Source organism: Papio anubis, chromosome 2, assembly GCF_008728515.1.
Source record: "Papio anubis isolate 15944 chromosome 2, Panubis1.0, whole genome shotgun sequence".
In the NCBI taxonomy this organism is placed as follows: domain Eukaryota; kingdom Metazoa; phylum Chordata; class Mammalia; order Primates; family Cercopithecidae; genus Papio; species Papio anubis.
Window position 1 is genome coordinate 26,230,051 of NC_044977.1, and position 144,179 is coordinate 26,374,229.

Sequence of the window (144,179 nt, forward strand, 5' to 3'; positions counted from 1 at the left end):
AATGGCCAAAATTGAACCATGTCTTTGTATACATTCTTAATTCTTACCAAAATTATTCCTCCCAAAGTATTCTCCATCTCAGTATTTCCACGACCTGTTTAGTTTCATATGCCTATGGATCACCCTCAATTTATTTCTGCTTTGAAGATACCCTATTCAATTCATCTTTGCCATTACTTTGCTTTGTTTCCTTCTATTTTGATTGAATCTAATAAACTCTACACATTCTTGCCACCTCTACCGCCACTACCATAATTCACATCTCCATCACTTATCTTTATCGTGTACAAGCTCATTATTAATGTCCCTGCTTCTACACCTAACATCAGAATTCAGTTTTCACATACTTTCTTTTTTTGTTGTTTCTTTGAGACAGGGTCTCACTCTGTCCCCCTGGCTAGAGTGCTGTGGTGTGATCACAGCTCACTGCAACCTCTTTGGGGCTCCAGCAATCCTCCTACTTCAGCCTCCCAAGCAGCTGAGACTTCAGGTGTGCACCACCACACCCAGTTAATTTTTGTATTCTTTTTGTAGAGATAGGGCTTTGCTATGTTGCCCAGACTGGTCTTTAACTCTTGGGCTAAGCAATCTACCTGCTCTGGCCTCTCAAAATGTTGAGATTAATAGGCATGAGCCACCATGCCCAGCCTCCATATATTCTCTGAATGAACTGTCTTGGAATAAGTGTTTACAAAATTGATGATATCTCACACTGACTGTATCCATTCAATGGGCTCCACATTGGAAGTAGGAAAATCTGTATTATTTTGTGTAACTAAAGAGCCTTATATGGTTTGTCTGCTGCATAACCGACATCATCTTCTATTATTTTTCTGTTTCAATATATTACAGCTACTTTGACATTAATGTTGTGCCTTAAACAAGCAAGCTTTTTCTTGCCCCAGAGTCTTGGCATTCCCTGTTGCCTTGGCCTAGAACACTCTGCTTACAGGTTTTTATGGTTGATTTCTTATTTCTTATTGTTACTCAAGTATTATTACAAATATTGAATATGCAGTTCAATAATAGAGTACTGAGAGGAAAGGAGCCAAAAAAATTTTCTGAAGTGCTGAACAGGTCCATATCTTAATCTGCATAGTGAATATGCCAAAAAAAAAAATGCAGTGATGCCTTGATTCATAATTTTAATGCACTTTCCTGTTTATCAAACATTTTAAAGGCCAGGTGCGGTAGCTCATGCCTGTAATTGCAGCACTTTGGGAGGCTGAAGTGGGCAGATCACCTGAGTTCAGGAGTTCCAGCCCAGCCTGGCAAACATGGCAAAACCCCATCTCTACTAAAAATACAAAAATTAGCTGGGTGTGGTGGCACATGCCTGTAATCCGAGCTACTTGGGAGGCTGAGGCAGGAGAACCGCTTGAACCCAGGAGGTGGAGGTTGCAGTGAGCTGAGATCACGCCACTGCACTCCAGCCTGGGTGACAAGAACGAAACTCCACCTCAAAAAAAAAAAAAAAAAATTAAAGATTTTTATATTAAACTCTTCAGAGTCCTCCCATGATTATTTATCTAAACAATCTGCCTGAGTAGATCTTATGATCCTATTACTCAGCTTTATTTCCTTTACAGAGATTAACACGTCTAGAAATAACTATGTACTTAAATATATACATGTTTACTATGTCTCCCCAAGATAGAATGTAAGATATTTAGGACATGCATTTTGCTTGTCTTTTTAACCATTATATCTCTAAGAACTTGAACAGTACCTGGGACAGAGAAGGAACAAAATAATGTTTGCTTGAATAAATTAAGGGAGAAGTTTAGCATATTTTATTAATTTTTTTCACTACACAATGTACAGATAACTTACAGGGAAGGACAGAGCCACCTTGGTTAGGTTCTTAAGAACTGTGTCACAATTCATTAATTCCTGATGTTTCCTGAAGAAGAAAAAAAATGTTGCATGATACATGCAAGAAAATTGGCATAACATCTCGTTATCAGAAATTTCTTCTCTCTCTTTTTGTTCTACCAATTTAAATTCTATTTATTTTCTTCTAATAATTTTCTTTTAGAAACCTTTCATAAATCTCACTGTCTCAAATAGATATTATCTCAATCTTTTCAAAATTCGTGTAAACATCATTTTTACATCTTGCCTATATTAAACATATATGAGTTCTGAATACTTCCATTTAACTAAAAACTTCTTGAGAGGAGAAAATGTCCATATTTTATGTTTCACTTCTGTAGTTTTTCATAGTGGTATGTACATATTATGCCTTTAATGAATATTTTCACTGAATTTATTCAAAATTCTAGACAGGTTGTTAAGAGGTAAGACTATGATTAAGAGACAGCAAATAGATTACTATGAAGAAGAGAACCTAATTAGGTAAAGAGGTTATCAATGCAAAGTCTTCTTGACTTACTTTCCTGTCTATTGTCTCTTCTAATGAATTTCTCTGGTCAGTAATTATTAAAACCATAAGCTTGATTATGATTATGACCCTACTGCTTAAAATGCTCCAAGGGATAAACTCTGCCTTCTGAATAAAATAGAGGTTTCTTTAAAAAGTTTTCTTTAAGATATATCATTTTATGGGATACATAAATATTGTAAAGAGGTTACTGCATTGAAGCAAATTCACCTATCCATTGTTTCACAATTACTCATTTTTAATTAATTAATTAATTATATTTTTGAGACAAAATCTTGCTCTGTCACCCAGGCTGGAGTGCAGTGGTGCAATCTCTGCTCACTGCAATCACTGCCTCCTAAGTTCAAGAGATTCTCCTGCCTCAGTCCCCCAAGTAGCTGGAATTACAGGCACCCACCATCACATCAGGCTAATTTTTGTATTTTTGTAGAGATGGCATTTCTGGTGTAGGCCAGGCTGGTCTCCAGCTCTTAACCTCAGGTGATCCACTAGCCTTGGCCTCCCACAGTGCTGGGATTACAGGTGTGAGCCATCATGCCCCGCCAATTACTCACATTCAAAATTTGTGAGGCAGGAGTAGCTAAAATCGACTAATTTAGCCGGAATCTCACATGAAATACAATTTATTACACATAATCATAATATTGTACATCATACCTCTAGACTTATTCGTCCTTCATATCTGCTACCTTGTATCCTCAGATCTATACCTCCCCATGTCTTTTCCCCACTGCCCCACCCCTGGTAATCACTGGTTTGGTCTTTATCTCTGTATATTTGAATTTCTTTTTGTTGTTTTAAATTCCATATATAAGTAAAACCATGCAATAGTTTTCCTTCTGTGCCTGGCTTATTTCACTTTGCATAATGTTTTCCAGGTTCATTCATGTTGTGGCAAAGGGCAGTATCTCATTCTTTTTAGGGCTCAATAATATTCCATTATATATATCTACCATTTTCCTTTATCTCTTCATTCATGGACACTTAGATTTTTTCCACATCTTGACAATTGTGAATAATGCTGCAGTGACTGTGGAAGTGCAGGCATCATTATGATGTGGTGATTTTATTTCCATTGGGTATATGCACAGAAGAAAGATTGCTGGGTCATATGGCAGTTTTATGTTTAATTTATTTAGAAAACTCCAGATTGTTTTCATGATGCCTGTACCAATCTACATTCTTACCAAAAGCATAAAAGAGCTCCCTTTTCTCCACACTCTCATCAACATCTGTTATCTTTTGACTTTTTAATAATTATTTTAATGTATCACATAGTGGATTTGATTTACATTTTTCTGAGGATTAGTAATGTTGAGTACCTTTTCATATACTTGTTTGCCATTTTATTATATATTTCTGCTATGGAGAAATATCTATTCAGGTTTTTTGCCCATTTTTTAGTAGAGTTATTTGGTTTTCCACTCTTGAGTTGTAGGAGCTATTTATAAATTTTGAATATTAATCCCAGATATGTAGTTTGCAAATGTTTCCTTAATCTGCAGGCTGCCATTTTATTTTGTAGATTATTTCCTTTGCTTTTGCAGAAGATTTTATGTTTGATGTAATCTTTTTTTATGTATTTACTTTTGCTTTTCTAGCCTGAGCTTTGGCAGTGATATCCAAAAAACTCATTGCCAAAGCCAATGTCAAGGAGTTTTTGCCCTATGTTGTCCTTTAGGAGTTTTATAGTTTCTGGCCTTATATTTATATCTTTCATCCATTTTGAGTTTATTTTTGTGTATGGTGTAAGGTCCATTTTATTCTTTCATATGTTGAAATCTAGTTTTCCCAATACAATTTATTGAAGACACTGTCCTTTCCCCATTGTGTGTTTCTGGCATCTTTTACAAAAAGCGGTTGACCATCAATGTGTGGATTTATTTTTTGGCTCTCTGTTCCGTTCCAGTGCTCTATATGTCTGTTTTTATGCTAGCACCATACCTTTTTGATTAGTATAACCTTTTAATAGATTTTAAAATCAGAAAATGTGATGCTGTCAACTTCATTTTTCTTTCTCAGAATTGTGTTGGCTATCCAGGGTCTTTTATGGTTCCATATCAATTTTAGGATTGATTTTTCTATTTCTGTGAAACATGCTATTGGGATATGGGTAGGGATTGTGTGTATTAAATTTATAAATAAATTTGGGTAGTATGGATCTTTTAATAATACTAAATTCTGCATATTCATGAGCATGGAATAGCTTTCCATTTGTGTCTTCTTCAATTTTATTCATCAATGTTTTACAGTTTATTTTTTAATAAATCATTTTCTGGGTTACATTCATTCCTAGGTAATTTTTATGCTATCATAAATGGAATTGTTTTCTTGATTTATCTTTCAGTTAGGCTGTTGTGTATAAAAAACTACTAATTTTTATATGTTGATTTTGTGTATTGCAACTTTACTGAATTCATTTATTTGTTCTAACAGTTTTTTTGTGTAGTATTTGGGGAATTTTACATATAGGATCATGCCATTATTCAAAGCAAGATAATTTTACGTCTTCCTTTCAAATTTGGATGCCTTTTATTTCTTTTTCCTATCTGATCATTCTTGCTAGTACTTCTAGTACTATTCTGAATAAAAGTGGCAGGAGTGACATCCTTGTCTTGTACTGGATCATAGTGGAAAAGCTTTCACTGTTCCTCCCTTGATTATAATGTTGGCTGTGTGCTTTTAATAAATTAATTTTATTGAGAAACATTCTTTCCATATTTAAACTGCTGAGAGCTTTTATCAAGAAAGAATGTTGGAGTTTGTTAAATGCTTTTTCCACATCAATTAAGATGATCATGCGTTTTTTTCTTTCATTCTGCTAATGTGATATATCACATTGATTGACTTGTGTATGTTACCCTAGCCTTGCATACCAGAAATAATTTCACTTGGTCATCATCTATGTTTTTGATGTGTTGGTGGGTTTATTTGCTAATAATTTACTGAAGATTTTTGAATCAATGTTTATTTGTGATATTGGTCTGTAGTTTTTTCCTGTGATGTCTCTGGTGTAGGTATCAAGATGATGCTGGCCTACTAAAATGTGTTTGAAAGTGTCTCCTCTGGCTCTATTTTCACAAGAGTTTAAGAATATTTGGTATTAATTATTTTTTGAATGTTTGGTAGAATTCAGCTGTGAAGGCATCTGGTCCTAGGCTTTTCTTTATTGGGAAACTTTCTTACTACTTCTTCAATATATTTGTTATTGGTCTATTCAGGCTTTATATTTCTTCCTGACTCAATGTTGGCAGGTTATATTTTTCTAGGAATTTATTTCTATAGGTAATTCAATTTGTTGACATATAATTATTCATAATTATCTCATATGATCCTTTTTATTTCTGAAGTATCTGTGCAATTTCTTCACTTTTATTTTTGATTTTATTTATTTGAGTTTTCTCTTTTTCTCTTGATTAGACTAAGGGCTTGTCAATTTTATTTATTATTTTCAAAAAGCTAAGTCTTCACTTTATAATTCCTTCTGTGGTTTGTTTTGTTCTTTATTTCTGTTCTAATTTTTTTCTGCTGCCAAATTTGGGTTTAGTTTGTGGTTTTTTAGTTGCTTCGGGCATAATGTTAGACTATTTACTAGAGATCTTTATTCTTTTTTCATGTTGGCGCATAGGTCAATAAAATTCCTTCTTAGAACTGCTTTTGCTCTAACCCATAGGTTTTGGTATATTGTGTTTTCATTTGCATTTATCTGATAATATTTCTTAATTTTCTTTTTGATTTCTCCCTTTATCGTTTATTGTTCAGGAGCATGTTGTTTAATTTCCACATATATGTGAGTTTTCCAAGATTCTTTGTGTTATTGATTTCCAGTTTCATATCATTGTGGTATGAAATGATACTAAATACGATTTCAATATTCTTAACATTCTTAAGACATGTTTTATGGTCTAACATATGGTCTATCCTGGAGAATATTCCATGTGTGTCAAAAAAAATGTGTATTCTACTGATCTTAAATAAAACATTGTATATATGTCTGTTAGGTCCATTTGGTCAAAAGTGTAATTCAAGTTCAATATTTTCTTATTAATTTTCTTTCTGACTGACCTATTCATTGATAAAAGTGAAATAGTGAAGTTCCCTACTATTATTATGTTGCTATCTATTTCTCCCTTTATATCCATTAGTATTTGCTTTATGCATTTAGGCGCTCGAATATTGGGTGCGTATATATTTATAATGGCTGTGCTCTCTTGGTGAGTTATCTCTTTATTATTAAATAATGACCTTCTTTGTCTTCTGCAACATTTGTTGACTTGAAATCTGTTTTATCAGTTATAAGTGTAGCCACTCCTGATCTTTTTTGGTTATTATTTGCATGGAATATCTTCTTTCATTCTTTCACTTGCAGCCATATCTGTCCTTAAAGATTAAGTGGTCTCTTATAGGAAGCCAATAGTTGGATCTTGTAATTTAATGCATTCAGCCACTCTATCTTTTCATAGAAAAATTTAACCCATTTACCTTCAAGATCCTTATTGACAGGTTTCTAGTTTTGTTATACCAGTATTGTGCTTTACTTCCTCTCTTGTTGTATATCTTTGTGATTTCTATAGTGCTAAGCTTTGATATATTTTACTTTATTGTTTTTATGTCTGCTGTGCTTTTTTTTGTGATTACCAGAAAGTTTACATAAAACCTCTTACAGTTATATACTATTTTAAGCTAATAACAACTTAACTTCCATTAAATACAAAAATCTAGACTTTTACTCTCCCCACACAATATATGATATTTGATGTCACAATTTGCACCTTTTATATTGTGTATTCCTTAATAATTTATTGTAGCTTTAATTATTTTTGTAAGTTTTTACTTTAAACCTTCATACCAGATGATGTACATGATTTGGAAACCAACATTAAGATATTGGAGTATTCTGAGCCGGGCACACCTGTAATCCCAGCACTTTGGGAGGCCGAGGTGGGCAGATCACGATGTCAGGCGATGGAGATCATCCTGGCTAACATGGTGAAACCCCGTCACTACTAAAAATACCAAAAAATTAGCTGGGTGTGGTGGTGGGGCCTGTAGTCCCAGCTACTTGGGAGGCTGGGGCAGGAGAATGGCATCAACCCGGGAGGCAAAGCTTGCAAGAAGCCAAGATTGCACCACTGCACTCCAGCCTGGGTGACAGAGTGAGACTCCGTTTCAAAAAATATATATATATTTAAATATTCTGTATTTGACTGTGTATTTACTGTATCAGTGAGTTTTATATTTTTATATGTATTTGTGGTAGCAACCATCATCCTTTTATTTCTGCTCAAAAAACTCCCTTAAGCATTTCTCGTAAGACATGTGTAGTGGTAATGAATTCCCTCGGTTTTTGCTTGTCTGGAGATTTTATTTCTCCTTCATTTTTGAAGGACAGCTTTTTGCTAGGTATAGGATTTTTGACTGACAGTTACTTTGCTTCAGCACTTTGAATATATCATGTTATTCTCTCCTGACCTGCAAGATTTCTGCTGAGAAATTCACTTTTACTTTAATATAGATTCCCTTATATGTGACTTAATGCTTTTTTCTTTCTGCTTTTAAAATTATTTTTGTATTTGACTGTTGAAAGCTTGATTATAATGTATCTTAGAGAAAATTTCTTTGCCTTGAATCTTCATGGGAACTTTTGAGCTCCATGGGTCTAGATGTCCGTATCTCTCTGAAGACTTGGGAAGTTTTTAGCAATTATTTTATAAAGTAAGCTTTCTGTTCCTTTCTCTGTCTCTTCTCATAAAATTTCAATAATGCAAATATGTGTTCACTTAAAGGTGTTCCATAAATCTTGCAGGTTGTCTTCTTTCTTTTTTATTATATTTTTCCTTTTTGTTCCCTTTAGTGAGTCCCTTCAAAAGACTTAATTCAGTTTAAAGATTCTTTATTTTGCTTGAGCTAGTCTGCTATTGAAGCTCTCAACTGTATTTTTTATTTCATTGATATAATTCTTTAGCTTTAAGATTTATGTTTTGCTTTTTAAAAATATCTTTTTTGTTGATTTTCTCAGATCATAAATTAATTTTCAGAATTTTTTTTTTTTTTTTTTTTGAGATGGAGTCTTGCTCTGTTGCCCAGGCTGGAGTGCAGTGGTGCGATCTCAGCTCACTGCAAGCTCCGCCTCCCGGGTTCACATCGTTCTCCTGCCTCAGCCTCCCTAGTAGCTGGGACTACAGGCACCCGCCACCATGCCCGGCTAATTTTTTGTATTTTTAGTAGAGATGGGGTTTCACCGTGTTAGCCAAGATGGTCTTGATCTCCTGACCTCATGAGCCGCCCACCTCGGCCTCCCAAAGTGCTGGGATTACAGGCGTGAGCCACCGCGCCCGGCCTAATTATCAGATTTTATTAATTTCTGTTTGTATTATCTTATGCCTCTCCAAATTTCCTTAAAATCATTATTTTGAATTTCTTTTCAGGTGATTTGTAAATTTCTATTTCTATTTCTCTGGGGTCAGTTACAGTTTCTTTGCTGTTTGATGTTTCCTTGCATTTTGATGTTTCTTATGTCCTTGCATTGATGTCTGTGCATCTGTTGGTGAAGCCACCTGTACCAAACTTTACAAAGTGGCTATTGTAAAGAAAGATTTTTACCTATAGATGAATCTGAGGGTGCCAGTTGGACTGGATGTGATAGTTATCTTTCTGTATGAGCTCAGTGGTATAATATTTGTGCTGTTTTTTCAGTTGTGTTCAATGTTAGCAATGACTGCTGGTGTCCTCAGTAATTTATATTGTGGGAGTTTGTGGCAGTGGTATTGGCTGCTTAGGTGATTAGGGCAACGGCTTTAGGGATTTTGCTGTTTTTTATTTCTTCACAGTGGGGAGTCTTAGCTGGGGGGATGTCTCTTGCTATTGGGTCTGACATGGCTCACAGGCAACCGTAGTGGCACTGGCATCTAGGGCTCAGAAAGAATTTGGAGATGGGTTCCTGGGCTCAGAAACTTTGTAAAACTCTGTTGCACTTGAAACTTGAGGTACAAGTTTATCATTCAAGGCATAAGTGGATGCTGTTCTCCCACTAAGTTAGGATCTGTTGCTCTGAGGCAGATTCCAGCAGCTGGGGCCCAGGGATCTGGGGTTTAGCTGTGGTTATGACCCTGGAGGGCAAGGTACACCAATAGCATGACTCCAGGCAAGAAAGCTTGAGCCCTGGGGAGCACAGCACAGTTGCAATTCAGGACCCAGAACTGACAGGGCACAGGGGCAGCTTGGGTTCTGAAGGATGAGAGGATGCGGTACCAGCAGTGGTGACTCTGGACCCTAGGGAATCGCAGTAGTCCAGGCTTACGAGGATAGATGCAGCAGCAGCAAAAAAAAAAAAAAAAACAGAAATGGCAAGATGTCACTGTGACTCGGTCCCTGAGGGGCAAGGAGCAACACAGTGATAACCACTCCTTGAAGCGATACATTTTCTCAGCAATTTGAACTGCAGGGAGCTAGTCCAGATCTGGGTAAGCAGGGTACTGTGGCAGTCTGACCTTAAAGTCAGGATGGCACAGCTTAGCTAGGGCTCTGATTCTCCAAGATACAAGTTATTGTATCTGTTTGGCCCCAGCAAGAACAGTTACAACAGTCAGTGAAGGCTCTGAATCCCTGAGGATGAGGTGCCATGCCAGATGTGGTGCTGAAAGATGCAATTTCTCTAGTGTGTGAGAGGTTGGTAGCCCCTGAGGGGTAAGGTGCTGCATCATCTGTGGCATGGGGTGGCACAACTGCTCACATGTGCCAGAGGCCTGAGGTCACCAAGAGTCATAGTGTTGTCTCAATTGTTGCATCAAGGGGCATTAAGGCTCCAGTGTTTGAGAGAGACCTGACATCCTCAGGGGGTGGGGTACTGGGTCTGTTCTGGAGCCAGGGCACTACCTCTCCAGTATTTCAAGCCTCCAGGTCTGGTACTTAGCTCAGCCCTAAGGGGAGAACATGCCAGTGACTGGGATGGGGTGGGAGATGGAGCAGCTCTGTTGTAACTTGGCTGTAGAAAATATGGAGCACAATCTCTGTTTGAGTATGGCATGCTACCAGCTGGTCATGGTGCAGTGGTAACTGAAGCTCAAGAATGATGGGACGCAATGGCTACCACCCTCACAGCAGGATGCACTCTAGCAGTGGCTCTAGTTCCAAGATGGCGCAGAGTAATAGCAGCACGATCCTTGGGGATCATGTAGGGCACAACACTATCTCCTTCCCTGGGTGCAGTTCAGTGTGTGGACTTCAGGGGGCTACCTAACCTGGACCTAGCCCAGTACCTGTAAAGACTATAGCAATCTCCAGTAGCAAAGACGACAGGTGACCGTGGTGGTGATGGGGGCTGCTGGGGTCCTCTTTCATACCTTTTTGTCTGTAGGAAAAGTCCCTTCTGGTTCCAACATGATCCCAACTAGGGGGAAAACCCAACAAAGTGTTTCCTTCCCTTTTCTATGTGGCCATCCTAGGCTTCTGTGCTCTACAGGATTTCTGTTGCTTCTTTGCTCTTCTCTGGTGGTCTTCTTTGGATATTTTGGTTGAAATACAGTTGCTTATTTATTATTTTGCATTTTGTGCTGGGGAAAGAGTACTAGGAGCTTCTAGTCCTCTATCTTGCTGCCATCAATGAAAATAGAAGTTTCTTAAATTGTCATAGGGTTAGCTTTCTGTAGCCTACACATCCTCTCACCACCACCTCATCATTAACATGTAGCCATAGAATATATTATGTTCATTTTATGATTGTAGGATGTTGCATATGCATAGAGCATGGTTACTCCCCTTTGTACACTTAAATTATTCCTTTTATCCTTCAAGATGTAATTCAAGTGTTATCTCCTTAGGAAACCTTCCTGACTACTTTAATTCAACTGGGAGCTCTTACGCTGTGCTGAAATACTCTTGGGGAAAAAAACCCTGTCATACCCCTGCCTATCACAATTGTTAGATTTTAAGAAATCTAAGGAAGCCATGGGAGTGTGATCTTTCCCTCAGAAAAGAGACTCTGGCTTGTTTACCTCCCTATCCTCAGTACCCAGCAGAATTCTTTGCAATCAGTTTGGCACTAAAAACCATCTGTTAAATAAATGAGTGGATGAGTAAGTGAATGAAGGGTTGAAGGATGGCTATACTGATGGGTGAATAATGTACGAGTTTGGGAGAAGAGTTAGGACTTCTATTTTTAAAAGAAAAAATATGAGGATATTATTCTTGATAACATATTGATAGCTTCTTATACTCATTTTGACAAATAGGAAGTAACATATCTGGGTGATGAGAATATACTGTGAGGAAGAGTCAACCTAACATCAATGACCTGAGACTAAATCATTAGCTTAGGAGCTCTGGGAGATGAATGTTTAATACACTCAATTGCTTAGTCACTCTTTTTTCATTGCCATTTATCATTGACATTCCTATAACTGCTAGACATTATATATGCAAGGAAAAAGATAGAGACATTATGGCATACTCAACGTAAAAAGCATATCTTGAATTCATGTTACTGTCTCAGCAAAGGCATTGTCACATATTAGGTATTCTGGGTCAAGGCTGCTCCCTGAAACTATGAAGCCTCTGCTTTTCTTAGGCACAATGCCAGTTTGATGTGGACCATAATGGAAATCTGTAGCACTGAAAGTTATTCAGGGCATTTCCCTTGAGAGTCCTATCTGCTATGCGCTGGGCCTACATGACATTACACTAGGGCATTCCAGAGAACAGAAATATTACAGCTGGCCTATAGCCTGGAAGATGACTTCTTCATAATAATATTTCAAGGGGAACTTATTTTGCCAGAAATACAAAGACATGTATGGCCAAGGGTTTTCTAAGTGACTGCTCCTGTTAGAGCTTTGGTACCTAGCAGTCTTTAGGCTGGAATTACCTTTATGAAACTGCTTGAGTATATATTTTAGGATATCATAGACAAAACATATGGTTCAAAATGTAATTAAATGCTAAACTAATAATGCCAAAAATACATACAATCTAATAGCAATCTAAGAGACCATCTTGAGGCCAGAATAATGGGGAAACAGGACAAGTGAACAAGTACGGTAGGAAAGATAGATAAAAGGGAAGCATATTTCTGGAAAGATCCAGTTCAGAATAGTTCAATCACAGAGCATAGGATTATATAGTATTGGCAGCCATCAGAAACAGGTTTTCATGATCATAGTAGCATGATTCTATTGCTGATCTGTTCCCAAAGACTTGAGGACACGGTGCCACTTAATGATACATGACAGAGTGTGCTGTCTTGGATGTCTTTTCCATGGGGAAGTCAGTTTGAGTTCAGGATCCAGATAAGAAGACAGTCTCACTGACAAAAATGCTTGAATGCATTTTTGTTGTTCCCTCTCTCATTTCACAAACCTTGAACTTAAAAGGCCCAGGTCAGAGTGAATTTTATAATACTTCCCTAGATTTATAAAAGAAATTTTTGAGAATACTGTAAAAAATTTTCAAATGTTATTAGAAGTTTATTAGCTGATTTGTTACATGGGTAAACTGTGTGACACTGAGGTTTGGGATTCCAAAGATCCAATCACCCAGGCCAGAAGCACAGTATGCAACAGGTGATTGTTCAGCCCACATTCCCTTCCTTTCCTCCCCCATTTAGTGATCCGCAGCCTCTATTGTTTTCATTTTTACAATCATGTGTATTCAAAGTTCAGTTCCCACTTATAAGTGAGAACATGCAGGATTTCATCAAAGGTCTAACATCCAGAATCTACAAGGAATTTAAACAAATCAACAAGCAAAAAACAAACAGTCCAATTAGAAAACAGGCAAATAACATAAACAGAAACTTTTCAAGAGAAGACATAGAAGTGGCCAACAAACATGAAAAAATGCTCAACATCACTACTCATCACAGAAATGCCAGTCAAAACTACTATGGGATACCGTCTCACACCAATTAGAATGGCTATTATTAAAAGATAAAACAACAACAGATGTTGACAAGGCTGCAGAGAAAAGGGAACACTTATACACTGTTGGTGGGAATGCAAACTAGCTCAGCCACTGTAGAAAGCAGTTTAGAGATTTTTAAAAGAACTTAAAATAGGACTACCATTCAACCCAGCAATCCCACTAGAGTATATACCCAAAGGAAAATAATGCATTCTATCATAAAGACACATGCCTATGTTCCCAACAGCACTATTCACAACAGTAGACATGAAATCAACCTAAGTGGCCACCAACAGTGGACTGAATCAAGAACATGTGGTACATATACACCATGAAATACCAAGCAGCCATAAAAAAGAATGAGATCATGCCCTTTGCAGCAACCCGGATGGAGCTGTAAGCCATTATACTAAGCAACCAAACACAAGAACAGAGAAGTAACTCTTAAAAAGAAAAAATGAAGATCCAGAAGCAAGAAGGAATTAGACCTAGACATCTTAACACAGGACAAGAACAATATAAAACATATAGAAATAAATCTAAACTGGGGCTATATCCCTTAGTTCTACCAAGTCACCATCAGTTTTTTGGAGGAAAAGCTCTAGGAAAAGATGTGGAAACTCATAGTTTTGCATATGTACAGTGAGCTGATTACAATCCTTTTTGAAATTGTGGATTTAAGCTTCAATATCAACAAACTCCTTTGCCAACTTCACCAAATAGTCTTGCATTGAAAAGAATAACTACAAATGTCAATGTCTTGATATTACGTGTGTGTGTGTGTGTGTGTGTGTGTTGTTTGAAAAGGACTATACACATCTGATAATTGGAATTAAAATTTTGTTGTCCAATGTGAACAAAATGAGGCAAGAAGCATGTGGTGAGGGATAAATTAGTAAAATACATAGTATGTGCACTGCCTGGTTCATAATAAGAGCTATTCCTGCTCCAGGGAGTATTCCACAATTTTGTCTTGAGTCTTCTTTATGTTGATGTGATTCATAAAACATGGAAATAATGAAATTCCTTCATAACTTAATTTATAAAAATATATTAATGTATTGGTTTGACAAAATCATTTCATATATATTAGCTCAAGAAATAATGGCCATTTAGAAGAACAGCTGTCACTCAGGAAACGCGTCTACTGAACTGCTACTGTGTGTGCGGTATCATGATACTTTGAGTAGAAAGACATCACCTACTTGGTTTTACCCCCCAAAGGATTTATAGTAAAGAAGATGATTATGACCTCTCAATTCACAGAAGAAAAGCCTGATGCCCAGAGAGATCATATTACTTGATTTCACATCATCATCATCATCATCATCAAGTATAAAATTCTCCTGGAAAGAAGTATAAGGATTTTGTTTTAATGAGAGAGAGAAAAAATTAAGGTAACCCACTGAGTAAGGAAACATAGAAGGAAGAGAGTAAAGAGAGTACAAGGAAGAGAATAGTGATACTTTGGGAGAAACATTAAGAAGGGCTGGAAACTGAAACCTCATCATCCTCATATGACTCCTGTCCCAGTGTTTCTGCTGCTGCCTTCCTTTTTCTCATTAAAAACATAAAATATACTCTTTTCTTCCTAACTCTTTCATTCAGAAAAAACTGTAAGTTTTAAGGAAAATAAAATTATATGAAAGGAAAAAATAAATTAATCCATGGGGGAGAAGCGACTGCCCTGGGACCTTTGGCAAAAATCTTTTTTTTTTTTTTTTTAACCACTGGGATAGATTTTTCATCAAGTCCTGAAAGCCATTCTATGAGAAATGATCTCAATAACATTTTAAAAAGGACAATATTATTCCAATTCTAGCTGTGGATTCATTACTGTGCTTTTGATCCATAATGTTTGAAGCATCAATTATCCCTTTTGTGACAAAAAGAGTGAATTTATGACCCATGGCAGCAAAAACAATAGTTTCCCTTTCAGAGCCATCTGCACAAATTTATTTCTCTTACTTGATTATTTAATTGTACTCCTTAATCAGCTGTTCAAACACTTGAATTCTCTCAAGGCCCTCTTTCTCTTTCTCACCCCCACCTTCCCTGCCCCCAGGGGCAATCAATAATCACTACAGTATGTGTCCTTCCTTTGTAAAAATATTAATGCTAAAAATCTCCATGTGAGTACGTCTGATTATTGTGCTCGGCAGGCGACCTTTCCTGTTTCTTTCCTCTTCCAAAACATCCTCTAACCAACTTATGCTAAGTAACTATAGCTGAAAAGATAAAACTTCAAATTGTGTTTTACAATAAGAATTTCAATACTGTCCAAAGCAAGAAAACACAAAAACAAAAACAAAGGGGGGTGGGGAAAGGGGTTGTTACAAAGTTTTTTTCAGAATTTAATCTTTTCGAATAAACATTATGCTCCTAATGTTAAATGATAGGTCATTTAATAATTTGGGGACTTGTTATAATAGCAATATGATTAATACTTACAACCCTGCTTATGCAGTTTTTTGGAGTTATTTTTCTAAATTAATTAGATGAAAAAAAATGAGCTCCAAAGTGGATTGATTGTACACACACCAGGGTGTCTACAAACAATGCATTGGGATGTAGGAAGAAAATTGTAGAACTCATTTTTCTACTCACTCTTTTACTTAAAAAATACATTTCAAACTTATTCTTCATACACAAACTGACACTCATTTCTTTACTTGGTTTATTCATTACAAATGATACATGCAAAATTCTGACGCAAACATGAAAGTGAGTAACCATTAACCATGAATGTGGTTAATTTTATAAAAAGAAGATTTTTAAGCAGTAAAACCTTCACAAAAGTTTTTAATACAATCGAGTGTGATCATAAAAAATAATGTGTAGCTCGGCCGGGCGCGGTGGCTCACGCCTGTAATCCCAGCATTTTGGGAGGCCGAGGCCTGCCGATCACGAGGTCAGGAGATTGAGACTATCCTGAATAACACGGTGAAACTCCGTCTCTACTAAAAATACAAAAATTAGCTGAGCGTGGAGGCGGGCGCCTGTACTCCCAGCTACTCCATAGGCTGAGGCGGGAGAATGGCGTGAACCCAGGAGGCGGAGCTTGCAGTGAGCCGAGATCGCACCACTGCACTCCAGCCTGGGCGACAGAGCGAGACACTGTCTCAATAAATAAATAAATAAATAAATAAATAAATAAATAAATAAATAAAATAAAAACTTGTGTAGCTCATGAACTTTCATAAGGTAACTAATAGGAAAAACCATAGAACGGTTGTTGAACTTAGTGAGATAATTTTTTTTTTCCAAAGATACGGATTTCAATTTTTCTGACCTTAATTGCAGCAAGTGGCTCCATAGCCATGAAAAAGGAATCCATGAAAAAAATGCATGTAATTTGTCCTTTGAAGGTAAAGTAGATATTATTGCATTGAAAAATTTTAAACCTAAGTTTTCAAAGTTGTAGGAAAACATTCCACTACTAATGGTATTCTATCATGTAAACAATGACCTCTTTGGTTATTTTAATAAACAAAATACAAACATAATTTTTGAAATAGCATTTATTTGTTTTTATCACTTATTTTTAAGATTAATATTTTGTGTATTTTTCTACTAAATATAAAAATAACTATTAAACGGATAGATAGCATAGGGAGCAATTATTTTGATTGATAAAGCTATATGGTCATCAAAATATGGCAAAAAATCTAAATGGAAAAATTATACAGTAATGAAGAAACTACAAAATTCATCAAATCTAAATATCCCCCTTTTCATATATGTAAACCAAGGCATCGGAAGTTATTTCACTAGCCCAACTCCACAATGCTTTTTAAGTGCAGGCTGGCCTGAACTCAAGTGTCTGGACTATGTTTAAAAGCACCACTCATGAGACTGTATGATCTGACTATTTTTTTCTTCCTAGCCTTATCACTTAATATTTTAGACATTTTGAACTGTTTGCATCACCAGGTATACTCCATGAACTTTCTTCCCCCATCTTTGCATCTGTCCTGTGTTGTTTTTAATCTCATTTGCCCTTCTTCAGAATCTTTGCTGTTCTTCCTAGTTTATCTTTCACAGACTCAGCACAGACATCACTTCTTTGAGAACATAAAAGGATATATATGACAAAATAAAAATAAACTTTCACAATATTGTCTAAACTCTCATTGTATAAACAAGCAGGCCCAAATAAGTAATACAACATAGATCACCCAGTGTCCCCGTATCATAATCCAGTGATTTTTTTTTTTTTTACTTCCACTAAATAATTTCCAACTATGATAACATTGGCAACCAATAAAATATGACTATTTTATATCCGATTACTCATTATAAATGCTTTAGCGTAATTTGTACCTAAAATTAATCACAGAAGAGAAAATAGATTAGTTTTCCAATTAGCTCTTAAAGTGCTAATAATCAGATCTATTTGCATGGCTTATTAAATGTTTCTTACAGCATCTTTAAAAAGCGATTTATAACTTTTCTATTAGTATACAGAAGCAAAGATATTGAAAAGATTTATTCAGTAATTCAGGGCAAACCTGAATAAGTGCAAGCGGTGTTTTACATAAGTCAATTTGTGCTTAATTTACCTGTCACAGAGTTGGTTTTCTTCTGTTGAGCAGATCTGAAACATTTTTACTGATTAGGGTTTTGCAACAGAGGATTTCAAAATGCAAATGTATCTACAGCAAGATGTGCCAAGGTAAGAAAACTTCTAGTATGCGGTTCTAGGTAGACAGGTATGTTCCCAACTCTACCTTCTCCCGTTTCCTCTTTAATTTTTCGTCAGTTGGAGTTCGAGCCTCCAAAGGTTATAACTAGTACTTTGAATAAAACATGGCCTTTGTGAAAGTTCTAATTTAGTGTTTCATTTTGTTAGGCAAATGTAATTTAAAATGATCATTTAAACAATAATAATAGTTGAAGAGCAGGCATAAGATTTTTGCCACACAGAACAGTTATGCTTAGGTGTGACCCTTTTTCTGGGAAATTGAACTCAACTTATTTTAGAAACCTCCACCTGGTTCAATATCTAAAATTCAATTGTCATGCGCGTCTGTGTGAAGAGACCACCAAACAGGCTTTGTGTGAACAATAAAGCTTTCTAATCACCTGGGTGCAGGCAGGCTGAGTCCGAAAAGAGTCAGCGAAGGGAGATAAGGGTGGAGCCGTTCTATAGGATTTGGATAGGTAAAGGAAAATTACAGACAAAGAGGGGTTGTTGTCTGGCCGGCGGGAGTGGGGGTCACAAGGTGCTCAGTTGGGGAGCTTTTTGAGCCAGGATGAGCCAGGAAAAGGACTTTCACAAGGTAATGTCATCACTTAAGGCAAGGACCGGCCATTTTCACTTCTTTTGTGGTGGAATGTCATCAGTTAAGGCGGGGAAGGGCATTTTCACTTCTTTTGTGATTCTTCAGTTACTTCAGGCCATCTGGGCATATACGTGCAAGTCACAGGGGATGCAATGGCTTGGCTTGGGCTTAGAGGCCTGACATTAATCATGTCTAATTTTGTAGGTAGTCCTTTAGCTCTTAGGTTAGACACTTAACTATTCAGTCAATTATGTATTTTTCTCAATAGTCTTCTCTTTCTTTTTGTTTTTTTGTTCTTTTTTTTTTCCTCTGAAATGATATAAATTTATGAGTCGGGGAGAGTATAGTTTATTTATTGCCCTGGCATTAATGGAAACTTCTTTTTTACCATTGTTTTTTTAACAGCACTGGCTTCCACCAAGACTAACTCAGTCTACTTGGTCTTCATCATCATATGCTACCATCTTCTGCTGATATCAATGACATTTCCATGACCTCTGGTACCCAAGTCTGTACCTTATCGTGCAGCACTATCTCTTTGTTCTGCTCAGCAATTCTCAGGGAATACTGCACTCACTAACTGAACCTAGGGAACATTCATAGACACTCTCACATAGCAATGGGATACAAGGGTTCTCTGAATCTGCCTTTGGGCCCATTCTCTTTGGCTCCACACTTACCCATTGTTAACACAGTCAAGGTTTGGTCTGGATATACGGTTACTCTAAGAGAGTCTAATTTCTCCATGCTACAAGCTGGAGAGGTACAAGGCTCTCTGTCTCAGGCCTGACTGAACCCACTCTCACATCTACCTTTTGCAATTCTGTCTTGGACGCTTTCCTTTTATTATGCCTTTTGTTATGCATTTATTGTGGCAGGAAAATGAGCTCTTATCTAATTCATACATTCTATTTCTGATGAGGTTCAGGTATAATCTCTCTGCTCTGACATCTCTAACCTTTTAATATTATAGAATCCAAAATCCCTTTGTCTACAAAATTCTGATATTTTCCACAGAGATTCTCCCCATATCAAGCATCTGTATATTAAAACAATATATCCAGATATTTACTTGCCTTGTCTTAAGTCTATGTCAACCTTTTCCCAGAAGTGATGAATGCCACTGATTCACTGGCCAAACGGCCTCAGTATGATGGGAAAATTTTTATTTCTTAAAGAAAAATAAATAAAACTCAGTTATCTCAAAGTATTATTATGTTGTTAGATCTTATATTAATTTGCAAATTTGAAATTCTTTTGGCAAGTAAAATGCGTATTTTATGCATGGAGACAGAATCTACCCAAACATCTCAGTTATAGCTAGAAATAATGATAAGAACCCTAAACTGCAAACACTTTTTAGGACTTGCATTCACACAAATAAGATAGAACATTTATAATGCTATCATAGTGGGATCTGGATAGACCATTTATAAATCAATTGAATTAGTGAGCAAAGTTCTTAACATTTCAGGGATATATTCTGAACTGCAACATATCCTTATCCAGGTAACAATAAGCTTGACAATATATGTGAGAATTCTACTCTTAAGACTTTTAGGAAATACAGATCAAATCCTATGAACAACAAATTCTATTATATCCAAATACTGTAACATGAAACTTTCAAAAGTATACTTATTTCAAGGGATATTAAATATAACTGAATTCTAGTGCAGTAAAAGAATCCAATAAGTCCTCCAGTACGATGATGGGATTTGAAATCAAACAGAGCATTTTAACAGTGTAATTTCATTTCATGCTCCTGCATTTTGTCCAGATATTAAGATTTAAACATGGAATCAGCATGACCAATGCTTTATGTAGGTTGCTTTTAATTTTTAAAGAGTATACAATGTCATGAAATGGATCTTTCTTTTGTGGTACATCAAAAAATTGATACACACATCTTTCAACAACAAAAAATAATAATCTGATCTGATTATATTTTCCCATGGGTTGACAGCCTTGTTATAGATATCAAAATTTCCTTCACAGACTCTTTGATGTATCTCTTAAGAGTATTGTGTGGCCATCAGTTACGGTGTCTGTCTTGGTGAAATTCAATCGGAATTGTGAAGGAGCTAGTTTTCTTATCCTTATTAAGGAACCTCTTAGTTAACCTGCAACTGCTGTCAATGCTGGCATTCAAGTTTTTTAAAGAATCTTTTTTGAAATTTTATTACCACAGTTTTACTTTAAATACTTAGCAGAATCAAGATGAGCTCTGTAATTCATCTACCTTCCTAAAGTAAATAAAAAATATGAAAATAACATTGGGATATAATCCTACTGTTTAAATTTGTTTCTTTCTCTTTAATCTCACAGTAATGACTCCCTTCCTTACAAATTCTATTGCATCTACTACTCGGTCTAAAACTGTCTTTTTGTTCTTGCGAACTGTTTTATCCTCATTATGAGAGAGAAGCTCAATTATTTATAAGAACATTCATCGAATTATTTTCAGTATGTTGGAAGTAGAAGTATCATCTTGTGTTCTTTTCCATCTGTAACACATATGCCATCACTTGTTCATGCCTAAAATGTGTTTTCTAAAGTATGACTTTATTAAAGTGTATGTTAAGCCTTAAAATAGTCTGCTACTAAATAAAACTACCAACTGTGATTATAATAAGTTTAACTTTTTGAGAATTTATTTCAATTAAAACAAGAAAATTCAAATTAAAATATTAATTGCATTTCTATAGTAAATTAATTACATTAATTACTGGAGGAAAGACATAAAGATGAGTAACATTCCGTTTTTGCCCTCAGAGAGCTTACACTCATCCCAACGGGAAGGACAAACAGTTGGAAAAAACCAAACTCCCGAAGTTTTTTCAAGTCAAATGAGATAGGTAATTTGACAGATCTATTAACAAAGACATTTAGTAGAACAAAGGGGAATCAGGAAACCTTTTACAAATGGGCTACTCTTTGGTATGGACTTTGAAAATAAGTGTGGTGGAGATTGCTAGCTGCTTACCTAAATCCGTCCTCATTTTCTTCCTGGGCACACATCTAGACTACATTTCCAACTTACCTTGCAATTAGATTTGTTCGTATAACTGAATTCTATTAATTGGATGGCAACAAGTGTAGGAAGTGTTACTTTCAGGCCTGGACTATTAGAATATCTTCTTAATGTGTTTTTCCCTACTGCCTAATTGGAATAAAGAGCCCCATACGGTGACTTGAAAGCTAGGAAATGGTAGACCCTTCAATTTCCTGAATGCCTGTGTGAAACAGGGCCAGTCAGTCAACTGATCACCTACTGAGTCCTATTACATAAGCAAGCAATCAATTTGTGTTTGAATATGATACATTTGGACATCTATATGTCCAGCAGCTAGTTTACCATGATTAATACAGATTGGTAACATTCTAGTAAGTGTTATTAGACATGAAGTTAAACGGCATTATTCTGGTAGAGGAAATAATACGCCTAAAAGAATAAAACTAAAAAACATGACTCTTATTCATGATGGTCTAGCAGTCCAATTGGGCTGAAGTATGTTATAAATAGGAAAAAAGTAACAAGATTCAAAATGAGGGATTAGGTTGATTGAAAAGAATACTTAGTCATACCAAAGTATATATATTTTTTCCATTCAAATTCCCATTTTTCTGTTGTGGTCATAAATTTATTTTTCCATTTGCCCCTTTGTCCCTGGAATACATATAACCAAATGCAGATGTCTCAGTTCTAGCTTTGACTGGTTTTGACTGTTTTCCTTTGTATTGCTATATCCTGTCTTTCTTTTTCTAGTCTACTTATAATGCTGAGTCCAACAAACCGTAATCTACAGAAATACTAGTACATAATGTTTGCGTGAATATCTAAAAGGCTCCTGGGGTAGAATAGGAAAGTGATTATAGGTATAGAATCAGAATCTATTTTTGTTTTCTTCTTTTATTTTCCCATTCTCACTTACAGGTAAGGGTTAAGTTTGAGCTGTAAGCATTTTTTTTTCCTACTACCCAGTGGGATTTTTAAAAGTCTTTTTCTCATTTATATGGAAGATCATACACATTTTAGTAGTATTTGCATGGAATGCTTATACAGGATGGCAGTTACAAATTATTCCTTTCTGTTTTTCTTCAGCAGATTATAACTATCAACGGCAAAACACTACTTAAAACTCATATTAGCTCACTTAACCCAAATTACAATCTTACAAGGTAGATACTATTGTTTGCCTGATTTTATTGGTAAACTGACACTTTGACGGAAAGTTAACTTGCTCTAGGTTTCCAAGCTGATAAACAGTAGAGTCATGATTTGAACTCAAGCAGACTACAGAGCCCCAGCTCAGCTCATAAACACAACCCTGTGATAGAAACCAGCTACATACACAACAATTGTCTCAGTGCATCTGTCCTACTAGAACAAAATATCATACACTGGGTAATGAATAAACAATAGAAATGTATTTCTTACAGGTCTGGAAGCTGCGAATTTCAAGATTCAAGTTTCGATGTCTGGTGAGAGCCTTCTTCCGGTATTCTCACATTGTGGAAAAACAGAAGGGCAAAAAGGGGCCAAACTATCTCCCTCTAGACCTCTTATAAGGCGGGAATCCATTCATGAGGGCAGAGCCCTCATAACCTAATCACCTCTCAAAGAATACTCCTCTTAACACTGATGCATTGGGAATTAAGTTTCAACATGAATTTTGGAGGGGACATAAACATTCAAACCACAGCAGCAATCAATTTTCTCCATTTGACCACACAGGAAGACTGCATTTTCCAGTCCTCTAGAAGGTTTTAGCACTAGTGACCACTTCTGGGAAGAAATCTAGAAAGTCATAAGATGTCATCCATTTTTTTTTTTTTTTATTCCTTGCTCTATTAACTGGCTGAATGAAGAGGATGCAGTGGCAACGCAAGGTGCAAGGAACCATGATCCCTGAAGTATATGGAAGGCCATCTGCCAAACGCCTGATTAGTCTGTGAGGGTAGAACAAGAAATAAACCTTTATTGTGTTAAGCACTGATAATTCTGAGTTATTTATTATAGCAGCTAACATTAATTGCTTGGATGATTGCATGGTTTATATCTAATGAGAACAATTTAAAATTTGAGGACTTTAATCTTCAGCACGTTTTGTTTAGCTTTCTGATTTTTTCTTGTCCTGTGTCATTTTTCCAGTTATTTCCTTGTTCATATCTTCAATTAGCATTTTTCTTTGTTCCCAAGAATATCCTCTAGGAAAAAATCTTTTGGTTCTACATCATGTGTGCTTTGATCAATTTTCCATTAACTACTATCTCGTTTGAATTACCCACATAAAGCTTCCACACTCCAAATATCTGTCTGTGAACCACTCTCTGTGTTAGAATCTACTTCCAATATCTGATTCTTTAAATTCTACACATGTGATTCTGGTTTGATCTTAAAATCCTAAAATAACTTCTAGAAATTACAAACTATAATTACTACTACAAAAATTTTAGTTTTTAATTATATTTCTACCTTTTCTGCTACTTCCTTTTAGTAGCTTTTAATGATACATTACATGAAAATAGTGGTGAAACTAGAACTGCTTGTCAGACCTAGTTTCCACAAACTGGAACCTCAGAGAGTAAATGAATATCATATGCATTCTTTTATGAATACACAGAAATGCAAGCGATTTGTTCATTGAGCTCTTCGTTTGCAGGAATAATTAAAACACACATACACACACACAAAAAAAAACAAATAAAAAAATGGTAGGCACTCTAGGCCACATGCCCCTAATCTCCATTTGCCCTAACTTTCCCCATAAGAATATAGTAATTCACACAAGGCTGAATTTGAATCTTCTTAATGTATACATACATTATAAGTGTTAAGGATTTAAAAATGCAATACTGCTAGTCTTCTAATTTCAATTACACATGGTACAAAGCAATTTAACCTTTCAGAGATAATCCCATCTACTTTGAATAATAGCAAATTTGGAGTTACAAAACACATAAGCTAAAAATCAGAGATGTAACTGTAATGCAAATAATGTAGTAATTATTACAATAGAGGAATGCACAGAGATGTGATAGCCCCAAAGAGGGAACATTGGAGAATAATCTAGTGGGTTACATAGCAATTTTCTACGCAGAATGAGAAGAAAATATGTCTAGGTTTGAAGTATAATGAGTGTTATTAGGAAAATAGAAAGAAGGCTGATGATAATCGAAGTTTAGGGCCGCTATGAAGTATCAGAAAATTAGACTACAAACTACGTAGAGGAATAAATTTGTGAAGCCTTGTAGTGGTAGGTGCTACCAGTTCCCTACCCAGATCTCCTTCCCCTTACCAGCATCTTCATCCCCCAGCAAATGTTAGCGTTGGCCTCCAACAACTAATTGCTACACTCTTCTCAGAAGAACTGTCCCCTGGTCTAAAGGACTCACCTTTCCCATAGATGCTTTGGAGGTTACTCCTAGGGGTTGGCCCATTGTCAGTGACTGAAGTGGGGTAGAAAGGAATGCATGGCCCCTTGGTCTTGTGTGAATGATTCTGTAGTGATATTCATGTTCTAGTGGTCTGTGTTATTCAGGATTCGATCAGACAACTGATCATTTTTAGTTATATGGAATAAGTAATTTTGCATTAGACATATGAAATTGTGAAAGATCATGAAGTAGTCTAAGGAAGACAGTTGCCTCTGAATCTGGTGGTAGATTGAAGTTGTTAAAATTCATCAGAGTGGCTGTTAGTAAGAAGTTAGACATAAAGAACAAACTACAGCTCATGAAGGGAGGCTGGAACCAAGGAACACAAACTCAACCTGTGTCTGTCTCCCTCTGACTCCAATCATGATAATGTAACTGACCTGTTGATGAAGCTGGAGACCAGCACCAGGAAGGTCTCTGAACATTCATCTGATCTAGAATTTAGGGAACTGAAGGAAGAAATCAAACGAGAGCATGGAACCAGCTGCCATTTCGACTAGGCCTGTGAGCCACGGGATCAGCAATAATGGGAGCTATCTGCAACAGCATCTTGCGCCCTTCACTGACCTGCAGGGTAGAATGGCACTTACTTTCCTCTGCCTTCTAAATTTTATGCAGATATTACTTGTAGTCAACCATAAACCCAAAGATACAAAGGGGAAAGGATTCTCGAAAATGTAATTTCAACTTAACTACGTTGACACAGTATAGAACGATGACAAGATCCCCATAGTATCAGCTGGAACACATAACCTTACTTAGACTTTACACAGACTTCAACTCAGCACATATCCTACTATGATTCTTCTTCTGCCTATTTTGCTTCCCAGATATCCACAAATTCAGGTGAAAGCATTACATCAGCAAATCCCTTACACAATAATTCTGTCTTGGTCTCTGTTTCTAGATAACCTAACCTAAAGTGGCCCTCATCATGATACTGAATTGTGACTCTATTTCATAGTCAATAGGGAGATATTGATAGCTATTTTTGTTCATTGGTGATAAACTTATTAGATAGGTGACACAGGATAATCAGTGAACCAAGATGCCAAGGGTTTTAAAATGCGCTAATAAAATACTGCTAATTAAACTATAAAGCCATGCTTTTGGATTACTAAAAATTATCTTATAGTTGCTAAAAGAGCTATTTATTTTTTAAATTAAGTAAACAGATTTTTATTATTAATTGGTATCACGTTTATCAGTACCACCTTTGTGGATATATTAAAAAGGACTTTTTCTTAATGTTTATTTTTAGAGACAGGATGTCACTCTGTTGCCCAGCTGGAGTGCAGTGGCATAATCATAGCTCACTACAGCCTCAAACTCCTGGGCTCAAGTGATCCTCCTGCCTCAGCCTCCACAGTAGCTGAGACAGGTGCACCATTATGCCTGGCTAAATTTTAAAAATTTTTTTTGTAGAGACAGGGGTCTCACCATGTTGACTAGGATGGTCTGAAACTCCTGGCTTCAAGCAATTTTCCTGCCTCAGCCTCCCAAAGCACTGGGATTATAGGTAGGATCACAACACTGGCCAAACAAAAACTATTACAACAAAAATAAATGCATTAAGGTATTTTCAAAACTTCCTCCTAACAAGTATCTAAACATTGAGTTATTTCTCAACTTAGAATGGTCAATGTCTATAATTTTACCCACCAAATCTTCCTCTATGCCATCAAGAATACTGACAATACATTTCTTAAAGAATTGATAAAAGAACTAAAAGTCATTAGTGCTCAAGAGCTAAGTTTGCAGTCATGTAAAGCTAGTTTACTTTGACTTCCTTTTTAGGAATGTTGTTCCACAATTTTTCCGGAGTTTTTTTTGTTTATGTCACCAACACCCATGCAAATTATGATACTGAGACACTTGACTTTCAGATAGACACTAATAAATCAACTCATTATGACTGCCACCTGGCTGATGGTGATTGTAAAAAGTATTCTGATTTCAAAGAATCTAAAGTATGAAAAATTGTTTACTTATCACCAATCAATACACCATGGTACCTGAAGATGAGGTGAAGGTGGATAGATAATAATTAGGATAACTGGCTAAGTGGCATTTGTGTTAATCCCAGCAAAAAATGTCAATCACCAATACCAGAACATAAACAGTGGCTATGAGAAGGGATTTGAATTACATTTAGGAGACAAAACTAGTGTGGATATTTAGTAAAAATATTTCTATGTGAAGACGCTATTCACACATTTATATTAAATGTCCCAGAAATGGTTTTGCATCAAATATAAATGGATATACAAATGTTTATGTATATAAAGGCTGATACTCATAATCATAAAATTCAAAGAACTTTTAATAATTTTAGAGTTCTTGATGAATTTGTATATTTATACAGATTCCACTGACTCTGCTGCCAATATTAGGGTATTATTTTGACTACAAAAAGAGTAACTCCCATTCAACTGATTTCCATCTATTAATTACGCAGTGATGTTGGACCTTAGTTTCTAGCCATGCTCCTATCCACAAATAGCTTAGAGTGTTTAGTTTTAAACAATATGCTCATGAGATATGATAATACTTTGCAATTCAGTACAAAATTGTTTTTCTATTCGGTTACTGGTTTAGAGTTATTCCCTTCCACCTCATGATTAAATAGATAAATTGTACCACAAATATCCCTATTATTTTTTTCTTGCTATGCCTTTCAGTGGGCTAAAGAAAACATCTTATTTGCATTAGCAATATCTCCAGATGCATGCATATGTCTAATATCAACAATGAAGCACATCCTTGGCATTATTTTAATATTTTTACCATAATTAAATTGTAACTTCAGAATTCCAAAGACGGTAGTTGTTGTGGAATATACCTCAAGCAGATCATTTAACTAAGGCCTAATTTTATCAGCAGTATTCATTCCTAAAACTTTTTTTTTTAAAGTTACTTATAACTTGCTTATTTTACACCCTGCTTCACCACACATTTTAATGTAAAATATTATTCTTTGGAGAAACTGCATGATCAAAATTTTAAGTACAAAATTTATTGTTGGTTAATATATTGAAACGGAATGAAAACTTAGATCTCTGTTTTTTTATCCTCCCACATCACTTATACTTACAACCTCTAGGTGAGGTCACTAGATATTCACAATATCAAATTAAATTGAAGCAGAATAAAACCTCATCTTTGGAATTTGTTAGTTCTTACAGTTAACTTTTTCATTTGGTTTCAAAAATAAACTGTATGTATAACATCTGTAAAGAATCAAATAACGTTAACCTGTGTGTTCATGTATCTATAATGCATATACTTATGTAAATGGTTTAAACTATCATAGAAACTTCCAAAAGACTTAAAAGAAGAGCAAATAGTATAATAAAATTTTGTATTTTCATCTTTCAGCTTCAGCAATTATCAACATTTAGTCATTTATATTTTAGTACAATGACAGTTTCCACTACAACTATTAACCACAACTACCATTTGAAGACTAGTATTATGTGCCAGTGTTTCTTGTGAATTTCTCAGTTTTATGCAGTAGAAATAAGCTGGCTAATTTAAGTATAAAATTACTTTATTTAATAGAAATAAATAATCCAGAAAAGGAGCATAAAATTCTTGAGAATAAGATATCATAATAAAGCTTTCTATTTTTGTTTTTGTTTTGTTTTTGTTTTGAGTCGGAGTCTTGCTCTGTTGCCCAGGCTGGAGTGCAGTGGCGCCATCTTGGCTCACTGCAAGCTCCACCTCCCAGGTTCACGCCATTCTCTTGCCTCAGCCTCCCCAGTAGCTGGGACTACAGGCGCCCACCACCAGGCCCGGCTAATGTTTTGTATTTTTAGTAGAGACAGGGTTTCACCGTGTTAGCCAGGATGGTCTCTTATCTTCTGACCTCGTGATCCGCCCGCCTCCACCTCCCAAAATGCTGGGATTACAGGCCTGAGCCACCGGGCCCAGCCCATCATAAAGCTTTCTTAAGTGCCACAGGAAATTAGGTGTAGCTTTTACCTCTGCTAGAACATTCACCAAATATAATTGACATAGACATTTAATTTATAACCACTAGTTCCAGTGATGTAATTAACAGCATCTAATACACGTCTATGCATAACTGCAACAGAGATTAGAAAAACAGATAACTGGGTTCTATGGTAAAAGGTGTTCTAAGAATCACAGAGTAGGATATTTCTCAAATATAGAAAAGGGGTACAGATGCTGGAAATTCAAAGTTGAACAATAATCACTTCAATCAGGCATCAGGCACTGGGCTAATTTCAAAAGAAATGCATGTAAAATGTTTAGCCCAGTGTTTAGCCTATAAGTTAGTCTCATTGTCCTCACAACACCCAGCCAGAATGGCTATTATTAAAAAGACAAAAAATAACAGATACCACTGAGGTTGCAGAGAAAAGTGAACATTTACACACTGCTGGTGGGACAGTATATTAGTTCAGGCATTGAGGAAAGTAGTTGGGCAATTTATCAAATAATTTTAGCAGAAATCATGTTGCTCTGATAGGGACTTTGTTCAAACTTATGTCTTACATCCTTCTTAGTACCTCAAACTAGACCCTGTTCAGACATGCAATAACAAGTTAGTACATTTATTTGGTGCCAAAAAAAGAATTGAAATCCATGCATAATTTTTCTCATCATACACATTGTCTATGAACTTTCTGAAAATATTTCATATGTCTTTACTTCTCCTCTTAGTGTTTACTTTTTCCAATATTAATATAGTTATATTCACTCTTTGGTTTAGTCAACCTTATTACTTTCTTTCACTTGCTCAGCCCTATAGCTTTATCTACAGTCTATATTTAAAGTGTATTTCTTTTAAGTGGTGTACTATTGCTTTTACTTTTTGATTCAGTTAGACAATGTTTGACATGTATTTTATTTACTTTTAATGTAATTACTGATACATTTTGTTTATGTATACCTCTTACTATTTCTTTTATTTGACTTATCATATTTAATGTTTCCTTTTTCCTCTTTTCTTTTAGATTAACCACTTATTAAAACAATTTTTACTATCATCATATATTTGAATGTTATTTTCCATTAAAGTTTATAATTATGCATTCTGTTCCTAGATACCATACACATTACAACATACTTCACTGATTTATCACAATCTAATACATATCATTGCTTCCTCCATAGTAATAGTATTTGCTTTTAAAAATTGTATAATTGGGTATCTTTGGAAAATTTTGATAACTTTTGAGTATTCAGTCTGCTGGATATGTATTGTGATTTGTTCAGTTTTATGTTTTTTAATGGTGTAACAATTTCAATAAACTATAGAGCAGATTAAATAGTAGATTTTTCTTTTCAGTAAGAAAATACCTACCTATTAAATTCTGGAAGTAAAGAATGCTATTTGCTTGTGCTTAGTGAAAATAGTGACTGTTGATGACCATATTTTGCATAACAGATTAACAAGTTTTTTAAAAAGTGGAAACAGATTATATATGGAAGATGCTAATGGAAAAGATAAAGAACAGCTTCTATTCTGTGAACAATAAGGCTGTGGAATGTGTGCACAGCTCACCAGTACTTACTAGTTTCAATTGTCAGTTTCCAAGTCAGTACAGTACCAGGGTTAAAACAATGGTATTAAGAAGATGTGGGTAGATGTTAGATGTGAAGTTCGTACTATTACCTATAATTTATTGAGAGAAAAAAAGAGAAACTGCAGCCCCCTAAAAAGAATTAAAAACTTTTGCCTCAGTGAGTTTTAATTCTAAATCACTTTCAATGCTTCCAAATCTGACCTCTTTTTCTATGACTGGTTGAGATCAGGATAAAAATCTACTATGATATAAGCTATGAGAGCTTCTTAACACAGGTGTCAGTATTTTGTTAAAAAGTACAACTTGTTTGAAAGCTTAAAAAAAAATTCTCAAGTTTTCTGCTTTTATTTACTGGATGAATTTATTTGTGACATGTCCAGTGTTCAATTTAGTTTTGGACTCTGTTTTACCTATCAAACCATAAGCCACAGTGTTATATTTAAGGGTTGAGTATACTGTATTTGAAGTTGTAGTGAATTATCCAATTAGACATTATTCCACTGATTCTTCTTATTGACTACAGCTACGTGGATATTTGATTTCCATATTTGCTTCACAAATCAATTGCAAAGTTATAAAACAATATGTTTAATGACTATTCCACTCAGAACACTAACATAAAAATATTTTCTTTGCTCTATACCCCAATCCCAATTTCTAAAGCCTTAAACTTTGAAATATACTTATTCTTTGTATCAGTCCTGTACTGATTCAGCCCTAAAGCTCTTTGAAATGTTTCCTCTCCATTTTGTCACATTACCTCTGCCTTATTTTTGCAATATCCTTTTGGCCATTCTTCCACTGTTTTCTTCATACTCCAATCCCAATATAAATCAACATATGCCAAACTGTCTCTCCCAAAACATCACTAAAAAAATATTTCTGGCCAGGGATGATGGCTCATGCTGGTAACCCCAGAAATTTGGGAAGCCAAGGCAGGAGGATCACTTGAGGCCGAGAGTTCAAAACTGCATTGAGTCATGAGCCTACCACTAAACTCCAGCCTGGGTGACAGAGCAAGACCTCATTTCTAAAAAACATTTTTAAAATATTTATTCAGGCATGGTGGCCTGTGCCTGTAGTCCCAGCTACTTGGGATGCCTAGGTAGGAGCATTGTCTGAGCCCAGCAGTTGAAGACTGCAGTGAGCCATGATTGTGCTTTTCTTCCTTCCTTTCTTTGCTCCTTCCTTCCTTCATTTCTTCTTTTCTCATTCTGTCCAAAAGTCAGACAGAGTGAGGTGGCAGTAAAGGTGGGAGTTCATATAATAGATGGATATAGCATTGGTGTCTTTGCAAGGTATGGAGTTAATAAGGAGTACATCTACACTGGAGGAGGTAAGACCTGAGTGTGTGAAGATGGGAGACTGATGAAATTGTACATATGTTTTCAGAAATGAGAGTTATAAACACGATAAAGGAAATGATTATAATAATCTCCATGGGGTTGGCTTAGAACTTAAGCTTTCTGGTGTGAACTCATGGCCATATTGCACATATACATATATATATAAACATTATATATATATATAAATATATATATATATATCTGTCCCCTGAGAGGCCCTCAAAGTAGAGACCTCTTATAGCAATAAGATCATCTATCATCACCTAGATATTAGTTTCCAAATATTATTCTCCACTAATAAAAACTAGGGTTCTTTGGAGAGGTGGTTGATTCTAGGGGTGAGGCATAAGTACAAAATGAACCTGTAAGTAAGAAAATGCTCAGAGAATGTCTGCAACATGCTGTTCTGGTTATCTACTGCTGCATGGAAACATAATGGTTTGAAACAATTTATTATCATCCCTCATGGTGCTATAAGCTCATTGGGCTCAGCTGGGCAGTTGCTGCTTAGGATTCCTCAAGTGATTGCATACAAATGGCAACCATTGCTGAAATCATCTGAAGGCCTTACAAGACAAATGCCCAAGCTAGCTCAATTACATGACTGGTAATTCATGCTGGCTGTTGTGTAAGAGTTCAGCTAGGGCTCTTTGCCTACATGTGTCTTTTCCATGCAGCTTTCCTATGTTCCTAGATTTTGTGGGGAAGCATTATCAGAGCAAGTATTATGAGAGATTAAGGTAGATGCTATAAGACTTTTTAGCTTGAAAGTAACATGATGTCACTTCTGTTGCATTCTATTAGTTACCAAAAGCAAACCCAAATTCAATAAAAAAGGGAACTATACAAGTGTGTACTTGAATACATACCAGGAGGCCTGGTCCATAGGCAGGCCATCTTTGAATTCTAGATACCACAATCTTCTCTCTAGCTTTAATGAGTTACATCCCTCCCACAGTTAAAATACAGTAATGTAATCCAGTGAACCCTCCAGGTGCAGATAAAGGTCCTGGGCTATGGTTCCTCAGGTGTGTTTCCTAAAGTGTGTAACAAACACTAGTTTAGTAAAGTATATAATGAATTTAATTGATTGACCTTATATTACAACACCAGAATCACATGTTGGAAACTAAAGGCTAAAGCACTATCTGATACCAGAATTTAATTACAGTATTTAACAAAAATGAAATAATTACATAGCAAAAGAAAAACTGGAAGTGGTCGGGTGCAGTGGCTCATGCCTATAATCCCAGCACTTTGGGAGGCTGAGGTGGGCGGATCATGAGGTGAGGAGTTTGAGACCAGCCTGGCGAACATAGTGAAACCTCGTCTCCACTAAAATACAAAAATTAGCTGGGTGTGGTGGCACGCATCTGTAGTCCCAGCTACTAGGGAGGCTGAGGCAGGAGAATCACTTGAACCCAGGGGGCGGAGGTTGCAGTGAGCCAAGACCAGGCCATTGCACTACAGCCTAGGTGACAGAGGGAAATTCTGTCTCAAAAAAAAAAAAAAAGAAAGAAAAGAAAAGAAAAGAAAACTGGAAGCACGTTATGGAAGAATTTGGAAGATAAATCAATGGTTTGCCACTATTCCTGTAAAAGGCCATACATTAAATATTTTAGGCTTTTCAGGGCACATACAATATTTTTTTTTTCTGTTCTTTTCATAACCTCCTAAAAAATGTAAATTCATTCTTACCTGGTGGGTTACATAACAATAGGCCATGAGCCAGATTAGACCTTTGGGCCATAGTTTGTCCACCTCTGCGCTACATTAATAATTACTAAATACTAGAATTATGGATGAACTATATCACCTTTGGTCCCCCTTATAATGTGATTAAAATAACAAAAATAAAGTGTTTATGAGCAAATTTATTTTCATATTTCCTAGTTATATGTGAGATCTATATCTCAAATATACAGATTTTAAAAATATATCTGGTTATTACAAAATCCTTAAGTCAAATTATAGTTTATAGCAATAATAAAATTAGTATACCACTGTTCCTCACAAAAGGGCCACTTAAGGTTTTTTAGAGAATAGAAAAGGCGATTGTGAGGGTAATACATTCTAATACCAAGCCCAACCGTAACATTTCCTGTCATGCAATTCTCCAGTGTATATAATTTGCTTTCATACTACTCCCTGCTTAGTTACTAAATATTTCACTTGAACTGCCGGGGGTTGTTCATCTACCAGGCAGTCTGCTGAGGAAGCAGATGCAAATCGTGCTTGGTCATCACACTCCTGGACTTTCTAATGGACAAACTATAAAAGTTATTCATGTGGAGACTGTGTTTTCCTATTTGTTATTGAACCTGGAGTTAACTGGCTGGAATTAGATTGAGTACTCCCTGAGTTTTAAGAACTGAACTGATGGAAAAAAAGTTTTATTCAAGTTGTCTGTCGAGATGAAAATCAATTCTAAATGGCAATTACTCACAGGAGGTTTTTTAGAAAGTGCTACTTCATGTCAGAGTAAAATTATTTTCTCTAGGGGAAAGGGACAGATGACCAATAGTGAGCACAAAATATCTTATTTGTTATAATCAAATCAAAGATTGATGTGTCTCTTCTGAGGGGAAGTTGCATTGTGGTTTAAGAACACAGACACTGGAAGCTTGAATAGCTAGGTTCAAAACCTGTCTCTACAGCTTTACTACATGTGATAAATTGGGCAAATTGTGTAACTTCTTGTGTCTTACATTTCCTCTCTGTGAAACAGGGAAAACAACAGTATCTTCATGTAGGGCTCTTTGGAGGATTACATTTGTAATAAGAAAACACCTTAGAAGAATGCCTGGAACAAAACAACTACTCAATAAATATTAGTCGTTGCTATTTTTATTAGTTTGAAGTTTCTTAAAAGAGAAAACATTGTTTACATTCACATCTATGAGTGTTGCCTTTTTGAAACGTAAGAATAATAACAATAACAAAAATAGCAAGAAAATAAATAACTTAGTTAAAAATGGCAAACTGAATACATATTTCTCAAAAGAAGACATACAAATTATCAATAAGTACATGAAAACATGTTCAACATCATTAATTATCAAGAAAATGCAAAATAAAACCACAATGCGATATCACCTAACACCTATTAGAATGGCTATCTTCAAAAAAACAAAAGATAATGTTGGCAAGGATGTGGAAAATAGGGAATCCTTGCATACTGTGGTGGTAATGTAAATTAGTACAGTTGTTATGTAAAACAACATGCAAGTTTCTCAAGAAATTAAAAATAAAACTACCATATGATCCAGCAATCCCACTTCTGGATATATATGCAAAGAAATGAAATCAGTATGTTGAATAGATATCTGCATGCTCATATTCATTGTAGCACTATTCATAGTGGCTAAGACAAAATCAACCTGAGTCCATCAACAAATGAATGAAGAAAGAAAATATAGCTTTGTCTGAAGGTACTGATTCATCTCAGCTGATTCATAGTCAGTTGCAGATCAAAGTCCTTGTTCTACTCTTTCTCCCCTTCTCAGTACTGCATTTGACTAGTCTAAATGAATAACAAAAAGAAAAGAAACTGTGAGAGAGAGAGAGAGATATATATATATATACATACACACACACACACACACACACATATACATACACACACACACACACAATGGAATACTATTCAGCCTTTAAAAAGAAGGAGTAGGGGTGGCCAAGATGGCTGACTAGAAGCAGCCAGTGTGCACCATTCTCATGAAGAGGAACAGAAAGGCCAAGTAAATACAGCACATTCAACTGAAACAGCCAGGTACATGCATTGGGACTAATACTTGACTCATGGAGAATGGAGAAAAGCATTTAGGAGAGACATCGAGCCATGGGAACCTCCCCAGTCCAGGGAAACAGTGAATGTGCGACCCTAGGAACCCATGCTTCTCCCATAGATCTTTGCAACCCTCAGGTCAGGAGCTCTCCTCCTTAACTTATTCCACCAGGTCCTTCGGTCTGACACATAGAGCTATGTGGATCTCAGCAGAGCAGTCATTCAGGCACCTCTGAAGACCTAGGAGCCTTAGATACCCAGGATTTCACAGCTTCCTGGCAAAAGCAGCTGCAACTCTGGCAAAGTGGGAAGTTAGACCCCCGTACACACCCCAGGAAAGGGGCTGAGTCCAGAGGGCTGAGCAGAGGCAAACTGCAGGCCCTGCTTCTACCACACCTCACAGGATAAGTAATCCATTGGCTTAAAATTCTAGTCAGCTACCTGTAGCAGCCTTACCTCTCCCTTAGGAGAAGCTCCCATGGGGAGGGGCAGGCCGCAATCTTTGCCATTTGGCCTACTTAGTTGATTTCTCCTTCAGGTTCTAGAGAGTCCAAGGCAATCAGTGGCTGCAGTGGACCCCCAGCACAGCACAGCTGCTCTATGAAAACGTGGCCAGAATGCTTTATAAAGTGGGTTCCTGATATCATTTCTCCACATTGGGTGGCCCAACCAGGGTCTCCAGCTTCCCTGACTGGTGTTTTCTGGCCAAAAGAGGTTTCTAACCTCACTGGGATGGTGCTCCCAAGGAAGGGGCAAACTGCCATATTTGCTGTTTGGGCAACTTAGCCATTTCACTTTGGAGAGCCCAAGGCCACCAGAAGCTGGAGCAGACTCCCAGCACAGCACAGCTGCTCTATAAAAATGTGGCCAGAATGCTTTTTTAAGTGGGTCCCCAATCCCATTCCTCCTTACTTGGCAGGACCTCTCAATCAGGGTCTCCAGTCACCTCCTACAGGTGATTTCAGGTTGGCAACAGGTCTATACCTCCCTGGGATGAAGCTCCCAGAGGGAAGTGCAGGCCATCATCTTTGCTGGTTTTTTTTTTTTTTTTTTTTTTTTGAGACGGAGTCTTGCTCTGTCGTCCAGGTTGGAGTGCAGTGGCCGGATCTCAGCTCAATGCAAGCTCCGCCTCCCGGGTTCACGCCATTCTCCTGCCTCAGCCTCCCGAGTAGCTGGGACTATAGGCGCCCGCCACATCGCCCGGCTAGTTTTTTTTGTTTGTTTTTTAGTAGAGACGGGGTTTCACCGGGTTAGCCAGGATGGTCTCGATCTCCTGACCTCGTGATCCGCCCGTCTCGGCCTCCAAAAGTGCTCATCTTTGCTGTTTTATAGTCTTTGGTTGATAACTCCAGGTACCAGAAAATCCAAAGTGAATAGGTATGAACAGACCCCAGCATGCTGCAGCAGCCCTAAAGAAAAGTGGCCAGACTGTTATGTGGGTGCCCATTCCAATATCTCCTCACCAGGCAGGTCTTTCAGGCCTGGGCCTTCAGCCAGGGCTTGCTGAGGCTAGTGAGCTAGTAACAGCTCTGCAATTCCCTGGACAGAGCCCCCATGGGGAACTGAAAACCTCTCTGCCACTACCTCTGCAGTGGAATTGCCCTTGCTACCCTCAGACTAATGAAGGAGCAAAAACCCTAAATGCCTTATCCACACCTCCAACAAGCTGCAGTTGGCCCAAGGAGAGGAGGCCAGTACATCTTCCACAGGTTCCACTCTCTCCTCTGCTCATCACCATGCAAGGAACCCCTGGCTTGGGCCCACAGCACAGACCCTCCATCCCAGGCTGACTACACTGAGTGATTGCTGACCTGCGTGCAATCTGGGGTGGGAGCCCCCAGGAGACAAGCAAAAGACCCTTGGCCACAACCACTACAAAGGTCCCTTCCTCTGCTGCCTCCAAGTTGGGGAAGGAATGTAAACCCTGGGATTGCCGCAGAGCTGCAGTGGAAAGTCCAGTAGTCTGGCCTTGATCTACAGTCAGCACTGAAGAGGGAGAGGAGCCCACACTTTCAGAGCATTGAGAAGGAACATGGCTGCAACTGTGAGGAAACTTAGGGGAGTCATACAACTGAGCAAGAGTTTAACAATCTACCAATACACTTAAGCATCCACCCTAAAGTTTCACCACCAAAAATACCTCACTAACATACCCCATCGTGAAACCAAAGACAAGAAGTCAGCTTCAAATAGTGACCCTGCCTTGGGGTCATTGAAAAAGCACTTGCCCTGTGAAAATATCCAGAAAAGAAGCCTATTGACCGTACTCAATTTACACTGCAGTTAAAAGAACACCCACATGCAGAGATGAGAAATAACCAATGCAAGAACTTTGGTAACTCAAATGGCCAGAGTATTTTATGTCCTCCAAATGATCACATTAGTTTTCCAGTAAAAGATCTTAACCAGGCTGCTCTGGCTAAAATGACAGAAACAGAATTCAGAATATGGATAGTAATGAAGATCGTCAAGATTCAGCATGGCAAAACCTATTCCAAGGCAACTCAGAATGATAATAAAACGATAAAGGAGCTGAAGAATGAAATAGTGGTATACAAAGGAAGTTAACAGATCTGACAGAACTGAAAAACACAATACAAGAATTTCACAATGTAATCACCAGATTAACAGCAAAATAGACCAAGCTGAGAAATAAATTAACTGGTTCTCTGAAATAAGACAATCAGACAAAAATAAAAAGAATGAAGATGAATGAACAAAACCTCTGTGAAGTACAGGATTATGTAAAAAGGCCAAATCTATGAATCACTGGCATCCCTAAAAGGGAGGGGGAGAAAGTAAACAACTTAGAAAGCATGTTTCAGGATATCCATGACAACTTCCCCAACCCTGCTAGAGACGCCAACAGTCAAATTCAGGAAATACAGAGAACCCTAGCAAGATTCTACAGAAGACCATTGCCAACACACATCATCATCAGATTTTCTAAGGTCAAAATGAAAGAAAGAATTTTAAAGGTAGCTATGGAGAAAGGGCAGGTCACCTACAAAACAAACCCCATCAGGCTAACAGCAGATTCACTTTCCTGCACATTGCTACCCTGCATCCCAATTTCGTCTTTGAAACTCAAGGAAGAGGCTGAGTGAAATAATATTTGAAAGCACCTCAAAAATAGCTATCATCCACTAAGTAACATGTGGCCTTGTGAATTCTAAGGTCGCTAGCATGGTACCTAACTTCTAAAACATCTCAATACCTGACATTGGCAAGCTCACCCTCTGGAGTGCCGTACCTGTGGCCTCTCAAACTCTGCTTCACTGTGGCATCCGTAGCTGGATCTCTACAGTAACAGTTTTTATGCTGTACAAGAACTGATAAACTACAGTGGCTTATTCTTTGGTAAAACACCTCTTCTGAGCTAAAAGAAGAGCAATTTAATTCTCTCCAAATTAAACTATTTTTCTGTAATTGTGGTCTTCTTGACAAAATTAGAAGGATTTGAAAGGAATAGAAAAGGGACTTTTTAGTAATTTTTTATGTTAATGCTTTTCTGAGTAACATTTAAAATTGTATTTCTCATACTTTGGGAACCACCACCATGCAGGAAGCTTTAGGGGAATACTAACACTTCAATTAGACTTTTGTATGAGAATAGAATTCAGAAATTTATTGAGTTTTAATTCAGTAATGTAGAAAAGGGAATAGTGCTAGCAAATGTATCAAATCAGGCATATTGACTAGTTGGGTTTGCTTGGTGGTAAAATGACTGCAGAGCTCTGCCAGTCATATTGTACAAGGCCTCAAATTCCAAGCTAATCAAGATGAACTACATGCAATAGTCATCCTGAAAGGATTTTGAAAAAGAGTAATATGCACAGCTGAGACTCAATCCAGCATAGACTCAAGAAGGAAGACCTGAATGCAGGAAAACCACTGCCTTGGTAGTTACTGCATCAATATAAGGGAATCTACATATCGCTACTGTAAGTGGCAAAGGTGAAAGAGAAACTCCGAGGAAGAGGAGACAATGAGATGTACAAAGTTTCATGATTGGTTGGCAAGGAACCTGCTGGTACCATGACAGAACAGGAAAATTCAAAGGGAAAATAAGGCATAAGGGAAAATATGATATTTAGTTTTAAAAACAACAAATTTGAAAAGAACACCATAGTATTCAAGTACAGAGTACTTAGTGATGGAAGCATTTTCACATACACAAGTTAAATTATGAATGGATATATTATCCTGGAGAATATTCCAAAAGATATACAGTACAGAAAAAGAAGAAAAGAGGAGGCACACAATGCATTGGGTGGGAATAATGACAAATGAAGATGGTGAAGGCTGTGTGAGTACACAGCAGTGGGAGGAAGGTGAGGTCACAATCTAGTGTAGTGTTTTGGGACCAAAAAGGAAAAGACAAGCTCAAAAGGAAGACTGGATTCTCTAGTGCCCAGTGCTACATAGACAGTAAGAACATTTAAACCCACACATTTGCCACATAGGTGGTTATTTGTGTCCTTTGAAGGCAGAGTAACGAAGGCAAGGATTAAAATTAGGTAACTAATAAGAGAAAAGGTTAGGGTTAAGGGGGCAAAGAGTATAAAGTATCAAATATGCTTAATTACATTTTGTATCAAAGTTTTAGCTTTCACACTAAAATTAAATTCCTTAGAGGCAAGTATCAAAAATAATGATATATTTTCTCATCAATTTGACATGATGACTTGCAAATGAGAAGTACTCAACATATCATCACTGATTTATTGATTTATCCATCCATTCAACTGGTATTCATTAAGTTCCTACTGTATGCCTCCTACTCTTTGAGGTGCCAGAGCTATAACAGTTTGGTAGGAAACAATTCTCTTACCCTAGGGTCTTTCAGAGTAGTAGTGGAGACAGTTATAATAACCAGTTATCACCCACGTGAGAGCTCCCAGCAAAATAAAACTCACACTTTGGTCTGGAAAGGTAAGTCAAAGTTTTCTCGACAAAATATTCTAAAAGATCCTTATTAAAATGATCGAAAAGTCAGTGGTACTTGAAGAATCACAAAAAAGATCGAACTTTTAAAAGATTGAGTCTTCTTCAAGGAAAGCAGTTTCCTCCAAGCATCCCGAACTTGCCTCGGAACTCCACTTCCCTCTGTGACTGCCCTCAAAAGCAACTATTTTATGACATTATCAAAACCAAATATTCAGCATATAAGTCATCTAATTCTCTGTATCTACCACAGCCTAAAATCACACAAAGGTTGTGCACTTTCTCTTTAAAATAATGTGTGTGCACCCCCTGCCCCCGACACACATTGAACAGCAAAGCTAAAGTTCATGTGGCAGGTAAAGCTAGTCTCTAAAACTCAGACTATAGTTGACAATAAGTTGCTGAAAAGACTTTATGTAGTTCGTGATTCAGTCATAGAAGAACTAATTTAAAAACAGGAAAGTGGGTTTGTACTGGAAATTGACAAAATTGCACCCAGAGATAAAATTTCAAGTACTTTTCTCTTTATGATAGTTTTGGATGCAGTTGCAAAGACTCATAAATTCCTAATGGTACTGCAACCACACACAGAGATATCGTCTCCCTAACCCCTTGAATGCTGAAATTTGGATAACATTCCTAGGAAATTCTTTACCATTCTTATAGTTTTCTTTAACATTAAAATACCCAGGCCTTGGCTCAGCCTAGAACAATTAAGGAAGTTAAAAGGGGGAGAGATGAACTCTCACCCAAAATACTGCACTTAGAATATTCTGTGACATTATATCTACTCTTTTGAAAGCACAAGCTTCAGGCTTTTTGAAAATGCTATGAACAATTCCTCTCAATCTTATAAAATTAAAAAACCATGAATAAATCCTGTTCATTCTATAAAATCACTATAAAACATCCCTTTACTCACTTTAGACCCCTGCTAATGAGTCTTTGAAGACTTATAAGGTCAGTGGGATCAACACCAAACTACTTGACGTGGAAGTCAGACCCTTACAGACAAACTCTATGCTATCATTGTAATTTCACAACCAAGTGCTCCTGTCCTATGTCTTTTACACACATTTTGTTGTTTCTTGCTTTCATGGTTAATTTACACTTGCTTTTTCACGTAGTCAATTCCCACTTAATTTCTCTGTATGAGCCTCTGAAATTTCTTCATAAGACCTTATCAGTCTATTCCAGTTCAAATTGCATCTCTCTCCTCTGAACTCCTAAAACACAATTAGATGTACCATTTGGTGGTGTTAATAACGACCAATCATGAAGTAATTTGCAGTCATAAAACAGTGGCTAACTTTTACTGAGTGGGAATTTCCTATGTTCTACCTTCCTTCCTAGGCTGTAGCCTCCTGTTCTTCTGCCCAACATCTTCTACCCTCCTTTTTATTTTTCTTGTCCAAAAAAATTCTATTCACTTTGTAAGCCAGGTTTTCCTTTAAAGTTTGTTTTCTACAAAGTATGCCTAAAAACACTCTCTTTTGCCTCATATTATTTATTAAGGTATTATTTTAAACCAATATTTAAGTTCAAATCTGGTTATAACTAGTAAAATTATACATCATATAATTTTATAATCATATATTTATTTATAAATTGTATGTTATATAATAAGCTTACATACACACATGCACACACACACACGCAACATATGAACTAACTTCTTAGAACTAGTTAAATAATAGCCTAAAAGCAAATACCAGGGCAGGGCCAAGATGGCTGACTAGAAGCAGCATCGTTCAGAGGCTCTTATCAAAAAAAGCATAAGTGTGTGAAGATTTCACCAGGAACCAAGGTATCCAAGTTCTCTCGTCAGAACTGATTAGGAGGCTGGCATAATCCACAAAGAAAAGGAAGAACAGTGTGGTGCGGCAGCCTAGCTGAGAGCCACATGGAGCAGGGGAGCCCCCTGCCACCAGGCAAGGGAGGCATTGAGTGAGTCTGCTACCCAGCCAGGTACGCTGTGCTTTTTCCACAGAACTGTGCAACCCACAGATCAGAAGATTCCACTCGTGAAACCATGCCACCAGGACCTAGCATCCCAACCCTGGAATGCGCAGATTCTCACTAGCCTCTCAGCTGAAATCTGATTAAGCCTACTGAACCTGTGGAGAGGGTAGACCAGCACTACAGCTTTGGCTGCCTGCTGTCTAGGCCATTTGAGAACCTTGGGGGAGGGGCAGGAACCACACTGGGGCTCACGACTGTCTAACATTCTAAGCTCCCTGGGTCAGGGTAGGGTGGCATACATCTCTATAGCTTCAGGCTGCGCTTTTCCCCTGCTACAGCCAGGGAGGCTGGATGGTTTGGTCCAAAGACATATCTCCCACAGCCCAACACAGTGGCTGTGGCAGTCTGTGGCCAGGGTGCCTCTTCAGGTCTGACCCTGACGCATCCTTCCTTCTTGGGTGGGGCTTCCCTGCAGGAACTCCAATAACTCCAGCCAGAGGCTTAGGGACAGAACCCGGATCTCCCTAGACCTAAGTCCCTAGAAGAAGGGTTGGCCACAGCCTCTGCAGATCAATAGACTTAGCTTTTCCTCCTGGTAGTTCTGAGGAATCTGGGTAGCCCAGATGAGTAGGTTTCCCCCAGCAAAGCACACCCCCTCCACCAAGGGACAAAGTGCTTCATTAAACGGGTCCTGTTTCCCATGCCATCCAACTGGGTGAGACCCTCCAACAGGGGTTGTCAGACATCTTATACAGGAGCGATCCTGCTGGCATCAGGTTGGTGCCCCTCGAGGTCAGAGGTCCCCGGAGAAGGAGCAGGCACCCATCTTTGCTGTTCTGCAGCCTCTTTGAGTGATATCTCCAGGTGCAGGAGCAAATCAGATGAACAGGGCCTGAAGTGAACCCCTAGAAAACTGCAGCAGCCCTACAGAAGAGGGACCTTCCATTGAGAGAAAAAAAAAAAAAAAAAAAAAAAAAACAAGCAGAAAGCAACAACAACATCATCATCAACAGCAACAACAAAAGCCACCACAAAAACCCCATCCAAGGGTCAGCAACATTAAAGACTACAACTAGACAAACTCACAAAGATGAGAAAGAATTAATGAAAAACAGCTGAAAACCCAGAGTGCCTCTTCTCCTCCAAATGATTGGGAAGTCTTTCCATTAAGGGCACAGAAATGGACAGAGGATCAGATGGATGAACTGACAGAAGTAGGCTTCAGAAGATGGGTAATAAAAAACTACACTGAGCTAAAGGACCACGTTCTAACCCAATGCAAAGAAGCTAAGAACCTTGATAAAATGTTAGAGGAATTGCTAACTAGAATAACCAGTTTAGAGAGGAACAGAAACAACCTAAACAACCTGATGGAGCTGAAAAACACAGGACAAGAACTTCATGAAGCATACACAAGTATCAATAGCCAAATTGACCAAGTGGAAGAAAGGATATCAGAGTTTGAAGACTACCTTGATGAAATAAGGCATACAGACAAGACTAGAGAAAAAAGAACGAAAAGGAATAAACAAAGCCTCCAAGAAATATGGAACTTCATAAAAAGACTTAACGTACAATTGATTGGAGTACCAGAAGGAGATGGGGAGAATGGAAATAAGCTGAAAAACACCCTTCAGGGTATTATCCAGGAGAACTTCCCCAACCTAACAAGATAGGCCAACATGCAAATTCAGGAAATGCAGAGGACACCACTAAGATATACTATGAGAAGATCAACACCAAAACAAATAATCATCTGATTCTTCAAAGTCAAAATGAAGGAATAAATGTTAAGGGCAGCCAGAGAAAAAGGCCAGGTCACCTACAAAGGGAAACCCATCAGACTGACAGTGGACCTCTCAGCAGAAACTCGACAAGCCAGAATAAATTGGGGGCCAATATTCAGCATTTTTAAAGAAAAGAATTTTCAACCCAGAATCTCATATACAGCCAAACTAAGCCTCATAAGCAAAGGAGAAATAAAATCCTTTCCAGACAAACAAATGCTGAGGAATTTTGTTATCACCAGGCCTATCCTGCAAGAGCTCCTGAAACAAGCACTAAATATGGAAAGGAAAAACTGGTACTAGCCAAAATGTAAATGGGTTAAATGTCCCAGTTAAAAGACACAGCCTGGCAAACTGGATAAAGAGTCAAGACCCATCAGTGTGCTGTATTCAGGAGATCCATCCCACATGCAAAGACACACATAGGCTCAAAATAAAGGGATAGAAGAAAATTTACCAAGCAAATCGGAAGCAAAAAAAGCAGGGGTTGCAATCCTAGTCTCTAACAAAACAGAATTTAAACCAACAAAGATCAAAAAAGACAAAGAAGGCATTACATAATGGTAAAGGGAACAATTCAACAAGAAAAGCTAACCATTCTAAAAATATACACACCCAATAAAGGAGCACACAGATTCATAAAACAAGTTCTTAGAGACCTACAAAGAGACTTAGACTCCCACACAAAAATAGTGGGAGACTTCAACACCCCACTGTCAGTATTAGACAGGTCAATGAGACAAAACATTAACAAGGATATTCAGGACTTGAGCTCAGCTCTGCATCAAGGAGACCTAGTAGACATTTACACAATTCTCTACCTCAAATCAAAAGAATATACATTCTTCTCAGTGCCACATGGCTCTTACTCTAAAATCTACCACATAATTGGAAGTAAAACACTCCTCAGCAAATTCAAAAGAACTGAAATCATAAGAAACAGTCTCTGAGACCACAGTGCAATTAAATTAGAATTCATAATTAAGAAACTCACTGAGAACCACAAAATTGCATGGCAATTGAACAACCTGCTCCTGAATGACTCCTAGGTAAATAATGAAATTAAAGCAGAAATCAAGAGGTTCCTTGAAACCAATGAGAACAAACAGACGATGTACCAAAATTTCTGGAACACAACTAAAGCAGTGCTAAGAGGGAAATTTATGGCACTAAGTGCCCACATCAGGAAGCTAGAAAGGTCTCAAATAGACACACTAACATCAAAATTAAAAGAGATAGAGATGCAAGAGCAAACTAGTCCAAAAGCTAGCAGAAGACAAGAAATAAATAAATGAGAAAATAATTGAAGGAAATAGAGATATGAAAACGCCCCAAAATAATCAGTCAATCCAGGAGCTGGGATTTTTGAAAAAATTAACAAAATAGATAGACCACTAGCTAGACTACTGAAGAAAAGAGGAAAGAATCAAATAGACACACAAAAAAATGATAAAGGGGATATCACCACTGATCCCACAGAAATACAAACGAGCATCAGATAACACTATAAAGACCTCTATACAAATAAACTAAAAATCTAGAAGAAATGGATAAATTCCCGGACACATACACCCTCCCTAGACTAAACCAAGAAGAAGTTGAATCCCTGAATAGACATTAACAATTTCTAAAATTAAAGCAGTAATTAATAGCCTACCAACCAAAAAAAGCCCAGGACCAGATGGATTCACAGCTGAATTCTACCAGAAATACAAAGAGGAGCTGGTACCATTTCTTCTGAAACTATTCCTAACAATTGAAAAGGAGGGACTCCTCCTTAACTCATTTTATGAAGCCAGCATCATCCTGATACCAAAACCAGAAAAAGACATAACAAGAAAAGAGAAATTCAGGACAATATTCCTGATGAATATTGAAGTGAAAATCTGCAATAAAATACTGGCAAAACGAATCCAGCACCACATCAAAAAACTTATCCACCACAATCAAGTCGGCTTCATCCCTGCGATGCAAGGCTGGTTCAACATATGCAAATCAATAAATGTAATCCATCACATAAACAGAACCAATGAGAAAAATCACATGATTATCTCAATAGATGCAGAAAAGGCCTTTGATAAAATTCAACATCCCTTCATGTTAAAAACTCTCAATAAACTAGGTATTGATGGAACATATCTAAAAATAATAAGAGCTATTATGACAAACCCACAGCCAATATCATATAGAATGGGCAAAAGCTGGAAGAATTCCCTTTGAAAACAAGCACAAGATGAGGATGCCCTCTCTTAACACTCTTATTCAATGTAGTATTGGAAGTTCTGACCAGGGCAATCAGGCAAGAAAAAGAAATAAAGTGTATTCAAATAGGAAGAGAGGAAGTCACACTGTCTCTGTTTGCAGATGACATTTTTTTATACTTGGAAAACCCAATCATCTCAGCCCAATAGCTCCTGAAACTGATAAGAAACTTTAGCCAAGTCTCAGAATACAAAATCAATGTGCAAAGATTATAAGAATTCCTTTACACCAGCAATAGACAAGCAGAGAGCCACATCATGAATTAACTAGCATTCATGATCACTACAAAGAGAATAAAATACCTAGTCATTCAGCTAACAAGGGATGTGAAGGACCTCTTTAAGAAGAACTACAAACCACTTCTCAAGGAAGTAAGGGAGGACACAAGCAAATGGAAAAACATAACGATCCTCATGGATAGAAATAGTCAGTATCATGAAAATGGCCATACTCCCCAAAGTAATTTATATAGATTCAGTGTTATTCTCATTAAACTACCATTGACATTCATCACAGAATTAGAAAAAACTACTTTAAATTTCATATGGAATCAAAGACGACCCCATATAGCCAAGACAATCCTAAGCAAAAAGAACAAAGCTGGAGGCATCATGCTACCTCACTTCAAACTATATTACAAGGCTGCAGTAACCAAACAGCATGGTACTGTTACCAAAACAGACATACAGACCAATGGGACAGAATAGAGACCTCAGAAATCAACTTACATCTACTACCATCTGATATTTGACAAACGTGTCAAAAACAAGCAATGGGGAAAGGATCTCCTATTCAGTAAATGGTGCTAGGAAAACTGGCTAGCCATATGCAGAAAACTGAAACTGGACTCCTTCCTTATACCTTATACAAAAATGAACTCAAAATGGATTAAAGACTTAAATGTAAAACCTAAAACCATAAAAATCCTTGAAGAAAACCTAGATAATACCATTCAGGACATAGGCATGGGCAAAGACTTCATGACAAAAATGTCAAAAGCAATTGAAACAAAAACCAAAATTAACAAATGAGATCTAATTTAACTAAAGAGCTTCTTCACAGCAAAAGAAACTATCATCAGAGTGAGCAGGCAACCTACAAAATGGGGGAAAAGTTGGAATGTACCCATCTGACAAAGGTCCAATACCCAGAATTTACAAGGAACTGAAATATATTTACAAGAAAAACAAAACAACCACATCAAAAAGTGGGCAAAGGATATGAACCAACACTTCTCAAAAGCAGACATTTATGTGGCCAACAAACATATGAAGAAAAGCTCAACACTGCTGATCATCAGAGAAATGCAAATTGAAACCACAATGAGATACCATCTCATGCCAGTCAGAATAGCAATTATGAAAAAGTCAGGAAACAATAGATGCTGGTGAGGTTGTGGAGAAATAGGAATGCTTTTACATTGTTGGTGGTAATGTAGTTCAACCATTGTGGAAGACACTATTATGATTCCTCAAGGATCTAGAACCAGAAAGACCATTTGACCCAGCAGTCCTATTACTGGATATATACCCAAAGGAACATAAATCATTCCACTATAAAGACACATGCATACGTATGTTTACTGCAGCACTATTTACAATAGCAAAGACATAGAACCAACCCAAATGGCCATCAATGATAGACTGGGTAAAGAGAATGTGGTACATATAAGTGATGGAATACTAGGCAGCCATAAAACAGAATGAGATCATGTCTTTTGCAGGGACACAGATGAAGCTGGAAGCCATCATCCTCAGCAAACTAACACAGGAACAGAAAACCAAACACTGCACGTTCTTGCTCATAAGTGGGAGTTCAACCATGAGAACACATGGACACAGAGAGGGGAACAACACACACCAGGGCCTGTTGGGGGTCGGGGGGTGAGGGGAGGGAACTTAGAGGATGGGTCAATAGGTACAGCAAACCACCATGTCACATGTATACCTATGTAACAAACCTGTACATTCTGCATATGCATCCCCCTCTTTTTAAAGAAGAATTAAAGAAAAAAAAAAAAAACCTATCACCCTTAAAAAAGGTCATCCTAAATTTTGAGAATTCAAATACAAATCTTGTATTACAATTGTAATGTTCACTCTCCTTAAAATAACCATCCGCCATGAGATGAAGAAAATAAATATTTCTTAGGGACTCTATGTCTCAACAAACCATTGATCTACCAAACAAAAACAACCACCCAGAAATGAAACTTGGAAACCTTCTAACCACAGGATGATACTTTTCCCCTCAAAGCAGTACTGAGATGAATCTGTCTCTCCATTCTATTTAATAACTGACCCTTGTTTCAGGTTTTTCTAGAGGCAGGTACTTTTCTTTCAGAACAGTGTGCTATAGATCTAACACACCTAGATTTATACAAGGGGATAAATCTTGACAAAACAGTACACAGTAGTTCAATTAACCTGCTTCAGCGGAACCTAAAGTGATTGCAGCAATCACTTCAGCTAAGAATATAAGGTTTGAGGCTACCTTTGTTATCTGAGGGTAAATGCATCAGTATTAAGTGGTCCTTTGGTAACTACATTTAATACAAACCTAGCCAACAAAGTTTCTGAGTAATAATTGAAAATGGAAAAACCATTTAGTAATAGTAAATATAATATTCTGAAAACCCAAACCAATAACAATACTTTCAATGTTTGTTATTTGGCTTTATATATTAAAGACAAGAGTAAGAAATGAGAAGTACAAGTTATAATAGATTAAAAGTCACTAAGTGTCAGATTAAGAAAGGCAAGTTTGATTGGGTATAGATAGATTGAATTATGTGTCTAGAGAAACTTTTACTTTTCCCCATGACTAGAAATAGCTATTTTAAAGTTAATCCTGAAGAGAAATAGGGAATTCTGTAAAATGAATTATCAATTCCTTTGTATGTGGATTTTATCATTCTAGGCTGCAGGGGCTGTTAACTTTCAGTGTCCCAACAAGCCCATTCTGTCAAGTAAGTTCTGGATACAGAATCATGAATGAACACTGATGCCCCTAACCAGTTTGATCAGATTGTATGTCCCTTGAGGTTTACCAGACTCAAAACTACTCCCACTGTCAACACCCTTCTATCCCACCCCACCCCGATTCCTCCAACTGTATTTACTTTTAAAATACTAGGTTCTCATTTAAATATTTATTTGTAATAACAACCAAGTTTGATAGCTACCATACATGCAAATATTTCTCTTACCCATTATTTCATCTGTTTCTCCTAACTACATGCAAATATTTCTCTTACCCATGATTTTGTATGTTTCTCCTAACAACACTCTAAGCTAAGTTCATCCTCATCTCACCTGTAAAGACACATATAGGCTAAGAAATACATACAGCAAAGCAAAGGAGTAGAAAAATATATTCCGTGCAAACAAAAACCAAAAGTTTGCAGAAGTAGCTCTATTTATGTCAGATAAAGTAAAATTAAAACCAGTAAAATGAGACAAAGAGGGTCAATTCAACAGGAGAATGTAAAAATTGTAAATATATATGCACCTAGCACTAAAGCACTCAGATTCATAAAACAAATATTTCCAAACCTAAACAGAGAGATAAACAGCAATACAATAGTAGTTGGGGACTTCAACACCCTACTCACAGCACTAAACAGATCACCTAAACAGAAAACTGGCAAAGAAACATTGCACCAAGGGCTTTAAAAGCAGCATAAACTTGGGTCATGCTTTTTTTAATCCATTTGGCCAATATGTATCTTTTAAGTGAATCATTTAACCCACTTAAGTTCAAGCTTAATATTAATATGTAAGATTTTGTTCCTTTTCTTATTTTTAATTATTTCCCAGTTGTTTCATAGATTATTTTTTCTCTCTCTCTATTTGTCATTGTTGTTGGATGGAATTCTGTAGTGTTGCCATTTTATTCCTCTCTATTCCTTTTTCTGTGGAATTGCTTTACAATTGAGGTTGATGCTTTGTGCATTTTCATGACGGAGAACATTATCCTTTTTGCTTCCAAGATTAGGACTCCTTTGAGCATTTCTTATAGGGGTTGTCCAGTGGTGATGAATTCCCTCAGCATTTGTTTGTCTGGAAAATATTTTATTGCTCCTTAATTTATGAAGATCAATATTTCTGGGTATACAATTTTTGATTGGCAGGGTTTTTGTCTTCTCTTTATCTTTGGGTCTGTAAGGTTTCTGCTGAGATGTCCATCTTAGTCAAATGGTGTTTCTTTTACAAGTGACTAGACATTTTCCTCTTGCTGTGTTGAATTTTCTGTTTCACTTTGGCTTTAGACAGTCTGATTATAATGTGCCATGGCAAAGACCTTTTGGCACTGTATTTGGGGATTGCTGGGCCTCCTGTGTCTGGATATCTAAATCTCTTGCTAGAATTGGGAAATTTTTACCTACTGCTTTGGTCATCCTAATGTAGATTCAAACAATAAAATGCTAGCAAACTGAGTCAACCAGCATATTGGAATTCATACCAGGAATGCAAAGATCATTCAACACATGCAAATAAATAAACATGAGACATCACAAAAACAAAATGAATAAAAATTGTATGATCATCTCAATAGATGCAGAAAAAGCTTTTAATAAAATTCAGCACCGCTTCATAAGAACACTCAACAAATTAGGCATAGAAAGAATATACCTCAAAATAATAATAAAAGCCATATAAAACAAATGTACAGTTAACATCAGACTGAATGGGGAAAAGTTGAAAGACTTTCCTCTAAGAACTGGAAAAAGAGTGTCCACTTTCACTATCCCTATTCGACATAGTACTGAAAGCTCTAGCCAGAGCAATCAGGCAAGAGAAAGGAATGAAAGGCATCCAAACTGAAAAAGAGGAAGTAAAATTTTCACTCTTTGCTGATGATGTAATTTTATATTTAGAAAAACCTAAAGACTCCATCAAAAAATTCTTAAGTTTGACAAATAAATTCAATAAAGTTGCAATATATGAAATTAATGTACAAAAATCAGTAGCATTGCTATAAACTGATAATGATCTAGCTGAGAAAGAAAGTGAGAAGGCAATCCCATTTACAATAACTACAAAAAATAAAATGTCAGGAATTCATTTAATGAAGGAGGTAAAAATCTCTATAAGAAAAGCTACAAAACACTGATGAAAGACCTTGCAAATGACACAAACAAACAGAAAAACATCACATGCTCATGAATTAGAACAATTAATATCATTAAATACTACCCAAAGCAATATACAGAGACAATGAAATCTCTATCAAAGTATAAACATAATTTTTTACAGAATTAGAAAAATCAATCCTAAAATTCATATGGAACCAAAAAAGAGCCTGATATGGTTTGACTGTGTCCCCACCCAAATCTCATCTTGAATTGTATCTCCCATAATTCCCACATGTTGTGGAAGGAAATTAGTGGGAGTTAATTGAATCATGGGGAAGTTTCCCCCATACTGTTCTCGTGATAGTGAATAAGTATCATGTTATCTGATGTCTTTATAAGGGGTTTCCACTTTCACTTGGTTGTCATTCTCTCTTGGTGGCTGCCATGTAAGATGTGCTTTTCACCTTCCACCATGATTGTGAGGCCTCCCCAGCCATGTGGAACTAAAGGGTCCATTGAACCTTATTTTCTTTATAAATTACCCAATCTCGGGTATGCTTTTTTTAGCAGCATGAGGACAGACTAATACAGTAAATTGGTACTGAGAGTGGGGTGCTGCTGTAAAGATACCTGAAATTGTGGAAGCAACTTTGGAACTGGCAAAAGTTGGAAAACTTTGGGGGGCTCAGAAGAAGACCAGAAAATGTGGGAAAGTTTGGAGCTTTCTAGAGACTTGTTGAATGGGTTTGACCAAAATGCTGATAATTATATGGACAATGAAATCCAGGCTGAGATGGTCTCAGATAGAGATAACGAACTTGTTGGAAACTGGAGTAAAGGTGACCCTTGCCATACTTTAGCAAAGAGACTGGTGGCATTTTGTCTCTGCCCTAGAGATTTGTAGAATTTTGAACTTGAGGGAGACGACTTAAGGTATCCGGTGGAAGAAATTTCTAAGCTGCAAAGCATTCAAGAGGTGACTAAGGTGCTGTTAAAAGCATTCAGTTTTAAAAGGAAAACAGGGCATAAAAGTTTGGAAAATTTGCAGCCTGATGATACAATAGAAAAGAAAATCTCATTTTCTGAGAAGAAATTCAAGACAGCTGCAGAAATTTGCAGAAGTAACGAGGAACCAACTGTTAATCACTAAGACAATAGGGAAAATGTCTCCAAGGCATGTCAGGGACCTTTGCAGCAGCCCCTTCCATCACAGGCCCTGAGGCCTGGGAGGGAAGAAGGGTTTCATGGACTAGACCAGGGTCCCCCTGCTGGGTGCAACCTAGTGACTTGGTGCCTTGCATCTCAGCTGCTCTAGCCATGAGCAAAAGTGTCAAGGGAGTGTAGGAGAGATGCCTATTTCTTATGTGGTACCCTAGTAAAATTGTGAATGATAACCAGGTACATGTATTACTCCCTAGCTAGTGTAATTTACTAACAACAATATTTTTTATAATAAATTTTTAATTTTGCTTCAGATTCCATGATCTATTGAGTGGTGATGGGATACTTCACAATGTTACACTGTATATTGAATATTTGCATTTTTCAAAGTTTATGGACTATGTAAATCTGATGGAACTAATAATTTAACTTCTCTAACTAGGTAGCTCATTCTTACATTTAATAATCTTAAGCATGATATGGTTAGAAACAGCTGCAGAGCCATAAAGTAAAATAGATGCCTGAGTCTTTCAAAATATACATTCAAATATACCTTCAAACACTTTTAAATATGATTGCCTCCAATAATACTCCCAATGACACCTGAAAATGTTCAAATCTAGAAGCAATGCAAGGTGAAATAGTTTATAAAACTAAATCACCCCTTGGTTTGTTGTTGTTGTTGATTACACAGGAAATGTTGCATAGAATTCATGCTATGAAGCACTGAGATAAAAAGGTCACCAGAATTGAGGGAAAAGAGTGGGCATTCAGGTCAGTCATCTAAATTGTAATTTAGATGTTTGAATCGTTAGAAATTGTTTGGGAAACATTTTCATGTTACGCAGCAGAAAATCTAGTTCCAATATGAAGTAAAACTCTTGGAAACACATTGGAATAGTGGCAAATTCATATGCATAGCAGAGGAAGCACTTGGAGCACAGATCTGTTGAATTTGTTTCGCTTTGTATTTATCCACCATAGCACAAGCACTAAAGGGAATCAGTGTTTTTAATATACCATGTAAATGTTTTAAGGAACAATAATAAGTGAGAAAATCTGAGTAATCAATTTCATTCTTCTTTCCACTTTTAAAGAAAAATAAATAAGACCTTTAAATTATGTTGAGAAAAACAAATGTTTATGATTTAAACCACCTTTGCAAAAATTATGACAGTGAGAAAATATCTGACCTAACCAACTTCATCTTGCCCTTAACTGCCAGACAGCCCTTGGTCATTCCTAGGCATGGTTCAAACTAACTTTGGGAGAAATTTATTGTTTAAATGATAATATCCATTCTCAAAAAGCGAAACTGCCTCTGTAAAATTAATGAAAGCCCACCATAGTAGGAGGTTCAGAGGCACCTGAATTCAGAAAAAATTACCAACTATGATTCCAGAGATCACGAGATTTGCCACTTCCCCAATTACTCCTCCACATAACATCACCATTGTAGAACCTATGGTTGGCCTTTTGAGGTGTCTTTTCAGACTTTTGCATTTCTGATGACCAGATGGCCCCACTCAGACTAGTGACTCTTGTGGTCCCCACCCAGATTCAGACTCAGCACAGGAGGACTCTTTTATACACCCCTATTATTGCATCCTCAACCAACTCATTCCATAGTCCACTGCCAGGCAAACTATCCTTGAAGAACCCTGGCTTGCAAATTTTAGGAGAGGGTGATTTGAGTAATAATTGAACTACAGTCTCCTGTTTAGTGAACACCACATCTTGATACATGTATCAAGATAACTGCTAGGGAGTTAAGCAAGATGGCCAAATAGGAAAAGGTCTGGGCTGCAGCTCCTAGTGAGACCAATACAGAAGGTGGGTGATTTCTGCATTTCCAACTGAGGTACCCTGTTCATGTCACTGGGACCGGTTAGGCAGTGGGTGCAGCCCACAGAGGGTGAGCAGAAGCAGAGTGGGGCATCGCCTCACTCAGGAAGTGCAATGGGCCAGGGACCTCCCTCCTCTAGCCAAGGGAAGCTGTGAGGGACTGTGCTCTCCAGCCCAGATACTATGCTTTTCCCATTGTTTTCACAACCTGCAGACCAGGAGATTCCCTCATGTGCCTAAACAAACCACCAGGGCCCTGGGTTTCAAGCATAAAACTGGGCAGCTGTTTGGGCAGACACTGAGTTAGCTGCAGGAGTTTTTTCATACCCCAGTGGTGCCTGGAACCCCAGCAAGACAGAACTGTTCACTTCCCTGGAAAGGGGTCAGAAGCCAGGAAGCCAAGCAGTCTCTTTCAGTGGGTCCCACTCAAATGGAACCCAACAAACTAAGAACCACTGGCTTGAAATTCTCACTGCCAGCACAGCAGTCTAAAGTCAACCTGGAACTCTTGGGCTTGGTGGGGGAGGGGTCTGCCACTGATGAAGCTTGAGTAGGTGGTTTTCCCCTCACAGTGTTGAGGAAGCCAGGAAGTTCAGACTTGGTGACTCACTGCACTGCGGCAAAGCGGTTGTGGCCTGACTGCCTCTAGATTCCTCCTCACTGGGCAGGGCATCTCTGAAAGAAAGGTAGTAGCCCCAGTCAGGGACTTATAGATAAAACTCCCATCTCCCTGGGACAGAGCACCTGGGGGAAGGGGCGGCTGTGGGCACAGTTTCAGCGGACTTAAACATTTCTGCCTGCCAGCTCTGAAGAGAGGAGTGGATCTACCAGCACAGTGCTCAAGCTCTGCTAAGGGATAGACTGCCTCCTCAAGTGGGTCCCTGAACCCCGGGCCTCCCGACTGGGAGACACCTCCCAGCAGGGGTTGACAAACACCTCATACAGGAGAGCTCCAGCTGGCATCAGGTGGGTGCCCATCTGGGATGAAGCTTCCAGAGGAAGGAGCAGGCAACAATCTTGGCTGTTCTACAGCCTCCACTGGTGATAACCAGGCAAATAGGGTCTGGAGTGGAACTCCAACAAACTCCAGCAGACGTGCAGAAGAGGGGCATGACTGTTAGAAGAAAAACTAACAACAGAAAGGAATAGCATCAATACCAACCAAAAAAAGTCCACACAAAAACCCCATCCAAAGGTCACCAACATCAAAGACTAAAGGTAGATAAATTCACGAAGATGAGGAAAAACAAGTGCAAAAATGCTGAAAATTCCAAAAAACCAGAATGCCTCTTTTCCTCCAAATGATTGAAACTCCTCTCCAGCAAGGGCACAAAACTGGACTGAGAATGAGTTTGACAAACTGACAGAAGGAGGCTTCAGGAGATGGGTAATAACAAACTCCTCTGAGCTAGAGGAGCATGTTCTAACCCAGTGCAAGGAAGCTAAGAACCTTGATAAAAGGTTACAGGAACTGCTAACTAGAATAACCAGTTTAGAGAAGAACATGAATGAACTGATGGAGCTGAAAAACAGAGCATGAGAACTTTGTGATGCATACACAAGTATCAATGGCTAAATCAATCAAATGAAAGAAAGGATATCAGAGATTTAAAATCAACTTAATGAAATAAAGCATGAAGCAAGATTAAAGAAAAAAGAATGAAAAGGAATGAACAAAGCCTGCAAGAAATATGGGACTATGTGAAAAGACGAAATCTATGATTGATTGGTGTACCTGAAAGTGATAGGTAGAATAAAACCAAGTTGGAAAACACAGTTCAGGATATTACCGGGGAGAACATCCCCAAACTAGCAAGACAGGCCAACATTCAAATTCAGGAAATACAGAAAACACCACTAAGATACTCCTCGAGAACAGCAACCCCAAGAAACATAATCATCAGATTCTCCAAGGTTGAAATGAAGGAAAGAATGTTAAAGGCAGCCAGACAGAAGGCCAGGTTACCTATAAAGGGAAGTCCATCAGACTAACAGTGGATCTCTCTGTAGAAACCCTACAAGCCAGAATAGAGTGGGGGCCAATATTCAACATTCTTAAAGAAAAAAATTTTCAATGCAGAATTTCATATCCGGCCAAACTAAGCTTCATAAGCAAAGGAAAAATGAAAGTCTTTACAGTCAAGCAGGTGCTGAGGGATTTTATCACCACCATGCCTGCCTTACAAAGCTCCTGAAGGAAGCACTAAAAATAGAAAAGAAAAACCAGTACCAGCCACTGAAAAAACATACCAAAATATACAGACCAATGACACTATGAAGAAACTGCATCAACTAATGTGCAAAATAACCAGCTAGCATCATGATGACAGGATCACCTTCACACATAACAATATTAACCTTAAATGTAAATGGGCCCCAATTAAAAGACACAGACTGGCAAATTGGATAAAGAATCAAGACCCATCTGTGTCCTGTATTCAGGAGAACCATTTCACGTGCAAAGACACACAGAGACTCAAAACAAAGGGATGGAGGAGTATTTACCAAGCAAATGGAAAGCAAAACAAAAAGCAGTGGTTACAATCCTAGTCTCTGATAAAACAGACTTTAAACCAACAAAGATAAAAAACACAAGGAAGGGCATTACATAATGGTAAAGGAATCAATGCAACAAGAAGAGATAAGTATCCTAAATATATATACGCCCAATACAGGAGCAACCAGATTCATAACGCAAGTTCTTAGAGAACTACAAAGAGACTTAGACTCACACACAATGATAGGGGGAGACTTTAACACCCACTGTCAATATTAGACAGATCAACGAGACAGAAAATTAAAAAGGATATTCAGGACTTGAACTCAGCTCTGGACCAAGCGGACCTAATAGACATCTACAAAAATCTCCACCCAAAATCAACATAATATACATTCTTCTCAGTACCACATAGCACTTATTCTAAAATCAACCACAGAATTGGAAGTAAAACACTACTCAGCAAATGCAAAAGAACCGAAATTATAACAAACATTCTCTGTCCACAGTGTAATCAAATTAGAACTTATGATTAAGTAATTCACTCAAAACCGCACAACTATTTGGAAACTGAACAGCCTGATCCTGAATGACTACTGGGTAAATAACGACATTAAGGCAGAAAAAAATAAGGTCTTTGAAACCAATGAGAACAAAGACACAATGTACCAGAATCTCTGAGACACAGCTAAAGCTGTGTTAAGAGGGAAACTTAGAGCACTAACTGCCCATATCAGAAAGCTGGAAAGATTAAAATCGGCACCTTAACATCACAATTAAAAGAACTAGAGAAACAAGAATATAGCAGAGGACAAGAAATAACAAATATCAGAGCAGAACTGAAGGAGATAGAGACACAAAAAACCCTTCAGAAAATCAATGAATCCAGAGTTGTTTTTTGGAAAACATTAACAAAATAGACAGACGATTAGCCAGATGCCAGATTAATAAAGAAGAAAAGAGGGAAGAATAAAATAGACACAACAGAAAATGATAAAGGGGATATCACCACTGATACCACAGAAATAGAAACTACCATCAGAGAATACTATAAACACCTCTATGCAAATAAACCAGAAAATCTAGAATAAATAGGTAAATTCCTGGACACATACATCCCCCCTCAAGACTAAACCAGGAAGAAGTTGGATCCCTGAATAGACCAATAACAAGTTCTGAAATTGAGGTAGTAATTAATAGTCTACCAACCAAAAAAAAACCCAGGACCGGATGGATTCACAGCCAAATTCTACCAGAGGTACAAAGAGGAGCTGGTTCCATTCCTTCTGAAACTATTCCAAACAATAAAGAGGGGTTCCTTCCTAACACATTTTATGAGGCCAGCATCACCCTAATACCAAAACCTGGCAGAGACACAACAAAAAAAGAAAATTTCAGGCCAATATCCCTGATGAACATTGATGTGAAAATCCTCAATAAAATACTGGCAAACCAAACCCAGCAGCATATTAAAAAGCTTATCCACCAACATGAAGTCGGCTTCATCCCTGGGATTCAAGGCTGGTTTAACATATGCAAATCAATAAACATAATCAATCACATAAACAGAACCAATGAGAAAAACCACATGATTCTCTCAATAGATGCAGAAAAGGCCTTTGATAAAATTCAGCATCCCTTCATGTTAAAAACTCTCAATAAACTAGGTATTGATGGAACATATCTCAAAATAATAAGAGCTATTTATGACAAACCCACAGCCAATATCATACAAAATGGGCAAAAGCTGGAAGCATTCCCTTTGAAAACTGGCACAAGACAAGGATGCCCTGTCTTACCACTCCTATTCAACATAATATTGGAATTTCTGGCCAGGGCAATCACGCAAGAGAAAGAAATAAAGCGTATTCAAATATGAAGAGAGGAAGTCAAATTGTCTCTGTTTGCAGATGACATGATTGTATATTTAGAATACCCCATTGTCTCAGCCCAAAAACTCCTTAAGCTGATAAGCAACTTCAGCAAAGTCTCAGGATACAAAATTAATGTGCAAAAATCACAAGCATTCCTATACAACAATAATAGACAAACAGAGAGCCAAATCACGAGTGAATTCCTATTCACAATGGCTACAAAGAAAATAAAATACCTAGGAATACAACTTACAAGGAACATGAAGGACTTTTTCAAGGAGAACTACAAACCCAACACCACGTGTTCTCACTCAAAAGTGGGAGTTGAACAATGAGAATACTTGGACACTGGGAGGGGAACATTACACTCCATGGCCTGTCAGGGGGTGGGGGGCAAGGGAAGGGAGAGCATTAGGACAAATACCTAATGCACACGGGGCTTAAAACCTGTATGACGGGTTGATGGGTGCAGCAAACCACTATGGCACATGTATACCTTTGTAACAAACCTGCATGTTCTGCACATGTACTCCAGAACTTAAGGTATAATAATAATAATAATAAATGAAAGCTGATACCATTTAAATAAAGCTTTAAACAGGTAAAACTAATCTTTGGTGACAAAAAATAAAAAGGGTACTTTTTGCTCTGTTTTTTTTAAAAAAACAAAAAAAACAGAAAAGTGGGTCAGTGAGTGGGAGTGGAGATTAACTGGAAAGAGGCAGCTGAAACCTCAGCCGATGAATTCTGGTCACACAGATCTATGCATTTGTCAAAACTTGGTGTTTTGTACTCTTAAAATTTGTACATTTTGCATTGCTATTTCTACCTCAATTAAAATGTTACTATAAAAAATGTAACGTCTAATAATTTAACTTCTCTGACTAGGTAGCTCCCTCTTTCATTTAGCAATCTTAAACATACATATGGTTAGAAGCACCTGCTGAGCCATAAAGTAAAATAGTTCTCTGAGTCTTTCAAAATTTATCTTCAAATGAACCTTCAAACAAACACTGTAAATATGATTTCCTCCAATAATACTCCTAGTAACACCCGAAAATGTTCATGTCTAGAAGCAATGCAAGGTGAAATAATTTATAAAACAACATCTCCACTTGGTTTGTTGTTGTCATACATCTTAATGCATGTATTATATGTATTGTAGAGCTGCTAAACACCCTTTCTCTATTTCAATTTCCCTGTCTTGATAAGTCAGCTTCATCTGGGCAGTGGGCAAGAAGAATCTGTTGGGTGGTTCAAATTTGGGGCCTTATTTAGGATAGACCTTTCCGGTAACTGTCCATGGCTCAGTAGTCCCTTGTTGCCAGTGAGGGGCTACTGCACCATGGTTACCTTCGGGAAAAAAAGGTCAAGCCCAAGCAGCTGCCTAGTTCTCTTGGACTGTGGACTGTCTCTACTAGTAGGGCACTGTTGAGCTATAGTGCATGGGTCTAACTGCAATGGAGAAACAGTTCTGGAAGATGTCTTTTAACCTCTTTGGTGAGTATTCCAGGTGCTGCCAACACCTGCTTCCTTCTCTCTTATCTGTTGGCCTCTCTAGAGGTGTTGTACGTAGCCCTGTCACAGGAACTGTCTGACTCTGCAAGCCTCAACAATAAGGGACTTTTTGGAGAAATACTCTTTTCTGGTTTGGAATCTGGTCTGGAATCTTGGTTTAAAAGACCTTTTGTTCATCTTTACCTTGTGTGTGCACTTTTATTTACAGACAGTATTTCCTGAAGGAACTGCTGCTGTAAGTCTAGCAGGCTCTCCTAGTTTGTCTAGTCAGTCACATTCTGTGAGCCCTGAAGGAAGCGCAACATACCTAACTCAGGATAACAGTTCACTCTTCCATCTCGTCCAAAGATCACCCATTGAAATGCTTGGTCAGAGGTCATCCCACCCCACTCGGAGTGGATCAAAGGTGACAGGGGCTGCCAAAGGAAAGTTTGAGCCTTGTCAGGTTGATACTTTGTTGCTAAGCAGGATGACTGGTGTCTGTGTTGTCATGTACATTTTATTCCAGCTGGAATGAGAAATGTTAGTTTAGCTCCGCTATGCAGTTGTTTGGGTGGGATCTTGCAAAATTGAGAGGCTTTTGCTGATGGTTCCATAAAATGGGAAAATAAGATTTCTTTTGTAATGTGGCTTGTCCCTCACATCTATGGTACTGCAAGCAGGGGCATCAAAAGCTACTCTGCTATTCCAGAAGCTACAGAGAAAGCAAACCCAGGTAAAAAAAAAAAAAAAAAAAAAAGGTAAGAATTTCTTACCAGCCAGGGCTTCTGGCCTCTCTCTGTGAGAAAACTGGTTGAATGAATGGTAAAAGTAACTGTTTGTCTCCTCTGCAATGTTTTAATAAATAAGGCAAATGATTTGTGAGACTAGTCTTAGACTGTAGAAAATCCAGTATATTTTGTGATATAAATTTGTCCGTGTTTTTCTGTTACAGAGAGGGGTACCACAGGATAGAACACATGCTGTGAAACCCTGTAAGTCTACCGTTCATGCTGGCCCACAGACTGGTGAGGTACCAACTTTGCTGCAGGTCCCTGAAAAAGAAACAGTTAGATGAAGTTTCCCTCTCATCTTGTTTTATGTTCTTGAAAACTCGACCATATGGAGGTACACTCTCTTGGTCTCTACCATCTGGACGTTGGGAATTTTCAACTTCATGTCATGGCTAGCTTTAAGAATTCTCTTAAGCAGTGAAAATCCTTTGCAAGCTCAAAGACGATTACCTTAGAGTACTTCTGGGAAGAGCGATGGTGACTGCCCCATACTGTGACTCACTAACTAAGGCTTTGTCCTTTCATGATGGTGACCAGTGTTCAATTCCTAACTGAGGGAAGGAATCCTGATTTAATACTTGTAGGACTTTTGCCATTGATTATTTTTCCTGTCATAGATACTTCTGATTTCTTGTCTTGAATTTTCTTTTCTCTGAGCTTGGGGCAACTCTAGATCTTGTAAAAACTGCTTGCCATCTCTTTAAAGACATCTCATGCATCCATGGTTGTTATAACCTTAGCTAGAGCTTATTGGTTTCATGTGGGAGGAGGTTACTTGTGGTCAAAAATTCAAAAGCCTGAAATACCAGCTGTTTGTCCTGGCTAACGTCTGCTAATAGAATATTTAAAAAGATTTTCTTCTGAGAGGTCAGTAGTTAAAAATTAACTGAATTAATGTTTATATTTTGGATATATGTGTACAGATATTATTTTAAATCCCCTGCTCTTCTTTTGTAAAAACCTCTCAGACAACTGAATTCTGTTTCCCATTTACTACTGTATGTTTTTCCTTGCTCTTGTATCCAATCTTTTTGACTTTTGTAGACAGGGGAACAAGAAATTACTTTGCATCATGAGAAAAATTAACCTTGATGTATAATAGTTAGATAAGAAATACACTTTTAAAAATGACTGATGGCAGTTGCTTACAGTGGCTATTTATTAATCCAGGATGGCATTCCTTTCTTTGAGTGTGTACATAAGAAAAGCATGCTCTTGGATACTGACAAAGTATAGAATAGGATATGAGCTAATTAAAGAGTGGCCTAATTGGTGTTGGGTTGCCCAGCAGCCTAGAGGAAATGTCCTTTCAATAAGATACACTGTGAAAGTATTGCACTATCTTCTCCCATAGCATTTCCCTTTTGGGGGGCCGCAGCGTTTGCTGTAAAAATTAGATCCTTATCTTGTGGATCTGTTTTGCCTTCCAGCTATACCTGATAATTAGGCCCTCCTGACCCTTTTCCCCAAAAGACTCCATCCTAAAGCCAATAACCTAATCAAGAAACTTAAGTCTTTAAGGAAATCTCCATGTGTAAGAGTGTCTGGTTTTCCTGGCCATCTTGACTGAACTTTTACCCATACCATTTTTCCTTGGTGTAAATAAAATATGAATTTTCTATTTTGCTTCACTTAAGAATTATCCCTTTAAAGATGCAAATTTGGAATTGCATGCCTGACAATTGTTAGGGCCTGGAACAGGTAATCAAGAGACTGATGGTCTAACATAAGAAAGAGAAACTTAAAAAACAGTCAAATAACAAATCTTATCACTCTACCAAATCTGCTTCTGTCTGTGTACTTGAATGTGTCATGTGTGTGATGTTTCACTATCAAAATATATGAAAAAGCTCTAATTAATTGGCTTAAAAATAATAAGTGCTTAAATAAAATATTTTGTCAGGAAAATAAAAGCCTAAGTGCCCTTTTGTTCACGTCACTCTAATAATCTTTGAAAAATAAAGACAGTTTTAAAGAATTTTGGTAAAACTAAAATGTCTCCAAAATGTACACATTTTGTCTGAATGAGGCAGGTCAGGTACCATTTTTTTGCTAGATGCTCTAAGGTTATAACACTGCTCTGTGACTTTTAATTATTATTCAACTTGGCTGCTTTGGAGCCATTAGATTCTAGGTAATGCCTGGGGACATGTGGAGTAGCCATGCTCCCTACCAGTGATGGAAAGAGTCTGACACTATCTGCAGTTCTATCCTGTGTCATAGGCTCTACACATGATACACAATTAAAATTGCTTCCATTTAAAATAAGAGTTATGTGTTATTAATTAAAAGGTATAGGAACATGTTGTTTTCAAAAGTAATTTTGTCTTATTTAGAGAAATTAAGGATTGTTTCAAATATTTAAAAAATATAGGATAAAACTGAAGGTTTAAGCAAGTTGTAAAAGGTTTGGGAAAGAGTAATCTTGTTTAAAAAAATTCTACGTGGAGCAAGTTGGATAAAATTAAAAATATATTATTTAGTTTTTCCATAAATTGAACATCAAAATAAAAGCACACTGATGCAGGGCCAGAATCTGAGCTCATGGGTCTCAATAACAGGGTTTTCTTAGAGCATTAATCTGCTCTTTAACAGAAAATTGTAAAGTGTTATAAGAGATTTATGGAAATATTACCATATAGTCAAACTGATTAAGATTGGATCCATTTGTTTACAAAGTTTTATTAGGAATTGAGTTAATAATATACTAATGCAAAGGTGAAATTTGTCTTTTTCTTTTTAACAAGATTTTCATATAATATTAAAAGATAAAGAAAGATTTTTGTTTGCTTTTTGAATAAATTACAAGAAAAAGAGGGGAGAGAGAAGACAGATGAGACAAATTCAGTTGGTCTCCTGCTGTCTTTATCGGGTCTTGTTTTTTGGAAAGCTTTGTCTGTCCTTTATCTATGAGTATAGGTTTTTGCTTTAAAAACCTTTGAAAAGTTTTAAAGTATCATTTTGGCTAATAATTTAACTTATATTGACTTTGGATTCTGTATTGTGACATCAAGTATTTTAAACCTTTGATATATGACAAACTTTCAAAATCAAAGTCTAAATTCAGTCCTTTTTTGACTTCATTCATCATTTAAGTATTAGGTTCCCTGAAGTCCAGAGAGACATATTTGGTTTATGTGGAATATTAAAACCATATAGGATACATCATCAAATATAAAATGATGTTTAACTTTCTTTGGGTTATGTTAGTATTTGTTCCAGAATAGTATAAGATTCCTATATGTTAGGAAGATGTTATCAGTAATAATTATGATTGTTACGTTAAATTTTTGTGTGTCACAGAGATGACAGATTTCCTTGTTGATTATGGCTTAAACTGTCATTGCCTTAAGATTTTTGTCATCCACAGATAATTGTCCTGTTTTGATCCCTTTCAAAAGGTGCTTTATAATCAGGCTGTAAGATTCTGTGGGTATCTGTTGAATGCAGCCCTCTGATAACTTTGGAAATTTTGTCATTGAAATAGAGGACAAAAAAGGAACTTCTAGGACTCATGGAAAGCTGATGTGTTTACGATGTGGAAAGCTGATATGTTCATGATGTGGAAAGTTGATACTGGACTGCCGGCCCAATACCAGGCATAACAGGAGTTAATTACATAGACCAAACTAATAAAAGAGCCAAATAATCTTTTCATTATTATTTTGTGTAAAACATTGCTAATTCTTTTATTTTGCAGAGTCCAGAAACCCCTTTTTTTGATCTATTTATTCCTTTTAACAATTGGGTAAAGTATATGCCTATGAGCAAAATTTGGAGCATATTTCTTTTTTTCTACCTGATTTCTCCAAAATTTGAAAACTGTTTGTAAGTATACTTAATTTATGGCAGTCTAGTAATTTGCATAAGTTCAATAAGAACCTATTTTCTCTTGTAACAGGACACCATTGGAGACACTGGTTGTTTTTACCAGATTTTGACCAGAATGACATACTTTCAGATATAAAAAGAGCTTTAATGAATCAAAGTTGACTTCTGGAGCCAATTAAAGCTACTTGGTTTTATCTAAAGGCTCTAGAAAAAGCAGTAATAAAATATAAAAAAAAAAAAAACAACAAAAAGGCTCCTTTGGAAAACTAGTATCATATCTTGTCTATGCAGTCCCTGTACCTGTGGTAAGTAAAGAATGTCACTTTCCGACAGGTCTATGAACCCCTGTTACCTTGGGACCTTGAGAAGAGAGTCATCTACCCAATGCATAGAGGACTTATAGGCACAGATAAATCTGTGGGTGGGCTTGAGGCTTTAAAAGGTCTAATCTGAGATTGCTTATGAAAAAAGTTCCAACAAAGCCAATTTACAAAGAGCTTATATGACAAATAATTATTCTTGCTCCACTTTATGCAAATAATCAGGTGAAATAGAATAAGACTAAGACTTATTTTGCAAATAAGTTTGTCTGTCTATGATTTGTCTCTAAGAAAAATGGGGACTGGAGAAAAAATTGTTTCAGAAGAAAAAATTACAGTACATCTATTGTTAGATTCTAGCCTTGTCCATTATTTTTGCATCTTTATTAATTTCTGCAATTCAGATTGAATTCTGAATTCTTTCTTGCTTACAAGTCCCCAAACTAATGCTTTCAACTTTTTCTTCCATTTTTCTGATTTTGACTCAACGAAATTGATACTACCTTTTTCCTGAGGTCCTGCAAGATAAAACTTAGCCTTGTAATATAAGCAAGAAAAAAATGCATCTATTGCTACTGCCCTCCTCCTCTGTAACTAGAGATGCTTTGCCTCTAACATGTGGATAGATTGTGCCCAAAATTAAGCTTTAGTTTTCTTCTGTTTCCATAGAAATTCCCCTTATTAAAAATTTGCCTTCATCACATATAGAAGCCTAGCCCATCTGCAATGCCACTACCTGGAATGAGACACAGCTGTTTGAACTGATACACTCTCAGGACTAAAAACTAACCAAAAAGATATGGCACAGTACATCTAAATTTGCTCTTTCCTGTTTATTCCAATTTGTATTTCTCAGAACCTGTGACCCACATCACTCTCTACTAGTGACACCATGTCTGATTGGTTCTTGGGGTTATATAACTGGATTACAAGGGCTTCAGAACAACTCTACAAGGACTTCTGAAGCTAGGATTTTATTCCTTATATTAGGACTCATTATCTTGTAGTCTTCTGTTAACCACCAACCTGGCACCCATGAACACATGTAGACAGCTGCAAAGTGGTTTCACTCTTCTTACCTTGGGGCCAACCCCTATCCCAAGTGCAGCCTCTGTCAGCAGGAAGAAGTTAGAACGGCTGTCAGTCTTTTTCCATTTCTGTAGCTCTTACCTTAAGAATAAGGCATGGTGAACCCCAAAAGAGACAATTAAAACTGCTTTTACAATTTTGTTTCAAAAACAGTGAAAAAAATTATGACAGTAAAAGAGACCTGACCTAACCAACTCTATCATGTCTTTAACCACCAAACTGCCCTCAGTGGTTCCTGGGTGTGGTCCATACTAACTTTGGGAGAAAATCAATTTATTGTTTAAATGATAATAGCTCTTCTCAAAATCTAAACTGCCTCTGTAAAATTAATAAAAGGTCATCAGGTTAGGAGGATGTGAGGTGCTTGAATTCACAGTTAAATGATTACCAGTCATTATTTCAGAGGTCACAAAATTTGCAACTTCCCTGTAAATAACATCATTATTGTAAAATCTAAGATTGGCCTTTTAAGATGTCTTTTCAGGCATTCCTGATGACCAGATGGCCCCACCCAGAAGCAGACTCACTACAGGCACACCATTTTCCACACCCCTATGATATTGTCTCCAACCAGCCAGTAGCACCCATTCCCTACCCCACTGCCTGCCTATCTATACTTGAAAAACTCTAGCCTGCAAAATTTTCAGGGAGGCTGATTTGAGTAATAACACAACTCTGGCCTTCCATTTAGCTGGGTCCATGTGTATTAAACTCTTTCTCTATTTCACTTACCCCGCCTTGATAAATCAGCTTCATTTGCACAGTAGGTAAGAAGAACCTGTATTATAATTAAGATCTGGATGGATTTCAAAGTGTTGTTTGGTTGAGAACTATAGAGAAGTCAATTTTTTATAGAAATTTCTTATTTGAATCAATAAAACTAACAATTTTTTATCCAGTGAGTTTTATTAATTAAATTAAATGGAAATTGGATAGGGAAGCACTAACTTTAGATGTTGGATCTTAGATAATATTCCAGGGGAAGCTGCTATGATACACTTGCTTTCATAATTAAATTTATCCAAATTATGCTACAATATTTAAGGAAAAGAAAAAAAATGCAATGGTTAAAAAATATTCCAAGGGATTAATTTTAATTGTACTAGTAATGGTTTTCTTTAAAAGAAAAACGTTCAATAAATGGTTAGAATAGAAACTATGTGGGTCATTGCCAAGCTTCAGTGATGTACACATCTGAAAGCGTAGTCAATTGATATCTAATAAATACACAAGTTAAAGGGCAGTTGTTCTTGTTATCCCTTTCCAAACCAATAAAACAATGCTGAGCCTCCACAATCCAAGTAATTCAATCAAAATATCAACTTCCAAGGTTTAGGTTAAAGTTCACATTCTCTTTTTGTTTTTTAATTGACAAATGAAAATTGTACATATTCATGGTGTACAGTGTTTTGAAATATGTATATATTGTGGAATGGCTAAATCAAGCTAATTAACATATGAATTACCTCAAATACCATTTGTTATAAGAACACTTAAAATCTACTCTCTTAGCAATTTTTCAGTATATAATACATTGTTAATTATAGTCATCATGTGTATAATAGATCCCTTGAACAAAGCTCACATTCTGCTTAATGCCTTCCCTAATACCTACAAACAGAATAATGTTCTCCACCTCCGGTGTACACAGAGATATATATTTGGGGTTTTTTTTCCATATATATACAAATTTATATATGTATGCTTTCCTTGTAAGATTCTTTTGCTGGGTATTCTGTCTGTGTCTGTACAATTCACAACTCTTCCACACCCCACAATGGGCCCTGTGACCTCTATGAGCCAAATTACCCAGGCTCCCTTTATCTTTTGCTGATACTTTGCTTTGACAGGGTATAAAAGGTGGGTAGAATGGAGAGTTAGGAGTACGTCCTCTCTCCACTCCTTTCCTACTTGGTCACAGTCCCGGGAAAGATTTCATTGTTCTAACGACACATCTCTTGTTGGGTAAATTCTATATCATAGTTCTCGCTCCTATCCGTCTAGTTTTTGAGGTAAGTGATATATTCTCATTATTGCTAGTCCCTGGGTCTGCTGGTTAGTTCTCTTAACCCTATCCATATTCACTAAGTTGTTCCTTTACCTAATATTCTCATACCATTCTCCGTATGCAATCCATTTTCTACTTCAACTCAGCAAGTATACTCCCAAAGAGAAGAATTTAGGCACTCATTAGCTGTTTTCACAGTGCTTTATACAATGTCTAGAATAGAGAGGCACTCATTAAATGTTGTTGAAATACATCAATGAATAAATGGAAACAGTATTAGGTTAGCTATGGTGCAAGAGAAAAAAATAAGTAAAAACAATGACCCTTATTCTAACTAATGAAGGTTACAATCTAAGGGAGAAAAGAATACAGTAGTTCATACATTCAAGGCTATACTTGGTAAGTAACAAGTCACAGGCCTCCATTTTCATATTCCAGAAAAGGAAAAATCCTTACTATTAGTAAAAAAAAAGAAAAAAGCTACCTAACAAACACTGGGTTAAATATATGTGTGTATATATGTACACGTGTGTGTGTGTGTGTGTGTGTGTGTACACACACAGAGAGACAGAGAGATTCAGTAATCTCACAAATTTCACATAAGGTAAACAAAGATAAAAAGAACAACAAACCAACACTTCTTTGCCTCATGGGTGTGCTGGCAGCTTTGATTAGTTAATATTTATACAGCACTTTGAAGATGAAAAGTGCTAAACATTATCTAACAGCTCTGTAAATGCAAATTTGTCAGGTCTTATGAAACTTAACAGAAATTAGAGAGTGACAAACTACTCACACACACACACACAAAGCTCAACCAAGGCTTTGCATTTAGAGGGGCCAGATGGGGAAGAAAGTACTTTCTGCCTAGGGCAGAGAATCAAGCTACTCTGTACCCCACCCCTACCCTCACTCCCACCAACACACAGGCTGCAGAAACATTTAATTTAAAGCCTGAAAGATAATGCACTTTGCAACAGCATGTAAATCAATGTTTTATTAAAGCCTGTTAATTACTATGCAGAAAAATGCAAATCGCAATAAAACACATCAGAAGCGGTTTCATCCCTGCTCTGTTCTCAGTGGAGCAATTACCACACACCTTACTTTGGCAGGTGGGGGCAGAATATAACTGGGCCAGGTTGGGGGTAGTTTTACCTCTTGCCTGCGGAAACTGCAGAATCTTCCAGTCATTTCCTTGCACCACTCAGAAGTACAAAATTCCCCCCCCTGCCATTTTTTTAAGTTGTATTTTTAAAATGCTTATGCTTTCCTCTTCATTGACTTGAATATGCTTAGTCTAAGAGGCTTGCCTGGCCGGATAACCTTTTTACACAAAAGAGAGGAGCTTACATACCATAGCATTTCTCTCTAACTTGTCCATTAGTTAGAAGGCTTGGATTTAAGATCATTAAGCTTGTCCTTTTATGTCATTTTATTTATTCAGAATTTATGCATATAAACTAGACATTTGATTAAATTGCCAGAACCATGGCCTTAATTTTTCAGCTGGTAGGTCAGGATATGAGCTCAGGTTTACTGGTTTTTTTTCATTTGTCATAGACAGGAAAAAGGCATGTAGGCGACAAATCCTCCTTAAAGAATACTGGAATGATGATAAATAATATCTACTGAAATTGAATGCAAACATACAGAAAATAAGGGAAAAAGTAAAGGAATAGAGAAAATGCAATACCAAATGAATTCTAAGAAACACTGTATGAAAAAAGGTACTAAAAAAATAGTAAACCAATTCTTCAACTGCCTTGAAAGTGAAAGTTTTTAGTAACTAAGGTAGAGAGGAAGAAGCAGAAGCTATTTTTGTCATTATAATCCATAATCTTATTTTATACTAGAGTTTGTGGAACTCTTTCATTTCAAAGGAGGCCTTAAAAGGCTTCACTGCTATGCATTTTGTTAAATAAATAAGGCATAATAAATAAACTACAGATAATAATATATCGTACAAGCTCTAAAAAGTTAAATAGGCCTTTAAGGCTCAGTGATTTTTAATATATTAAGCAATTGGGTATCCATGACAAAATAAACTGAAATTGCTGCAATTTTATATGGCTGATACCTTGAACACTTAGTAGCTAAGTGAACTTTCAGTGCATATAGTTTATGTTATTTATGTGTAATAGAATGCATATGATAATCAACTTTTCCATTTCTCAAGCAATGAGTTTTAAAGATCAAATGAGACACCGTATGTGAAAGTGACTTAAAACTGTAATGAACTCTACAAATATTAGGCTTTATTTGGTGTTTCAAATAATGTAATACCTTTGGAAAAAGAACAAAATATCAATCTATTCACATTTAAATTTCCAAGCCAGCGATAATAGTCATCATCATCACCATTCTTTCTTGTGATCTGATCAAACATCCTTTTCCAATCCATGTCTTCATATTAAAACAGCTTGTAAGCAAAGATTCCCCCCAACGCACACATACCCATAAGAAAATAAAGGGTATGAGGGAAAAGAGCATGTTTCTTGTCTGGCATCTCTGACTTGTGCTTCTGTTTTATTCCTCAGTTTGGAACTTTCTGAGAATAGGCAACTAACAGAGAAATTTTCTTCTATGCAAATACATATTTCTTTAAAATATGTGATTGTGTAATAAGTGAATAATTCCCCAAAAGTGGCTATCTCCCATGTAATAATCTTCCCCACTCCCAATAACTATAATGGTCCTCAATACTCTAATAATTTTATGAAGAACAAAATTCTGGTGTCCTAAGTTACCTATCAGAATGTACTTTCCTATATAAATAGTATTATGAATGGTAGCTACATATATATTTAAAATACTTCCATTGACTCCATGTGTTAAGTGTGTGTCTCTGTGTGTGTGTGTGTGTGTGTGTGTGTGTATATGTAATTTCATTAGTTTTCTGAGGTTAATATTGAACAAATTATTAACTTAATTATTTGCTTAATAAACTTTTTAAAATTTGTAATACAACTTTACAAATCAACTGTTTTTGTGTATGTCATGCCAAGTGTCAGGTTTCAGACCATGCTGAGGTCTGAGGGGAGTGGGTGGATGGGTGGAGGATAGATGAAAGAACACTCAAGGGGGGCCATGGGCAGGTGAAATATGGTTTTATTTAGCACCTCTCTCACACTATCTGCCTTTGTCTCGGCTGTCTGCTCTGGTTGCAGCCACCCTTAGCAGCCGACTCTGAGGCTCCTATGACTCCCACACATGTAGCTGTACTCTCTGGCACACTTGCTAGTTCCTGGCTCCCTCCTGTCCATCTGCAAGACAGCAAGCTCTCTTTTACAGGGTCAGCAGCATTTCTTTCTTTCTCAGGACACATGCTGCATGTACAGTGTCAGCAGGACAGTTAAACCTTTGACAAACAATAGTGACTCTGAGACGAGTATGAGCTTACACAAACAAGTTATATAACAAGAGGAGTTGTGCACCTGCACTCCTAACTTGCTGAGTCATGCAGGCCTGGATATCTGCCTCCACCTATTCTTGACCAAAGCACATCCATTTACCTTACAGTGTGTTTAGTCCATTTGCAAATTGAGAAATATTTATTCAGCAAAATTTATTATAAGGATACTTTGAGCGCCATATTCTTGGTCAGACTACCGTTCCAGGAGCTGTGGTAGTAGTGTAAAGTATCATGCTCACTAACATCTACCTCCAACTGGAATGTCTTCACTATTTACCTGATGGCAATTCTTCCTTTGATTAGTCCCCAGATCTTGCAGAGACTACATGCCATGGTCAATACCAACTGTGTTCCTCAAATGTATGTTAACTTAGCCCCTGTTTTTATAAATGAAATATAATCAGGCAATTATTAGCAGTTATATCTATTTCCTCAATGTCAACTTATATAGTTTTATTCTTTATTTTTGTTTTTATGCATTAAAATAATATTTAAAACAGTGTTTAATCAATGTTGTTTTAACAAATTGAAATAATAGCCTAAATGAAAATTTTAATTCTTCTATTCTTTAGGCTATATTACATTGGCTATTTTTATAAATGGAAAGAAGACCTAAGTATAAATTTTATAATTGTAACTAAAATGTAACATAAGAAAATGAGAATGTCATGCTTACTGACTCCAAAAATATTCCAAATGTTATTTTTATTTTCTTCCTTCTCATTTCTTTAACATTATTTAATAAACCTACTTCAATATTTAATATTTGATCATTGATAAATGTTTCTTTACCTATAGCCTCATGCTAAAGTTAGCTACGATAACTTTCACTACAAGATATGTATGCAAAAGTTGATAGCATTTCTCCAAATACTTATGACAATTGAATTTCAACCTAAAATATTTCTATTTTAAAAAATCAGAAATTTTACATGAGAATTCTTATTTTGACCAAGATGGAATAACTTTTCCACTGAAACAACTTCTAAAATTTAAATATATACATATACATATTCATACATGCACACATATAATATATATGAAACAATATGGCATTTGTTTGCCATCTTTCAGGGATCACTGTTCTATATTGCCATATAAACCATACATTTTTCAAGGCATTGAACATCATCAGGCAGTATAGTACCGTGATCCCTGAGAGATGGTGAACAAATGAGTCAAGCCATACTATTGGCCAAGCTTGCTGCATGTAGTTTCTAGGCTGTAGTGCAGGGAAGAAAACTGAGGCAGAACCCAGCATCTGGCCTGAATTGAAGAGACTGAGCTAGAAATCTGGAGTGACCAAGTTGGCTAAAGTTCAAAATAGATTACTAAAGATGAAGGAACTGCACAAAGAAACTCCAGCAACATGCAGAAGGTCCCCTGTGAGTGTTCTGCAGAGTACTGATCAGTGCCCGTATGTGATGAAACTACCCGAGGCTCAGGAAAGAATAAACCACAAAGTTTAGAGGGAGCAGCACCCAACACTCACAGAGAGCTGCAAATAATGTCTATTCCTTCCAGTCACACTGGAAAACTTTATAATTAATTGTATATTGGGAACAATATTCAGAATATTCTTGACTTAGTAGTAAGGAATGATTAGCCCTACACTACATATGAATTTGGTCTTGCCTAACAAATCTTAAAAGCAAGACCAAAGCAGGTTAAACTTTTTGTAAGTAACTCAGCTGAAGTCCAGAGAAAAAGCTGAAGCATATTTATAGAAATACAAAAATATCTAGCACCCAAGAAGGCAAAATTCATAATAATTGGCATCTAGTTAAAAATGATCACACATGCAAAAAGCAGAAAAATGTGACCCAAAATAAGGGAAGAAACACCAGAATTTAAAATAATCAAAGTTTAAAATAACCCAGAATTGATAGAAATAGTAGAACTGAATTAAAGACGAAAATATTGAGAGAAGTATTCATTCTATATTTCGTGTTAAAAAAGTTGAGTAGATACAAGTAAGATACAAAAATACCCAAATCAAAATTTTAGAGATTAAAATGAAAATGTCTGAGGTGAAAAAGACATTGACTAAGATTAATGGCTGATTAGACATTCCAGGAAAAGATTACAGAAATAAAATATATAGGCAAGAGCAATTATCCAATATGAAACACAGGAAGAAGAAACAATTAAAAGAAATAAACAGAACAGCAGTGGGCTGTGAGACAACTACAATAGCCTAACATCTGCAACTGGAGTCCACGAGGATGGGAGAAGAGAGATCAGATACATTATTTAAAGAAGAGCTAAATGCTTTCCAGATTTGAGGAAAAGTGTATGTCCACATATCTAAATAACTAACAAACTCAAAACACAAGAAACAAGAAGAAAATTACACCAAGGCACATGATAATCAAGTTGTACAAAATAAATAATAATAGAAAAATCATAAAAGCAGTTACAGAACAAGAATCACGTCCAGAGGGAAAAATAACAATAACTGCAGATTTCCATCAGAAACAATACACACAAGAAGAAGGTGGAACAACACTTTTGAAGTACTGAAAGCAAAAATCTGCCCACGTTAAATTCTTACATTCAGTAAACATACTTTTCAAAATGAAGAACTAAGGACATTTTCATATATTAAAAATGGAAAGTATTCATCAGAAGCAGATGACCATGATGAGAAACATTAAATAAAATTCTTTACATTGAAGGGAAATAATAAATGCATATCTGGATCTACACAAAGTGATTAAGAGTACCAAAAATAACTGAGTAAATATTTTAAAAATTTCTTTATCATTTAAACCACTTTAAAAGATAATTGTTAAAAGCAAGAATACAATATATTGTAGAATTTGGAATGTGTAAAAGTAAAATATATGACAATAAAGCCTAGGAGGGGAGACATACAAGTATACTGTTGTAAGGTTCTCATTCTATATGCGAAGTGGTATAATACCATGTGAAGTAGACTATGATAATTTAAAGGTGTGTAATAAAAACCCAAACCAACCACTAACATAGCAAAACAGAAAATTATAGCTAATAGCCTACAAAGAAAGAAATTATAAAAAATACTGAATAATCCAAAAGAAGGAGAAAAAGAGAATAATGGGAACAAAGCACAAGTAGAGTAAGTAAAAAAAAAAAAAAAAAAAAAAGATGATAAATGATGAATGTAAACGCAATCTTAACAATAATTTCTCTAAATATAAATGGCCTAAATACCTCAAATAAATGTGCCACTTCATATACCCAGGTTCTCAAATTTCCATTTGTTCAAAACAAACCTATAAAGAGACTGCTGCTATCATGACATTTTACAGATGTTCAGTGAAATTGTATTATTTACTTTGTTTTTGTTTGAGGTAACTAGCAAACCTAGATCCTAAGAATCAGAATAACTGCCTCCTATAGGGGAAATGCTTTATACCTCTAAGACTATTACAGTCAGCGTCTACGATCATGTCATAAATATTATTACAGGAAAGGTGTATATTTATTCACACTGATAAATGTACACCCTATGGAAACCATGTTTTATTGGTTTATATATTTGTGATAATTTTAAAATTTTGCTGCCAAATCTCTAATTCTAAATTTGTTGTCTACACAGTCCATTGTTTTCTTGAATCAAGTGTTCCCCACTGACTGTAGTTTCTCAAATAAATGTGGCCTTACTGATTAGTACAATCACAGACAATATACTCAGAGAAATTTCCCACTTAATGTGAGAATAATTAATCAGTGTCTACATTATCCTTACCACATCCTGCTCATGTGCGTTCATTCATGTTCTTTGGCTTACAAATTGAAGATTAGCTGGCAAATGGAATTGAGTTAAAAATGTGGCTTATGCAGGTAACAAATAAGCAGATGTTTAATTGGGGATGTAAAGTGTGAGGTCAAAGGCACCAGGCAACGTGTAAACAAAAGTTGTGATCTTAGTACCAACTCTGCAAAACATTATCCTTTAGAGTAGAAAACTGATGTTACATTGAGACTTGATACGTAGTAAGCACTGTCTATTCATAGCCTCTTTTAATCCTCATGGAGTAAGATACTTCTGAAATCTTAATTGATGAGGTTTCTATTCACAGTATTCCTTTCTATATTTTGACCACCTCCTCCTTGAGCCAGTCATGTGAATGTTCACTACTCATAGAAAGGATAACACATAAGATTACAGAAACAAAGGATGATTCTTGACTTTTGGATTTCAAACATAGGGCTCAAGGACATGTGAAAACTTATGCAATATAGTTGCATTAGGTAAAAATGATAAAGGAGAGATAATCTTCCCATTCAGGGACTCTAAAAGAGGCAAGGAAATGAGAACAGATGCAAGGGATATAAAGAGAAAAATGGAGATTGGTCTGGATTAGGATGAGACCAAACTTACAGGAAGCTTGTGGAAAGGAGAAAAGTCACCATCCAGGGATCACTCACCTTCACTTTAAGGCACACCATTCAGTGCCAGTACCAAGAGGTTCCATAAGAGCAGAATCAGTGTTCACAAACCGTCTAGGCTCCATCTGAGTAAGTGCACTCACCACCAGGACCTAAGGAATACATAACTGTCATTTCTAGTGGCTTTCACTGAGGATTTCACTTTGATGGCAGCCAACGTCATACCAGCTGACTATTCAGAGAGTTGTTTTCCTATACTTTGTCTGATAGATCCCTTCCTAATTTCACTGCCACCTTTTCACCAGCAAAGTCGACCTTTACATCTTTGGTTTCTGGACTTGAGGAAGGCTTCTACGTTTGTACTTGAGTGAGCCTTAATGAGTCAGTTTGAGATTTCTCCTAAGCCAAGTTAGAGGTAAAACACAACACTATTATAGTCAAAACAGCCAACTGGGTAACTGTTGTAATTCTTATAACACATAGAATAAAACTAGGATTCAGAAGAGTTAATTTGTTCTAGTTCAGTTCCATACCCTCTTTTTACTATACCTATTAGTTTTGATTTTAATGACAGAAAATATCAGATAAGTAATCTTTTATGGGAAGAAATCTGCTCAATTGCCAGGTTTTAAATATCTCCTAAGTTTCTGAATTATAAAATAAACAAACTAAACTTCTAAGTAATTCACGGAAAAAAGAATAAGCAAAATAGTTTATAAAAATATTTAGGATAATATGAGGAATTAGTAGAGAGACCCTACACATTCTGTATCATAAAATAATAAAATAAACATTATGCCAAAGTCTTTGAAATTCCAATTAATAAGAAAACTTTTTAGAGCAAAATAATTTTCAAAATCTATTCAATAATTGATTATACCAAGGATTGAAAATTTTGTCCAATAAAGAGCCAGATACTAAACATTTTACTCTTACAGGCCATAGTCTCTGTCCCAACTACTCAACTTTGCTATTGTAGTATGGAAACAACCACAGATGATATTTTTTAAACATGAGTGTGGCTTTTTCCCACTAAACTTTACTGCAAAACCTTGTAGAGGACTAGATTTGGTTTTTAGGCTTTTAGGCCCTAATTTGACACTCTCTTGATTAGAAAATAGCACTGCAAATATACTCAAAAATATAAATACATAATAAACTCTATTTCCAGGTCATTTTAAAAGCGGGTTTGCCAAATTCTGAAAGAATGGATAACCTCAGATGCAACTATTCCCATGTAAAGAAAAGCCCTGTAAGATTCAAAATTCTTTCATGTTAGTACAAACTTTACATCAAAGCTAGATAAAATACTGTGAGATTGGGTGACTCTAGACCAATTTCACTTAGGGATAAAATGTCATAAGTAATTAGTAAACCAAATCCAGCCATATATTTCAAAAAGAACACAGCACAACCAAATTGAGTTTACAGAGATTAAAATAGGGAAATCATATGAACATATTAAAAATGCAAAAAAGAATAAAATATAACATTTGTATGTGATAAAAACTCTCGGCAAAGTAGGAATAGAATGTAAATACCTTATCTAGTAAAAAATACAGACCAAGATCCCACAAAAATTTTATAGTCAATGATCAAACTATAAAAGTATTCCAATGAAAATAAGAGACCACAGAAACATAATCAGTACTACTTCAACATTTTACTAGAAGGGCTGGGTAACACAATAAGACAAGACGAGTTAGATACAGATCAGAAGGAAAGAACCGAAATTATCATTATATCTCAAATATGTGTGTCTTCAAAAAGAATTCAAGAGAATTTATACACAAATATGGGAAATGAAAAGAGAGTTCAGCAAGTTTGCATGATATAAACCCAATCTTCAAAACTGATTAGCACTTTTTAATATCAGAAACAACTAACTTGAAAACACTGTAATACTTTTCAAAAAGCATTCCATTCATAATGACCACTAAATACTATGAGGACTCTTGGAATAAATATAAAAGTTAGTAAAGGAAAAATTTGAGACAATATTATAAAACTTCACTGAAGAATAAAAATGAAAATGGCATAAATAAGTAGAGAACAATTCAGTGCTTATGATAAATTAAGGCAATATTTTTAAATTGTTGCCCTATGCACATACATATAGGCCAAATTAATCTGAATGTATGCTTTAATGTTATTAGGTATTCATGTAATACATTCATTAGTAAAATTTCAATTGTTTTTTTAAACCACCCAAAACAGTATTATTGGTTTCAGTAAAATCCCTTCTACCATGTAATCATTATCAGGGTATAACTCTTCTAATAACGGTCAGATTTATTAAGTGTTTAATACATTCATAAAACATAAAGCACACATTGACATAAGCATTTACTATTTTTTCAGTTGTAAAACAAAATATGTTTATCGCAAAATGCACACAAAAAATTTTGAAAATACATAAAAGTGTAAGCAAGAAGAAGTCAATCATAATTTCGCCATCCCTATAAGCAGTGCATATATTTTAGTTTATATTTTTCATTCTTTTTATACATTTATTTTATTGATTTTTATATTTCTTAAATATTTCCAGATGCTATCCTACATTAAAACGGATAATCCAGAGGTGCTAAAATATGTATTTCTGTAACTAAGCATAAGTCTCCTGAGCAGCCATCTGCTTATAAAGTGTGACTTAAAGAATCCACAGGGCAAAGTCAGTAGCAAGGTGCACTCTGGGGATACCTGCACAGCAAAGTCAGAATATACAGACGTTTAAAAAATATTTTGTTTTAATTTCATTCTTATTAGCAGCTCTCTGCTTGCAAATATTTTTACTCAAAAACAGTTTGAAGTAAACATGTATTGCTTTGACACACAGCTAATTTTAAATTCATTATTTTTTATTTTTGCCAGTTACAAATCATTTTCTGTTGTCATATTATTTCAACAGAAAAGGGCAAATCCTATTTCTTTTTTCTTGAAAACAAGTGACTAAGCCTCCATTCAATGACACACCCATGAGAAATGTTTTGCAATAAATAACAGCTCAAGGGAACTAAAATCCCCAAGTAAAATTCAGAAAACAGCACTGTTGTCTTGTGCTAAATAACACATTTGACATGTTGTGAAAACACCAGAACTGTGCATACTATATGATCATGGTTCTCAGTTTTATTTCACTTGATCAATTTATTGTGTGTTATGAGGCATAAAAAGTAATTTATGTTTATGTACTTGATAAATTGTGATAAAAACCACTGGTGCTCATCATGTATCTACATACTCCTTATGTTTTCCTAGCCACAAAGCTTCTAGGTGGGGTCACACAATAAACTTTTGCAATGGAACATCAAATGAAGGAATGTAGGATGTGTCACTTGTTACCGAAGCAGTTAAGAATGAGTATTTTCCATCCTCCCTCTTTCTTCACAATTAGAAACAAAGTACACATAGGTCACAAAATTCTAAAAGTAAACAGCCTAAGTTCTTAATTCTTGAAAGACAATTGTGCTGCAGAATCTCCTGTTCTTCATGAAGAAATAAATAATATTTTTGATGAGCCAATAAAAGATAGGTACTGCTTTCTTACTACAGTGTAGTCTAGTTGGATCATTTGGCATTGTTGTATTGTTTTGCAGTAGTTCAAGTGTGTGTGTGTGTGTAGGAGAACACATATGGAAGCTGAGTAACCAGAGGAAAAGATTGTGCCTATTAACAATTTATCTCCTCTCAGCTCCAAATTCACTCCTTAGCGCTGGCTCTGACATAATGACCTAGACTCTAAACATTTCTTCTTAACAGCGAGAATCATGTTATTTTTCATCAATAGAGGGCGGAGAGAGACATTACATGAGAAAGGGACTGCTCTTCCTGTTCTAGAATGCTCCATTAGTAAAGAGAGGAGAGAGAGAGAGAGAGAGAATGTGTGTGTCCACATCCAGGGTCATCCTACCCCAGCTGCACACCCAGAATGTACTGTCCCTCAGCAACTTTGCAGCAGCCCAGGTTGCGGCCTGGTGACTATCACCAACTCCATTCCAGTATCTCTCTGAGCACTCACCCATCAGCTTCAGGAAGCCAGTGTTGGAGGAGTTATTTCCTACAGGCCTCCCAACCTTACATGCCAGGCCACATGCCATTGCCAGCTATTGGACTCCTAACACTTGATTCCTTTATGACTACCTGCCAGTCAGTCTCCATTTGACTGCACCTAAGGCTGTTTCCTGCTTTCATGACAACTTTGAACCAGCACTGCTCTATAGGTTAACTTGGTTTACCTACTCTGACTGGCAGGTGAACTTTCCTACCAGTCAGTAGATTAAAACTGTACCTTTTCCATTGAGGTCTGAATCCCAGTTGCTGGAGGTGGTGGTAGGGCAGTTTTAAGTTGTCCTTTCTTATATAGTCTCATCCAGTTGTACAAAGCCCTTCAGAGTTCTCTTCACAAAGATAGTCTTTAATGCTACTCCCCTATTATAGTTCAATAATTGCTATGTTAAACCTTCCCTCATCAAATTAGTATGCCGGTTTTGTCTGTCTTGTAATGGGTCCTAGACTAAAACACTAGCCTAACCTAACTTATGAGCAAGTTATAGTAGGGAGATTTCAAATCAGAAGACTAAGCCCTAGGAATAATTTAGATTACATGCTATAGAATACATGGAAGCTACTGTAGATTATTATACTTAAGCTCAAACCTCTTAAATTCCAAAATGAAAATAATTTTGTATTTAAAGAAAATATATGTGGGAGTCAAAATGGGCTACAGATTGAATTTGTGTCAAGGTAAGGGTGTTATAGCTACCCCCTTGTGAGCTATTTGGGGAAGGTCCAACATGAGACATTTTTGTACCAAATAAAATATAAATTCAATTAATTTTGATAGTTAAAATTATGGATCTCTCTCTCTCTATATATATATATATATAATTATAATTAAATTTTAGAACTACCACAGACAATAGTTTTATTACTATTATTTTCTTGATAAAACAACCTCAGAAAAGTTCATTTTTAAGCCTGAGGTCACAGAGCTTTACTCCATTACACAGTCAAGAAAATGGAGAGATAGCTATGTTAAATAATTTTCCGATGTTACTACCAGTCAGTGTCAGAGAGAGAGAGAGAGTCCTACTCCAGAGCCTTAATTCTTAACCTTTAAGTTACAGCATATCCTGTGCAGTGGTGCCAAAAGAACTGTTAATCAGCCGGGCGGGGTGGCTTAGGCCTGTAATCCCAGCACTTTGGGAGGCCGAGGTGGGCGCATCACCTAAGGTGGAGCTCGAGACCAGCCTGACCAACATGGAGAAACCCCGTCTCTACCAAAAATACAAAATTAGCCGGGCGTGGTTGCACATGCCTGTAATCCCAGCTACTCGGGAGGTTGAGGCAAGAGAATCACTTGAACCTGGGAGGTGGAGGTTGCCGCGAGCACTCCAGCCTGAGCAACAAGAGAGAAACTCTGTCTCAAAAAAAAAAAAAAAAAAAAAAAAAAAAAGGAAGGGGAAGGTTTTTAAATGAATGATATCTTTGATGATTAATTTTATATATCAACTTGACTATGCCATAGGGTGATGAAATATTTGGTCAAACAGTATTCTGGGTGTTTTTGTGAGGGTGTTTTTGGATAACATTTAAATCAATACACTGAGAAAAGCTCTCCGTAATGTGGATGGGCCATATCCAATCAGTGAAGGTCTGAATAAAACAAAATGGCTGACTCTCCTTTGAGTAAGAGTAAGAGAAAGCTCTCCGGTCTGACATCCTTCAAATTGAATAATCGGCTCTTGTTTTTACAGCAGTTTCTGGCTATTGGACATTAACTGGGGCAATAGCTCTGTATATTTTGTGCACACATGCTCTCTCTCTCTTTCTCTTTGTATATATAAATATGTATTTTAAAAGTTTATATATGTAAACTTTTAAATATATATTCTATTTCTCTAGAGAACCGTGCCTTATAAATACAGTATCCAAAGTAGTTATGTTTTAATGAAGCACAATACCCAATAAATATTTAAGAATTAATCATCCCTCCAAAAATTGTACATAGAAGAAAGCAGAAAAAAAAAAAAAAAAAAAAGGAAGGCAGGAAGGGAATGGGGAAAGAAGGAGAGAGGTTGATTGAAAAAAAGAAAAACTAAATAGCATATACATGAGAAGTGTTAACTCAGGTAAAGGGTCAGCAGGAATGATTGTGAGGAACAAGCACATGGCAAAAGGAGATGAAAATATAATACTTTCTGTATGTGTTATTTTCTGGAGTTTGTCCATGGAAAGTTAAAACTGCAAACCCTCTTTCTTACTAAAACTGAGAGATACACTGCAGTAGAATAGGAAATGCAACAAATGTATTTTTCTCTGTGCCTTTACAGAGTCTTAAATACACATGTTAAGTCTAGAGTCACTAGCATTATTCAAGACTAATTTTCAGTATCAAATTTGGTGTATCTATGCCAGAAAATATACCAGGCATTTATTCAATAGCTTTGCAAACCCCTTTCCGCAGTGAATCTACCCCTATGAATATCTAAGCAGCATTAATCTCATATCAAAGACAGAGTTTTCTTGTTTATATAGGAAATGCCAATATGCTGATATCAAAAATAAACGATTCATAGACAAACTAGGCTCAGCGATGCAGCTAAGTCAATAAAGAAGAACACTTCCGTTTGCTCTATTTTAATTTTACTCTCAGGCAATCCCTAGCTATGCTGTGCTGTCATTTAGAAATTTTCCAATTCCAAGTAAGAAATGAAAGTGCTTTAATTTAAAAACAATTATAATGTAGAATAAATATTAATCTCCAGTGTCTGTTATGATGTATTGGTCTATATAATTAAGAAAGTGTAAATATTATAAAGTTCAGTTTACAAAAATATTTGAGATTTTCCATTTTCTACTAAACTGATGGGAGCTTGTTTTTTGAGCCACTAATTTTTGGGATAGTGTATATGCAACAAAAGTTAACTGATATATTTACCCTATACTTTCGTTATGTTATCTCATAAAATATTAGAATATGCTTAGAATATTAGAATAATGATATTCATTCACATTAAAACCCAAGTGTTGATTTAGTTGACTAAGAAGATTTAGAAATCAAAAACATGTTAATGTTCTGGAACAAATGCAGTCAACTCTACACATAAATACCCAGATGGTTTCATAAATATCTATGCTGTTTGCTTGTTTTTTATGAACTAGCCTAAAAGGATATTCTGTTTTTAACAGTAATACTAAAATGTACTGAAGCCCCTATTAGAAACTATGATGAAAACTTTATAAGCCTTGCCTCAATTTTAACTTACAGTAACCCATAACATGTAATTAGTATCATCATCTCTCTTTTTTTAACCAATAAGAGAACTGGGTCTTGAAGGATTTGTTTTTCCCAAAGTTTATCTAAGAAGCAGAAATGAAATTAAATAGTTTCTGACTCTAGATCCTGTGTGTTTAATAATAAAATATGCTGCCTATAATTTTCCAGAAACGTAAGGAAGCAGTGGCATTACAATGATTTCAAAGTGGTTTTCTTCCCTTCAAATTCAACTGGAGATAATAAATGTGAAAAACACATGTAAATTTAATGCACCTAATTTGAACTTAAACAAATTTACTAATTCTCAGTCAACTCAGTCAACAACTCACCATATAAATTTATTGTTGTGATATTACCATAATAAAAGTAAATTTAAACAATAAAATGTAGATACACATAAAAATAAACATTACTCATTATGCAATTAACTGGCTTTCACAAAGGTAATGGGTGTACAATGGTATTACATGAAAGTGGAAAATACAGATTCATGCTATGTAAGAGTAAAAACAAGTAGTCAAGACACTGAATGGAAGTTATGTTTATAAATTGGAAATTATCATATATTATTGCATAATCCCATATCTACAGGTCTAACATTTAGAATATTCTGAAAATTGAAAATAATTTGGTAAATTGGGTACCTTCTGGGCAAGAAAATCTGAAGTGATGTAAAGTGATTTATAGTCTTTATTTATGCCACTTAGTGTGATTATATACTTTATTGAAGAAATATGTTTGATTACCTGGCTCTGCCCCAAGCCCTGCAGGGATTGTTATGTAACATAGAATATATTTACTATATAAATTTTCTAAAGTTCAAAAAATCTTAACTCTAAAACAACATAAATACAAAAATGTTAGATAAGTGATTGTGGTCTCAAAGTATGATTTGAGCCTGAAATTAAGGCAATATATCTTTGTTCCTCATGCTTATATAGACTAAATCAGTCATTTTCATTTTAGTATGAATAAGTGGTCAAATAAAAATTAGGGAAGCATATTTTCATAAAGAAAAGAGGAAGGACAAAAAGAATCTGAAGCCATTTTCCTTAATTCCACCATAGATGCTTTTAAGACATAAATATGTCAACACAGAAAAAATGAATTATGGTTTCAGAATGCAATATTAAACTTATAAATTATGGTAACATAAAGAAAAAATATGGACTTTCATTTTTGGGGCCGGGGGTGGACTGGCATCTAAAAGCTTGAAAGTCACTACTTTTTCTTAACAAGTAAAAAGACGGAAAAAAAAATGAAAAATCAAGAACTCTTCTTAGAGAAGGGAGGTTGCAGGGCAAATTGCTATACCCCAAATTGGAGAGATCAACAGTCAATCACAGAGATCACAATTTACTGCAACAGAAACCCATGAGCAGGAACAACTGTCAGGATAGCGAAACCTAAACTGTAATTGATAAGTTGCTGGAGACTGGATGGGGCCGACTCTGAGGGTTAAAAACTCCAGGAGAACACAGTCATAGGGCAAGTCCCACACTTTTGTGAATGTTGCCTCCTGGTGTTCTACCAGGTCCTCACGGTGAATACTAGAGAAAAATCCCCTTGTGTTGCTGGCAGGTGGAGAAGCAAGGGAACCATTTTGAAATAAATCAGACCATTCAGTTCTCTTAACAAAGTCCACCCTCAGGAAAAACTATTTTTACTGGAGTTTAACCTGCTGTAACTTTATCAGAGCCAAACTGACCTGGGAGGAAGAGAAATAGTCAGCTCCAACCCACTTTAGCCACCCTGTCCCAAGGGGTGGAGAGAAGCAGACTGGGAAACATGTATAAAGTGTAATCCAGAGGCACAAGCTCACTAAAATAAAGATAATTAATCATAGGACTATAGAACACTTCTTCTTCCCCATACCTTACCTCTACATTATTAAAAGATTGTTTATAGCAGCCTCTTTGGCACAGTACATACGGCCAGCTTTTAAGAAAACATTACAAGATATACTAAAAGGCCAAAACACAGTTTGAAGAGACACAGCAATCATCACAATCAGACTCAGATATGCCAGAAATGTTGGAATTACCGGATTAGAAATTTAAAACAACTATGATTAATATGCAAAGAGTCCTAATGATTTAACTAGACAGTATGTAAAAACAGATGAGCAATTTAAGCAGAGAGATGAAAATTCTAAGAAAGAACCAAAAGGAAACACTAGAGATCAAAAATGCCTTTTACAGGCTTGTTAATAGACTGAACAAGACAAAGGAATGATTTTCTGAGCTTGAGAATATCTCAAGCAAAACCACAAAACTGAAAAGTTAAGAGAAAACAGACTTACAAAACTAGAATATTGAAGAATTGTGGGACAGCTGCAAAAGATGTGACATATGAATGGAGAGATTACCAGAAGAAGAAGAAAGAGAGAAAGGAATCGAAGAAATATTTGCAACAGTAATGAATGAGCATTTCCTCAAATTAATGTCAAGCACCAAACCTCAGATGCAGAAAGTTCACAAAATACCAACAAGGGTAAATGGCAGAAAGACTACATCTAGACATATTATTTTCAAACTATAGAAAATAAAAGATACAAACAAATTCTCAAAGAAGCCAGAGGAACTTTAACCAAGAGAGACCACATTCCAGGCCACAAAATACACCTTAGTAAATTCTAAAGACTATAAATTATACAATGTCTGCTCTCAGACCACAGTGGAAGTAAGCTAGAAATCAGTAACAGAAAGATAGCTGGAAAATCCCAAAATATTTAGAGATTAAACAATGTACTTTTAAATAACACATAGTTCAAAGAAGAAATTATAAAAGAATTTCAAAAATATTTTTAACTAAATAAAAATGAAAACAAACATAAAAATTTGTGGGATACAGTGAGAGCAGTGCTTAGAGGGAAATTTAAACTATTAAATGTGTATTTTAGAAAAAAAGAAAGATCTGAAATCAGTCATCTAAGCTTCCACCTTAGGAAACTAGAAAAAGGGGTGCAAATTAAATGCAACATAAGCAGAAGAAAATAAATGATAAAAACTAGAACAGAAATTCATGAAATTATAAGCAAGAAATCAAGAAAGAAAATTAATGAAACCAAGAGCTGATTCTTTGAAAATATTAACAAATCAATAGCGCTCAGAAACGAGGCCAGGCGCAGTGGCTTATGTGCCTGTCATTCCAACACTTAGGGAGGTGGAGGCAGGAGGATCACTTGAGCCCAGGAGTTCAAGACCAGCCTAGGCAATATGGTAAAAACAAAACAAACAAACAAACAAACAAACAAAAAACAGAAATGAAAAGAGGTACATCAATACACATCCCATAGACATGAAAAGTATAATCGAGGTACAGTATAGAATACTCTATGCCCGTGAATTTGATAGCCTTGATGAAATTGACCAATACCTGGAAAGACACTATCTGCCAAGATTCACATTAGAAGAAATAAGCAATCTGAATGGGTACATAAAGAAATTAAATCAATGATTAATAACCTTCCAAAATACACATCACCAGGCCCAGATGGGTTCACTGGCAAACTCTACCAAGTGCCTTTTAAAATTTTATTTTATTTTTAATTGACAAATAATAACTGTATATATTTATGGGGTACAATATGATGTTAAGATACATCAATCATATCAACCATATCAATTGTGAAAATTGAACACTCTGATGTTGACAAAAGAATAGGTGTATATATACCAATAAAACAGAATACAGAGCCCAGCAATAGACCTACATAAATATAGCCAGCTGATCTTTTACACAGAAGTAAAGTCAATATAATGTAGAAAAAATCATCTTTTCAACAAATGATCTTGTAATAATTGGACATCCACATACAAAAAGAAAACAAATCAATCTAAATACAAACTTTACAACACCCCAAAAAATGTAAACCAAAATGAATCACAGACCTAAATGTAAATTACAAAACTATAAAACTTCTAAAAGATAACAGGATAAAATCTAGGTAACTCAGTTTTTGGTGATGACTTTTTAGATACACCAAAGGCATGATCCATGAAAGAAAAAAATCAATAAGCTAGATTTCGTAAGAATCAATAATTTTTGTTCTTAGAAAGAGAATAAAAAGGGAAACCACAGACTGAGAGAAAAATATTTGCAATATACATATCTGTAAAGGATTTTTATCTAAAATAAGAATTTCTAAAATTCAACAGTAAAAAATAGTCCAATTAAAAAAAGAGGTTTTCATATGACAGAAATTTAGATGTGGTTACTAGAGAGAAGGAAAGAGACATCAATATCTTTCTTTTACATCATAGGAACTCAAGAGATATTATGTCAAGTTGATGGGAAAAGGCATTGAAAAAGCTATATATTGTTCAATTTTTGAACAGTAGAAGGAGTAATATTATACAATGATCAACTTTGGGAGGAAAGGATGAGAGTAAATTAAGAGTGATGCAAGGAACCATAGCTCGGTCTTTCAAAGTGAGAAGTAAACATCTATGACTAAATTTGATAAATGAAGAAATATCTATATTAGAGTTAAAACGCTAATTATAATAAAAAGTGAAAAGCCAAAATTGTTCAATCAAAATAATTGCTTCTGAACAATGGCACTAAGAAAGACGAAGCAGGTCAGAGACTGATTTTAACAACTTTGAAAAACATTTAAAAAATAGAAAGTAAATAAAGCAAAAATTTGTTCATGATAGTTGATTGAAATGAAACATTGGCTATAAAGTGAGAGACCAGTGGTTACTTAAGTCAGGTGGTCTGAAAGTGACCTGACTTATGAAAGCGGGGCAGCCATGAGAAAACTGGAGTCAATATGCTCCAGGCAGAGAGCGCTCCCAGTCTCGAGTTGCTAAGTGGAAGCCAGCTTGTCATGTTGGGGGAAGAGAAAGGACACTTTAGCAAGCCAAAGGATGCACAGGGAGGTGAGCAAGGGCCAAACATACAGTCCCTTATAGGTTATGGGATAAAGTTTGGATCATATTTAAATTAAAATGGAAAAACACCAAAGGGTTTACAGTAATGAAGACATATGTTCTGCTTTTAATTTAAAGAGACAATACTGGCTGGTCTGTAGAAGGTAGACAGGTGGAGGTAAAAATAAAGGCAAGAAGATAGTTAGGGTGCTCCTACCACAGGTTGGAGAGAGGTAATGGTGATGTGATGAACAGTGTTTAAAGTTTGTGACATATCTTTGGAGACAAGGTTTATTCATGGATTATACACGTAGTGTAAACAAAGAGGGGGAAACACTGGAGACTCCTTGCAGCAAGGTGATGGTGTTGATTTCAACAGCTCTGTGACAGACACAGGTGGAGATTTTTCCTTGAAGTAAAAATCCAGAGTTCTCTTTTGTGCATCTTCAGTTTGAGATCTCCATTAGAAACTCACATGCAGATCCTATATGTGGAATTTGACATATGAATTTGTAGTTGGAAAAAGGGTTCAACTGCTGAAACGTATTTGATAATCAGCAGAATGCAGGTAATACTTAAAGCCAGAAGAGCCTCATCTTAAAAAAAGAGGGTCTACAATAAAAATAGCAAATGTTATTCTGTGGTTATGATATGCCTAACACTCACCTAAATGCTTTTTACATGTTATGTTTGGAGGTCCCAAGACCACCTCTGGGTTTGATGATTTGCTAGGGCTGAAATAACTCAGTCTGTAATCATCCTCATGGCTATGATTCATTAAGGAAAAGTATAGAAAGCAAAATCAGCAAAGGAAAATGGCACAGGGGGCATTTTCTGAGGGAAACCAGACACAGTGTTCTCTCTCAGTGGAGTGATGCAGAATATGTTTAAATCCCCCAGCAATTAGTTGGGATAACACAGGAAGAGTTGCCAACCAGGTAAGGTAGTTAAAGACTCAGATTCCAGGGTTTTTATTGGAGGCTAATCACACAGGCAGCCTCTGTCCAGTACACACAAATATTCCAGAATTCCAGAAGTAAAACAGGTGGTCAACACAAACCCTATTGTTTTCATAAATAGTTACAGTGAGCTACTCTAATCAGTTAGTTGTGTGGAAATACTCCCCAAATCCAAGTTCCCAGATGCCAACTCAGGACCAAAGTTATGAGCAGGTCTATCTAAGTCAGGCCTTCTCTTTTGAGTCTCTTTGGGACACATATCTCAGACTACTTAAGACTCCAACAAGCTTTTCTTATAAGTCTTATTACTATCTTTATTTTACCAACAAGTAAACCACGGGAGACACGCACTTATTTTATAAGGCAAAAGTTTGGAAACTAAACTAAGGTTTGGCTCTTGTGTGATTGCTCTTAGGTACTTCATAAAGGAGCTTCTCTCAATAGAGAACAGAAAATGGCAGGGAAGTAGGGTTGATGGACTGAGCCTTGGGAGTCTCAACATTTACATACCTAAGAGACTAGGAGGACAAACCAGTGAAATATACAGAAAACCAGGAGACCATGCAGGTCTATCTCAGGACTGGCAGTGGGGTTCAGAAAATGGGCTATTTGCAATTGACATGTTGGAGAGGGTGCAGCTATTGTGGATAACAAGGTTAAGTACATGTACTCAATTTAATTTTCCAGCTTCACCTCCTACCCTGATCTAGTACCCTCTACCTCCGATCACATGGGCCACATGCTTTTCCCCTTCTTACTACACCTGACATTTGCTTACAAACACTTCTCCTGTTATCTGAAATGCTATCCTCTTACTTTCCAAATAGTAATTTCTAGCCATCTATCAAAAGTTGTCTCTAGTAGAAACTTATTTAGAAAATATTGCTGCTTCTTCCAGAGTTATCTGCTTTCTCATGGAAACTGTTCTCGTCATGTTTCTATTGCAAATTCTCTTCTTAGTTTCCTTTCATGTGCTTACTTCTCACCATTTACCTTTAGCCTGGTAGCTGCTGAAGGCAGGACCTGCACCTTGTTCCATACAGTACTCTCAGAGGCTGGTGCAGTGTCCAGAACAGCGGGTGCCCAATAAAGGCTGTAGGGAAAAGGGAAGGCAGGGAGAAAGAGGGCAAAAGGAAGAAAAGAAGGCAGCAGGAAGGTAGGCAGAAGGTAGGAAAGAAGGAGGGAAGGGGATAAAAAAGGAAGGAAGGACAAATGGACTGAGGTAGTGCTACTGAGGAGCAGTAACGTGAAAGAGAAAAGGCGTGCTGGGGTGAGTGTATGTAAACATTTTCTGTAACTCAAGGCCCCCAAGGCTTTCTCAGATTGGAAAACTTTAAATACGAGGGATGTATAGATTGAATTTGTATTCACCTAGCTGGTTGCTGCAATTTGAAAACTTGCCCATCTGAAATTCATGCTGAAATTTAATCCTCAATGTAACAGTATTAAGAGGTGGGGCCTTTAATAGGTGACTGGGCCCTGAGGACTCCACTCTCATAAACAGATTGATCTATTCATAGGTTAACGGATTATGGGTTATCTTGGGAGTGGCCTGGTTAAGAGTGGGTGTGCTATGAAAGCCAGTTTGGCTCTTGGTGTGCCTCTCTTGCCCTGTGATGCCTTCCGCCTTGTCATGATACAGCAGGAGACCCTCACCAGAAGCCAACCTGCTGTAGACCCTCAACCTGAGACTTCCCGGTCTCCAGAACACTAAGGAACACATTTCTTTTCTTTATAAAATACCCAGTCGCAGATATTCTGTTACAGCAACATAAAATAAACTAATACAGTGGTGTTATACAAACAAATCTATAAATGTTACTTTTCACTTACACACAAGCACCTGGGAGCTATAGATTGAAGTCTCCTAGGCACTGTTTTCCTTCCACTGGACTGGAATCCCTCTTGGACTAGGTATAATGCAAAATCTCCTTAGAAGAGAGTGAGAGGATCGTTGTAAAGAAACACTACATTCTTACCTAATGCAAATGAATTTATCAGGTCTTTTTACAGGGATACCCCCCTTTTTTAAACCTGGGGTTGAAGGAGAAAATATGAGGATATTGGGAATCTAAAAATAGATAGCCAGAAAAAAAAGAAGTAATTATCCACAACCATGAGGCTAAGCGATTAGAGAAATTAAATTGTGTACTTTACCATTTTACCTAGAACTAGTTCAGACTGAAACATCCCATCTTCTGAAATACAACCAAAAAATCCCTATGTAGAGAATCTAAAGGTGACATGGATTCTGTTTCCAAAGAAGTTTAGAAATTGGTAGAGAAAATTCCAGTTATATATTATAGTTAACCACACTGGACAGGGAAATGTTGGATGAAGGCTCAGTATAAAACTGATCAGCCTCAAAATTCTCATTTGAAACCTCATGTAACTCTGGGTAAGTATTAGGGTCTGTGCAGAAAACATGAACTATTAGGACTGGGAAGGAAGGTACTCTTCTATTTTACCTGTATAGTGTGTGTATTAATCAGGGTTCTCTAGAGGGACAGAACTAATAGGATATATATATACATATATATATATATCCTAATAGTATATATATCCTAACTAATTTTGTGTGTGTGTGTGTGTGTGTGTATGAGTTTATTGAATATTAATTCACAGAATCACAAGGTTCCACAATAGGGTGTCTGCAAGCTGAGGAGTAAGGAGAGCCAGTCTGAGTCCCAAAACTGAAGAACTTGGAGTCCAGTGTTCGAAGGCAGGAAGCATCCAGCACGGGAGAAAGATGTGGGATGGGAGGCTAGGCCAGTCTAGTCTTTTCACGTTTTGCTGCCTGCTTTATATTCTAGCTGCTGCACTGGCAGCTGTTTAGATGGTACCCACCCAGATTAAGGGTGGGTCTGCCTTTCCCAGCCCACTGACGCAAATGCTAATCTCCTTTGGCAACACCCTCACAGACACACCCAGGATCAATACTTTGTATCCTTCAATCCAATCAAGTTGACAGTATTAACCATCACAGTGTGGTATGTATTAAGGAATCTTTCTCAGATGGGGCTAAATTTGATGATGTGGAAAGTTGGCAGGGCTACCTAACCTTAGCTTCACAGTTCTCCCATGCTCAGATGTTTCCTTCCTTCCCTACAAACTACAGCCTCCTCTGAGGCTACTGGGTTTTCTTGTAAACACATTCGCTACAGCTGGACCCTGTTGTACAATCTGTTTCTCCACCATTAAAAGGAGAGCAATGAAGAGTTTATTAGATAAAGTCCTTACTAAATTCACTTTGGCCCAAAGTGGCCCTGTACATAGTGAGCTATACCCTAGCTTGATGTGTAAACCAGTTGCAACCTAACCTAGAAGTATACACCTTCTTAATCAAGCAGCTGAGTTCCATGAAAGCTGCCAAATTATGCCCAAATAAGGCAAATGCCTGACTGTACCAATCAGGTAATCGCTGTCTCTCATTTTCTGTTTTCTGGTTATAAATATAGCTTAACACATAGGAGGTGGGGGGCATTTCTGAACCATCGTGGGTCTTGGGTGGTGCCCGGTTCTTGAAACATTTTCTTGCTTAAATTAACTTTGTTAAATTCAACCAGTCTTAGGGATATTTTTTTTTTCTTCTTCAAACTGAGCACAATAAATCAATTCTATATGTTTTTATTCCTCCTTTTTTAGACATTCCATTTTTATTGTGTATAAATTGATTTCTACCTAACTGGATTTCCATTAAAGAAAATAGGAGAGAGGGAGAGAAAGAAACAAAAAACATTGCATCCTATATGATTCTTTTTAAAATGAGTAGAGACTTAATAGATGGGAAAATTAAAATGAGTAGAGACTTAATAGATGGGAAAAAATGTATTAAGAGAAATTAACGGCATTGTAACTGCAAGGACCTGGCAGGTATCGTGAGCAAGTGAAAGGATACTTAACAGCTTCTGCCCTCTCTGAGCTACTACATCATGATTCTAACACTGTAGGTGTTTGTATTTCACGGCATCTTTAAGAACAAAATATGCAGTTGCAGAAGATTGTAACAACATTCTGTAAAGGGATCCACACCAAGTGTTATTTCTTCAAGATGATCCCCATTGTAAACCATTTGCAATTGCATTTCTTGTCAGAACTCCACTCCTCAACATTGAGGTCAGCTTCCTGAGGCTTCCCCCAACCACCATTTGCAGTGTATCCTCAGACATTTGCCCTGGCACTCTCTGATTTCCTCTTTTATTTTCCTTAGGGTATCTGTCACTATCTAGATCATTTTATTCATTCATTCATTCATTCATGTATGTCCTTGTTTATTATAGAATGTTAGCTCTCTGAGGTTAGGGCTTTCTCAGCCTATCATGACATTTTCTCGTACTTTGGAAGTGCTAAAAAGTAATTTATATGAAAGCCAGAATGAAGTTTTGACCACTTACAGTGAATTCTGATGCTGCCTCCTGTAATTCCTCAGTAAGAAACTGTTTATGAGCCTTAATCAATTTCCTAAGGACAATTTGTCAAATCAGAGCCATCTTCTGTGTAGAGTACTTCCTACTGCTCCCACTATTCTAGTAGGTTCTGAATGCCTTTTTTGTGCCCTAGGGCCCTAATCACTCTATTATGTTTATTAAGTGCTTTTTAAGTCTGAAAATGGTAGAGTTATATTACAACTCCGTTTCTCTAATGAAGAAACTTGTCTGCTTTATCTGCATGCTTCCTCAATGAGACTAGCTTAAGCATCTTCTGGGGAAAAAAGTCTCTCTTTGTTTTCAGTTACACTGAAATTTAATGCTTGCTAAGCAGTTTATCTGTTTTGTAGCAATAGCTTAGGATGTTACTGGTTAATCATTTTGTGTTCAACATCATGTTCATTACACATGCCTGTGAAAAAATACCTGACTTGTATCTTACAAGCTGTTAGCTCCTGCACTGACCTTCCCCCGAGACTTGTGTTCCCACCATCCACTGTTGACCTGTAAAGTGTTTAAATTTTAGGTCTTTTTCAGCCTTTGAAAATGGGGAGCTAGGCCGGGCGCGGTGGCTCAAGCCTGTAATCCCAGCACTTTGGGAGGCCGAGGCGGGTGGATCACGAGGTCAGGAGATCGAGACCATCCTGGCTAACATGGTGAAACCCCGTCTCTACTAAAAATACAAAAAACTAGCCAGGCGTGGTGGCGGGCGCCTGTAGTCCCAGCTACTCGGAGGCTGAGGCGGGAGAATGGCGTGAACCCGGGAGGCGGAGCTTGCAGTGAGCCGAGATCGCGCCACTGCACTCCAGCCTGGGCGACACAGCGAGACTCCGTCTCAAAAAAAAAAAAAAAAAATAAAAATATAAAGAAAGAAAATGGGGAGCTTGCACATAATATCCAACATAACAAGCTTCTCTTAAAAATCTAAAGTTCTGGTCGGGCGCCATGGCTCACACCTGTAATCCCAGCACTTTGGGAGGCCAAGGCAGGTGCATCATGAGGTCGGGAGATCGAGACCATCCTGGATAACACGGTGAATCCCCGTCTCTACTGAAAATACAAAACATTAATGGGGCGTGGTGGCGGGCACCTGTAGTCCCAGCTACTCGGGAGGCTGAGGCAGGAGAGTGGCTTGAACCCGGGAGGCGGAGCTTGCAGTGAGCCAAGATGGCACCACTGCACTCCAGCCTGGGTGACAGAGCAAGACTCTGTCTCAAAAAAAAAAAAAAAAACTAAAGTTCTGGGGAAAATAGGCCTATGTTCCTACATGTTAATGATCTGCTTGGACTGGTAGTAACTGCTCACTTTGGGTGGTCATGAAGACCCCAGTAGGCCAGCTTCTCAACCCTTGCTGTTGCTCCTCCCCAAATGAAACCGAGGATCAGTTCCTTTCATCATCATATGTCTGTGTTCTTCCAGTTATTTTGACTCCTTGAGCTCTGGAGGATCTCAATTTTGGGTCATGTCCTAAAAAACTTAGTAAAGCTAACGTAATTTTATATTTCACTTAAAAAGTCAACTGTAACTTAACACCAAATACTAGTAATACATTTATTGTATTATTCATAAACAAGCCATTTAGAAAAAAAAAATGTGAGATAGACTGGCCTCTGTAGAAGACCACCTCTGCAGGGGAAAATATTACTTACATAGGCATAGGAATAGTTTTGCTGAAAAAACAAAATCAGGGTTATGTTGAATAAAGGCATAGCTTCACTCATAAGAGTTAAAGCAGTAACATGTTTTCTCCCAAAATATTCAAATCATAGCCTGTTGAAGACAGAGCTTGTTTTGAATCCTTACTTTCCTTTTTGAGACTTTGACAAGTCACTCAAACTCTATGAATATCAGATCTTTCATTTGTGGGTTAGTAACACATATATGCACTTCCATGAGAGCCAAGAAGGAAAAATGCTAATATATATAAGTGCTTAGTCATGTATCTAGCCAAAATCCAGGGGGTTCTTGATTTGTAATGATTTGGCTTAATTTTTCCAATTTATGTTGGATATATTGGACGTAACCCCATGGTAAATCAAGAGGCATCTGGACTTGTGATGGTTCCACATAAGATTTTTCAACTTTGTGATGGCTTTATCAGGGTAGTAAACACATTTTTAACTTATGATATGTTTAACTTATGATAAGTTTATCACGCCATAGCCCCATCATAAGTAGAGGAGCATCTGCAGTCTATCCTCTGTATTTTAGTCTTCACCATACCCCCATTTTCTAAATGGCATCCTATTTAGAAAACATCCAAGCTGATGCCAAGATGAAAAGGAAATTTTAAAAAGCCAATATTATGCATTTAAACTTTTTTTTTGTCTAAAGACAAGGTAATATTGAAACTGGTCCAACTGTCCCATAGAACTGACGTTTATTGTTTTTTGTTTGTTTGTTTTTTGTTTGGGTTGGTTTGGTTTTTTGGATAAACATAGAAATTAACCCCTCTAGTCCAAAAGCTTGAAATTTATATTTTTCTTACCTGAGTTTTTCCTCAGGAAAACAACCCTCAGGCCCCCCAGATAGTATCAAGAAACTGAAATTCACCAGATCACTACATCCAGACAATGAGATGCCAGACCTATGTGATTCCTGTTTACCAACTCCTCTTCCTTATCCCTCCCTAATGCCTCTCTTCCCACAGGTAAACCTCTTCTTCCCTGCTGTATAAACCTCTAGTTTTAGTCAGTTGAGGAGATGGATTTAAGAATCATGCCTCATTTCCTTGGCTGCAACACCTGAATAAAGCTCTCTTCCCTGGCTCAGTGATTGACTTCCTGTGCTGCAAGCAGCAGGACCTAGACCGAGTTCCTGGCATTCAGGTAACAATATCAGTACTGAAATACAAATACACACAGTCATTCATACCAAATATGTACCAAATACATACCAAGGTGAAATATTGTTTATGGTTCTCATATTGCTGGATTTCATCAAACAATATTTTTGAAAGATTAAACATAATTTTTTTTCTTTTCTTTTTGAGCAAGAACATTCACACACAGAAAAACAAAAAGGTTGTCATTTATTATTATCAACATTTTATATAAGAAATGATATTTTAATAACCCCTCAAAAGGTAAAAAAGAACCCATCTGAAAATGAGACAGCTTAAGTTCAATCAATTTAACTTCGTGACAAACTTTCCAGATGGTTCTAATTATTATTTTTCTATGACTGTAAAAACATTGTTAGAACCTAGAGCCAGACAGTAGATCAGTGTTTGAGAACCACTTGTGCAGGCTACCCTTGAAGTTCTTGTTTCAATAGCCAACCCTACTGACATATTAATTTATATTTGGAAAAATTAACTTGACCTAATTAGATGATTATGTCCCTCAAACAATCACACAGTCCTTCATCACTGACATCACTGAATGTTCATAAATTTCTGTGCTTAAAACTAAAACCAGCCCAAATGCCCATCAATCAAATGGGTAAAGAAAATTATAAATATATGTGTGTGTGGGGGGGGGGGGGTGTGGTGTGTATGTGTGTTTCCTTAAGCCAAGGAAATGAGACATCATTCTTAAATCCATTTCCTCAACTGACTAAAATTAGAGGTTTATACAGTGGGGAAGAAATGTAAGTATACACACACACATACATATACATCATGGAATACTACTCAGATATAAAAGGAGCAAAATTATGTCTTTTGCAGGAATTTGGATGGAGTTAGTGACCATTATTCAAAGTGAAGTAACTCAGAAATGGAAAACCAAATACTGTATTTTTTACTTAGAAGTGCAAGGTAAGCTATGGGGATGCAGACATATACACAGTGATATAATTAACTGTGGCAACATAAGGTGGAGGGATGAGAAGTGAGTAAGGGATAAAAGACTACATATTAGGTACAGTGTACACTGCTCAAGTGACAGTGCATGAAAATCTCAGAATTCGCCACTGAACAACTCATCCATGTAACCTAAAACCACCTGTACCCCAAAAACTATTGAAATTAAAAAAAATATTCTGTGCTTGATGAGTTGGATGGGGAAGGAAAGAGACACGGTATGTCTTCCCTCCCAAGTCCTTTCTGGGTTATCTGAATGGGTTATCTTGGGAATGAGGCTTTAGGAAAATATTTTTAAAAAGGGGGCATGATCTGCTGACTTTTATTTTTTTAAATGCCTTTTTTAAAAATTGCTTAGAATAACATTATAAATGTGGAGCATACATTATAAGATGCTGAGTCAAAGGCCCCTAAAATGACAACTCCTTAGCCATAACGTGCTTGAGATGCTGAACCAGTACTAGTAATTGCCTATGCTAGGTTTGCTTATAATGTGAGAAACATATATCCTTTTATGTTAATGCTGTTGTAGTCAGATCTCCTCCTTGCAGCCAAACTCAATCCCTAACTCGCACAAATATAATAAATAGACAAAGGAAGAAATATAATTTCCTCAGTAGCAAAATGTTTAAAAAAAGTAATGGGAAGAGTACATTACTTCGCATCTTAAAGATTGACGGATAATTACATTTGTGTCATAGGTCAGTTTGTTTTGTGAGGCATTTAAAAGTATAGTCTGGATGAGCTCATTATTTGTCATTTCATATATAAAGTTAGACAAAATGGCATGCTTTACATGGGCTATGAGTTGAACTGTGTCTCCTACCAAAAGACATATTGAAGTCCTAACCTCCATTACCTGATAATGTGACCTTATTTGGAACTAGGATCCTGTCAGAGGTAATTGGTTAAATTAAGAAAAGGTCATTCTGGACTAGGATAGATCCTTAATGCAATAGGACTGATATCCTTATAAGAAAAGAAAAAAGAGACTCACAGGAAGAATACCATGTGACAACTGAGGTAGAGAGGAAGTGCTGCAGCTGCAAAAGCAACGGAATGCCAAAGATCAATGGACACCATGAGAAGCCAGTAAGGGGCAAGGCAGGATTCCATGCAGAGCCTCAGGGGAAGTGCAGGTCTGCTGATTCCTTGCTTTTGGAGTAGACTCCAGAACTGTAAAATAATAAATTTCTGTTGTATTAGACCACCAGTTTGTGGTACTATGTTAGAGAAACCCTAGAAAATAAATACAACACAAAACCCAAAATATTTATATTCTAAAATGTATTTTAAGAGTTGCAATTAAGAATATTAGAGTCTAATTTGAATAACTTTTCTGGTTATAGATTTTCTGATTTTTGTCTTACATGATACACAGACACTAAAAGAAAAAAATAAAAACTGCCTACAATCTCAATATCCACAAAAGTCACTAACATTTTACAGTATTTGCTTTCAATATGTTGTGTACAAAATTTGTATATGATCATTTTATGAATGTGTATATGACTGCCCGTTTGTGTATTATGTGTGTGAAAGAAAGAGAAAGACATTGTGTACATAATGTATTACATTCCTCTCTCACTCTTTTGTCCCTTTCTCCTATAAATATTCAGAGAGCACTCTGAATGCCCAGGCACTCTCCTGGGTACTGGGAATACAGTGGCGAATATATCAGGCAACATGTATTGTTTTGATATGTTCTGCAATTTGATCTTTATATAAAAGATGCGGGCTGGCATTTCCAAAACAGTGTTAAAACAGAGCAGCACAGGTTGTTATGGGAGAACATCCACTGGTACCAAGTCCCCATAGGAAAATTTGAGAAATATTTTTGGGAGGAAATCAAGCCTCAGCTGATGTCAGATGGATGAGCAGCAGTTGGCCAGGGAGAAATAAGCAAAAGTGTTCCAAGCAGATGGAGAAGCTTAGACAAAGACTTGTGGGCAGCAGAGAACAGGACATATTTGAAGAATATAAAGAAGCTCAGCATTTCCAGAATATGAGTAGAAGGGGAAGCAATGGCAAGAAATGAGGTATTCAAGGGCCAGGCCACACAGGGTCTTCTAAATGCTATTTTAAAGTTGGATTATCTTAATACTGAGAGATAGGAAAAAGTTTATGTAGATGAAATTAAATGGTCAGATTTGCATTTTAGGGAGATCTGTTGGATAACCTGGGGAGTTATTGAAAAAGAGGAAGGCAGCCAGGAGCAGTGGCTCATGCCTGCAATCCCCGCACATTGGGAGGCCGAAGCGGGCAGATCATGAGGTCAGGAGATCGAGACCATCCTGGCTAACACGGTGAAACCCCATCTCTACTGAAAATACAAAAAATTAGCTGGGCGTGGTGGTAGGCGCCTGTAATCCCAGCTACTTGGGAGACTGAGGCAGAAGAATGGCATGAACCCGGGAGGCGGAGCTTGCAGTGAGCCAAGATCATGCCACTGCACTCCAGCCTGGGCTACAGAGCAAGACTCCATCTCAAAAAAGAAAAAAAGAAAAAGAGGAAGGCAGCTGACATGGCCTGTGGGAAAGATGATAGCATCCTTAAATGGGGCATCAATAGGAGAAAAAAGAAACCAGTTGACATTGGCATAACAAACTTATTAGCTAACTAAAAACACAGCAAAGGCAAGAGAATGATGAAGGTTAATCCCAGATTCCTGACCTGGCCTATTTCTTTTTTTTTTTTTTCTTTCTTTCTTGAGACGGAGTCTCACTCTGTGGCCCAGGCTGGATGCAGTGGCGCATTCTTGGTCCACTGCAACCTCCGTCTCCTGGGTTCAAGTGATTCTCCTGCCTCGGCCTCCCGAGTGGCTGGGACTACAGGTGCCCACCACCACGTCCAGCTAAGTTTTGTATTTTTAGCAGAGATGGGGTTTCATCATGTTGGCCAGGCTGGTCTCGAACTCCTGACCTTGTGATCTGCCCACCTTGGCCTCCCAAAGTGCTGGGATTACAGGTGTGAGCCACCACTGGCCTGGCCTACTTCTTGATAAATCATGAGAAGAAGAGATAGTTTAGGGTGAGTGAGACAACAGAGATAATGAACATTTGACATTCTGAATTTGAAGTGACTTCCAGGCATCTACATGGGTAGACACTTAGGGAATGTGGCTAACCCACAGTAAACAATTTTGAGCCAGAGATGTGCATTTTGGACTTGTCAGTAATATTTGACAGTGTTGAGCCTTTGAGACTAGACAAGAGTGTACACTGAAAATATTGGGACTGAAAAGAAAATGATTGACTCAATTTGGAGGAGCACCTGGATTTCAAGGGCAGGCAGAGTAAGTGAGCTTACACCAGGAACAGCAAAGCAGAAATCAGAACAGAGAAGGAATCAGGAGTCTTTGACGTTATAGAAGTCAAGTGGAGATTGCATGTCATGGCGGCTGTAATCATATGGTTATAATGATTCAAACTATTTAGCTCTGAAATAAGACTTGGAAGATCAATGGAAATTGCAGTGAGTCTAGAAAGAAATATATAAATATATATGGGAATGTACTTTATGATAAAAGCAACTATTTAAATTGGTGGCAGAGAAGCTGGATTATTTATAATAGTAAATGCTATTGGATCAAACAACTACTTGTATGGGAATATGTATATAGGACATAATTTTTCTTCTTTTCTTGCACTAAAATTTCCAGATGTGCCAGAAATGTACATAATGACAAAGTTAGGTGTAAAAGTACTTTAAAGTCATACTAGTGAATTTTTTAAACAGTGTTGGGATGGGGAAAGCCATTTTACATATGACATGAAGGCCAGGAACCATAAAGAAAAAGATGCATACATATAGGTAAATATAAACTTACAACGTATCTATAGAAAAAAAATGACACAAAATGCAGATGAACAAAATACAAAGGAAACCTTGCAATATATTTGGAAAAGGACTACTATCACTCCTGTACATGAGGCTTTAAAGAGCTGGTAATAGTAGTGTTTGCCATTATTATTATTTATTATTTTCATTTTCTTTCCAGTACAACTTAAAGTCCCTTGTTATCATTTTAACACATCTCACACACTCAGAAGCATCTTCAACACATTTGCTTTTTCCTGTCCCACGTTCTTGAACTTTTGAATAAATATAATAGTCTGTATTTCAAAAGCATTTTATAAACCAAAGTACATATTTTTAAAGCCCTCAGAAACTACATTTCAATATTCTGTCTATGTAATTCAAACCGTGCCTGAGTGAAGAATTTTCTTACTCTGAATCACATAGTAAGATAAAGATGGGATTTTCTAACATGCCACATTTTATGGATAGACACCAAGATCAGTTAGTTTGAATTATTCCTCCACATCAGTCATTCTCGGGAGTAACTTAGGCACTTAGAGTGAAGAAGCTTTGGTTCTGAAAGAGTTAATACAACTCCTTAACTTTCCCACCATTGTTTTCATATATTCCTGGAATTAGACATCATATATAATATTTATTCATTCATTTTAAAAAGTCTCTCTCTTACAAAAGAAACTAGTGTAATTCAAGAAACCATTTTAAACTAATATATATTTCATGATTTCAAGTTTATTGAGTACTTAAAAATATTGTACTGTTTGAATCTCACAACAATCTTTTGAATAATGAGAATATAATTTTGTAAGATCCCCATTTTACACATGAAGCTGGTAAGGTTAATATAAATGATATAAATTGCCAAAGAAAATTCAGCAAGAAAAATGTCAAGCCTAGCACTGTAGCCTGTTTCATTATTTTTATTCTACTTATGTTTAATTATTTATCATATATTTTTTGACCCCATGGTTGTTATTACCTTTGGCCCTACAAGAGAAAGAAGCAAAGAGAGTAAAGTTACATTATTGGTCACAAGATATTGTATCAGAAGACAGAGTCTAATAGCATTAGAGAGTCATTGCTTTCTAATCATAAAATACAATTAGCATAGAATCTCTAATTTAAAAACATATTGATTATATTTATTAAGATCATAGTTGCTTTTAGCAAATATTACCAACCCAAAACTGAGGAAATTTTGAAGGGCTGTTTCACAGTGATCAGAGGTATACTTGGAAGACCTAATTCCTGCTGCTAAGAAGGTAACCCACTCATCCTCTTTTCAAGCCCATGGTTTCCTAACACACTGTAAGCATTGTTAATGATTTTTTTCTCAGACGTGACCATGTTGGCCTCTTTGACTGTAGAAATCACAGAGGAAATTCATTACACTTTAGGAACTTGTTTTTTCTTTACATTTCTTTTTTTTTTTTTTTTTTTTTTAAAGAAAAAGTACCAACCATGGTGTAGGTCATGCTGATGGAACTTTGTCCCCTCCCTGAAGAAGCTCACAGTGGAATGAAAGCCATCAGGCGAGTCAATCAACAAGGATGGTAAATGCATGTATACCTCAAGGAATGCATTACTAAAACAAATAGCACTAAGCAATCTCTTATAAATCCTCCCAAACCTAGCAGTGTTCAAAGTTCAATTATTACTGTGGACAAGACATCCATGCTGAAGTGAATCTAGAATTTCACCTATTTTCTTCCTTACTCATTTCATAATTTCCACTCTATATTTTAATTTATTCTCTTTTCCCCTTAAACTACTAGATAGACAACTGGTTAAATTAGAATTGTAGCCTTTTTTTCATAACACGTACTTTTGGGTAAATCCAAACCAATGCAACAGCAATTTTAGAAAAAAGCCACAACGGACACTATACCTACCCACAATAGATAGTTATTCTCTATTTGCCTGAGAACGCGTGTTTGTTATAATCATTTAGTGACAAGAACAACAAATGAGTCTCCCAAGGCTGCCAAGCCTAGAGCTGTCAGCGAGATCTACAAAAACAGAGTCCCCGTATTTGTGGCTTTCTGACTGACAGCCATGTTTTCAACACTTCTGGTGATCAGTTGGGTTCAGGGTCACCTACTATGTGGTTTGTAGTTTAAATTCCCAGTAATGAGAGCCTAATATTACTCCTTAAACATTTCTCATTCTCCTTTTTAACTTGTTTATCTACCTGTTCTTGAAAATAGCTTTTCTTCCTAAAATAACCTTCTTAACTTCACTTGAAATAAAGGTTGAGTAGTAATGAATTAGGGCTGTTTACTCACCTTCACAGCTCACTGAAGGTCTCTGGTAACAGACGTATAGTTAAATAGCTAAATATAAGTAGGGGACGGTGAATGTGTGTGCATGCCTATATTTGTTTTTTAGCTACTTTTTTTTTGCTGGTGCAGAACAAGCACAACATGAATCAGGGAAAAAAAAAAAAAAAAAAGGAAATCACACACAAAGACTTTGAGAAGATAATATGCTGTGGCTGATGAGACATAAAAATCTGACCTGCCAAGCCACTGACAGTCTATCTCCTTTCTCCTCTGATGCGTTGCTGTGCAAAGTGTCAGGGCAGTGACTGAAGCAGAGAAGCAGCAACTTGTTCTCCCTTCACATTAATTTTATATTCCTAAAACTTAACCACTTATCTTCTAAACTATTTTGTCACTCAATTCCCCTCCAACACACGCTAATGCTCTAAAGCTACGTTATCCTCAGAAGCCCTTTCCCTTGTGTCAGGTCCAGTTTTGTCTTGATGAAAATGTTTAAGAATGGCAACCAATGGTTATATAAGAATCTTCCCAACTCAGAATTCAACCAAAAATTTCAGAGTGCTTTACTCTGTAAAACAAACAATGTAAATGTTAAGACACATCTAATTTGGGCTGTGATGAACAATATGACTGGTCGATTAGATTGGCAAACTATATACGCCATGATCATTTATCTTATACAAAACAAACTGTATGCATGTATGTGTGTGTGTGTGTGCATGTGTGTGTGTGTGCATACTCTGAAATAACATACACAAATAGACTACTGAAGGTTAGCTCTCCAATAGAGTGGGAGCAGGTAAACAATAATTTTTTTGACAATATAATGAATTCTATATTGTGCTTCAACTCGTATATTATGTATGAATAGTGTTTGAAAAGAAGCATAGGTTAGTTAAGTAATTTTTTTACTAAAAAAAGAAATTTAAGAATATGGAATTACATAATCCAAGTTGAATGTATTAGTAATCAAAGAGGAAGGCGCATAATTTTTTTTGTTTATCTGACCAAAATTCCTGACCCACAGACTTGCTACAGGCAAAATTTCCAAATGGAAACTGCATTTCAGAAAGAATGACAAGGATTAAAGTTTAGAATAGAAATGGTTTTTTATCAATTCTAATAACACAATAATGGTTAACAAAGCATATTGCTTCCATCTAATACACAGTAAACCTCTAAGCGAAAGTAAAAAAAGACTGTCAGGTATAAAAAAATGTAGAAAAAAGAAGTAAAAGTCTTTTAGAATTTTCAGGAATTCAGAGACCTGAGGCCTCTGTGCACAATACATTTGCTATTAGAGATTTGAGGTCTCTGTGCAGAATATATTTGCTCCCTTCCCTATCTAAATTGTACTTATACTTAGCTTTAAAAAAACTTCAACAAATAATAATTATATTTATGGGGTACAATAGGATGCTTTGATATATGTTTACATTGTATAGTGATTAAGCTAATTAACATACACGTCACCTCACATACTTATTTTTTGTAGTGAGATCATTTAAACTCTTTTAGCAAATTTGAAGTTATACAGTATTTTAACTACAGTCATCAAGTTGTGCAACAGATCTCGCAAATTTGTTCTCTTGTCTAACTATAATTTTGTACCTTTTGAACAACATCTCCCCTTTCCCCATCTTACCAGCCCCACATTCTCTGGTGACTACCATTCTATTTTCTATTCCAATGAGTTTGACTTTTTTAGATAACAGTTAGCTTAATTCAGGGGTTTTTAGGCTGGAGCTCATGGTTCCCCAAAGCATCACTTCATAGAGAGAATTCAGAGAGTCTGTGAACTTGGGTGAGCAAAAAGTTATTTCTCTATTTTCATCTAAATCTAACTGAAAGTTAACTTTTCTTCAGTTACAAATGTCAACATCAACCACCGTTGCATCAGCAGTACCAGCAACTTTGCCACCAAAAAAAAGATACCACAGGTATTTTTACATCATCTTACTATTGCTGCATAGATCTCAAAATGCTACTAATATTTACGCATATTGCCACCTCAGAACTACACTGGTTGTTATGTCTGTTGCTAGATCTTGTTTGTAATGCTTTAATCAAGCAGCACAAATTTGTTTTAAAAAATGTTTTGACAACTGTATTTTATTATTCTTGATTTCCTTGAAAATTCATGTATTTTATTACATGCATCCAAAGATATTATCCTATGAAAAGACCTATAAGCTTCACCAAATTGCCAAAGAAGTCCATGGCACAGATAAAGTTAAAGCCTCTTGTTCCCATTTAGTCTGAAGCAGCCAATTCTCTTTAGATGTCATTCCCCTGTTCCCACGTTGCCCTGTGGGTTCCTCCATCCAAGCCCTTACCACCACACAGTCGTCCTCAGTTACTTGTCTACTGCCCTAATACCTAATGCAATGACTGACATAAAATAGATGCACAAGAAAAGATTTTGCAAGTGAAAATTACCAGCAACATAAAGTAACTGGGTACCCAAGGTAAAGAGAGAATTAATATGTGAAATAATACACAGCCTTTGCTGGATCCAGTCCCTATCAATATAATTAACAGAACTGAATTCTGACAGTTTGAAACTAGTTTTATTGCCCTAAACATTATACTAAAAGTAGAAAAATATTTATATTCTCCCCAGTAAACAATATTTTTTCTTATACCCATAACATATTATCCTTCTATTATATTTATCATATTGTCCCTTTGGCCAGAGTTGTAAATATATATGTGTATACATATAGACACATACATACATATCTGACTATACATGTGTGCATTTTTCTCAAAGTAGATTATAAACTCCTCTGGTGTAAGTACTAAGGACTGTTTTTTTAGTTTAACTGGAGGACTGACAACCTGCCGGAAGCTGAGTGATGACCTCAGCTCAATTTTATAGGTTCTTTTTATACTTAACTATAACTGAAGATTCTTCTATCTGCCCGCTCACCCTTGACAAGAATCGCCTTTTATGGTCCACAGGGAAGGGAGGCCCTTGTAAAATAAACAAACTTTAACATATAAGGTAGCCGAATTTAAATCACTTTTGAAGAAGAAAAGAAAAACTAATAGTTCTGAAGAGACCAAATATATGTTTGTTTGTTAAAGTAGAGGAATAGGCTTTGTTAAAGGAAGCAAATGAGATACTAACATTGAGGAGCTGGAAAAGGGGCTTCAGATTTGTTCAGGCAATTAAGTGTTGGTGCATGTGTTAGTTGAATTTTCAGCAGTTAGAACAAAAAGTTCTATCAATGATTGAGAGGCTAGTTTCCTCAACAGGATAATGTCTTTTTTATTTTTAATCACTGAATTCACCACAATGTTTGATACCATATTTCACACATAGTAGGTACTCAGTGTTTGTTAAAATGATTCAATGGTTTATTGTCTGAACCCGCTTCTCATCACCGGTGGTGTAAAATGGGACCACATAGTGACATAAACCTCAGTTACTCTATTTGAGATTCAACTGCTGGGAGACATACTTAGCACGTGCAGATTCCATCCATGGCTGATAAGACTTTCTGATGAAAAGTCTACATGCATCAGTAAATCTAACCTAAAAATGGCAAGATCCATAGGACTACATTCTTCAGACATACACGCAATTTTTAACTGCTTTGCAAGAATTATCGCAATTTCTTGTCTTGACAAATATTGTAGAAGATTAAGCTTTTACATCTTCCTTTACCTGGCAATTCGTATCGTTAGCACCATGTTTTCCCAGGCATTTGAATCTAATTTATGTAATAAAAATCTACTACCTAGGCTACATTGTTCTCAAATGCCCTAATTGGTAAGAAAACTGAAATCAAATTAATAACTTGCAGAGTGAAAAGGGGTTTGGACCAGGACTTCCGTATCACGGGTTCTAATTAATCAGGTGACAATATGCTGTGTGCCATGTGTACTGGTAGGTCCCCTGGAATTTCTAAACTGTTTTAAACCTGTGAAGTCCAAAACGGAAGATAAAGTTGTTATGACAGAGTGTCATTTGACTCAGTGCCATCACAGACATCACTTCTAGCTCCTTAAGCAGAACTACTTTTAAGTCCCATTTGATATCACATGTCAGGATAGGATCAATAAAGTCCCAGATTATAACCAGTTAATTATTCCTGGAGCAGCGCTCATTACCAAACATCAATTACGCTTATTAAAAGGTTCAAAGACAGTCGACACACATGCACTTATATTTTTGAATATGCAAAAAAAAATTTAATGAAATTATAGTAAGTATGAGCAAAAGATATGACTAAGACACACCATGAAGCATTTATGTTTTAAAAATTATATATGGCCAGGTGCAGTGGCTCACGCTTGTAATCCCAACACTTTGGGAGGCTGAGGCATGTGGATCGCCTGAGGTCAGGGGTTCGAGACCAGCCTGAGCAACATGGTAAAACCCCATCTCTACTAAATACAAAAAGTTAGCCAGGCATGGTGGCATATGCCTGTAATCCCAGCTACTTGGGAGGCTGAGGCAGGAGAATCGCTTGAACCCGGGAGGAATAGGTTGCAGTGAGTGAGATTGCACCACTGCACTCCAGTCTGGGCAACAAGAGCAAAACTCTGTCCAAAAAAAAATTACATATGTGCTTCTGAAAAACAGAAATGTATACAGATTGAACTGGAGTACTGAAATTAAAGATATCCTGCTGTGGTTACATTTAAATCTGGGGAGCAGAGAGACATGATGATCATTTTAAAAAATTGCAGCTGAAAGCAAACATCCCTGTGTTGATCATGTGAAAACCTGACCCAGCAAGGGCCTGTGCATTATCCTACCTGCACACATGAAAGCAACACTGCCAAGGGAAATCCCTTCTCTCCATTTCAAGGGCTACTATCCCCTAACTTGGTATTTCTCAAACTTCAGTGGGTGTAAAAATCAATTTGAGGGTTCCTTTTGAGTGTATATTCCTATACCCATCACCAGAGATTCTGATTCGATAGATCTAGAGATAAGGACTTTGACAAAGCTACTGTTCAGTACTCTTCATTAAAAATAAAAATCCTCAGGTTATCATGACACGAGAATTCGGTGATCATATTTTGAGAAACGCCATTCAAACATATGTTGGAAAGAGAGGGTGGTGGTGCTGGATCTTTCTCTGTGGCTAGAATGTCCCATAACCTCTATGTAAGATGCTGCCTCTTTGTCCCCAGCTACTAGGTGTGCCTCCACTGTAGTTCTGAAAGTGATTGTCTTTCAGCTCTGAAATATCTAGAACTACTACTTCTTTATTGTCCCAAACATAGGTTGCTGCTTATTCTGTAAATGCAAATGAATGTGAGCCAAACCACATTTGCCTGTATTGCCTCATCCCTTTGTTCTCAACATCATTCCCTTTAAGACTGTACAGGTTTCAGCAAACTTAGTGGTAACTAAAGGCAAGTACAACATAGAAAGGGAGAAATACATTTCATTTGACTGTCTGCCAAACCTAAGTACACATAACTGATAAATCTTTTAGGAAAGTTATATATCAGACTCATCCAGATTCTTTGTTTCCCTTTCATTCATGACTGCCTTTTCCAAGTGTATAGGTGCACCTCTTCCCAGGGAAACTATAGCATCTGGTCCCTCCCTCCAATATAATGCACTGGGATACCAGAATCTTCAAAAGTCCAAAATTTCCAAAGACCGAATTATGACATTAGGATGACTGTGTCTGTGGCATTTGCATAGTAACTGAATTAAATTGCTTTATCAATAAATTGCAATCTCTTTGACAGCATAGATCCCACTCCTCTCCCCTTTTAAACCCTCATACCACAGGCTTTCGCATGCAATAGTCCTCATAGATGACAGTGCAATTCAGTGTCCTGGAGAGTTGACAAACAGAAAAACCAGGAAGGGTTTATCTTTATTTATTTAGTTTTTCTCTAAAGAATGAATGTTGCATTATTAGCCCTATAAAGTTAATGAAGCAGAGTCCTTGGGTATTTCCATCAAGATCACTTCAACACAACAAATAATGATCCCCACCTACCTCACATAAAATGCCAACCATTTTCTAAGGTTTTGGCTAAATAGTAGAAATAATTGGTTGGGTTAAATGCTACTTTTAAGTGTTATATATTCACTTGGAATTTACAAGGAATCTCAGATAACTAAAAGTGCAGGAAGAACAAGTAAATCCCCTTAAAGAACATTGAATCCTATTGCTACCAGAGAAACTACTGATCTCAGCACATTTTAATTGAAACTGGCAGTGTTTTCAGGCCTTGTCACACTAACCCTGAAGAGCTACCGTGCAGATATTTTACTTTGACTTCACTGTGTAGTCATTGAGAGTCTACTTGGTGAGTAGAATACTAAAAGGAAAGGAAATAACTGCTAATTGAGATGCATATTTCAAGAAGCAATTGTATCATAGGCTATTGGAATAAAAAGTTTTGCAATCTAACAAGACTATATTGGATGCAAGGCTTCATCTCATACTGGTAGTGTGAGTCCGGGAAAATACATATTAATAATAGGATTTATTTTAGTATTTTTGGGGTAGGCCTTATGCCAAATTACTTATATAAGTGATCTGAGTTGCTAAAATCAGCTTTCTTATCGGTTAATTTCTGTGAGTTTTTAAATGAGACTATAAACTAGAAAGTGCTAAATATAGCGTCTGGAATATAATAGGTACATAATAAATTCTCAGTCCTCTTTTATATCACGTAATTTTTTGTCTAATCTATTTCAGTAGCTTTTATGTTTTTAAGGTATACAGACAGCCAGAATTTATTTGTGAAATCATTTTCATACAATGAAACACAAATACTTTGCTTTAGTAAAGTTAATCAAGATGCATGGCTGTATCGGTATGGTGTCAACTTTATTTCATTTGGAGGACTCAAATAGGGCCAATCTCAGAAGTAGATTAAATAGATAGTAACCTGCATGGCATGCTTCTTTTTTTTTTTTTTTTTTTTTTTTGAGACAGAGTCTTGCTCTGTCACCTGGGCTGGAGTGCACTGGCGTGATCTCAGCTCACTGCAACCTCTGCCACCTGGGTTCGAGCAATTCTCTGCCTCAGCTTCCCAAGTAGCTGGGATTACAGGTGCCTGCCACCACACTCAGCTAATTTTTGTATTTTTAGTAGAGACAGTGTTTCACCATGTCGGCCAGGTTGGTCTTGAACTCCTGATCTCGTGATCCACCCACCTCGGCCACCCAAAGTGCTGGGATTACAGGTATGAGCCACTGCACCTGGCACTGCATGGCATGGGCATGTTTTTGAGGAACTGTTGTACAGTTTTCCAAAATAGCTTTACTAATTTACATTCTTACCAACAGTGTACAAAGGTCACCTTTTTCCCCACATCCTCACCAACACGTCATCTTTTATCCTTTTGATAATACTATTTTAAGTAGAACCTTTCTACTTACCTGATATTCCCCCTAACACCGTATCTAAAATAATCATAATCATAAATGTCTATTGTGGGACCTGATATTTACTATGAGTTGGTAAGTCCTCTCTCCAGCACAAGACTCCCCACTTGCTCCCTCATCTTTCCTTTTTTGAGCAATGGGTTTCAAATGTCTCACTATTAAAAGGTAAATACACATAGAAGGCCTTTCACAGTGTGTCTCTGGCTGTGTTTTAGAATTATCTCAGATGATTAAAAAAATAGAAAATAAAAAATAACTCCTTAGTAGTATGTTTGTTTCAAGATGAACATAGACTAGCTAGGCAAGTAAAAGCAAATAGGTAACATTTTAAAATGAATACATTTTATTTTATTTTTAGCTGAGTATTTGTAACCCTTATCTTAACTGGTTTCATTTGTTGTGATTTTCCTCTTAACAAATTTGTATACTTGTAATCCTATGTCATAATAGAACCTGTAATAGTGATATCTAGCCTTTCTGCTTTTGAGAGTTATAAAGCACAAGGCAGTTAAAGAAGAGTTTATTAAAATACTATGCAAAGATAGAGAAAATAGTAAAAAGTTACTGTGAATAACAAAATGAAGAATATCAATATTATTTAGGTAACAAATACAGCATATTATTTTGGAATTTAAAATGATCCAGTACAGACCCAAGGTTGTTCGTTGTTCTAAGTAATATCCAATGACAATTGAATATATATATATATATAATGAGCAATTGAATATATACATATATATAAAATGAGCAATTGAATATATACACACACATATATATATATTCAATGACAATTGGTTTGGTTTTCCATTCCTGAGTTACTTCACTTAGAATAATAGTCTCCAGTTCCATCCAGGTTGCTGTTAATGCCCTTAATTCAATGACAATTGAATATATATATCTATATATAGATATTTATAGATATATATAGATATTTTTTTTGAGACCAAGTCCTACTCTGTTGCCAGGCTGGAGTGCAGTGGCATGATCTCATCTCACTGCAACCTCTGCCTCCTGGGTTGAAACAATTCTTCTGCTTCAGCCTCTGGAGTAGCTGGGACTACAGGCACATGCCACCACGTCCAGCTAATTTTTGTATTTTTAGTAAAGATGGGGTTTCGCCATGTTGGCCAGGATGATCTCAATCTCTTGACCTCATCATCAACCCGCCTCGGCCTCCCAAAGTGCTGGGATTACAGGCGTAAGCCACTGCGCCGGGCAGAAAAAAATATTTTCTAAATTAACTGAAAGTTATCATTGTGTGATTTACCCTGCCAAGAGAATAAATACAGAAAGGAATAATTCAGTCAGTAATTGATGCTACTTCTATGCTGCTGCAGACACGGTTAGCCCCTGAGCAGCTGGGTTTGCCTTCTTCCTTTTAGCACAGAACTAATTCTATGAGTTTTATTCGGAAGTCTTCCCATCCCATGTGCCTCACCCAGGTGTAACATTTTCTTTATTTTTTTAAAATTTTTTATTTCCATAGATTTTTGGGGAACAGGTGGTATTTAGTTACACAAGTAAGTTCTTTAGCGGTGATTTGTGAGATTTTGATGCACCCATCATGCCAGCAGTATACACTGAACCCAACGTGTAGTCTTTTAAACCCACTCCCCTTCCACCCCTTCCCCTGAGTCCCCAAAGTCCATTATATCATTCTTATGCCTTTGCTTCCTCATAGCTTAGCTCCCACTTATGAGTGAGAAGATATGATGTTTGGTTTTTCCATTCCTGAGTTACTTCACTTAGAATAATAGTCTCCAGTTCCATCCAGGTTGTTGTTAATGCCCTTAATTCATTACTTTTTATGCCTAAATAGTATTCCATTATATATATATACACATATACATACACACACACACACACACACACACACACACACACACATATATATATATCACAGTTGCTTTGTCCACTCGTTGATTGATGGCCCAAATGGGCTAGTTCCATATTTACTCCAAGGAAAAGAAGTCATTATATGAAAAAGATACTTGCACACACTTGTTCATAGGTATAATATTTTCATCTGTCTTCCAGCATTCAGTCGAAAGGTGGGCGTGATGATCCACATATGTCCAATGAGTTATGAGGGAAGACCTGGTGGAAGACTTCAGAGATAACTTTCTGTGCTCTTAAAAAGAGACACACAGGAGGCCGGGTGTGGTGGCTCATGCCTGTAATCCCAGCACTTTGGAAGGCCAAGGTGGGCAGATCACGAGGTCAGGAGTTCGATCCAGTCTGACCAATATGGTGAAGCCCCATCTCTACTAAAAATACAAAAATTAGCAGGGCATAGTGGCATGCACCTGTAATCCTAGCGACTCGGGAGGCTGAGGCAGAAGAATCGCTTGAACCCAGGAGGCAGAGGTTGCAGTGAGCAGAGATCGCGCCACTGCACTCCAGCCAGGGTGACAGAGTGAGACTACGTCTCAGAAAAATAAAGAAGAGACACACAGAAAGAAAAGGCACTCTCCCGCTGGAGGTTTTCATGGCTTTTATGGTTTTAGAATTGTGACAGTCATTTTGCAATCATTGCAGGAGGTAAGGTGGCATGCTAAAATGGCAAGGTGGAAAGATGGAAAGAACCTGCATTCTTCCTATGCTATTTAGCCTCTGAAGTAAGAAACCTTAGAACTGTTCTACCACAGTCCTTTCTGTTATCTGTAAACTTTTCTATTTCTTAATAAATGAACAAATTTCTTACTGCTCACAACATCCTGAAACACAAGCTCACTATAGAAACTTGAGTATATGCAGAAAAAAATCTGAAGACGAAAATAATTTTCAGACACTATTATTTCTTGTATTTGTAAATTCTGTATTTTATTCTAAATGTATATAATTTTATTGTCAATTTTTCATTTAATATTTTAAGATTTTCCTCATGCTATTAAAAACTTAGAAATAAAATTTTCAAAGCCTATTGTTATACCATAATCTACTTATTTCCCCTTTGCTAGCTGTTAAATAACCTTCACTATTTTCAAATACGAATAACTCTGATTAAAGTCAAGTTGTAGTATAGCTGAATTGTTTTTATGGGTTGTCCATTGCATTCATTTATTCATCTAACAAATGTTCATTGAGTACCGATTATATACCAAATACACTGCAATGCAAAGATGAAAGAAATTATTCTTGCTTATGGAAGTATAAATTGTGGTTCAGGAGGAAGCAAAACAACTGTGAAAAAATGTATAAAAGTTTTTAGTTGTTTAAACTGGGTAAAATCAAAATGATGACTAAATGAATGATAGTTCTAAACCATTAAATTTTATAATAAAAGTGAATTTTTGTTATAAGAAAATCTAGAAAAAAAAACCAATAATAACTTCAAATGAGATTGAAAGAGACCTTTATGATAACTGCCAGTAGTGAGCACCATTGACTGTCCACATTACATTTTAGCCCTTCTTATTTTTACAGAGTCCTGTACCACATAATGACATGTTCATCAATGGCGGACCACATACACAACAGTGGTCCCTTAAGATGGTGCTGAAAATTTTCTTTGGCCTAGTGACAGTGCAGACACTATAACGTCACAGTGTAACACACTACTCATGTTTGTGGTGATGCTGGTGTAAACAAACCTACTGCGCTGCCAGCCATATAAAAGTATAGCACATACAATTAGGTACACTACAGGATACTTGATAATGATACTTGTAATACTCGATAATGATAAGGAATGACTGTTACTGGTTTATATATTTACTATACTATACTTTATATCATTATTTTAGGGTATAATCCTACTTACAAAAAAAAAGTTATCTGTAAAACAGCTCCAGGCAGGTCCTTCAGGAGGTATTCCAGAAGACAGCACCGTTATCACAGATGACAGCTCCCTGTGTGTGACTGCCCCTGAAGACCTTCCAATGGAGTAAGATGTAAAGGTGGAAGACAGTGATATAGATGACCCTGACCCTGTGCAGTTCTAGGCTAGTGTGTGTGTCTGTGTCTTAGTGTTTAACAAAAAAGTTTAGAGACTAAAAGAAAATTATAAAACTTTTAAAATAAAAAAATCTTCTAGAATATGTATACAAAGAAAATATTTTTGTATGACTGTACCCTGTGTTTGTGTTTTAAGCTAAGTTTTATTACAAATGAGTCCAAAAGTTAACAAATAAGTTATAAAGTAAAAAGGTTATAGTAAACTAATTTTATTACTAAAGAAATCAATTTTTAAATAAATGTAGTGTAGTCTAAGTGTACAATGTATATGAAGTCTACAATATTGTACAGTAATGTCCTGGGCCTTCCAATTCACTTTCCACTCACTCACTCACTCATCCAGAGCAACTTCCAGTCCTACAAGCTTCATTCATGGTAAGTACCCCATGTGGGTATACCATTTTTATTCTTTTATTCTTTTTCAGTTTTTAAATTTTCTTTAGAGTCAGAATCTTGTGCCATTATCCAGGCTGGAGTACAGTGGTAAGATCATGGCTCAATGCAGCCTCTCCCTCCTGGGCTCAAGCAATCCTCCCACCTCACTCTTCCACATGGCTGGGATTACAGGCACACACCACTATGCCGGGCTAATTTTTAAAAATTTTTGTAGAGACAGGCTCTGACAATGTTGCCCATGCTGAACTTGAACTTTTTCTGGGCTCAAGCAATCCTCCTGTCTCAGCCTCCCAAAATGCTGGGATTACAGGCATTAGCCACCACACCCAGTCTCCATTTATGTTTAGATACATAAATACTTCTCATTGTGTTACAACTGGCTACAGTATTTAGTAAAGGCTGTACAGGTTTGTAACCTCAGAGCAATAGGCTATACTATACAGCCTAGGTATATAGTAAGAATACCATCTAGGTTTATGTAAGTAACACTCGATGATGTTGGCACAATGACAGAAGCACCTAACAACACATTTCTCAGAACATATTCCTGTCTTTAAGTGGTGTGTGACTGTATATTCTTCCCAATATCTAACATCAATTTTAAGTATCCACAGCTCTGCACTGACCTCAAGTGATTTAAGAAAAATGAGCCAGGATAGGACTCAAAAGTAAATTCTGACTATCTAAAACCAATAATTGTAAATCCTATCTTTCAAACCAAGCTTAAGTCTAATTAGTATACAGCATCACTCTAGTGAGTGGTTTTGGCCCAGCACTAGGTATATGACTTCAACTGACTGAATTAGAATAGAGGAGAAACCATGAATATGTCATAATTGGTAAATAGTAGTAGTTAACAAAAGTAGGTGAACAAGGATACATATTGTCCCATTTTCTGCTTGCAGTTATTGTCATCCTATGGGGAAAAACATTTAAATGAACAATCTGGGCGTGGCAGCTCACGCCTGTAATCTCAGCACTTTGGGAGGCCGAGGCGGGTGGATAACGAGGTCAGGAGATCGAGACCATCCTGACTAACACGGCGAAACCCGTCTCTACTAAAAATACAAAAAAAAAAAAAAAAAAAACCACATTAGTCGGGCTTGGTGACGGGCACCTGTAGTCCCAGCTACTCCGGAGGCTGAGGCAGGAGAATGGCGTGCACCCAGGAGGCAGAGCTTGCAGTGAGCCGAGATCGCCCCACTGCACTCCAGCCTGGGGGACAGAGTGAGACTCCATCTCAAAAAACAAAACAAAACAAAACAAAAAAACTAACAAAAAAACTAAGACACAAAAGCGGACAGAGCTAAAGAATCATAACTGAAATAGAATTAAACACCATCCCTTGTTGTTTGATAAGCCAGCTGAATTTCATAGCTTTGAAACTTGCAACTAAAAATTGATGTAATAAATTTCCCAAAATATTTAGGAAAAAAAAGGTAAAATTTAAATCACCCAAAATATTTTCGAAAGACTTTGTCTAAGAAAAGCCACAAAAGTTAAGACTCTTTGAAAATAGTTTATATAGTCTCTATGCTGCTTATGATTGTAATAATAGTCAATACACATTATTTCCATAATCTGTAATTAGAAAAATTTAAACAAGAAAAAAATAGGCCTTTACTAAACCTAGGAACATCGAATTTTATGATTCAAGGTGTTTTATTAGGTGAAAGCAAAAAGTTGTTTTGGCGATATAGGAAGCATATCATTAAAATGGAAATAGATGTATATACTCTGAGATAAAGACAGAAAAGTAGATGGATAGGTCAGCAGATAGGTGAATGGAAACATGAGAAGACGAATAAATCAATAAGTATGCTAATGGATAGTTAGACAGACAGAAAACCAATAGAAATAACAGATGGACAGATAGCAATTTGGAGAGACAGACAGCCATTCTGATGGGTAGAGACTGATATACTAAATATAGTTAAATAATGTATAATGTAGAAGATAGGCAGGAAAGCATGAAGGCAAGAATGGCGTAAATCAGCCAGAAAATGTGCTAGACTTTTTAAAAAATACCATGTATATATGTATGTATTCATGTATTTAGTAAAAACACTACAGTAGTATACATTTTAATTTCCTTTATGCGCTTGCAACAAAGGCAAAGTAGCCTGTAAAGCTTTACACGGTCAGGAGTGGCAGAGCAGAAATATGCAGTGAAGGCAGACCAAGTCCAAAGCCACATGGCTCTGCATTCCATCCGGCGTAACAACATCACAAGACAACGCAGATGGAGTTATCACGGCAAAACAACAGCAGCAACGGAAAAACCCATACAGCAGCAAATGCTATAACAAACTAGTTGTTGAAAATTATATTTAAATAAGGAAATAAACAATTAAGTCTACTCCTCTGATAAAGATTTAATCAAGTGAGAAAATGAAGCAACATCAAGCAAACCTGTTTATTTTGCCTTTGGAGGTAATTTTATTAACACTGGTTGTATATTTTTTAAAACTGAAATTTCATCATGTTTTAGAACAATGAGAAAGGTAACAAATTCAGATATATGCCATATTATAAGAATTTGTATCCTAATATTGAATTACTCTAATATCGTTGGCTAACATGGTCCATATTATGATGGCAAATACATATTAAATTAATCTGTGTTTCGAATAAGCACTGCATACCCTAATTACGAAAGTAACACATTCAATAATGTGTCATGAAAAAATTCACAGTAACTTTGCTAAAATGTTATTAGAAACAATAGTTCCTTTAGCTACTGTGTTTTACCCTGAGTCTAATGATACTGCAGAGGTTGCATTATCAACAGTTACCCCTCAGTTGTGGATTAATACCTGGACTCACACTGGCTTTTTGAGCCAATTACCATAGGAAAATACTTGTTATGAAATGTACGGGGCTAGAGTTTTCATTATGGAATCACTAATCTGCAGATTGTTTGCCCGTCTGCTTGAAAATCCTAATAAAGTGGAAAGCTTTTTACTGATAACACTAATACATTGCAAAATATTTTAAGAGAAGTTATACAAAATTAAAATTATACATGTAACTCTGACTGATGAACTAAAGCAGATGTGGATAGTGAGGTACCTCCAAATAATCTCTACTGAGATTCTCGATGTTTTTTCTTAATTCAGCATACAGAACAGATTGTTCATGAATATGATTTAATGATTTAGTTAACCAGTGATTTATTGCATAGATACATCAAGATTTTGACAAAGCCTTTTTCTTCCATATTTGACAAGGACTAACCTATGGAATGGAATAAGGATTAAAGTACCCAGAAACTGACATTATAGTTTTGTTTGCTTTTTTGTCTTATTTTAGTTGTTACATTTATTAACCATTTACCAGCAATACATGTACATATGGTAGTATGAACTAGGCAGGCTGCTTGTGTATAATTTCTAGCCTGCTAATTGTAGTTCTGTCCTTTTCTTTTTCACTGAAAAAAAGCATATCAGGGCTGGGCGTGGTAGCTCATGCCTGTAATACCAGCACTTTGGGAAGCCAAGGCAGGTGGATCACGAGGTCAGGAGTTCAAGACCAGCCTGGCCAAAATGGTGAAACCCCATCTCTACTAAAAGTACAAAGTTAGTCGGGCATGGTGGTGGGCACCTGTAATTCCAGCTACTCAGGGGGCTGAGGCAGAGAACTGCCTGAACCTGGGAGGCAGAAGTTGCAGTGAGCCGAGATCACGCCACTGCACTCCAGCCTGGGAGACAGAGCGAGATTCCATCTCAAAAAAACAAAAACAGACAACAACAACAACAAAAATCAGGATGCAAATAGTGGAAGTGACATTATTACAGAACTAATTTTGAATCCACTTTGATTTATGAAATTGTAATACTTTAAAAGCTTTAGGTCTTTAACCAAGACACCACATTCTCCTTGATTTTCCTTTGCCACTTTTGCTACTCCTTCTTGGTTTCCTTTGTGGATGTTTCTTACCCCACACCATCACCTGTGTCTCTTATTGTTGGTGTGCCTCAGAACTCCATCCTTGGACAGCTTATCTTATCTATCCACACTTAATGTTTTATTATCATCTCATTCTCGTCTAGTCCCATGGCTTTAAATACTGTTTATAGGTTAATGACTCCCAGATTTCTATCTCTAGCTAGACCTTTTCCCCAAACAGTAGGTTTGAATGTTCAATTGGTGAACCACTATCTCCACCTAGATGTCTAATAATCATTTCAAACTTAACATGTCTAAAAGTGAGCTTCCAACCTTCCTTGTGCCACCCTACACATAGCATTGATGCAGGACAGGCAAGCCCCCAAATTGGGGCTTAGCTCAGGAGGGTTCTTGACTTTGCCCAGGAAAGAATTCAAGGGTGAGCTGGTGATGTTAAACAGCAACTTCTGTTGCTGTTTTATTAAGTGGTAATGTACACCAGCAGCAGAGGAATGCCTCCTTGTGGAGTAGGGCTATCCCATAGGCAGTGTGTCTAAAACAGCAGCTCAGAGGCAATTTTGCTATCATATTTATATGTACTTTTAATTATATGCAAATTAAGGGATGGTTGGTGCAGAATTTTTTTAAGAAAAAGGTAATAACTTCCATGTAATTAGGTTGTTGCCATGGAAAGAGGCAGTAACTTCCGGGTGTTGTCATGGCAATGGTAAACTGACATGGCACCCTGGTGAGTGTGTTTTATAGAAAGCTGCTTCTGCCCTGGCCCTATTTTAGCTAGTCCTCAATTTGGTCTGGTGCCTAAGACCCACCTCCAGAGTTGAGTCCCACCTTCTACCTCACCATCTACCAAAGATGCTTCTTTGGTGGTCTTTCACCTCTCAGTAAATGGGAGTACCATTCTCCCAATTGCTTTGGTTCAAATTTCTGGAATCATTTTTTATTCCTTTCTCATATCCCATTGTGTTTTATATCCTGCATTTGATTATAAATTTTGTTGTCCATACCATTAGTCTGTTTTCACACCTCTGTAAAGAACTGCCTCAGACTGGGTAATTTAGAAAGAGGTTTAACTGACTCACAGTTCTGCATGGCTGAGGGGGCGTCAGGAAACTTACAATAATGGCAGAAGGCAAATGAGAAGCAAGGCAAGTCTTACATAGCAGCAGGAGACAGAGAGTGAAAGGGGGAAGTCCACACTTAAAATAACCTGATCTCATGAGAACTCACTCACTATCACGAGAACAGCAAGGGGAAGTCTGCCCCCATGATTCAGTCACGTCCCACCAGGTCCCTCCCCCGATATGTGGGGATTACAATTTGAGATGATATTTGGGTAGGGACACAGAGCCAAGCCATATCATCTATTAAGAACGTAACCACTTACTACTCCATCCAGTCCTACCGCCTTTATCCAAGGCATTATCATTTCTTTTCCGGATTATTACAAAAGCCTCCTAATTGTTCTCCCTACTTTCCTTTTAAAATGAAAGTTAGATCATAACAGTCCTTTGTTTAAAAGTCTCCGAAGTCTTCCCAGAGCATTCAGAATGAAACTCAAGGCCTTCCAGTGGCTTACAAGGTGCCATATACTGTGGTTCTCTGCGACCTCTTGAACTGCATCTGTTATTAGCTCCAATTATAAGGGTCATGTTCCTATTCCTCTAACACCTCAGGTCTCTCCCAACTTAAGTTTTACTTTTTTTTCTGCCTAATATGCTCCTCTCTAAGATGTTTATATGGTCACATCCCATCACTTATTAGGCTTTTATTCAAATGTAACCTCAACTGAAGCTTTCCTCGACCACCCTGTGGAAATATCCAACACTCCATACATTCTAGTCCCTCACTCAAAGTTTTTTCTTCATTTTCTTAATAGTTATTGCCCTTTAATGAATTTTTCATCTTATTTATGTTGTTTATAATGTCAGTTTCTTCACAGTACAAAATAATTTATTCATGTGATGTCATATCTTTCTGTTTTGATCACCATCATTTCCAACATTAAAAAAGTGCCTGGCATATGATAGAAGCTCAAGAGCTGTCTAATGAAAAATGTACTAATTAATACATTTTTGGCCTATTTCACAACTGTTGGTGGAAATTACTGTTCTATATAGAGTTTTCTCATTCATAATAATGATTTGATTCTGTATTTATTTCGCTCTTCTATAATTTTTGTCAGTAATATATTATAGATTTTAATCCTGCACATATTTTGTATAATCTAATTACTTCATATTTATTGATATTATAAATTGTAATTAAAAATTATTTTCTAATTACTCAATGCTAGTATATAGATATAAAGCTTGACTTACATATATTTACATTATATCTTGCAACTTTGCCAAACTCATTTTTTAGTTCCACTAGCTATTTGAAAATCAGGTAACCTGCAAATTTAGTCAGCATTTTCTTGTAAATTTGTATGCTTTTGTCCCTAAACCCTTTTTTAAGAAAAGTAATATCTTTTTTCCCTTGTTCCAGATCTTAGGGAAAAAAGGCAGTCCTTCTCTATTAAGAACAATGGTAAGAATAGGTGTTTCATAATTGGCCTTTATCAGGTTGAGGGCAAATATAAATTCTATGATTAATTTTCTGGGAGTGATTATAATAAATCAATGCTGAATTTTTTCAAATGATTTTAAACATCCATTGAAATGATCATGTGTCTTTTTCTTGTTTAGTGTGTTATTATTGATGACTTAGATTAATTGTTTTAAATGTAGAACCAGACTTGCATTCCTGGAATGAACTTTATTTGGGTGTTATCCCTCTCATAGATAGCTGAATTTGATTTGCTAATATTTCATTAATTATTTTTACATCAGTGTTCATGAGAGATAGGAGTCTTTAGTTTTCTTGTGATGTCTTTGATTTTGGCAGCAGGGTGCTGGCATTATATGGAAGAGTGTGTATAGAGTTGGTATTATTTCTTGTTTAATTGTTTGACAAAATTCATTATTAAAGCTACCTCAGCAATGGATTTGTATGTAGGGAGTGGGGGAATGGAGGGTGGCTTTTACTACAGATTTAATACCGTTAACAGGTATACATTTATTAAGATTATTGCTTAAGCAAACTTTCATAATTTGTATCATTCCAGGAATTAGCTACGTTGGTGAATTTTTGGTCATAGAAATTTTCAGAATACTCTTTTATTTTTATTTTAATTTCTATAGTATTTATTTTGATGTACCCTTTTTTATTAGTATTCTTATGTTAATAGTAGAATACCGATATTAGTATTCTTTTGTTTTTCTCTTCTGATTTCCCTGGCTATTGATCTCTTCAAAGAATTTGATTATAGTTTTATGGATTATTTCCACTTTTCTTCTGATTTTTATTTTATTGATTTGTGCTATCTTTACTATTTATTTCCTTCTGCTTCCTTGGTGTTTGTTCTTTTTTTTTTTCATTTTATAAGATGAAAGCTTAAATCATTTATTTAACACCTTTTTTAATGAACATAAGAACTTAATTCTATACTACTTTAAATGTATCCCACAAATACTATTTTAATTTTCATTCAACTTAAAATGATGTGTTTTAATTTTACTTCAATTTAAAATATTTATAATTTCCATTGTGACTGCTTCTTTGATTCCTATTATTTAGGACTGCATAAACTTAAAATATGTTAGGCTTTTGTAGTGGACATATTTTGCTTTATTATTATGAAGCTCTGATACTCAGTATTGCTTTGTCTTTTAGATGAATTGAAACGTTTATGATTATGTAATGTTCCTTTTTATCCCTAGCAATATTACTATTTCTTACATTGCGTGATATTAAAATAGTTCCATACCTCCCTGTGACATGTCTTTTTAATTTTTTTTGTTTTTAATTGGCACATTGTACATATTAATAGAGTGAAATTACAGTGTTTCAAGATATAAATATATATTCAATATATAAATAATCAAGTCAAAGTACTCCGGCACCTCATTAATTTATCATTTCTTTGTGGTGAGAGCATTCAAAAGCTTCTCTTCTAGTCATTTTGTAATATACAATATTCTACTATTAACTATAGTCAATCAATAGTGCAATATAACATAGACCTTATTCCTTTTATCTAACAGTAACTTTGACCAACCTCTTCCCATCCTACCCCCTTTCCACCCTGCTCCCTGGTTGCTGGTAATCACTATTCTACTTTCTGCTTCTATAATATCAACTTAATCATTTATTTATTTTTTAGATTCCTCATATGAATGAGATTGTGTGGTATTCATCTATCTGTGTTTGGCTTATTTTGCTTATTATGATGTCCTCCAAGTTTGTACATGTCACAAATAACAGTATTTCATTTTTTATGACTAAATAGCATTTTGCTGTGTATATATACCACATTTATTTCCATTCATCCATTTACATATACATGTCAGTTCCAAGATAGCTATCGTAAATAGTGCTGCAATAAATATGGAGTATAGGAATCTCTTCAACATACTAATTTTTATATTCTTTGGATCTATTTTCAGTAGTGGGACTTCTGGATCATAGAGTAGCTCTATTTTTAATTTTTTGAGGAACTGTCATACTATTTTCTAGAATGGCTATCCTATTATACAATCCCACTAACAGTGTGTAAGAGTTCCCTTTTCTCCACATCCTCATCAATACTTGTCTTCTTTCATCTTTCTCCCAATGAGTGTTGTTGGCAACTTTGTCACAAATCAGTTGGTTGTAGGCATGTGAACTTATTTCTGGGCTCTCTATTCTGTTCCAATGGTCTATGTGTCTGTTTTTATGCCAGTACCATGCTGTTTTCATTATTATAGCTTTATAGTATATTTTCAAGTCAGGAAGCATGATGCCTCCATCTTTGTTCTTTTTGCTTAGGTTTGTTTTCTATTTGGTGTCTTTTGTGGCTCCATGTGCATTTTAGGATCAGGTTTTTGAAAACAGGAACAAATTTAAGTACTCCTCTTCAGCGTATATGCCTTTTATTTCTTTTATCTTGCCTAATTGCTCTAGCTAGAACTTCCATTCTTATTTTGAATAGAAGTGGTGAAAGTGAGCATTCTTGTCTTATTCTTCATCTTAGACAAAAAGCATTCAGCTTTTATCCACTCAGCGTGAGGTTAACTATGAGTTTGCCATATATGGCTTTTATTGTCTTGAGGAACATACCTTCTATGACCACTTGTTAAGAGATTCTATTATAGAGGGATGTTGAATTTTGCTGAAAGACTTTTCTGTGTCTCAAAGTTATTACATATTTTTTGTCTTTGTTTGTGTTCATGTGGTCACATTTATTGATTTTCATGTGTTAGATCATTCTTGCATCCTCGAATAAGTCACACTTGATGACAGTGAATAATCTTTTTAATTGGCTGTTGAATTTGGCTTGCCAGTATCTTGTTTAGAATTTTTGCATCTATATTTAGCAGAGATCTTAGCCTGTAGTAGTCTTTTTTTGGTCATGTCTTTTTCAGGTTTTGGAGTCAGGATAATACTGGCCTTATAAAATGGGTTTGGAATAATATATTTCTCTTCAATTTTTGAAATACTTTGAGGAGAATCAATATTAATTCTTTGTTAAATGTTCCATAGAATTCGGAAGTATACTTGTCAGATCCTCGACTTTTTTTTGATGAAAGACTTTTTATTACTGACTCCATTTTTCTCATTTTTCATCTTTTCAGATTTTCTTTATCCTCATTATTTAATCTTGGTAGTTTATGTGTTCAGGAATTTATCTACTTCTTCTAGGTTATCAAATTTGTTTGCAATATAATTACTCAAACTAGTCTCTTATAAGCCTTTATCTTTGTGGTGTCAGTTGTATTTTACTCTTGTCGCCCAGGCTGGAGTGCAGTGGAGCAATCTCAGCTCACTGCAACCTCCACCTCCTGGGTTCAAGTGATTCTCCTGCCTCAGCCTCCTGAGTAGCTGGAATTACAGGCACCCACCACCACGCCCAGCTAATTTTTTGTATTTTTAGCAGAGATGGGGTTTTGCCATATTGGGCAGGTTGGTCTCAACTCCTGACCTCAGTTGATCCGCCCACCTCAGCCTCCCAGAGGCTGGGATTACAGGTGTGAGCCACCATGCCAGGCCATAATGTATCTTTTTTAATCTCTGGCTTTAGAGTGTTTTTTATTATTCTACCTAAAACTTTGTCAATTTTGTTTATTTATTTTTTCAAAAAATAAACTCTTCATTTTATTCGTCTTTTGAATTGTTTCAGTCTCTATTTCAATTATTTTTGCTCTAATTTTATTACTTCCTTCTTTCTACCAATTTTGGTTTCAGTTTGTTTTTGTTTTTCCAGTTTCCTGGAATACAACGTTAGGTTGTTTATTACAAATCTTTCTTTTTTATTGATGTTGGCATTTATTGCTATAAATTTTGCTCTTAGAAATGCTCTTGCTCTGTCTCGATATGTTGTTTTTCCATTCTTATTTGTCTCAAGAAATTTTTAAATTTTCCTTTCAGTTTCCTTATTGTGATGCCTCTGGCTTTGTTCTTTTTGCTTAGAACTGCTTTGGCAATTCACGTTTCTTTTTGATTCCATGTGAATTTTAGACTTTTTAAAAAAATTCTATGAAAAATGATGGTGGTTTTATAGGAATAGCATCAAATGTGTAAAATGCTTTGGGCATTATGGTCATTTTAACAATACTGATTTTTCCTATTCGTGAGCATGTAATTTTTTCCATTTATTTGTGTTGTCTCTGATTTATATCAGTAGTGTTTTGTAATTCTCGTTGTAGAGTCTTTCATCTCATTGTATGCTATATTTCTAGGTATTTTATTCTTTTTGTGGCTATTGAAAGTGGGATTGCATTATTGATTTGGCTCTAAGTTTGGACGTTATTTGTGTATAGAAGTGCTACTGATGTGGGTACATTGATTTTGTATCCTGAAACTTTACTGAAGTTGTTTATCAGTTCTAGACACCTTCTGGCAAAGTCTATGGGGTTTCCTAGTTATAGAATCATATTGCCTATCAAGAGAGAGGGTTTGACTTCCTCTCTTTCTGTTCGAATGTATTTTACTTTTTTCTCTTGCCTGATTGTTCTGGCTAGGGCTTTCACTGCTATGTTGAATAGGAGTGGTGAGAGCAAGCATCCTTGTCTTTTTCTACTTTTCAAAGGGAATGCCTCCAAATTTTGTCCATTCAGTATGATGTTGGCTGTGGGTTTGTTATAAATGGCTTTTATTATTTTGAGGTATGTTCCTTTGGTGCCTAATTTGTTGAGATTTTCTAACATGAGGGAATGCTGAATTTTATCAAAGGCCTTTTCTGAATCTGTTGAGATGATTTTGTGGGTTTTGTTGTTAATTCTGTTTATGTGGTAAATTACATTTAATAATTTGCATATGTTAAAGCAACCTTGCATCTGAGAAATAAAGCCTACTTGATTGCGGTGAATTAGCTTTTATCTAACTTCAAACTATATTACAAGTCTAAAGTAACCAAAACAGAATAGTACTGGTACAGAAACAGACACATAGACCAATGAAACTTAATAGGGAACACAGAAATAAAGCCACACATCTACAATCACCTGATCTTTGATAAAGTCAATAATTATAAACAATAGAAGAAGGATTTCCTATTCAATAGATGTTGCTGGAATAACTGGCGAGCCATATGGAGAAGATTGAAACTGGACCCTTCACTTTAAACATAAACAAAAATTAACTCTAGGCGTATTAAAGATTAAATGTAAGACCCCAAATGATAAAAACCCTAGATGAAAATCTAGGAAATACCATTCTAGACATGGTGGCAAAGAATGTATTACTAAGTTCTCAAAAGCAATTGCAACAACAACAAAAATCAACAAGTGGGACCTAATTAAGCCAGAGAGCTTCTTCAAAACAACAGAAACTATCAACAGAGAAAACGCACAACCTACAGAATGGGAGAAAGTATTTGCAAACTATGCATCCAGCAAAGGTCTAATACCCAGAATCGATATGGAAGTTTTCCACAAGCAAAAAACAAATAGCCCCATTAAAAAAAAAATTAGACAAAGGACATTAACAGAGACTTCGCAAAAGAAGACATACATGCAGTCAACAAGCAATGTGCTCATTATTACTAATCATTAGAGAAATGCAAAGCAAAATCACAATGAGAAACCATCTCACATCAGTAAGAATGGTAATTATTAAAAAGTCAAAAAACAACAGATGCTGGCAAGTTTGCAGAGAAAAGGGAACACTTATACACTGCTGGTGGGAATGTTAAATTAGTTAGCCACTATGGAAAACAGTGTGGAGATTTAGCAAAGAACTCAGATAAGTTCACAGCTACCATTTGACTCAGCTCTCCCACTATTGGGTGTATATCCAAAGGAAAACAAAAAATTCTACTAAAAAGATATGCACTTCTAATGTTCACTGCAGAACTATTCACAATAGCAAAGAAATGGAATAAACCACCATGCTTATCAATATGGACTGGATAAAGAATATGTGGACACATACAACATGGAAAACCACATAGTAATGGAAAAAGGATAAATTCCTGTCCTTTGCAGCAACAAGGATATAGCTAGAGACCCTTATTCTAAGTGAAGTAACACAGGAATAGAAAACCAAATACCACATGTTCTCACTTGTAAGTATGAACTAACCACTGAATATACATGGACATGCAAGTCTTTTGTTTCTTTCTTCCTCTCTTGTTGTTTATCTCTGTAGTTTGGTAGTTTTCTATGGTTTTCATTGTTTTATTTCTATGTATCATTTATATATCTGCTGTAAGTTTATTTTGTTGTGGTTACTATGGGGCTAATATAAGGAGTCTTGTAGTTATAATAGACTATTTTAAGTTGATAGCAAGTGAACTTTGGTTGTGTAAAAATACTGTAGACATTTTCCTTCCCCTCTCACAATTTATATTTTTGTTGCCTTAATTTACTTCTTTAGCTACTGTATTTCCAATAGCTACCCATTGTAACTGCTATTGTTTTTGACCATATTGACTTTAAACTTTTATACTAGAGTATTGAAAGATTTACCAGTGCATCAGTACACCAGTGCATCAGTAGGGTATTCTGAGTTTGATTTATGAATTTACCTCTACTGATGAGTTTTGTACTTTCACATGTTTTTATAGTAGTAATTATTGTCCTTTCATTTTCAGTTAGAGCACTGTCTTAAGCATTTCTTGTAGGGCTGGTTCAGTAATGATGAATTCTTTCAGTTTTTACTTATCTGTAAAAATCTTATTTCTCCTTTTTTTTTTTTTTTTTTTGAAGAATAGCTTTGCTGGATATAGTATTCTCAACTATCAGGGTTTTTGTTTTGTTTTGTTTTTGTTTCTTTTTACTCTGAGCACTTTTAATACATAATTTCATTCTCTCCTAACCTCCAAGGCTTCTTCTGAAAAATATGCTTATAGTCTAATGAAGATTCTCTTATATGTGACCTAATGATTTTCTCTTGCAGCTTTTATAATTCTCTTTGTCTTTGACTTTTTATAATTCGATCATAATGGGCCTGAAAGAGAATCTTTTTGGGTTAAATCTATTTTGGAACTTTTGAGCTTCCTCAATTTGATGTTGTATCTCTCCTAAGTCTTGGAAAGTTTTCAGCTATTATATCATTGCATAATTTTCCTATGCTGCTTCCCATCATTTCTTATTCTCAAACTCCTATAATGCAAATATTTGTTCTCTAAATGGTTTTCCATATGTTTTTAGGCTTTCTTATTCTTTTTTTATTTTTGATGATTTTTTTCTCTGCCTACATTATTTCAAAAGACCTGTGTTCAAGTTAAGACATTTTTATTTCTACTTAATCTAGTCAGTTGTTAAAGCTCTTAATTGTATTTTTTATCTTACTCTTTAAATTTTTCAGCTCTAAGAATCTTATTTGGTTCTTTCTTTATGATATGTTTCTTTGTTGAATTTCTTATTCAGATTATGGATTGTTTTCCTGATTTTTTTTTTAAATTTGCTTGTCTGTATTCTCTTGCATCTCACTGAGTTTCCTTAAGATCATAATTTTGAATTTCTTTTCTGGCATTTTGTAAATGTCCTTTTATTTGGGATCAGTGGCTGAAAACTTATTGTTTCTTTGGGGCTGTCATCTTTCCTTGCTTTTTGTGTTTCTTATGTTCCTACATTGATATCTGTGCATTTAGTGGAACAGTCACTTTTTCAAGCTATCCAGAGTACCTTTCTTAGGAAGAGACTTTCTGATAGGTGGGTTTTAGGGTATCAGTTGGGTTTGGTGCATTGACTTTGGTTCTGAGTAAATTCAGTAGCATGGTCCTTGTGCAGTTTCTTCATCTGTAATCTTCATCATCAATTTCTACAATTAGTTCAGTTACCTCAAATGCAGAAGTTTTTGAAGTTAGTGGTGTACTTTTACTGGGGATGTAGATGCTGGTTGGTTGTGGGTTAGGTATGTGAGGGGGCAAAGGGCCAATAGGCTGCCTAGTGGGCTCTCTGGGGAGGTAGGAATTGCTGCACACATGGACACAGTTGCCTGGGAGGCTTTGTAGCAGTCCCTCTGGAAACACAGAACTGCTGCCAGACAGAATGTCAAGCTGAGCATGAAAGTCCAGGTGTGGCTGGGCCAGATGGTTCCGTGGTGGTCTCCCTGGGGAGGTTGGGCTGCCATTAGAACAGCTATCATGCCAGGCAAGAGTGGGTATGGATACAATGGAGCCAGGAAACTCTACAGTTGTATGCTCAAGAAGGCAAGCCACTGCCAAGCCAGCTGTCAGGCTGGGCATAGGTGTGCACAGGTCAGGTGAGGCAGGGTGGCTGTGTGGCAGTTTTCTCAGGGAGGTAGGACTGCCATTGTGCAAGCTGTTTAGCCATGCATGGGTGTATGTGAGCTCAGTGGGCCTGCTGTTGTTCAATAGCTTCCCTGCTGTGCTGATCTGCCAGTTCTCTGGAAGGGTGGGGTGCTGCATGGTTTTTGACACTTTGGTCTCGTTTGTTCCATCTTGCCTAAGTTCCATACAACTGGGGTCATTGTGCTACAGGCACCTGTATGAACTTGATGGAATAACAGCAGGGTCTCAGGGATGTGGAGAGTCAGTTGCCACTAGCCCCCAGATCAGGGCACATCCTAGCAGTGGGTTTCATTTCAAGATGGTCCTATGCCATAGCAGCTTAGGTTGTGAGGATGGGGATGCTCAAGGTGGGCTTCTACTCTGATGTAACGCAGCTACCTGTACTCCCAGTTACTCTCTAAGCTGGATTCGCAATCTACTAGGACTTGGGGTCTCTCCTGTAGCAAGAATTTCTGGCATTTGTGGCAGCAATGAGAGCCATTGGGGATCTCCAGTTGATCCCTTCTTTGTAAGAAGGCTCTCTGACTCCAGACTGATTTTGCTGGAGAGACCGTTTGTCAGAGGCAGGATACCTTGCTCCCCTTCTCTTGTTTTATTCTGAGATTTTGTGCTCTGCAGGAATTTTGCCATTCCCCTGGCACTCTTTAGTATATTTCTCCAGTCACTCCAGTCAAACATAGTTGGTTATCTTGCTGACATCACTCCTCTATCTTTAAAAAAAAAATAGTATTGCATGGTAGAAGAGAGAAGATATACCTTTTTTAAAGATTAGCTTAAGGCTAATTATGCTTCTATAAATTATAGTCCCTTTCACTTTAAACCTTAATAATGTACTTATTGGAGAAGTTTTATATGTTATAATAGTTGTTTGCAAATGGTGAATTATCCTCTTTGGTTAATTTATCACATTCAAACAATTGCAATGCATAATTTACCATTGTTAAACAATTTGCCAATTTCTAACAAAGTTCAGTTGTACTTTTATAAGTACCTTTATAAGAGTACTTACCATACAACAATAAATCACAATGTCTATCATATCATAATATGCAAATAACATTTAATTGAATACTTACAAAATATATATGTTTTTGTTAGACAAAGTATGAAGATGGACAACCTTTTTTAAATGATGTAGATAAAATAATGTATAAAGTCTTCTGTTATTCAATTCTTCATAAGTAGAAGAATTGAAGTGGTTAAGATAATGGCTATACATACAAAAAAGAGGAATATATTGTCAGCAGAATTTATGTCTTTTGTAAAAGTGGTTTTGGGCCTCATACATTCTGTAATTCTCAGAGCAACAAGTAGTGCATGTGACCCTGGCAATTGTACGTGAACATGTTGACTTTGAGGACATAAACTATAGTAGATATTTCTTATCATCCTTGGCACTAACTAGTTTATATATGTGGTAAGTATTCATTGAATCTTTGTTGATGATGTGAATGAATGAATAAATGAATGAATGAGGAAGAGGAGTGTGGTATGACAGTACAGTGAGATCTCTGCAATTTCAATTACTAAATATCAATTTTCATGAATCCTGTGTCATAGACTAAAAATTCTATACACAATAAAGATGACTGTAATACAAAACAATTCAGATTCATCTGAACAATGAAAGTAAATGGTTGTTTTTTGTTTTTTTGTTTTTTTGTTTTTTTTGACTGTATGTTGCAAGGAAGTCAGTCAGGATTTAAAGTGTCTTCCTTGCAACAGAAATTGATTTAAATGCTGGTGGTTCTGTGATGTAGTGGAATTAAAAATACTTAACTACAACTAGGAAATATTTTAGAGGATACAATTTTCTACAAGTGGCCACATGTAACAAAAGAACATGGGAGGATATCCCCTGGGGAAATATCTACCTATAGGAGGACACCAAACCTCAGGGTGCCAACAGGACATTAATCAGTTGCCTGTTTCCTTTTTCAGAGTTGAGGTCTGCTCTAGACAGACAAATTACTTCTAGTGAGGGTGGTCATTTCACAGGAGTCATGTATGGTGGGTTCTTTGGCTAGCTCATTGACCAGGGGGTACCAGAACAGCTCACTAAAAGTATTCACTTAAGTTACTATAGGGCCAGGCCAGCAGAGGCAGGGCTATTTGAAGGGTTTAGTCAATGTTTATTTACCAACCAGAATAAGAGAATTTCAATATTTTGAACAACCAATATAAATGATATCATTATATATCAGCTTAATATGAGTCATATGATCTGTCTGTATGATTATACACATTTGACAAGTGTTGAGTTAAACATTTTTTTTACTATGGAAATTTTCAGACCTCTAAATTCAGTAGTGTGCATTGTAACTCTTTAAGAAAAACATGCAGTACCTAGTTTTTTTTCCAACTTACTTGGACGTGGAACCCTTTTTCTATAGATTACATCTTGGAATTGTTTTTGCTTAAAACTGTGTTAATAAATTCTATACAGAGTCTATGAAATATTCAAAGTAATTAGTGTTATAACAACCCTAAAATTGCAGTCACTTACAGTGACTTAATGCAAACATTTACTTCTACCTCTCATCACAGTCCAAGATGGGGTTGGGTTGCTTTTCTGGGTAGCGTTCTTTCACATAGTTATTCAGGGATCTGGACCTTTCTGTCCTGTTTCTTCCACTAGAGCAGCCTTCGCCAAAGGTGCAGTTAGGTCCTTAATGTGCCTTAACCGTCTCTCATAGTAAACAGAATAAAGTCAAATTGGTCCCCATTCCTAGTTATTTCCAGAAAAAAAAAAATCCTCTTTGTAAAGAATTTGCATTTAAGCAAAACAGTGAAGAAGTCTTTAAAGGCAGAGGAAAGTTCTTTAAACTATACAATATAAACTTTAAAACATGTGTGAACATATATGGTTAAAATAAAGCTAATGTTTGAGGAGAGAGAATTTTAAGAAAGAAGTCAGTTTCTTATATGTCCTATTCTGCTTTTTATTATGACAAATTAAGCTCAAGATGTTTTACAGACACAAATAGCTCAAAATTTATCATTTGTTATAAAGAAAACAAATTAAAAATAGGCTTTTGTCATAAATATTTACATATGTGTGTTTTTTATATATATGTCTTTGGCATAAAATATAATAAATTTGCAGAGACTTACAAAACAGTTATGAGGACTTTCATTTTATACAATAAAAGAATAAACACTTTTTGTAAAAGAAATGTAAAACCCTATAAGTCGAAAACATAATCATCTTAACTACCTCCATATCTACTTGGATCTTTGCACCCTAAATAACATTCTTTCCAAGGTTTCAATGATATGTATGTGCATGTACATTTTAAAACCTAAACCCAAAGAAGTGTTCTACAAACAAGACCATTATATATTTCAGATTTAATTTCCTATGCATTTTAATAATGTTGTACTCTATATCAAGCTACCCTTCAGAGAATAATTTGTTTGCAGTGAAAAGAAAGGCAAATTTTTCTGCTAATAAAAATCATGTAGTGTAAATTGCTCCATCCTCCTTCCAAACTGTGAGAGTCTCTGGGTGGTTAAACTACTCTAAAGATGATTTTTGGTAAACAACTATTATCTCCTCAAGCTGACACCAAAGGACTCTTGAAGTTAGCAAACAATCTAGTCATCTGGATAGGAAGCAGAAACCAGTTAGCAAAAGAAGTAAGTCTTCAGGTCAAAGGAAGCTCACTGGGATTAGAAGAAACTAATTTATTTGAGAGCAAGAAAGTGACACCTGAGTCAGGACGAGATTAAACCTGTACTTGGAACTGAGTTGGTTATTATACGTGACAAATACTCTTCCTAATGTGACTCTATGTAACAAACGTTATCATCACGTACCTCCAAGGCACACAATGTATTGTATACAACAAGACTGTTGTGTTGTAGATGACTTACTTTTACCTGTGACACATGAGAGAAAGAGGTGGGAGTCAGACATTGAGGGCTGCAATGGGCCTAGGTTTTCAGGGAGTCACATGAAGCAGGAGGAAACTGACTTTGGCCACTATTAGGCTATTCTTCCCCAGTTATCATGAGAACATGCAATGGCCTCCTTCTCAAGCATGTCTTGAGATAGTAATGACTGTCATATTTGAGTAAGAGGAGATTCTGAAAGGGAAATAGGCTTCCCTCCCTAAATTCTTTAGCTATATGCTTTGGGGAAACATGGAATAGATTTTTTAAAACCACCAACAGGCCGGGCACAGTGGCTCACACCTGTAATCTCAACACTTTGGGAGTCTGAGGCAGGTGGATCACTTGAGGTCAGGAGTTCGAGATCAGCCTGGCCAACATGGCAAAACACAGTCTACTAAAAATACAAAAAAAAAAAAAAAAAAAAATCAGCTGAGTGTGGTGGCATGTGCCTGTAATCCCAGCTACTTGGGAGTCTGAGGCAAGACAATCGCCTGAACCTGGGAGACAGAGATTGCAGTGAGCCCAGATCATGCCTCTATACTCCAGCCTGGACGACACAGTAAGACTCCATCTCGAAAACAAAAACAAAAAGCCACCAATAATAGAAAAAATAATTATGGACCAAGCATATTGTACAGGAGCCTCTGGTTATTATTGCTTTGAATATCCTGGTCACACCTAACTGATTCATTGTCAATGCTTTTAATGGATGGCTTCTTTTACTTGAATGCTTCATATCAAATATTGATATCTCTTTATTTACTTATTTATTTATTTAGGTTGCTTTTACCTTTGCTTGTTATTTTTCCATCCTGCCTCAAAGCAACTGGAACATGGATTATACAGATAAGTAGGGGTTTTGCTCGACTATTTTAAATTCGATTTATGAAGGTAACTTATATTCTCACTGTCCTTGTTTTGTTTAATCCTATTTGTCTCCCCTCATTACGTCCAAATGAACATACTCCATGTAATCAGTGTTTGTGATCCAGAAATGTCTTTTCAATAGTTAGAAACCAGTGTCATCACTGGTTTCGGCAAAAATAAGCATGAAAAGGAAAAGAATGTGTTCAAATGTAGGGTTTGTATGAGCTATCTCCTGTTTTACAAACTTCATTTCTGGCATTAGCTTTACCAAGTTATGAAGTTTGAACCCACTACAACATCTGGATGAGAACCGATTACCAGGACAGGACAGAGATGAGTCACTTCTCCTCTTTCTTCTGGTGGGTCCTGCAGAGAATATTTTTAATCTCTCTCTGAAAATATGAACTTTTGAACAGTTATTTTCCACTCCATTCCTGCCCATTGAAAGTTGAAAAGTTGCTGGTAACACACTGAATTTTTTAAAGCCCAAGAACTGAGAGGAGTTGAGCAAATCACCAGTGCCCCCTAGTGTCTGGAATAAACCACCTCTTGGAAATCACAGTCGGCCGCAGTCGCCTTGCTCATGCAGCTGCTAGAGTCTTTTGTTAGAAGAATGGTTTGTTTTCATTATATCTTGGTATCCAAAGAGTTTCAATTTTTCTCATAAATTCTTTGGAAACAGAAATGCTGCATTTTTCAGTTCAGGCGATATTTATTTCATAGTTATCTCAAAAAGTACAATGAAATGCAATTATATTCTTGAAGGGAATGAGAATAGAAATATTATTTTTTAAAAAATAGAAACAATTTCAGCAAGTTCATTTCTATATTTAAAGTGTAATGCCACAAAATTGATATAGACCTACTCTTTATATCTGGGCGTGTGTGTGTGTGTATGTGTGTGTGTGTGTGTGTGTGTGTTTTAAATTTGCGTCTAAGTAGATGTGAATGTGACGTATTTTTACTAATAGGATAATTAATTCAATCTCTAAAAATCTACAGAAGAGGAGACAAGTTATCCTTCTTGTCCTGGAGGGAAAATAAAGAAGACATTTTCAAGAGATTCCACAGGCAAAACCATCTGTTTAAAATCACTCTGAATATAGAAGCTGGTAATTCTTGATCTCAAGGGATATAGCTAAAGGATGGAGATGGAATCTTTTTAAAGGTGATACCTCTTCCTACAGGTTCCTAGAGACCGGAAGCGTGGTATGTTACTGCTTCCTACCAGTTACCCACAGGCACCCACCCTCTCCAGCACCCACGCAGGGACTAAGTCTCAAGGGGTTCTGCAGATTCTGTGAGAGTCAACCACACCTGGACTGCTGCAGAGAAAGCAATAGTCCTTGAGGTGTTGTGTTCCAAGGACAGCAATAAGAATGAATAAATGTCAGGAGGAGGAGGATGCATAAACTCATATGAAAACGTTTAAATTTGTTTAGTTTGGCCAGAGAGAAGATAATAATGGTGAGCAAATATGTGAAGCATAGAGAAGTTGTTTTAAATGGTGTAAATGAAGGTTGAAGGGGAAATTGAACTGATAAATGTAGAGTGATTTTCTGAAAATATTTTCTAACCTGAAGTTTAGGCAATTATGAAAGTGTTAACAAGGAGGAAGAGAAGTGTAAATTCCAGGATCTAGATTCCAAGTGAGATGGCAGCAAGAATCATTGTATTCAAAGGTGCTTTGTAAATGCTTGAGGATGCAACATGACTGTCAATAGTGGACGGAGTTTTTACTGCTGAATTAAATAAGTAGTCCTTATTTACATTTTTAATATAAACCATTCTGTCTGCACTGGAGTTTCTATCTGCTATTGTTTCCTTTTCCATGACCCTTTTCGCTTTACATGTTTTACCTTACTGGAATACCCTGTCCTTGTCCAAATGATTCATCTACATATTCATTTTTTCCACAGAGATTTTTCTTCCTGCCTTACGTCTGTGGTCCTCTATGCCAGTATTTTCAGTGTCCTTAGAGAGTTGCATAGATAGCTTATAGGTTATGACAGCAGCATATGCAGCAAACTGCTTAGGTTTGAATAGTTCTGTAAAGTCAGGTACATCACTCAACTTTGCTGTGTTTCAGTGAGTAAAATGGGAAAAATGATTGAAAAGTTGTGAGAATTAAATGACATGACACAGCCACTTGGAACAATGTGTTGCATATAAGAAGTACCATTAAAATGTAAACTATTTTTACTTAATTATTTTTACTACAATGGTAACACATTTTACGTTGTAATTAAGTTTGTGTGTGTATATAAAATTAAGCAAAAATGTCCTTGTATAATTACCTTATAATGTGTAATACATCCTATATTGTTCTTATATATTTCCTAAAATACCTGTGAGCATGACCCACTAAATAATTGTTATGTATTGTTATTGTTTTTGACCTAAAGTTTGATAAACAAGTCTTAGGATATAAGTCTTAGGCTAAAAAGGTTTCTGGGATATAATAGGGAAACAAGGTACCCAGATATCATACTGGGCATGTCTAACAAATCTCATGGCTCTGGAATTTATTTTTAACATTTTACGTTAACTAGGTAGCACTGAGTCTTATTGTGGGCACAGAATTTTTTTTTTTTTAATTTTACTGTTGATAGTAACAATAACAGCAACAATAAAACTGTCATCTTGCCAGAGTTTCCACATCCTAAGATACGCAAATGAGAGAAGGTTCTACTGCCCTGTAAAAGGTTATTTTAGAAGAAGTAAGCCTGTGACTCCAGAACATTCATAGTGCCAAGCAGATTTAGTTAACTTAAGAGCACTTAGTGGCTGTTCAAGAGGTAGGTTGTCATTTCTTTCCCTTCTTTCCTCCAAAACAATAAGACAACTGAAATGAAGATCCCTATGACTCCGTGTGTATGTATGATACTAGAGTTATAATATTCAGTAAAGATAAACATTGCTTAATAAAACTTATATTTTTGTTTTAAATATACATTTATATGTGTATAAGCGATAAAAATTTATTTCTTACTCTATGGCTGGATCTCAGGAGGGTTACTCAGAGGTTAAATTCAACTAGTAACTAAACTGTCTATTCTTTCCAATTAATTTCTCTCATTCTTTCCAAATTAATTAAAAAAATGATTCAACAATAATACTGTAAAAGAATGGGGGTGTGCCTGCAACCAAACAAGGAAGACTCAATGTGATAGTAATACTAATAAACAAAAATTAGTCCTGGTAAATGTGGCCATTGGTACCCTACAGAAGCTTTCCCCAGCTTATGGGATTTCCTAGAGTTCAGGGAGGAGACTGCTCTTAGAGAAGCCACCTTCTGAAAAGCCTGAGTTACAATCTGCCAACCCTGGACAAAGTCCCTGCTCTCAAAGATTCACCATGAGGTCTACAAAACTCTGGACAAGAAGGGAACAAGACGAATAAGAGACAAGTCAAGTAGGAACAAGTTAACCACAAAACATGCTCCTCAATAGCTCTCTTTATTTTCATTGTCCTCTCCCTCCAGACACAAATATAATTTAATTCCATAGATGCAATTCTCTGCTGACTGTGTATACCTCAATGACTATCATTTTCCAATCAGAATAGAGCATTTTCCTGTCCTTTCCTAAAAAGGGTTAACGTATCTCCTTTGTTTGGTATTGCAGACTCCAGTAAGATGTGATTTTCAGATATGATCCTATTGGCCCTTAAAGATCTCTCTGATGTACTAATTACTACTGTGTTATTCAAATAACTTCTTGCCAGTTACTGTCACTGATATATTTTGCTTTAAAACTGAAAAAATGGCTTTCATCGTCTAAGAAGATAATCTAATAAAACCCTAAAAAACAGCTAACCTGCAAGAATTGATATGTAGATGTCATGATATGTTCAAATTCTAAATCTAAGCATGAGATTGGGGTTTAAATAATAAATTTATGAGTTTACCCAAGCCAAACAGGTATTGGTGAATTAATTTTGTAATTTCAAATTTTGGACAGCATGTTTATTGGTCAGAGTAAATTGTTCCTTGACAAATAACAATTGCCAGATATCAATGGCTAAACATACCAAAACTTGATTTCTTCGTCATGCAATGTGGTCAACATGGTTTTTCAGGAATCTCTGCTCATCATAGTTGTTTGGGAATCAACTATCTATCTCAACACACATTCCCATGATTACCAGAGTCAGAGGAAAGAGACCATATCAAATTGTTTAACAAAGGGACACCTGGAAGCAACATACGTCACTTCTGCTCATATTTATCAACCAAAGAAAGTCAAAGTGTCACACCTCACTTCAGGGATAATGAGACAGTGCAAAAACTACTATCTGCCTGGAAGGAAAATGGGAAATGTTTAGCAAATAACCCCAAAAAAACACCATTTTTCTCACTTTCCATATTTATTTGGTGACCAAGTATATTAGTTCACTCCCACATTGCTATAAAGAACTACCTGAGACTGAGTAATTTATAAAGAAAAGAGGTTAATTTGGCTCAGAGATCTGCAAACTGTACAGCAAGCATGACCAGGGAGGCCTCAGGAAATTTACAACCATGGTGGAAGGCAGAGGGGCAGCAAGTACATCTTCACATGGCCAGCAGGAGAGAGAGTGAAGAGGGAAGTGCTACACACTTTTAAACTGCTAGATCTCACTCACTGTCAGAAAAAAAGCAAGGCAGAAATCTGCTCCCATGATCCAATCACCTCCCCACAGGTCCCTCTCCCAACACTGGGGATTACAATTCAACATAAGACTTGGGTGGAGACACATAGCCAAACCATATCACCAAGACTTGTTCATTTAAATCTCATTTCAGTTTCTACTTTCCATTCATTAGTTGACTTAGTTTATGATCTCATTTCCTTTTTTTTTTTTTTTTTTTTTTTGAGACACAGTCTCATTCTGTCACCTAGGGTGGAAGCAGTGGCACAATCTTGGCTCACTGCAACCTCCGCCTCCTGGGTTCAAGTGATTCTCTTGCCTCAGCCTCCCAAGTAACTGGGACTACAAGCATGTCCCACCACATCTGGCTAATTTTTTGTATTTTTAGTAAAGACAGCGTTTCACCATGTTGGTCAGACTGGTCTTGAACTCCTGACCTCAAATGATTGGCCCACCTCGGCCTCCCAAAATGCTGGGATTACAGGCATGAGCCACTGAGCCTGGCCCTCATTCCTATTCAAATAGAATATAGAAAAGTCTTTTATTTTTACTCAATAACTCCATACCTTAAACCCAGCCATATTGTATTACTTACAGCCCAGTACACTTTATTTCATATCTTCATGCTTCTCACACTTCTCCTTCTGTTATCTTCTCTAATTGAACACCCCACCCTCTCATAGCCATCTCAAATTTTACATCTTTTAAAAAGGCTTCTTAGGTCAGGCACGGTGGTTCACGCCTGTAATCCCAGCACTTTGGGAGGCCAAGACGGGCGGATCACAAGGTCAGGAGATGGAGACCATCCTGGCTAACATGGTGAAACCCAGTCTCTACTACAAATACAAAACAATTAGCCAGGCATGGTGGTGGGTGCCTGTAGTCCTAGCTACTTGGGAGGCTGAGGCAGGAGAATGGCATGAACTCGGGAGGTGGAGCTTGCAGTGAGCCAAGATTGTACCACTGCACTCCAGCCTGGGTGACAGAGTGAGACTCCATCTCAAAAAAAAAGCCTTCCTAGAAAGCCCCACATACTTCTAGCCCATGTATAATAACACCTTGGTGATGATACTTTATATATATTTAACAAGAACTATATGTAGAAGAACTAATATATAGTTGCCCCTAATTTCACATCCCAAATACAGTCATATATAAGTATACATTTATTTATAAATATTTATAAAGGTCTTAAATATCAATCTATCTATTGTCTCCATTAGTGTGATTATTGATAGTTAATCATTTAATTTTTATAAAACTATAAGCTCCATAAATGGAAGAATTATTCTTATAGAAGAGTCATAAGCATATACTACCATTTCACATTTCTATGCTTGTATTCCTATATTTTTAGTGTTTATATCCCTAATGGCTAGAATACTACCTGAGCTCAATAAAAGCCAAGCAAATCTATTAATTTGTACCAACAAATGTAACTGACAGGCATTCCTGGTAGTTCCTACTAGAAAGAAAAGCTTTTTTAAAACAATCAAGATACAAAACTTGTTGTTAATCTTGACTTGAAGAAAAATTGAGTTAACAGGTATTCAAGAGCATTATGATCAATCTGTCATGGTTTTTCAATACTCCCTTTGCCAAAGCTGACTGCGTCTTTCTTGGATGGTGTATGACATGGCCTGAGAGTTGTGCTCTTTTCTAAAACTCTTCTAGAACATGATTTTCTTATTACTTATCATTGAACAATTCCTATCACCCAGTTCCCTACTTTTACAACTTGATACAATTTCCAAGGTTATAGCTGTTATCTGTGTAACCTATGAGGCTCCTCGTTTTCTATTATTTTCTAGAAAAGTATTTCACGCTCACCTGAGATGATGGAGACAGGGTCCCTACCACTAATGGCAAGTGTAGGAATTTATTATCAGGGATCAGAACCAGAAATTTATTCTCAGTGTTCATGAGTGGATGTATTCTCAACAGTAAGGGCTAATGTTTTGATAGATAATGTTTTTAGAGTTCTCAAAAGTGTGCATATGTGTGCAGTGCTGGATGGAAGATGAGTATGTGTCCACTTGCTTTTAATCACTTATTTGCATTAGTACCACAGGGCCACTAATGCAGCCCATGTTTTGTACAGCATTCATTTTCTGGGAGCCCTGAATACTTTCAATGTGAGGAATTTCAATATATAGCTAAAGAAAAATGCAAGAACAGTTCATTCATATATCAAACTCATTGAAGTTACCCCTATTATTCCAAATCCTAAATACAATCATTCAGGTGATACAAATGAGGACTTTCTACTGTACGAGTATATAATTTCCTCAGTCTACCCTGTCATATTTTAATTTACAGTCTTATTGTGATTAACTATTAATGACATAATATCTCCTTGTCTTTGCTTTTTAAACCACAAAATGCATACTCTCAGTAAACAGGAACTAAAATCTCACTAGAGGTAACTCATTGTTTTCATGCTGGTCTTGAGATAAAAATGAATTCCTTGTAGCTCTGTGTTTGTCTTTGAAATAAGATCAGAAACAATAAGCTCAGGTCCACTCTAGAGGAACATGAAAGATCTCTTAGACTTCTAAGAGGAGAGTTTTGGTCTCTTTTTCTTCCCCCTTCACTAAAACCGTATCCTTTTTGTACAACTGTTATTCAGTAATAAGCTCAATCCTTTAGCATCATCGCCTTCCCTCATCAGGACCCCCTGGAGATGCTCCAATGGAATGGAAAATATTTGACGTTTCTTTATAAAACTGGCTGGTCTATGTGTTGTCAGGTTAATTTTCTAGGGACCTGGAGGGTTCCCCTATGTAAATGAGAGTATGAATTTTGCATACCACAGGAAACAAAGAGAACATATTAGTTGTCTATCTTCTTACAGTCTTCTTCCTTTCTAATATAACCAAATTGTTTCAAATATGCTTTTCCTCCATTTGCCTCATGAGCAACTGACCTCGTAACTACCTTAGCAGGAGTATCATGATTAGGTGACAGTCATGATCCACCTAGTTACCCGTGAATATGACAGATTTGGGGGAGAGGAGGGAGGGGGTATGTAATCATTAAGATGGGTCTTCATACGGCTTCTAGGAAAGGTTTTCTAGTTCTTAAAAAAAACACACACACACACTGAAAGAAGGGATTTCTTTTCTGCCTCTGGACACTGCTGCTTCTTGATGTAACCCGAGAACTGCTGCAGCAACCTGCATACAGGAAAGGAAACCTGAAGGTGGCTGGACCCAGAAACAGAAAGAAGCAGATCCTTGAGACCATTATTGAATTGTTGATCATACTGCTCCTGGGGGGTGCCTGTCATCTTCTTCTAACTTTCAGCTATGTAGGGAAAAAAAATTTCCTTACTCAAAGTATTTTAAATCAGATTTAGAAACAATTTATTTCTGTCTCAGTGTCTTTGCTCTTACTTTTTGTTGTTGCTTACCACATGACTCTGACAAAATCATTTTAATTTCTCATTGGTTCTACTGAGGCTTGCCAGATAAAATACAGGACATTCCAGTGAACTTAAATTTCAGATCAACAATTAATCATTATTTTACAATAATTATGTTCCATGCAATATTAGGGACACAGTAATATGAATAATTATATCTCATCTATCTGAAATTCTAATTTAACTAGGATGTCCAAATTTAACTAGGATGAAACTCAATTTTAGAACATCCTATAATTTTGTCACATTTAGCAATCCTAGTTCTATTAGAACAATGTTGGAAAGAAGATTTTTAAAGTTACTTCTCAATAGCCAGTGGGGAGGAACATAAAATATTGTGTGTGATTTGATTAATAGGCATCTGACCTGATTCGCCAGGCATTTGGGGATGAGGAAAAAAAAAAACTAACTCAAATTTCTATTCAAAATATAGATATAATAGTCAAAATGCATATGTGCAAAAACCAAATACACGATCACCTGATGTATATTATGGAAATAAGCTAAAAAGCGGGGGAATTTTCTGTAACACCAATCTTGCATTACTACTCCCAAAACATGCTAATGAAACGCATTGCAGAGGTCCCTCCTTATCCAAAAGGAATATGTTCCAAGACTCACAGCCTTAGAAAGGGGTGCCTAAAACTGCAGTTAGTACCGAACCCTATATATGCTATTTTTTCCTATACATACAAATCCGTGATAAAGTTCAATTTATAAATTAGGTATAGCAAGAGATTAACATCAATAACTTATAATAGAACAATTAGAACAATATGCCTACATCGCTACTCTTCAGCTTTGGGGCCACTACTAAGTAAAATAAGGCTTAAACACAAGCATTGCTATACTGCAACAATTGATAGGTTAACCAACATAACTACTAAGTGAGCTGATAATAAGGATAGCTACTAAGTGACTAAGGGGCAGCATGAGGCATACTCGAGTTGGATGTTCTGGACAAAGGGCTGATCCACATCCTGGAGAGGACCAAGCCAGGTGGCACAAGATTTCATCTAGCTATTCAGAATGGCTTG